This window comes from Tursiops truncatus, chromosome X, assembly GCF_011762595.2.
Source record: "Tursiops truncatus isolate mTurTru1 chromosome X, mTurTru1.mat.Y, whole genome shotgun sequence".
Lineage (NCBI taxonomy): Eukaryota > Metazoa > Chordata > Mammalia > Artiodactyla > Delphinidae > Tursiops > Tursiops truncatus.
In genome coordinates, this window is record NC_047055.1 from 38270621 (window position 1) to 38388042 (window position 117422).

The following is a 117422-nucleotide window of genomic DNA, read 5'->3' on the forward strand; positions in this document are numbered from 1 at the left end:
TCCTTTGCTGTGCAAAAGTTTTAAGTTTCATTAGGTCCCATTTGTTTCTTTTTGTTTTTATTTCCATTTCTCTAGGAGGTGGGTGCTTTATTTTTAAAGAGCTTTTCTGTATTGTTAAAGTTTCCTACTTGGATCATGTAAGCATGTACTTTTTTTCTAATTAGAAAAAAATCAAATGAATTTTACTTAGGATGAAGTGTAGAATAATAACTTGCCTAGGCTATTGCAATAGCTTCCTAAGTGGTCTCCTCATTTTCATTCTTGCCTCCAAATACATTCTCTTCTCCAAAGAACTTAGAATAAAATTCAAGTTCCTAACCTTAGCCTGTAAGGTTCTACATGACATTGCTCCAGCCTACATTTCCAACCTTACCTCCAGTCACACTTGCCAGATTCATTCTACTTCAACCACACAGGCTTTAATTTCCTTGAACTCTACGCTCCAGGTTCTTTCCATCCTGGGTCTTCACATTTGCTACTCCTTGCACTTAGAAGCCCTACCACCCTCCTTCCCTCAACACTCTCTTTGCCTGGCTAAATCCTAGTTATTCTCCATGTTTCAGCTGAGTATGAAATCCTTAGGGGAGCCTTTTCTGACCTCCTTCCCCAGACTAGGTTTGGTTTCTCTGATATTCTCAAAGCACGCATTGTTCTCCTTCATACTAATAATAAACTTGAAAATATGTGTTTATGTGTTTACTTGGTTATTGTTGGTCTCCCTTGCTAAACTACTTGCTCCACGAGGACAAGGACCACATCCGGTTTGCTCATTGCTATATGCCCAGCACATAACATAGTGCCAGGCATGTGGTAAATGCTCAGTGGATATTTGTTGAAAGAATGCATTAATGAGTGCATGAATGAATGACTGAATCTTCACAAACGCAACTTGAGATTATAAAACCAAAAAGGGAGGTAAAGAAGTTCATGAAGGAGAAGGCTAATAATATGCCACAATCGTGGTTTTAACTTCCTTTTGTATTCTCTTTTTCTACATTTGCTTTAATGGACTATTCCCCTTTAAAGAGAGAAAAGTCCTGTGAATTAGCTTAAAAAAACAAAACAGCAACGATAACAAAGTTGTTACTTCTGAGGCCAAGGACAGTGAAGTAGGATGATTTGAAGATGGGTATAAATTACTAGATCACATTTCATTGTCCTGAAGCTCTGTTTCATTATATAATTGATACAGTACAACATAACCAAAGCCCAATTCAAGTTGCCCTGGATATGCTCTATCTTCTCTTCCAGGGACAACTTGTACACATACAGTCAGCTTGAGTAATAATGGTCTTTGTAATTAGGGCCACTACATAGAAAGAAGAGATACATTTTCCACTGACTCACTGTTGCTCTCTAGAGAAGAAAAATATTGGCTACTGCTTAGGTTTACTCCAGAGTTTAAAGTTTAGGGTATAGTCTTAAATTCTTAAAATACAGCCTTTTAAAAAGATGTTAAGAAAGCAAAGTAGGACACTCTTAATTCTGTGACACCATGGACTTAAATTCACAGACACTAACTTCTTTTCAGTTAATCCCACCCTCAGAAGAAAGTCATGGTGGTAATTTCAAAGTCAAATTCTCTACAAGAGCTTGGTGTTTTAACATAACCACTTTTTCCAAAATCTCAGTCTTTTCCTTCTATTTGATCTAGTCATAAACTAGATGCTTCATAGTTATCTGCATAATTAAACCTAGACAATATCTGCTTGAGTATTTAGTCCCTTAATTGTTCACATCTTTCCGCTGTTCATCTCTTTTCAAACTTTACTCCCAGGTAACTCCAGAGTTCTACAATGATGTGTGAGACCAAGTCAAGTTATTCATAAATAATTCTAAAGTAAACTTATGCAATACAGTACAGAAGAGGCAGGGTACAAATTCAAACATAAGTATGTCCAATTACGATATACGAAATGAGAGAGACAGGATTTGTAAATGCGCCACACTTTTCTTTATATTCCTTTTAAATGTCAAGAAATTCAATTAATATAAACACAGTACTCATAAAGGCATTGTTAATAATTATTAGTGCACAAAAGGAAAATATTTTTAACTTAAATAGATCCAAACACCGAGAACAGGACCGAGGAAGCCAAATAACACTGTGTGCTCAAGAGTATTTCTTATTCAAGTAAACATGTTGTTAGTATGGCACATCAAACTATTTATAATCCTCTGTTATTTGTATATTCCAGAACAATAGTGAGAGCCTAAACAGAGAACACTCGAAATCATTTGATTAAATCAACAAAAAGGAAACTAAATAAACTTTTCTGGTGACAGTAATGACCAATTGCTATGCACCTGACTGTATCATGGTATAATCAATTGGCTTAAGTTCTTCAAACTACTGAAATAAGTGGACCAACGATTTCATGGTCATATTTCAGTTATTTAGCTGACCATGTAGTAATCTAATTGGTTAGCCTGTAAATTCTATCCAGCTATCACTATAAAAATGGAATAGCTTATTAGTATGAGAAAACAGCATTTCCTACTAGATTAATAGAAATGACTGTAAATGATGAGAATAGTATTAGAATTGAATTTAGGCCCTGCCTGAAATATGTCAGAATAATAAAGAGAAGATAGTAAACATTAACCAATTTTTTCAAAGTTTTTTAAATTTTTTATCAGTGGTATTTTACCACTTTTCCTCCTTATTCATGTTGTTTCAGAAGAAATTAATAAAATCCAACTCTCGTTTCATAGTCATGGTGACCTCGAGAGTCTCAGTTTCAGCGATATAGAAAGCTTTGGCACTGTTGCATTCCACAGGATAGGGAAGGGTTAACAACAGCTTCCTAAAAAACAAAACAAAATAAAAACCTAGAATCAGTGATATCAAGACAATGGGAAGCAATATATATCACCACAATGTTAGGAACCAAAAAACTATTTAGTATACCATTTTTTTGGCCTTAAAAATCCAACCAGTGGTTTTGACCACCCCTCTTTTTTTCTAAATTGACCTCATTTTGCATTATATACACGTAGTCTCAGGCTATGTTTATTGGCATAGAACTAGAACCATTGCAACTTTAAGTTGGCTGGATAGATCTATTGCCAGTCATACTTATGTGTAGATGGAATGTGGCTGCCTGATAGAAACCTGAAAATTGGAATGGTTCTAAATAATTCTGCTAACACAACTGAATCTCTACTACTACATTAGGTGTAGTTATTGAAATTCAGGCCTGGAATGATTTCAATACCAGATCAATGAAAGTGCTTTTCTCTGCCTGCTTCTGTTCTTTCTACTATACATTGGCAAAAATTTCCTGTGAGAGATTGCTGAGTGTAGTTTGCAGTTTATGGCTCAGCTGCTGGATAATTGTATGCTTTAGATGCATGGTTGGGATGAGACATCCATAATTCTGTCATAGTGGTATGAATCTGAATTATGCATAGGGTCGGCACATGCTGGTATCTGGAGAAAATTAAATACATGAAACACTTGTTACCTCACATTCTCAGTAGAGAAGGCTTGAGTATCTCTATAAAAAGTGGGCAGAAAAGCTCTTTTAGAAGGTATAAGGTCCAAATCAGTATAGGAAATGTGGTAATTTTTAGGGGTACTTATTGAATACTTGTACAAAGAACTAGTATTTGAAAATAAAGCCCTTGAAAATCAATTGCTTCTTTGCTCATTTGCAAAGACCTAAGTTCAGGAAACTGGGCTCATTAAAAGTATTTATCACACATCTCTGGAACCTATAGGAGGAATTTTCTGTTACTCTTGTTCCATTCCAAATATCTGGGGTAGGAGAAACAACTTTCTCCACTTGAAGTAATGAAATCGCGATGTTTCTTAATATACCCTGTAATATTTGGCATCTCAAAAAAAATGGGTGCAAAAACTATTGAGTCCTTTTTTTTTTTTTTGGCCATGCTGCACAGCTTGCAGGATCTTAGTTCCCTGACCAAGGATCGAACCTGGGCCCACGGCAGTAAAAGCACCAAGTCCTAACCACTGGACCACCAGGGAATTCCCGAGAGTCCATCTTTTTAAAGTTGTTTACAATATAGGTTGTACTAGAGTTAGATTTGCTTTATCCCTTATTCTACAAATGATAGTATATTCACTTTTAAAAGAAAGCAAAGCTCAGTGGTGGTAGCTTCATTGCACTAAAAGACACCTAAAATCAGTTGAAGAAGGAGTTCCAATGATAATGTGCACTTCTCTATCCAGAGAGAAATAAATTCAAAAGAGACAGTGGCCATTGGAATGGTCCATCTATCCCTGCATTTTTGTCTAGTCCTTAGTAGTACAGCTTCCCATGCTAAAATTTTGAGTAGAAACTGTGCAACTTATTTAGGCTCTTAGAAGAAGGAAAATACTGTGTGATATCTGAAGTGAGAGTTATATTTTAAACAATATAAAATTCTACTAATACTTAATCATATACAATTCATTGAAGAACAGGACTGTGTTTTATTTTGGTGTCCCCCCAGTGTCTAGCAGATTTCATAAATGTTTGTTGACTGAATGAATAAACGAATGAAAAGCAAACAGGTCACCACAAAATGATATTTGAATAACTGGTATAAATTAGTACTATAATAAAATATGAATGAACATTTGAACCCAATCCCTCTGCCTCTACTTTGAAAATATATTTGCCTTTTAAGAAGCTACAGTTTAGTCACTGATCAAATGTTTATCCAGTGTTAATTTTCATTAGAAATTATTTAAATGCAAACAATAATATATGAAAGTAAAACCCCAAAATTATCTGTACAGTGAACTCTATAGACTCACATGTTTACATTTATATTAGAGAATTCAAGTTGATGTTTCTTTCTTTTTTTTTTTTTTTTTTGCGGTACGCGGGCCTCTCACTGTTGTGGCCTCTCCCACCGCGGAGCACAGGCTCTGGACGCGCAGGCTCAGCAGCCATGGCTCACGGGCCCAGCCGCTCCACTGCATGTGGGATCTTCCCGGACCGGGGCACGAACCCGTGTCCCCTGCATCAGCAGGCAGACTCTCAACCACTGCGCCACCAGGGAAGCCCCAAGTTGATGTTTCTTGCAAGAGATTTAAATAAAGGACAACCTTGTTCTGTACATATTCACATAATGCACTTTTTATTTTATGTAGTTAATAAATTATTTGATTTACATATCTGGGATAAAAAAAGGACATGGCCTTTTTAACGTTTCCTATTGGAGACATAACTATTTTCAAAGAAAGTGCAGAAATAGCTACTGAGCTGCAGTTCACTATTCCATTTAGAAAATATTTTTTTAGGTGTTTACGTCTTTGAATATCAGCCAACTCTCAATCTATTGGGTTGGCCAAAAATTTCGTTCGAGTTTTCTTGGAAGACATATGGAAAAACCCGAAATAACTTTTTGGCCAATGCAATAAATCAAAGGAGCACCGCAAAGGTGAGATAATCTAAAGCAACACACAACCAAAAATTAACTCATATTTGTCTTCAGAGTGTGTTTTTATTATCACATTCAAGGAATTCATTTATGATATTCTTAGAATTCATCTTAAAAACTAATGAAACCCCATATGAAGATAAAGTCAGGAGATTCTGAGACATTATACAATTTCCCCTATCTTTCTTCCTTTCTATCTACTCCATGTTGGGAATCTACATACCAAAACAACGTTGTAAAAAATGAAGAATTCAGCAAACTGTTTTATTTCTTTTCCATCTACAATGCTAAAATTCTGTTTTATTTATAATTTTAATGCAGTTGACTATCAATAGACTGATATTACTAGTCAATTCAGTTAAAATAAATTCACTTGTTTTGCCTTATAGATACATTAGCAGAATGTCCGCTCTTATCTTTCTTGGAGCCGGTAAGCATAGTGTTACAGGTGTCAAAGTTAGAAACTAAAGAAAGTAGATGTGCATATCAATAAACTAAAAAACAAGACACATTTCCAATAATACAATTTCAGGTAATAGCGTGGCTCCAAAGCATGTTCAAGTGTTTAGGAAAAGTGATAAAAACTTTAATTCTATCTTCTGTCTTCTATCTTAATTAATGAATCTTCTTCTTAAGAGACAGTACCTTCATGCACTGAGCATTTAATGTATAAGTACTGTAAGATCCAAATGACCTAGTGCAGCCTACATTCTATGTGGAAAAATATCTCTGTGTGAGTCTTTCATTTAGTGAGCTCTGATAAATATCTGGAATGACAGCATAGCCAGAGCAGCTGCCTAAAGATGGATGGAGACAGTGAGAACAGCTAGGGGAACGGAAATTAACTCCATAGTGTGTAGATATGTGTGTGCTTTTAACAAGTGCACAAATATCATGAAAAATTTGACTGTTCATTTAACCAACTTTCCTTGCAAAGTTTGTGTGGAAGAGTAAATGCGTGTATAACATGTAATGGAAAAAAATTACAATACTCCTTGAAGTGAATGGTAGGAATAGGGAATGTAATTTTTATAATATGAGACTTTTTTTGAGTGAATACATTTTTGAAATCATATTAAGTAATGAGAAAATATTTGATATGTATTCATCTGTAGATCATTTGGGGTTAAATGCATCTACTGTAGAAATCAAGGTTAAGCTATGCATTTTACGTTGGGTTGTTTACACACAGAAGTCTTTTGTACCAGAGATTTAATTTTGTTATTTTCTTGAAGCCCTACAATCAACAAAGGACAATTGTAGGTACTGATAATGGAAGGAAGAGAATGTGTTAGGAGCTGACTGCTCCCCGCACCCAGTTTGAAATGTCTATGAGTTACAAAGAATCACTGCACTCAGCCAAAGTGTGCTCACTGCTATACATCCAGATGAAAAGTGAACAAAGCAGTGAGATATTTAGACATTTTATCTAGCACCTGCCAGGTTCTATAGATTCCCTCCTTATAGAGTTAGTTTTGAGAGACAGGGCTGATTTATCCAGGTTTCAAGATAAACATTTTTATCAGAATTTTACCGTATACATTGTGTTCGGGGAACATGATTTGAACTTGTATAATAACAAGACTACTTTGAAAATATCAAATGTTTAGTTGAATTATTCCATTATCATCTGCATTATTTTTAAATGTATTCATGTAACTTGAGGATCTAGTGATAAATTAGCTGTTAGAACTTTTGTTTTAAGCAATTGATAAGACTTTTTGTTGATTTTTAGATGAATATAATCAAATTTAACCTTAGAGCCCCACAGTATCCAATATGCTTAAAGATTGCTTCTTTCATGCCATCACTGTACCAGAAAGCCACATGCAAGACTTACAACTTAAGAGATTTTCACCTCTAGCTATTTTTCCTGACAGATAAGCAAACTGTATCTGAATGTCAAGGACTATGTCTTGGTGGTATCAATCTAATCCAAATGTATGCATGTAAAGTAGGAAAAAATCTAGGTATTTACAAATATATGTTTATATTACCTAGATCAAACATCTGAATGACTGACTTTTTCACTTTTCTTCAGACTTTAGGAGTGATACAAAATAATTACGTACACTTTTATAAAGGATATTGACTAAAGGTTCATTAATATTATAATATTCATTATTCTAGTTCTAAGTTTTACTCACTTATTAGGAGTACGGAGGTCAAGGGTCATTTCCTGAACGTTGAGTTCAATTTCAGAAGTGATCGTATTTGGCAGTTTAATTTTAATCTGAAAGAGAAAATGAAAAATACTGTTGTCTTGAGGAACAGTTAATTTGAAGAGTGCAGTAAAAGACAGGGGAATGAGAAGTAATACTTATTTAATGCCGACTATGTGCCAGACTATGCTCTTTCCTCGTAACAATCTTGAGAAGCAGTGATTATTACCCCCATTTTACAGATGGAGAAACCAAGATACAGAAAAGTTTAGTGAGTGACCCAAGGCAACTGTCTGTAATTTGACTAAGATCTATCTGCCTCCAAAACTATTATAGAAACACTTTGGTTACATGCCTGTACATTCACTGCTTGAAGGTGCATACTAGTGCACCTGCTAGAGTTGGGGACCTTCAACTACTTTTATATCACTGGGTACTTTGTATAAAAAGTGGTTAGTTCTCATGTTGGGTGTGGGTTGGTGATGCCATGTTATAGTCTCCTGGTATAAACTCCCATACACATTTCCTGGAGAAATGTAGGGGTCCAGAAAAGTTGTTAACAGAACAAAAGAGAAATAACAATATGACCCCTACACAAAAATGGGACTATTTATTGATTTAGTAAGATTTCACTTAAAACTGTCTCATCTCAATTATGAGCTAGAAGACTTGAAATCTTGGATATCTGGTGAGTTCAGAGCTGGAATAGCAAGCATAAAAGCAACAGGTTATAAAGGAAATACATATCAAATAAGTAGTGGGAAAAATTAGAATTCCTTATAAGAAGCTTAAAATAGGCAATAGTGTTTTTGTGATATAAAGTATGTGAATGAATACATGTCTGTGAGTTATATTTTACTTTATTAAACTGTATATAAACAAACATTTGTAAATAGAGCTCTACAGGTCCTACTATCTAAATATATCCTTTAGTTAATATTTTCATTAAACAAAGAATTACCTCCTAATTTATATTTTGAAAATTCATATCTTCTTAATTAGAGATGCTTTGAATGAGAGAAATAGAACATTTCTCAAAGAGGTAGTTATAGGGGCTCTACCTCAAATTAAATGAGCAGTCTACTGGACAAGAAAGACCTATTCTTACTTCAATAACATTCAGATCTGATAGTCAGGTTGAGATGTTCTTTAGTTGCAGGATGACTCATTTCACCTGGACTAAGAAGTACAAATATTTGCTTCTTTAGTTTGAAATGTTTATCTCTTTCAAGGTAAAAAATTATTTCCCCAGGGTCGAAATGACATTTGAGTAAGGAAAAAAAAATTATGACAAGTGAAATTTAGATACAACTTTTGGGTAGAACTTCAAAGTGGTTCTTAAAATTGTTTGCAACTCTAGTTAAGGGTAATTCAGAAACAACTCATTAATTTTTCCTCTTGAGGAAATTAAAATTGTGTACTAAAATGGTTTCAGAGGAGGGACAGGAGAAGGAACAAATTAAGTTCCTTAATGATACACATTAATATCTCATAAGGTAGAAGATTCAATGAAGAGTCAACAGAGAAACTCCTCCTGAAACATGAATCAGACTTCTTCAGAAATACTTTTATTGAATACCTGGAAAATAGACATTGTTATTATTGACTTCGAACTGACTGTACCCAAGACCTAACTTGTCCAGTATTAGTAAATACAGTATGTCACTGACCAAACAAAGGGATTGATGTTCCTCTCTTTACATAGGAGGCAAACTGAATTCATTTCAAAGAAAAATTATTTTAATAGGTAAACTAATGAAAATAGCTAAAAATGTCATTGGGAAACTTTCAACCTTTTGGGAGCTCAACCTTTGGAGTCAAACTTGGGCTTGAATTCTGGTTCTGTCACATATTATTGCTTATTAGTTATCTATTGTTGTATAACGAAAACCAATTATACTTCCTCCCCCCCTTAATTTAATGGCTCAAAACAACAATAAACTTTTATTATCTTACACATTTTTCATAGGTTAGGAATTCAGGAGTGGCTTAGCTAGGTAGTTCTGGCTTAGTTAGGGTCTATCATGAGGTTGTGGTTAAAATACTGGCTGAGCTGCAGACATCTGAAGGCTTTACTGGGGCTAGAGAATTTGCATCCAAGGTGGCTCACTCACATGGCTGTTGGCAAGAGGGCTCAGTGTTAGGGGAACCACTGACCAAAACCACCCACCCTGGCCAGGCCCGACAGTAACCACTTGCATGAGTTATCTTACAACAGGAGGTCCTGGTAAGGAATGCGGAACTAACAAGCTACTACCAACCGAAGAATTCGGGAAAGGTTAAAAGGAGACGTCAGTCCATATGTCCTACCAACCTCCCAGAATCCTCCTCGCTGGAATCCATCTTGGCTGAGCCATGCGCACACCAGCAAGAAGGACCCTGAGTCAGAGTGACTGGCCAGAGACAACCCGGAAACTAACCCCATTACCATAAAACCTGAGGCTGAGAGCCATGTGGCAGAGCAGTTCTCCTGGGTTCCCTTACCCTGCTGCTCGCCACCCAGGTGCCCCTCCCCAATAAAGTCTCTTGCTTTGTCAGCACGTGTGTCTCCTTGGACAATTCATTTCTGAGTGTTAGACAAGAGCCCACTCTCGGGCCCTGGAAGGGGTCCCCCTTCCTGCAACATCTGTTCTTCACCACATGGACTTCTCCATAGGACTTAGGGCCCTGAGTGTCCTTACGACACAACAGCTGTCTTCTCCCCAGAGTGAATGATCCAAAAGTGTGAGACAGAAACCATGCCTTTTTAAAAAATGTAGCCTCAGAAATTATACACTTTCATTTCTGTAATATCCTATTGGTTATACAGGTCAGCCCCATTCGATGTGAGAGGGGACTACACAAAGGGATGAATATCAGGAGGTGAGAATCATTGCGGACCATCTCAAAGCCTGGCTACCACCATACCCAACACTAACTTCAATTTACACTTCTGCCTTCCGGCCTTATGAATAAAAAGTAACAGGAAAAGAGTCCACTAATTTAAAGTTTGTGAGATCCCTTTTTCCCATGTTCAGCCTGTCTTCGGGCAAGTAGTTGAAACTACTCCTTTAGTCTCTATAGGAATTCACTTTGGGGCTTTCCTAGAAATGGGTAAATGTAGGTCAAATTACTTACAAATTATTTTTCATTGTCATTCATTTATTCTCCTCTATGTGTTGTAAAAGAGCTGGCTTAATATGCCAAAACCTTTGGGGTGGGGTCATTAATGTGAGATTGTCATTTTGAGTTTTAAATTTCCTCTTTATTGTCTTGTTCTTATGCTAAATTTATATGACAAGGTGGTTCTTAAAATCTATAAGTGATTAATACAGGCTCCTCAGGTCCTCTGATGAGTGTCTTTGATCATATTTTAAGTTGTTTGAAAATTGAAATGAGAAGGCCAAACAGCAAGTGTTTGTTGGAGATCAACCATTTTAGGCTTCCTCCTGAACTATCATTTCCTGAATGCCAGAACAAAAGAATAAGTGATACATACCTTATATATATAACTTGACCAGTCTATGCTACCTACTGAAATTTTAGTGAAGCTTAAGATATACAGAAAAATTTGGCCTGTCGCTTTGGAAGATAGTCTTACTTTACAGGTTCTAGATATTGTAAAAATATTTTCATTTGACAGAAATACAGCAACTACCTCCAATATACTTGATTTTTAGCAAAGAAATTAAGACTATATGAGTTTCCATTTGAAACATAACATTAGGAAACTTTGATTAACAGAAAAAGTTTGGGTAGGACCCATTCTGAATTGCTTCAGTGATTTAATTTCCCATTGTTTTACTATGGAAACGCATGTGAGATATTTTTTCCATTGCAGCCATAATAAATATTTTATAAAAACTCTCAGGAACAATGATAATCTATAGGAAAGTGAAAAAATGTAAAGGTGATGGACCCCCTACTTTGAAATTGTATAAGTATTTACCTCTGGAGAATAAAAATATAGAGGTATGTGTTCTCCAAAACTAGGACACAAAACCAACAGATATCTTTTAATATTAATGGATACATTTTCTATAAAGTTACCATGGTGAAACATTCCAGTACTATATGGCCATGTCTGTTTCATAAGATCATGGAGCATGACTCCTCTCCTCTCACAGGAGTCAAGAGTAAGTTTAGTTTAGATTTGCGTTTCTCTAATGATTAGTGATGTTGAGCATCCTTTCATGTGTTTGTTGGAAATCTGTACATTTTCTTTGGAGAAATGTCTATTTAGGTCTTCTGCCCATTTTTGGATTAGGTTGTTTGTTTTTTTGTTATTGAGCTGCATGAGCTGCTTATAGATTTTGGAGATTAATCCTTTGTCAGTTGCTTCATTTGCAAATATTTTCTCCCATTCTGAGGGTTGTCTTTTGGTCTTGTTTATGGTTTCCTTTGCTGTGCAAAAGCTTTGAAGTTTCATTAGGTCCCATTTGTTTATTTTTGTTTTTATTTCCATTTCTCTAGGAGGTGGGTCAAAAAGGATCTTGCTGTGATTTATGTCATAGAGGGTTCTGCCTATGTTTTCCTCTAAGAGTTTGATAGTTTCTGGCCTTACATTTAGGTCTTTAATCCATTTTGAGCTATTTTTGTGTATGGTGTTAGGGAGTGATCTAATCTCATACTTTTACATGTACCGGTCTAGTTTTACCAGCACCACTTACTGAAGAGGCTGTCCTTTCTCCACTGTACTTTCCTGCCTCCTTTATCAAAAATAAGGTGACCATATGTGCGTGTGTTTACCTCTGGGCTTTCTATCCTGTTCCATTGATCTATCTTTCTGTTTTTGTGCCAGTACCATACTGCCTTGATGACTGTAGCTTTGTAGTATAGTCTGAAGTCTGGGAGCCTGATTCCTCCAGCTCCGTTTTTCGTTCTCAAGATTGCTTTGGCTATTCAGGGTCTTTTGTGTTTCCATACAAATTGTGAAATGTTTTGTTCTATTTCTGTGAAAAATGCTAGTGGTAGTTTGATAGGGATTGCATTGAATCGGTAGATTGCTTTGGGTAGTAGAGTCATTTTCACAATGTTGATTCTTCCAATCCAAGAACATGGTATATCTCTCCATCTATTTGTATCATCTTTAATTTCTTTCATCAGTGTCTTATAATTTTCTGCATACAGGTCTTTTGTCTCCTTAGGTAGGTTTATCCCTAGATATTTTATTCTTTTTGTTGCAATGGTAAATGGGAGTGTTTTCTTGATTTCACTTTCAGATTTTTCATCATTAGTGTATAGGAATGCAAGAGATTTCTGTGCATTAATTTTGTATCCTGCTATTTTATTCATTAAATAAATATCCAAATTCATTCATTAGCTCTAGTAGTTTTCTAGTAGCATCTTTAGGATTCTCTATGTATAGTATCATGTCATCTGCAAACAGTGACAACTTTACTTCTTTTCCGATTTGGATTCCTTTTACTTCCTTTTCTTCTCTGATGGCTTCACAGGTGAATTCTATTATACATTTAGAGAAGAGCTAACACCTATCCTTCTCAAACTCTTCCAAAATATAGCAGAGGGAGGAACACTCCCAAACTCATTCTACGAGGCCACCATCACCCTGATAACAAAACCAGACAAGGATGTGACAAAGAAAGAAAACTACAGGCCAATATCACTGATGAACATAGATGCAAAAACCCTCAACAAAATCCTAGCAAAGAGTATCCAACAGCACATTAAAAGGATCATACACCATGATCAAGTGGGGTTTATTCCAGGAATGCAAGGATTCTTCAATATATGCAAATCAATCAACGTGATACACCGTATTAACAAATTGAAGGAGAAAAACCATATGATCATCTCAATAGATGCAGAGAAAGCTTTCGACAAAATTCAACACCCATTTATGATAAAAACCCTGCAGAAAGTAGGCACAGAGGGAACTTTCCTCAACATAATAAAGGCCATATATGACAAACCCACAGCCAACATTGTCCTCAATGGTGAAAAACTGAAAGCATTTCCACTAAGATCAGGAACAAGACAAGGTTGCCCACTCTCACCACTCTTATTCAACACAGTTTTGGAAGTTTTAGCCACAGTAATGAATGGATTCTTGTCATCAACTGAAAAGCATTCTTAAGTCTCTCCTATCCTAAAAAAAAAAAAACCCTAAACCGGGCCTCCTCTTCAACAAACCATCTCCTCTCTCTCCTCCCTTTCACTGCTAAACTTTCTCAAAGAACAATCTATATTTGCTGCCTTCTCTTCCTCAATTCCTATCCACTTCTCAGCTTTCTGCAACCCAGTGTTGGCCCCTACCATGCCTCTGAAGCTGCTCTCTTCCAAAAATCACCAATGTCTTCTAAACTGATGAATCTAAAAATTTCTTCTGCATCCTAATCCTGCTTTACTTTTCTACAGTGGGAGATACTGTTATAGCTTTCTCCATCTCTGCATATCCTTCTGAGTTCCTCTTCCTTTATCCATCCCTCAAATATTTGTGTTTTCTATGGTCAACCTGTGAATCTGCTTGCATAGGTTCAGAAGTTTCTGCCAGTTCTGGTTCAAGGATTCTGGACCATATAATTAAATATTTGATTAAACCTCCTCAAAATGACATAATCAGAATGTAAAATTACTGATTTTGTTACCAAGTAATATGTATAAGATATCTTTCACCCTTATTTAATACCTGACCTTAAGCCCATCTCAAACACCCTGTCCCTCTCTCTTACCTCTCTGTCTTTCTCAATCTCTATCTGTGCATCTATCTATCTCTATCTCTCTCATTTTCGGGGACTTTTATTTTCAACTCTACTAATTTTGGTATTATTTAAAATTTTAAATATATATAAATTCCATCATCAGAAATATATTAAGTCTATACAATTAGATTAGCTTTTAAGGGAGGTATTCATCCCCCTACCATCGTTATGGAAAAATATTATGATATTAACTATAAATGTATCTATATTACTGAAAGAACTATAAGAAATTTAATTGAAGGTTTACTGTGCTGCCTGGAGCTGATAATAAGGAATTGTATTACAGCTGAAATATCCTTCTCCCTGACACACAGTCTGATAAATAACCAGTCAGGTAAGGTTAGCATAATCAGAAAGCCTACCATAAAAAGGTGTCCATCCTCCAGAATTTTAAATGGGAAAGAGAATCCACTCCATTTTCAAGCAGCCAAATCTATTTATTCATAAGAAGTAAATGAAAACGACTGTTTTAACCTTAACAGAGAAATCGGGATTTGAGAAGCATGCCATTAAAGAAAGAAGTGAATTCTTAGAGGACATGCAGACACTTTGCTCAGAATGATTGATAGCTCTTTCTGAGATGAATATGTGTGATAAAACATGTGACTCTTGGTTGTGTCTGCCAGATGGTGACTGACTCCTATGCCATCCCTGACTCTCACCCCGTTCCCAGTGAGGTTTAAAGATGGAGTAAGGCTCATATCCCAGTGAGGAGGTGACAATGAAAAATAAAAAGAGGCTTAATGGCTTGTTTTTAGTCACATTAACATGTCCCCTTATCAATATAGATCCATTATAGTAGGAGCACCAAAATATTATGTATCCATGGCAGCTCAAAAAGAGTATCAAGCCATCTGCAGGTTTGTCCCCGCTCCTAGGACAAATGATGGGCCATTTGGCAGAATATCAACAAACCTAGCCCCATTCATTTTTGGATTTTAGAGATAGTGTGCTGTTAAACACCCATGGGTGAAAATGGAAATCCACTGACCTACTTCCCCACTCACCCATCCCCATTTCTGCCACAAATAGTCCTATGGGGAAGCCAGGCTATCTGCTTACATATCTTTGATACCTAAAATTCCTTTTCCACTCTCCCCAACTGGCACCCAAGAGGTCAGGTACCTCAGTAATCCCTGTTTCTCAGGGGTAGGCAGGTTCCCATTCTTCCCACCTTGTTTCTAGGACAGCTTTTTGGCTTCTCCATCATCATTGTTTGCATTTCTTTTTTTTTTTTAATAAATTTATTTATTTTTTATTTTTGGCTGCGTTGGGTCTTCGTTGCTGCACGCGGGCTTTCTCTAGTTGGGGCGAGCGGGGGCTACTCTTCGCTGCGGTGCATGGGCTTCTCACTGTGGTGGCCCCTCTCGCTGCAGAGCACGGGCTCCAGATGCGTGGGCTTCAATAGTTGCGGCACACAGGCTCAGTAGCTGTGGCCCCCGGGCTCTAGAGCACAGGCTCAGTAGTTGTGGGGCGCGGGCCTAGTTGCTCCGCGGCATGTGGGATCTTCCCGGACCAGGGCTCGAACCCATGTCCCCTGCTTTGGCAGGCGGACTCTCAACCACTGTGCCACCAGGGAAGCCCATTGTTTGCATTTCTAAAGCCATGTCACAATTCCAACCTCATTTCATTGAGTCGATGTCTCTTAGTTTTCAATACCTAGCCTGGAACTTGAGTTAGAATTTACAATGTCTGTTAGAACTTTGTCTCTGATTGTTGACCCCGTCCCAAGGGCCATTTATTCTGTCCCTGGTTAGACCCATTTCTGCAAGTTTCCTAGTATCCCCCTCAACTCCTCCCCCTCTCCAAACATACACATGTTACTTAAAAACAGTTCTACTTCATTCCAAGCCTGATGAAAGCCAGCACTCTGTGGTATTATATTCTAACCCCTGCAGAGAGCAAACACCAACTCTGAAAATCAACATCTCTAGTCTCTGTCTTTGAATTCCATAGAGACTTGTATTTCTAACAGCCTGCTGGACACATCCAACAAGATTTTCTACAGGCACTTCAAACTCAATATTACCCGAACTTAATATTTTTCTTATAGAACTTTGTCTTCTTTCTCTTTTGCATTCCATACCTGATCCCTACAACACAAACAAAACCACCTTTGTTTACTCTCATTCCAAAAGTAATAGTAGTTGTAAAAAATATAGAAAATTCAGATGAGCAAATATGAATAAAAAACATCTCTAAGATTACCATCCAGATATAAACCACTTTACCTCCCCATATCTCGATTAATGCCATCACCATTCACCTAGTCACTCAAGCTAGAAATCTGACTCCTGTTTCTCCCTTACATATCACATTCAACCACTTTCTAAATCCTGTCGATACTACCGTGGATCCTTGAACAACACTGGGTTTGAACTGTGTGGGTCCACTTATATGTGTTTTGTTTTTCAATAAATACATACTACACATCTACAGTTGGTTGAATCCATGGATGCAGAACCACAGATGTGGAGGGCCAACCATAAAGTTAGAAGCAGATTTCTGACTGTGTGGAGGGTAGGTGCCCCTAACCTCTGCATTGTTTAAGGGTCAACTGTACCTCCAAAATGTTTACTGAAACCATTCTTTCCTCTCTATCTCCACTGCCATAGTCCAGGCTCTTACTTCTCTTACCTGAATTAGTGCAACTGTCTATCAACTGGTTTTCCTATCACCAGTCTCCCAAACTCACACTCATCTCTTACCATAATCTCCACCAACAACTAGAATTGCTCTGAAATACACATCTACTTGTTTAACTCACTTACTTTAAAACGTCGAGGAGCTCTAATGCCCACAAAATAAGTCCAAATTTCATGGTATCTTAGTCTGCTTGGGCTGCCATAACAAAATACTATAGACTGGAAAGTCTGAGAATGCCAGACATGCCAGCATGGTTGGCTTCTGGCGAGAGCTCTCTTTCTGGCTGCCTTTTCACCGTGCTCACATGGCAGGGATAGAAAGCAAGCAGGGCAAGCGCTCTGGTATCTCTTTGTATAAGGGCAGTAATATCATCATGAGGGCCCCACACATGTGACCTCATCTAAACCTAATTACCTCCCAAAGGCTCCATCTCTGAATACCATCACACTGGGAGTTAGGGCTTCAACATATGAATTGCCGGGGGTGGGGGGTGGGGGACACGATTCAGTCCACAGCATATGGTATGATATTCAAAGACTTTTACAACTACCTCTAAGCTGGGTATTCTGTTTTATCTTTTATTACTCCACACCAGTGCATTCTGGGGCTCCAAGAACATCACATATAGTTCTCAAAACACATCATATACTTTCACAGCACTATGCCTTTGCTTATTCTGTTTACTCTGCTTAGACAGCTGTTCCACCCTGGCAAACTATTATGTTCCTCAAATGTCATCACATCCCACCTGTTTTGTGAAGTCTGCTTGGATTTCCTCTTTTTTGTACCCATATCACTTCTATCAAATTCAAACTGCCTGGATTCAAATCGTAGTTCTGCCAGAGTTTAAATGTGTGACCTTAAGCAAGTTATTTAACTTCCTTGTGCTTCAGTAACCTCATTTGTAAAATGGGGATAACAGCACTTATTTCATAGAGTTTTGGCGTGGGAATAATGAGTTACTATGTGCAAAGTTCCTAGAGAAATGCCTGGCACATAGTAAGCATTATATAAATTGTTTTCTGTTACTATATCATGTTAAGTGAAGACAATCAGGATAGAAACTTTTATTTATGGGCTGTAAATGTAGGGAAATGGCTCCACTATGGCATTCTGGCAACTGTGCACTATTCACATAGGCCACGTAAGCAAGGCTCAACTTCAGTCTGCCCTAGGTCTTGGCAGAACATCCTGTGATTCTCTTACAGCATGAGAAGATAGGCAGTCTTGTGAGGAGTTGCCTCAAGGCTGTTTCTTATCTGTCTTTCGACCTTGGAGGCTCCCTATCTTGCAGGAGGATGCCATGATGTTTCAATGAGGCATAGGATTTTCCACCTCCCTTCCCCTGGGTATAGAGGCAGGCTGTTAAACAGCTTAGCTGCAGTCTATAGTTGGCTCTTCAGCAAGAGTGCCCCACTACTTGTGTCACCTGTCATCTGGCTCCTGTAGTTCAATGTTGTCCTGTGGGGCAAAGGGACATGGGGAGCTGATACCATGCTGATCTTGCTTATGCCGTCTGTATAAGTAATAAACTATATCCTTTTGGACTTGTTTCCTTATCGGATGGATCTATGAAAATATGTGCTGCTGCTTATGGACTATTTGACCTCTTAACAGTTAAGCACCTGCAGAGAAGGAGAACCTTATATCTATTTTGTTCAACACTGTATGTCAAGTGTCTGGCCTGTAGTAAATGCTCAATAAGTATTTGTTGAATTTTAAAAATTACAGAAAACAATGATAAATATGTATTCAAGGATATGTATCAAATCCATTATAGTAGAAGTCTTGTGGGGAGGGATGGAGAGTATAGAAGGTAAAAGAGAAAATATAATTTAAGATAAAATAAAATAAGACAGAGGCATTCTACTCATGAAGTTTAAGGAAAAACATGCATGTCACCTAGGAGGAAACGCCCTCTAGACTCTCTTATATCAGTGTAAGAGGCATTGTAAGCATGACCTTATTTTCCCAACTGTAATATAAGGAGGAAAGTCTAAATCAACACTTTCAAACTGTGTTACAAAGAGCCTCAGTTTTTCTCCTAGGAGCTGTCTCATAGATGATAGCACCCTTTTAACCAAGGCAGTAGTACGTGTTTTATATGTTAGGCTTTCTCACAGAATTTTGTTTGAAGAAAAGACTTGGCAGCTAAAAGCAAAACAAAACAAACCTGCAAACCACTGGCTTAGTTCTAGCTCTAAAATTAATGTACAGCATGATGACAATAGTTAATAATACTATATTGAATATTGGGAAATTGCTAAGGGTAGATTTCAGGTGCTATCACCACACACACCCACACACACAAATGGTATGTGAAGAGATGATATGTTAATCAGCTTGACTGTAGTAATCATTTCACTATGTATATGTATATCAAATCAATATATTGTATACTTTAAATATATACAGTTTTTATTTAGAAAATAAAATGCCCAAATATAGATTAAGGCACGGGAAGCTTGGTAACTACAAACTCAGGAGTAGAGCAGCAGGCATAATTTGGATAATGGAACTCTCTGGGTTGGGGTTAGAAGGAAAAGATGGAAGGTTTGCTGAAGACATACATATTCTTAACTCAGAATTTTGTTTAGGATCAACACTTTGATTTAGGACTCATAAATCTTGCTTTCTTATTTGGAGTCTGGGGAGGGTAAAGGAAAGGCGGTTCTTGTAAATTTTTAAACCCCAAATCAGTTCTTGTATTTAAACAGATTGTTTGCGTTCCTATTACCTTCCTCAGCTTAAGCAGAGGGCTTCTTCTTAAAGTCTCTGGGTCAGATTGTTACATAGAGACCAGGTCCAGGACCCAAATAACATATTTAGCCAATTCTAAGGTGTAATTTTCCTCACATTTTTATGTTTCTGTTATTGGGATGAATCACACAATGTGCATATTTAATATAGTAGTATACCTATTTTTCCTATGTTACTAAACAAATGGCACATCTACAATTTGATGATGTCTTAGAGTTGAAAAAATGCCATATTATTAACAGGAATAATAAGCTTAAAAATTGTGCCAGAAATATCTGAGATGAGGTCATTAACCTCTGCAGTCGGAGTCTTCCCAGCAGGGTTAAGCAATGACAGTGGGTGTCATCATTAATATGCCTATAGGATAAAATTCAAGCGCAGATCTGTTTTCTTTTTTCTTTTTTGAGGGACAGCTTACCAGTACACCACTGTCCACAATTATTCTTTACTCTTGTTACACTCAATGCTTACCCAAATAGGTCATGCTATTTCATGCCTGGATACCTTTCCATGTGCTCTTACCTCTGTTTGGAATGCCCTTCTTGGAATGCTGTCCACTGGAGAAATCCTATCCACCTGGTGTTGATCCCCTTCTGCCCTTTCTGCTTCATGTCACCACGTACCTGGTATATGCCTCTAAATATGTACTTGCCATAGTGAACTGCAATGACTTTTTAGGTGTCCATCTCATTACCTGTAAATTCCTTGAGGGTAATTGACTGTTTCTTATTTGTCTTTGTATCCCTAGTACTTAGGACAGTGTCTGGTATGTAGTAGTATTTAAAGATTGAATGTATGAAGAAAAAGAAAGAGGAAAAGAATGCTATACATGTGGTGAAGTGCCATGGCACCAACAAATGTTTCATCTGTTTCTGGCATTCAAAGGTGTCCATGTCTTATCCAAACCGTCTGAACTCCTGGCAAACTTAAAATTGTCAACACTGAATTTAATTGTTAATAATAAAATGGGTTCATTTATGTTAGTTTAGTCTCCCCAGTCAATTATAAGCTCATTAGAGGGAGGGATCAAGTCTTTTTCTGTACATACATGTTGAGTTTTAGATAAATTGTGTACTCCTACTCTGAGGTGTGATTTAGTTTCCAAGATTCTTCATTCAGCATACCTTTATTATTAATGCTGGGAGCAAGCTGCATGAGGGAAATGGAAAGGCTCACAACAGTTTTATTTATTTAGGGCCTAGAATTTCTTTAGAGTTTAGAGTAATCCGCAATACCAAACATCAAAAACATAATCCTACAGTCATTTAAGAGAGAGAAATTTGAATATTACTGGTAAAACCCTGGGAGCTAATTACTTCAAGATCACTTGAAACCTTAACTCATTAAGTTTGAAAAATCTCCTGAGGTCCTTAAAGACGCTATTCCTATTATGTTATGTGATCCAACTGAATGTCTTAGATTTTGCTAATAAGAGAAAGCCTGAAGTTTATGCAAAAGAGAGAATGCATTTATCTTTTGCTTCAGGAAAAATATTAAGCATCTCCTATGGGTACTTCAGTACTCTGTGTTGTAGAGTATTATAAGAGAGGGAGGGGAAAATACAGATGCACAGCCCCTGATCTCAAAAAATAAATTCCCAGCACCAAACACCAGAATTACTAGTGTATATTGCCAAAGTGAGTTGCATTCCACACTCTTGGTTAGGCCCAGTAAGGAAGTCTTATTGATATTGTTGGTATCGCTACTGTTATTATACAGAAACAGTGGCTTGGCAAAGGATGCTCTTCAACATGCTGTAGTGTCATTCAGACAAGGGAGCCAAGTAACATTTTGGATGTCTTTTGAGAGGGTTAAGTCAGTAGTTCAGATCCAAAATTTAAGAAAAAAAATCCCCTTTTATGTCCCCCAATGTAAGTTGAGTCATTAAAAGAAATACAGATATAAGAGATAAGACCGATTCAGGGAAGGAAATATTACTTTTTGATTGACTGTCACTCATCAGAAATTAATAACCAATCAGATGACATGTATGGGACAGAACTAGGATGAAAGAAAATTCAGTCCAGATTGGGCAGTTTTATTAGGACTAGAAGTAGTGCGTTATGTCATATGATTCTGTTTATTTGTAAATCTTATCCACATGTGTAAACTTAGTTTATTTTGTACATGTTTGCCAATTTTAAACTGTCTATCCTATTATTCCCTTAGTACCTCAAACATAGCAACCACTATTTTTAAAGGGTTTACAGCCTTGCCTATGGTATTATGTATACAACAGTCAATTTAACTATAATGGTCAAATGGAAAATGGGGAAGAGGGGAGAGGCTTACCACTAGATCCTTACAACACGCAGTTGAAGGGTCCTTTCTGGTCAATCCTAGGAACATATCTTCAGTTCCCACCTTCTGTTTGAACACAATTTCATATCTGAAAAAAAAGCCAGCGATATAGAGACTCAAATGAAAGAGCAATTTCCTGTCACAGAGCAGAAAACTAGAAACTTATGAGGACATGCTATTACAAAAAATAAAAGGACAAAATAAATAAAGTGCTTGCAGTTTTTCAGGCATGTAGCAGAATATAAGGGAAGAAAAGTCTAGAAATTCAGTCAAAATTACCTAACACTGTCAGGATTTATGTTGTGTATACTGGTTTCTAAAAATAAAGCTTGACTATTTCAGAGCTATACAAATAAAATAGATTGAGGGAACTTCTAACAAGATTCTAATAAGAGTAAAAGCAGAAGAAAAAAGGAAGGTCCTTTCCTGGAAAACAATGGCTCAGAAGAATAGTGAGCCCATAATCCAGGGTTTGATGGATAGATGGAAGCATTCCTCTGTTAAATTTAAGCCTCAGAGTAGAGTTAGAAAATCCAGGTTTCGTACTCTTTCTGTCATTAACTGTGTGATCTTGGTCAAGTCACAAACTCATGTGCTCAGCTTCCGGATTTGTACAATTTATGGGAGGGGGTGGGTTTGAACTAAATGATCTCTATTGTGTTTTCTACCTCAAAAATTCTACAGTAGAAACACTGGTAGTGTAGTCAGCACCGGTACAACTATAGTGTTTAGAATTTAGTCCTACAGAATTCTTAGTTCAGTGAAAGGTTTTCCTGGTATTTCACCTCACACATGACAATTCATAAATCTTTCCTTGCCCCCAAATTTGGGACCCCAGGGATAGAGTGGTTTATAGAAACCCCCAGCCATAATGAACTATATCTTTTTATTTTTTAATTTTAATTTTATTTATTTATTTATTTTGGTCGCACTGCACAGCATGTGGGATCTTAGTTCCCTGATTGAACCCACACCCCCTGCACTGGAAGCACAGAACCTTAACCACTGGACCGCCAGGGAAGTCCCTACCCTATCTTTTTAGATGGAATGAAGTAAGTAAACATTTACAAATATTTGAAGGAAGATTTGGTATTTGACTAGATATAATGAATGAGAGGAAAGCATCAAAGATGATGCTGAGGTTACTCGCTTGGGTGACTGGGTGAACAGTGAAGCCACTAACTGTGATTGGGAATGTAGGTGGAGGGGAAATGGTGAGTTTGGTTTAGGGTGTGTGGAATGTGAGGTGCCTTGGGACATCCAGGCAAATGCATATAGTAGGCGGTTGGAAAATTGTATCTGGAGACATTGAACTTCTGACCACTTGCAAATAGGAATGCCCAAGGATGAAAGAGGGACTTCTCTGAGTTGGAATAGGGCTAACAGTAAATAGCTATTTGAGATAGGACACTTTTTTCTTAATAGACTGTAACAGCTACCAGGTATTCACAAAGGTGAAGCCAAGTTAAAACAAAACAGAAAGATATTGATGATCTATATGCCCAGGACTCCCACATGGATTTGCTCTAGCTACTGCTTTCCTCTCATTCATTATATCTAATCAAATACCAAATTTTCCTTCAAATATCTCTCAAATAAAGACCCTCATATTTCTCTCCAAGGCCAGTGACTTAGCTCAGGCCCTTATTATTTTTTATTTGGTAACTTGTGATTCTTCTTTTGTGATCTGCCTGTTCACCTTCTTTACCCATTTTCTTCTTTACCAATTGGGACAGTTCGAAATGTATTTGCATAACATAGAAAATAGAGATTAAAAAATCTTATAAAGCAATTTTCTTCATATCCTGACTGGAGTTCTTGTTCATTTAAAGCTTTGAGGGATGTTCCTTCTACAGAACATCAAACATCAGGATGAAAAATTAAAATTTTCTCAGATTTGGAGCTTGCCACATATGGATGTTTGACATTCATTAAACTATGTGACAAATGAATGACTTAAATCTTACCTTTCACAGTGATGTGTGGGCACTGTATAAACATAACCTGGGATTCACTCCCTTCATACTTAAGATGCAGACAGAAATGTTTTAAAATCCCCTTTTTTTATGAGGTTTACTTTTTTTTACATTGTTTATTTGAAAGCTGGACACTTTTTCTCTAGTTAATTATCTGCAGTCTCCCACTGCTTCTATTTTCAGAACTGACATAGAAGATAGAAGCATCGTTTTTTTTTTTTTAAGCATTGGACACAGTTTTACAGTCAGAATTAGAAAAGTTCTCAGATCATTTGCCATAGAAGTTTTCAAGACATCATAAAGCACACTATAATTTAATAAATATTGCCTTTGTTTTTCAAGCTATTCTAAATATTCAAACAAGATTTTATTTTAAAATACATATTTAAAGCTTAGTGTATTTAATCATTAATTTCAATTATGTATGTAAACACACTTTAATCCTTAACAGTATGAGTGATTTCACTTATTCGTACGAAAGGCTTTTTATGATAATTCTAAAATTCATATTTATAATTTCTACTAAAAGACTAGAAAGCAAGCCTTTAATCCTGCTTGCACAATATACTAAACATAATCCTAAAATAACTAGTAAATTAGTCCAGGTAACAGCTGATAATTGGTGGCAGAACATAGCCTTTTACTGAAATTGTGGAACACTGAGTAATTAAAAGCAAGTCTTTGACACAAAAACATGGCATAATAATTTAGTTTGTATGAATGCTTGTAATTTAATGGGCTGGTTTTACCCACTGTTACTTCCACATTATACAACTAAATGATATTAAATATAAATTGATAATGGAAATGACTACTTTTCACTTTTTGTTAGATAATAACTGAAAGAAAGGTATTATGTCTTAATATTTGTTTCTGCTCTAGAAGGAAAAAACTCATCAATTACACATGCCTTCTGTGTGTCACCATAGTTTTACCTTTTATGTGGTAGAAGTTACATTATGAATCTTGTCAAAAACAGACTGGTATCAGATGACACATCTAACTTAAACCCCAAAAAACATGTTCCTGGCTTCATTTGACTTACTCTGGTGTTTCTCTAATATCCCACACATCATGGTACTCTGCCCCTTCTGGAACCTCCTCCGGATTCCAGATGTGCTCACTATTTTCATCACTTGTTTGAGGGATGACTGTGAAGAAAGGGAAGATAAAGTTGAAGCTTTTGCCTGTTTTACCCCTTGAAATTTCTCCTGTTCTTCTTCACACTAAGTTTGGGATCACTGAAGTGAAATATTTTCTATTTGTAATCGCTAGCTTGGTTTTTGGTCAGAGAAGCTAAATTCGTAACAATTGACTTAAATTTTTAATCAACACACAGCCAATACATTGAAGAGTTGTAATAATAATTGTAGAAAATTTGGAAAACACATATAAGCAAAAAGAAGAAAATAAAATAATCTATATTCTAACCACCCAGAGATGATCAATGATAGCATTCTGGTGTACATCTTTCCAGTCTCTCTCTCTCTCTCTCTCTCTCTCTGTATATGTGCGTATATCTATATCTATATCTACAGAAATATATATACATATATGTGTATATACACATATAAAACATATAATATACAAATATTTAGTACATAAAATAACATATTGTGTATAAAATATATATTATATACAACATATATGCAAAGAAATATTACACATTTTTTCAGAAACAAATAGGATCATACGTAAAATATTTTTACATAAAAGAACAAATCAAACATGCAATCAATCTGATTTGGATAGAAATACTTTATCTTGCCTTGTGTTTTACTATTTAAAAGTCCCTTGATACCTTTTCCGTGCAAGCCTGACATAGTTCTTTAAAAATATTATCAGTGAAAGAAACTGAAAACAGTAGAGACAATGATCATTTTTAATCCATTATTTTCCTCATATAGACATGGGCTCTAAAGAAAATCTCTCTCATTTGTCCTTTATGTCAACTGAGCACATGCCTGGGGTTTCTACATGTCATATTTAAATGTTTGAAAGTAAATGGGGGCTCACACCAATGAGTACTTGCCAGAGCAGTTGCTGCCAGTGTCTTCGTCCCCACAGTGAGCCACAGCCACCCCCTGCCTCCTCAGGAGTCCCTCCAATAGTAGCAGTAAAGTTTAACCATTCAGAGGACCTTCAAGATGGCGGAGGAGTAAGACGTGGAGATCAACTTCCTCCCCACAAATACGTCAGAAATACATCTACATGTGGAACAACTCCTACAGAACACCTACTGAATGCTGGCAGAAGACATCAGACTTCCCAAAGGCCAAAAAATCCCCATGTACCTGGCTGTGTGGCTGAAAGGGTCTTGATGCTCCAGCTGGGTGTCAGGCCTGAGCCTCTGAGGTGGGAGAGCTGAGTTCTGGACCACCAGAGACCACCTGGCTCCACGTAATATCAAACGGTGAGAGCTCTCCCAGAGATCTCCAACTCAACGCTAAGACACAGCTCCACTCAACGACCAGCAAGCTCCAGTGCTGGACACCCCATGCCAAACAACTAGCAAGACAGGAACACAACCCTGCCCATTAGCAGAGAGGCTGCCTAAAATCATAATAAGTTCACAGACACCCCAAAACACACCACCAGACGTGGTCCTGCCCACCAGAAAGACAAGATCCACCCTCATCCACCAGAACACAGGCCCCAGCCCCCTCCACCAGGAAGCCTAAACAACCCATTGAATCAACCTTAGACACTGGGGGCAGACACCGAAAACAATGGGAACTACGAACCTGCAGCCTGTGAAAAGGAGACCCCAAACACGGTAAGTTAAGCAAAATGAGAAGATGAGAAATATGCAGCAGAGGAAAGAGCAAAATAAAAACCCACCAGACCAAAAAATGAAGAGGAAATAGGCAGTCTACCTGAAGAAGAATTCAGAGTAATGATAGTAAACATGATCCAAAATCTTGGAAATAGAATGGAGAAAATACAAGAAACATTTAACAAGGACCTAGAAGAACTAAAGAGCAAACAATGACGAACAACACAGTAAATGAAATTAAAAATTCTCTAGAAGGAATCAATAGCAGAATAACTGAGGCAGAAGAATGGATAAGTGACCTGGAAGATCAAATAGTGGAAATAACTACCACAGAGCAGAATAAAAAGAAGGACACTACATAATGATCAAGGGATCAATCCAAGAAGAAGATATAACAATTGTGAATATTTATGCACCCAACATAGGAGCACATCAATACATAAGGCAAATACTAACAGCCATAAAAGGGGAAATCGACAGTAACACAATAATAGTAGGGAACTTTAACACCCCACTGTCACCAATGGACAGATCAACCAAAATGAAAATAAATAAGGAAACACAAACATTAAAAGACACATTAGACCAGATAGACTTAATTGATATTTATAGGACATTCCATCCAAAAACAACAGAATATACTTTCTTCTCAAGTGCTCATAGAACATTCTCCAGGATAGACCATATCTTGGGTCACAAATCAAGCCTTGGTATATTTAAGAAAACTGAAATCGTATCAAGTATCTTTTCCGACCACAACGCTATGAGACTAGATATCCATTACAGGAAAAATCTGTAAAAAATACAAACACATGAAGGCTAAACAATACACTACTAAATAACTAAGAGATTACTGAAGAAATCAAAAAGGAAATCAAAAAATACCTAGAAACAAACAATAATGAAAACACGACGGCCCAAAACCTATGGGACGCAGCAAAAGCAGCTCTAAGAGGGAAGTTTATACCAATACAACCCTAACTTAAGAAATAAGAAACATCTCAAATAAACAACCTAACCTTACACCTAAAGCAATTAGAGAAAGAAGAACAAAAAACCCCAAAGGTAGCAGAAGGAAAGAAATCATAAAGATCAGATCAGAAATAAATGAAAAAGAAATGAAGGAAACAATAGCAAAGATCAATAAAACTAGAAGCTGGTTCTTTGAGAAGATAAACAAAATTGATAAACCATTAGCCAGACTCATCAAGAAAAAAAGGGAGAAGACTCAAATCAACAGAATTAGAAATGAAAAAGGGGAAGTAACAACTGACCTGGCAGAAATTCAAAGGATCATGAGTGATTAATACAAGCAGCTCTATGCCAATAAAATGGATACCTGGAAGAAATGGACAAATTCTTAGAAATGCACAACCTTCTGAGACTGAACCAGGAAGAAATAGAAAATATAAACAGACCAATCACAAGCACTGGAATTGAAACTGTGATTAAAAATCTTCCAACAAAAGCCCAGGACCAGATTGCTTCATGGGTGAATTCTATGAAACATTTAGAGAGAGCTAACACCTATCCTTCTCAAACTCTTCCAAAAATATAGCAGAGGGAGGAACAGTCCCAAACTCATTCTACGAGGTCACCATCACCCTGATACCAAAACCAGACAAATATGTCACAAAGAAAGAAAACTACAGGCCAATATCACTGATGAACATAGATGCAAAATCCTCAACAAAATACTAGCAAACAGAATCCAACAGCACATTAAAAGGATCATAAACCATGATCAAGTGGGGTTTATTCCAGGAATGCAAGGATTCTTCAATATATGCAAATCAATCAATGTGATACACCATATTAACAAATTGAATGATAAAAACCATATGATCATCTCAATAGATGCAGAAAAAGCTTTTGACAAAATTCAACACTCATTCGTGATAAAACCTCTCCAGAAAGTAGGCATGGAGGAACTTACCTCAACATAATAAAGGCCATATATGACAAACCCACAGCCAACATCATTCTCAATGGTGAAAAACTGAAACCATTTCCACTAAGATCAGGAATAAGACAAGATTGTCCACTGTCACCACTCTTATTCAACAGAGTTTTGGAAGTTTTAGCCACAGCAATCAGAGAAGAAAAGGAAATAAAAGGAATCCAAATCGGAAAAGAAGAAGTAAAGCTGTCACTGCTTGCAGATGACATGATACTACACATAGAGAATCCTAAAGCTGCTACCAGAAAACTAGTAGAGCTAATCAATGAATTTGGTAGAGTAGCAGGATACAAAATTAATGCACAGAAATCTCTTGCATTCCTATACACTAATGATGAAAAATCTGAAAGAGAAATTAAGGAAACACTCCCATTTACCATTGTAACAAGAAGAATAAAATACCTAGGAATAAACCTACCTAAGGACACAAAACTCCTGTATGCAGAAAACTATAAGACACTGATGAAAGAAATTAGAGATGATAGAAACAGATGGAGAGATATACCATGTTCTTGGATTGGAAGAATCAACATTGTGAAAATGACTATACTACCCAAAGCAATCTACAGATTCAGTGCAATTCCTGTCAAACTACCAAAGGCCTTTTTCACAGAACTAGAACAAAAAATTTCACAATTTGTATGGAAACACAAAAGACCGCGAATAGCCAAAGCAATCTTGAGAAAGAAAAATGGAGTTGGAGGAATCAGGCTCTCTGACTTTAGACTATACTACTAAGCTACAGTAATCAAGACAGTATGGTACTGGCACAAAAACAAAGCACAAAACCAGTATGGTACTGGCACAAAGAAATATAGATCAATGGAACAACATAGAAAGCCCAGAGATAAACCCATGCACATATGGGCACTTTATCTTGATAAAGGAGGCAAGAATATACAATGAAGAAAAGACAGCCTTTCAATAAGTGGTGCTGGGAAAACTGGACAGCCACATGTAAAAGAATGAAACTAGAACACTCTCTAACACCATACACAAAAATAAACTCAAAATGGATTAAAGACCTAAATGTAAGGCCAGACACTATAAAACTTAGAGGAAAACATAGGCAGAACACTCTATGACATAAATCACAGCAAGACCCTTTTTGACCCACCTCCTAGAGAAATGGAAATAAAAACAAAAAAAAACAAATGGGACCTAATGAAACTTCAAAGCTTTAGCACAGCAAAGGAAACCATAAACAAGACGAAAAGACAAACCCTCAGAATGGGAGAAAATATTTGCAAATGAAGCAACTGACAAAGGACTAATCTCCAAAATTTACAAGCAGCTCATGCAGCTCAACATCAAAAAAAAAAACAAACAGCCCAATCCAAAAATCGGCAGAAGACCTAAATAGACATTTCTCCAAAGAAGATATACAGATTTCCAATGAACACATGAAAGGATGCTAAACATCACTAATCATTAGAGAAATGCGAATCTAAACTACAGTGAGGTATCACCTCACACCAGTCAGAATGGCCATCATCAAAAAATCTACAAACAATAAATGCTGGAGAGGATGTGGAGAAAAGGGAACCCTCTTGCACTGTTGGTGGGAATGTACATTGATACAGCCACTATGGAGAAGGGTACGGAGGTTCCTTAAAAAACTAAAAATAGAACTGCCATATGACCCAGCAATCCCAATACTGGGCATATACCCTGAGAAAACCATAATTCAAAAAGAGTCATGTGCCACAATGTTCATTGCAGCTCTATTTACAATAGCCAGGACATGGAAGCAACCTAAGTGTCCATCAACAGATGAATGGATAAAGAAGATGTGGCACATATATACAATGGAATATTACTCAGCCATAAAAAGAAATGAAATTAGAGTTATTTGTAGTGAGGTGGATGGACCTAGAGTCTGTCCTAAAGAGTGAAGTAAGTCAGAAAGAGAAAAACAAATACTGTATACTCACACATATATATGGAATCTAAAAAAAAAAAGGGGGTCTGAAGAACCTAGGGGCAGAACAGGAATAAAGACGCAAACATAGAGAATGGACTTGAGGACACAGGGAGAGGGAAGGGTAAGCTGGGACGAAGTGAGAGAGTGGCATGGACATATATACACTACCAAATGTAAAATAGATAGCTAGTGGGAAGCAGCCGCATAGCACAGGGAGATCAGCTCGGTGCTTTGTGACCACCTAGAGGGGTGGGATAGGGAGGGTGGGAGGGAGGGAGATGCAAGAGGGAGGAGATATGGGGATATATGTATAGGTATAGCTGATTCACTTTGTTATACAGCAGAAACTGACACAACATTGTAAAGCAATTATACTCTAATAAAGATGTTAAAAAAAAAAGAGAAAGTAAATAGGCATGCTAAATCCCAGCTTGCATTTGTTCCAACTGTTGCGGCAGCAAATGGAGACCCACATTAGGTGCAGAACATTATTTTGATTACTGTTAAGCATTCCCAGAAATGCACCTGATTGTCAGGTTTTCAATTCTTCCAGTTCATTTGAAATGATCTGCTTCCATCTAGCATGGGCTTTGTAAAGCATAATTACAGATTTATATATAATGTTTTACATATGACTCGTTGTTCTTAGAATTTAGAGATTATTAGACCTACATTATCAGAAATACAGGCAGCACAGAAATACATCCAAATTTGAACTAGTCTTCTGTGAAATGAATATCTCTTGAATAAGGCAAATAGGCTCTTGAGTATGTAGAATAACTGAAATTTTAAAATGGTCCACTCAGACCTCATTTTAGTCATTATTAAACATTTTTCCAGACAAAATCTTTTACAATTACCTAAATTGATGAGAGTACTTCATTTCCTCTCCCTGTCCACCCTTTGGTAACTGTGATCACGACCAACAGAATTACAGATTTCTACATTTTTAAAGATGTGCAAAATGTTCAACTCTGTGAAAATGTATAGGCCAAAATGCTGGGAAAACACCCAAAAAATATTTATTCTAGTTTACCGGACCCGTGACTTTATAAGTCACCCCATGGGCTTTAATTTATAAGCTTTTCAACTTAAGATAAAATTGTGTAGTTATTTGTTTCATTGTGTTCTCCAAAGGACTATTAGCTCATTGGGGGCAGGGAACCTTTCTATTTTGATCTCCATTGTAGTCTCAGAGATGATCATACTACCTGGTACATAATTAGCTCTCAACAAATATTTATTGAATGAATTAATGAATTCTGTGAAATTGCCAGAATATAGCAGCACAGAACGTGAAGAAGTTAAATGTCGTGGTAACTAGACCCTAAATACTAAAAAAGTTATCTAACCACATGTGACTGTCCTGGTTTTCCATCTCAGGAAATATGCCCAAAAATGTGAAGAACTCAAGGCAAATTAATTTCCATTACCAGAAAAACAACTTACCTGCAACACTAGAGTAAAAACAATATCTTTATATGTAAATAGTTGTTCATCGTTCTCACAATTATTTGAGTTCAGCTTTGATAAGTGCTAGTGTTAGTATTACTCTCCCTATCATTTTGCTCCCAAAGAAAAGATTATACTGATTATATTGATCTATATGCTTTATTAAATAACTTACCTTTAAGCGCTTCTGTTTTTGATGGTCCAATATCCCCAGGACCCATTTCAGATGAACTATTTGACTGGAGGAGAGGAAAAAAAGTCCAACATTCTGTAATTACTACTTGTATAACTTGCACGACCAGTGATACTTTAAATTTGATAAGCTTTCCGTCTACAGTTTCATTAAGCTTCCCAGTTTCATTACCCATTGCTATTATATAACCAAGAGACAGATGTCAAGTATCATTTTGAATGTGTTTTCCTCGTCCTTTCAAAAAGTATTTGGTTTAATAGACCCCAAGGCAGAATTGATCTTTGATCAGACTAAATCCCCAGTTCCAGCCCAGTGAATCATGTATTCTTGGGGCTAGGGGAATGAGCCACATTCAACTCTTTGAAGGTTAGAACCAAGTGTTAGAATAAGAGCATCGACCCCTTTGGGTTTTGGCAGTTGTCTGGTCATAGTTAGATGGGGGACAGAAGTATGGGAAAGTTTTATAGAAATAAAAACAAACCACTAAATAGAGTCTAAGTATTTAGACATCAAACAACTCATTCAAAAGTCTTGATAATAGGGCTTCCCTGGTGGCGCAGTGGTTGACAGTCCGCCCGCCGATGCAGGGGACACGGGTTCGTGTCCCGGTCCGGTAAGATCTCACATGCCGCGTAGCGGCTAGGCCCGTGAGCCATGGCCACTGAGCCTGCACGTCCGGAGCCTGTGCTCCGCAATGGGAGAGGCCACAACAGTGAGAGGCCCACGTACCACAAAAAGTCTTGATAATAGCTTTTACTTGTTTCCACTGTGGATATGAAATACTTCTTTGTCCCATCACCTCATGACACTGAACTAGTGGATTTAAACAGCAACGCCAGATTAATAGTGTCAAATACATGCTGAACCACTTCAGTCTTCATGCAAGTTCAGGTTTATTTTGCCATCTTCTGTACGAGCAGACATACCCCCTGTATGGGACAGGAACAGCAGACATACTGCCCCTGTCTCACCAGTAGAAGAACAGTTTTCTTTTTTCAGCTAAGCATAACACACATTACCCCATCAGTATAGCGGCTACCACCTTATTGGTCCCTGTCAGGAGTTCTTCGCTACTTCAAGAAATCCCAATTTTTTTTTTACTAATTGTTCTTGCTGATGTCAGACTCTGCAGCTCCAATTCACTCCATTGCTGGCAGTCAAAACTTCTTATTGCGTGGTCCTGGCAAACTAGTACCTCCAAGTCTCCTTTTCCAGGCTCCTGCCCTTATCTCCCAAGACTTCAGACAGGTACACAAGTTATAATGTCCTGTTTGGGCAAGAGGAATAGGGTCTGTCCTTGAAAGCTGGTGGAAAAGCTCAACTGTGTCTTTTTTATGCTAAATTATTCCAACAGCTATAAATTATAAATTAATCTGTAACATTTCAAAGGTTTCTGAGACAGTAACTATTGCTTTCCAAAAGGTGCTTCAAAAGTGCTATGTCTGCTGTTAAGGTGTTACAGGCATTTTTATGTGAAAATCCCAAGACAATATTCTGTACATTTTTTTCTTTTAAATCACTAAAGTCATGTAAACTTGCAGTGCTTTTCTTAAGTTATTAATCATGAGAATATTAATACTACTAATAGTCAACCAGGGTAAAGCATTTTTTGGAACCTGAGGGCCTCTTGTTTTGTTGAGTGCTTCCTTCCTCAGCAAATTAAAATCCATAGAAATAAAAACTTGAACATTCCTGACAAAAATTGGTATGCTCTCCATGGACAGTGATGATTGGATCAGTATATCAGAACAGAGGAGGAGTTTCAGTTTATTAACTTAATGAAAATAAATGATTAAAAATAAAATTTTCAAGTGAAAAGATGGATCAGGATAATAAAAACATTAAAAACCATCTGGCAATTGTTTCTATAAGAATATCATTTCAGCCTCTACCATGAATCTACATCCAATTATCCGAGCAATTTATCATTGCAATTCATGCCACTTTGCAATATGTAAGAGAGTTAGAACATCCTTGTTACGTTGTCTGTGCAGAGCGGTAAACCTTATTTCCCAAGGTCTTAAGATCCCCTCGTGAGACAACAGACATACTCTCTTCCCAATCTCCTATATTCTTAACAATTCTTGGTGGGGATAGTGTAAATAAACCAATGTGTATGCCACAGTTCTAAATGCTGTTTTCAGTGAGTGTATTTTCAAAAACACATCGCTCTTGTAATCGTTCTACAGTTCCCAAGATTAATACATGTTAAAAAATGAAAAGCCGTTTCTCTCCTGGAAAATTTAATAGTTCATTAGAAACATTAATTTTTCTCACACTGTTCTGATACCCCAATTCTATATCCTCTAATGATATCTGTACTGTGGTGGCTGAATGACAAATTATCTCGAAATTGCTTATAACCCAGATATACAGAATCATACATTATTATAGTAATTTTCCTCTATATATTGTACAATTTGGTAAAATGATTCTAGTCTCTCTATTCTCATAAGCACTCATCTTTCCCCTGGAAACATCTCTAGATGCAAATAAACATCTCCATACATAAATGCCAAAGGAAACAGGCTTTGTAACCAGGGAAAATTCTTATCTCTGAATCTGTTCTAGTTACAAGTTCCACTTCCCTTTATTCCACATCACTGTTTCTCTATATGAAATACTTTTATCTATATGACATAACTTTACCTTTTCTATACTTTTTCTATATGACATAACTTTACCTTTCCCAGGATTTATCATTCTATTTCAGCTAAGGTAGCAAAAACGAGTTTGCCTTCCCAAACTTATTGATATTGCACTTAACTTTTTCTTCTGTGTCCTATTTGTTGTATATATTCAATGCTGTTACTAATGGCCTGCTTTTTCTTTCCTTCTTTGGCCTCTACTAAGAATTTTCCCTGACTAAAACTTCTTGGTTCCTAATCCTGGCTCCAAGCTGACTCAGTTCCCCTCCTCTACAAATTTTATTTCCATTGCATGTCTTACTTGATTCTGCCCTGTTCCACATAACTTCTTCCTGGGGGGTGGAAGCTCAATCCAGTGTCAATCTGGTTGACACTGGATTGGCTGCCTATTTAGATTATACTACTTGTTTTCCCACACTATGGCAAAAAAGAATTTGGGGAGGAGAAAATTGATATGTATGTTCATGGGAGATGGTTTATTCATGGTAAACTGGTCATGATAACAAAGAACATTAAAATAGTTTAAAGCAAATTGATATATTCTGCTATAGTACGAGACTTTTTAAAATAAATTTATTTATTTTATTTATTTATTTTTGGCTGCCTTGGGTTTTCATTGCTGTGCGAGGGCTTTCTCTAGCTGCAGGGAGTGGGGGCTACTCTTCGTTGCGGTGAGCGGGCTTCTCACTGCGGTGGCTTCTCTTGTTGCAGAGCACAGGCTCTAGAGCGCAGGCTCAGTAGTTGTGGCACGCGGGCTTATTTGCTCTGCGGCATATGGGATCGTCCCGGACCAGGGCTCAAACCCCGGTCCCCTGCATTGAGAGGCGGATTCCTAACCACTGCGCCACCAGGGAAGCACCTATAGTATGAAACTTCTGCCGCAAATTTTGTTTGCCTTCACATAGGCAGTCTGATAGCCAAGGTTTGCTAATATCTAAGGAGGAGGAGAATGGAGAGCAGGGGGTTACATGGAAGTATTTTGAGTATTCTGAGCATACTGGCAGTGACTGTGGAATGGCCAAAGGTCAATTCATGCAACTCTCCTACCCAAAATGAAGCCCATCTTGCTGCTGCAAGCCTCCCTGAGGTTCCCTGTCCTGACCCCAAATGCTATTCAACTAATTAGATTCCACAGCTCTATCTGAGCATGTAGCAGGAAGCCAATTTTAATAGGCTGAAGCTAGTTTGTCCCCTTATTTGGCTCAAAATATTTTCTGTTCTGCTTTCATGTGTAGACAAATTTTTAAAAATTAAGGGTTTTGGGGGCCTAATTAATATTGTCTAATTAAAATTATTTGTTTTATAGAAATATTGTCTAGGCTTAAAAATCCTAGCTATCACTCTTTGTAATGGTTGTCAAGCATTCTTTGGCCATAAATATAAATGACAAACATTTTGAAATGTGGCTATTGCTACCATAGTTACAGAACTATTTTCCTATTCAGTGTTCAGGTAGTTTAGAAAAAATATAATTATGTTTGCTAGAAATGTACTAGAGGTTATACTCTCATGCATAATCAGTCCTGCAACCTCCTGTGAATGTATTAGATGACAGAGCCCTGCTCCCACAGCAAGGTTGGAACAAGTTGTTCAAATACAGTTTCACAACTTAGTGTGATCAGAACTAATTCATCTGTAAGTATACAACCACCTGTCCGGACTCAAAGTCATCCTCTTCCGGATAAAGCAGCTTAGAGAGAGCTTGAAGAGCTGAAGCTGAGGAAATGGTTTCCATTTCCATATGTTCGGATTCCATATTTTCAGATTCCATATTCTGAGGAAGAAGATAATAGAAAGAGGTATTTTAGTCTTCTATTTTATTTAAGACATGAAGATTTTTCTAAATTGTCATATCTCCCTCCTTTCCCTGGGTCACTCCATTATCTCTTATTCCTCCTTGAAAATCCTTGTAAACTCCTTCAAATATATGTATTTTGCTGACTCACAGACCTGGGGCAGCAAGTAAACGCAAGTATACAGCTTGCTTTATTAAAACTTCGTGCTCAATCTAACAAGCATTTCTTGAGCACCTACATAGTGGTTCTCAGATTTTAGTGTGTTTAAAGGTCACTTGGGGATTTAGTTAAAAATGCACATCCTTAAACTTTACCCCAAGAGAAAGGGTTTGTCAGTGTCATGTAGAATGTACATTATTATTTGGAAACATACTTTTGTAGACTACCTTTTTATCTGTCTAATATATGCTGTCTAGCTTGTATATTCCTATTTAGTGAACTGAAAAGGATGTTTGTTGGGGGGAATATCTCAAGGAACTTTACTCATTTCACACTTTTGCCTCAGGCAGGCCGGTATCTTCTGCTTTATTTAAAATTTTAATCAACCCTTGATGATGCCTTGCACTATATTGCTGTTTGAGACCTCTAGTGGGTTGGTTCATTAACTTTAGTGAAAGTTCACACAAAATAAATTGTTTTTTTCTGATTATAATAGTGATACTATATATGTCTATTGTGGAAATTTTAGGAAATAATACATTAAAAGTAGAAATAAGAGAATCACAACTACTTGTAATCCTACCAACCAGACATCAGTCTTTTAAATAATCTCTACCATTATATTTGGAGTAGGAATTCAGGATCTTTAAAAATCTTGGGAGTGTCACACTTTAATGAATAACCTGAATAAAGACTGTAGAATTAGGCCTATTGTTAGTGATTTGGGCATAAATATAATAGGAATCTTTTCTACACTTCTGCTGATATTTTTTGAATATTATTTTAGAAAATTAATTCACAGGAAGCTTTTCTTTAGTGCTTTTATGAAATGATCCACTAAAATTTTTGTGTTGTGCCTAGAACAGTAATACAAAGGAATTCTCAAAAGTGTGCTGGTACAATCACCTGTCAAAATCAATCTGCATGTAAATGGCGTTTTACAAACCTTTTGTTTTACTATTATATTTTACCATTATCTTGACTTTCCTTTTTAAAAGGAAAACTGATCTGAATGCTTATCGGAGATGTCAAGGGTATGAAACAAATGTTAAATTGCCCTATAGATCTAGCACAGAGGCAAGTATATCATAGTGGTTAAGAGTAAGGGCTCTGGAGTGATGTTGCTTAGATTTGTATCTATCGTTTACTTCCTAGCTCTGTGACTCTGGGCTACATCATTTAAACTAATAATGATGTTGAATAACTTAATGATAAAACTCATTACATTGAAAACTCATTAAATTGGAAAAGGTGAAATAAGAGCCGATTAAAACAATCTTCTCTCACAGTATGGTCTGGTAGTCTGCTATGGAAATGAATAATTGACACATTAAATTAAACAAAGAGGCTTCTGTTTATATTTTTAAAGTCCTAGATGATTATGTGTTCATTAAATATTTACTTAACATTAAAAGCAAAAAGTTTATTGAAACATTTTTTACCTTTGACAGTGAAAGGGAAAAATGGATCCAGATATCAGATGCAATGATATAAATGGTATTTTGAATTGAAATTGTACAATGAGACTTTTAAAAAACAAATATAGCCAAAATTGTTTTACTATTCCAGCATTGCCTACCTTACAATATTGTTGTGATGGCCGTATTATGCACCATAGGTAAAAGAGTTTGCTGAAATATGAACAGCTTTATAAAAATATCATTATTATTTGGCACGTAGTGACAGCACCCACAGGTACACCATGATGAGGCTTGCTAGAGCTTAATGGTGGGCTGGTGAGAAGGGAAGAAACTGGAACCAGTAGAACTAACCCAGAAGAAGGGTATTCAGAAGTGCCAAATATAGCATCTGAGTTAGCAATCAGAGCTGCTATTCACGCATGCTCATGGGCTTGGCAGTGACATGGCAGCGAGAGTTTCAGGACGTGAGCAGTGTTTCGGCAGAAAGGTTGAATAGCCATGGTTACAGGGAGGCCTATTTAGGTAAAGTAGGATCCTGGTCCATAGGTGGGGGTATAGGAGGCAGGGGTTCTTGAGTATTATGGGGGAGTCGGCAGCTAGAGGAAGGTTCAGAATAAGGCTGGGCTCAACATCACAGCTATAAAAGAGAAAAGGAAACAGGCACTCCGTCAGAGGCTTTCTAATGTCCCAGTGGAGGTTATGAAGGAAGGCTGTGGTTCAGTAAGTACACTGGATACTGTATTTAGGAAAAGCAGATTAATTCTAAATCCCCATCAGTTGGGAAGTAGCTCTCGCCTGGTTCTCATTTGGTAAGAGGCAGGGCAGTGTGGGCAGTGGGAAGCTACACCTAGAGGCTGAGCGTCTTCAGTAACCGGAGCTGGCAGGTAGTCAGCAGTTGGTGAACACTGAACGAAGCATGACTAAATTCATACGAATGTTGATTTCAAAATAGTCACCTTGAAAGGTTATACATTGATGTAAATTACGCTATCAATGCTCAAAATATTTTGGAACTGCCTTCGTATGTATCACCAAGAAAACAGGTATCACTATGGTATCACTCAGTGTGATTACACATCAGATTTGTCTCCAAGTGATTTCTAGATATATCTAGATATCACATCTACTTTCAAAATATGAAGATTTAATACTTTGAGGATATTCAAAAGAATGTGCTGCAAGCCTCAAGGCGATTCTAAAAGAGTAGCTTCAAAAGAAATTTGAGCAATAACAACAGCATTAGAATAAGTGGATAGCCTCCCAAAGTGACTGCTTTGAAGGGAATACCACTCCTTGGGATGTAAAACAAATCATTCACAATAATTTATAGTATGCTCTTTATATCTGAAGTATATTAGGAATCAGACTTTTTAAATTCCAAATTATGCTGGCATACAATGGCATAGGTTCATACTTAGCTAAATTGGAGTAGAAATATCATAATAAAATTGGCACTCCAGCAAAAATAATTTTTGCCATATCAACCATAATAATCATCTATAAACACAAAATAATAAATCACGACAAGTTTGTTGATATTGTATTTTGACAAACAAAAGAATCAGCAATACTTTATAAGTAACTAATCAAAGAACTCAAAGTATCAAAAGAGAAAAACAATGATCTGAATTTTTAGAAAACTATATTCTAATTTCAATGGAAATGAAGGTTCTACTAGCTTTTTTAGAAGTCTAACAAATTAAGAATAATTTGTTAAACTATTAAAAACATATTAAAGTTCATTTGACAAATACATAACATCGGAAAAATTAAAGCAAGATGCCTTTTTATGAACTATGCAGTGTTATTTATTTGTAGGACTATCTTTTATTTGTAAATTTGATATAAAGTTCATCTTGAGCCTGACAGTCAAGGTCCTTCAGGATTTAACCCCAACCTAATTTTCTGCCCTTCCCTCCTATTATTCTCCTACCTGTAATCTGCATTCTGTTAAAAACTGAACTGCTAATTAAACATACCCTATAATCTCCTGCCTTTGTACTTTGGAATGTATTCTTCCTTTTGCTTAGACTACCCAGATAGTATAGTGTAGTGATTAAAAAAATAAATTCTGGAGCCACACTGCCTGTTTGAATCTGTCATTGCCACTTAAATAGGCCAAGAATAAATTTAAGGCAAATTTGAGCAGGAACTTCATTTTAAAAATATATTGCTAAATCTTTTATTTGAGATTTGGTTATTTAGAAAGTAAATTTTCTAGACCCTTCTTTTTTCTCTCACTCTCTTTTGCTAGGCCAATTCCAGTGGCAGAGTTTTCTAGACAGTGCTTTTAATTTTTCCCACATCAACTTGAATCCTTAGGGCCTTCATAGGTGATTGGGGTATCTCTTTCGGTACTAGCCACAATGAGCTAAAGAGACAGATGCTTCAGAACCAGCTCTTTACCAAAACATTGGAGCCATTTAGGGACTAAACAAGCTCAACCAGGATGACTCCAGACTCACGGCACCATAACAATAATATCAATAACCCGAGATTAAGTCGGACTCTAGTTAAGAGGGCTGGGGTCTCAGCAGGAATGGCTCTTCGACCTGAACTAATTGGAGAGAAGTCTAGGTTAAATTAGTGAAAATTCTGAATTACACACTATTCAAAAAGAAATGACATTTTATTAATTCAAATTTATATAGCAAATAAAATCAGGGTAATAAAGAATCACCAAATAGTGTCATTTGGGAACTTGGTTAATAGGTAAACACATATCCCTATGTAGAGTACTGACTGTTTATAGCTGAATGATTTCAAAGTATTAAAAATTCATTTACTCTCTTAAATAAAATTGGCATTTCTTCTGCAACTTTATGTATATAGTACCTTATTTAACAATTCCTGTATTAAAATTCTTCTGAAAACACAAAAGTAAACATCATCTATGCCTATGTCTGAGTTAAATTATAATATACTGGTTGGTTTTTTCTTACATTTTTTGACAACTATACACATCAATGATTCCCTGACTATTAAAACTAATTCATTTTGACTTGTTTTTACAATACCAAGAATAATTTCCTTTTTTAGGTCTCTAACTTTCACTGCTATTGAATGTACCAAGTCATAAGTAACTATGGGGACTTAACAAGAGTTTTTGTTACAAATTTAAAATATATTTAATGGAAGATGATTTTTGAAAGTACCTGGAATATTTCATAAATCTAAATGTCAAGAAATGAGCCTCTTGATTTAATATTTCCTCTACCCGTTATTCTTTGTTTTAGCCAAACTTAATACACTTGCCAACAATTTTTTTGTTTCTGTCGCATTCCCATACTCCACCTCTATCTAAAAAGGAGTTGAGACAGCTCATTTTCCTTCAGGGCTTTGAAATTTTCTCCCTAAGTCAACAGGCCTGTTTTCTTCATTTCTTCAGGAAATAGTCTCTGTTCTGAATCCCTGTCACAAGAAGCTCTTAGGAAAAGAGGCCCCTACCTCTCTGCTCAAACTCTGTACTCTCCCCTCACTCAGATTTTATTTTTTGTCACAGTCCCTTACCTTTTGACGGGTACAGTCCAACGACATATAACACTTACTCTCCCAATCAGCCCTTGGTGAGTAGCAGGTTTGGTAGGGACAAGTAGGCTTTTGCACACCACGCTCCAGGCCCCCAAGTGCGGTCTGACTGCTTCTCACTCCTCAACGAATCTGACCAACTGTGGTTGGAACTCTCAGGCCACAGTGCTCACATTCCGACACACAGGGCATTGTCCACGAAATACAGGCCATTTTTTTCAGTCTGAACAGCGTTATACCCCCTAAAAAATATATCCCAACCAAGGCAACCTGGTCCAAGATAAATCATGCCTGTACATGTAAAACAGAAGATAACAGTGGCTACTTCAACTTAGAGCACCCTGATCTACCTACAAGGAAATAATAGTTTTCACTCTCAAATTAGCGTTACAACAGTAAGTGTATGTAAGTGTCTAGAGAAAAACGTCGGGAAGGTTCGCATGTTCATTTTGGCCTTCTGACATTCCATCCGCATCCATCCCTTGTCTGGTAAAACTGCCCCATCTCACTCACATTCTGATAGACTGAGTTTTGTTAAAGCTGAATCCTGCTTCTAGAGCGTCTTGGGCAGGGGGATTTAGAGAACAGATCTGTTCTATCGGCAATTGTGGCTTTTTTAGGGTATCTCTCAGAGCCGTAAGTATCTAGAGTTCTCCCTAATTTCTCTGATAGCTAAGGCATCTGAGGACCCCTTCTTTCCCCCTTCTAAGGTTCGGGTTTCCTCACCTGGGTCAGTTTTTGGGTGGCTCTCTAGGATCCAAAAATACACTGCGGAGAGCTCTGCGTCCCTCTGTTGCCTGGGTAACAACGTCGTTTAAGATCGCCGCCAACCCCCGCCTCCGGGTTCCCGCTTGACTTTCCTGGCCAACCATAGAAGAGTGTCCTTTGAAACCTCACGAGAAGTAACCAATCCGGGCGCGTGCCAGTTGTGGTCAATGGCCGCCCTTTCCAGTTAACTAGGTCGACCCCTTTTAAGCCTGGGTCTCAGCATCGCTCCGCGGAGAAGCGCCCGCTGCGCAGGCTGGCTCTTTTCGGCCGCAGGAGTTCCGGGTCCGCCTCTGGCCGCTCCGCAGTTTTAACTGCCTTCGCCTTTACTTTGCAGCCACCAGAGTTACCGCCACCACCGGTTTTCGTTTGTTCAGGAAATCAGCGGGCTCCCTCACTGTTACTTTCTTCCTGCACGTGTATTCTAGATCGGACCGCTAGTTGTCCAGCAGATCCCGAACAGCGTGGGCAGAAAGGTAGGCTCGGTGGCCGGGGGGTTTGAGGAGGTTTTGTGGCGGCTCCACACGCGCTCCCCACGCCCCCTTTCCGCGCTGTGACAGAGACACGTGTTGTGGTTCCGTCCCGGCTCAGCGTTTGTGTGTGTGTTTGTGTCTATGTGTGTGTAGGGTGGGATCGCGCTTTTTTTTCCTCTGCTGTGGGCAAGCCTTCTGGATCCGGAGCCCCAGGGGGAGCACCCCTACGGCTGCCATGCAGCTCCAGCGAGGCACCGGCCGGAGCTACGCGTCGCTCCCACTCACGGGAACGTCGCCGGACCCGGTGCCCCGCTTTTCCCGCTTTGGAGTGCAGAAACGCTGGCGCGGCGCCAGTTTGCTCTGCTTGGCAATCGGAGTGTTTGCACTTGGCCTAGAGGTACAGTTGTGACCCTAGTTTCTCAGGAATTCCGTGGTTTGGTTTTAAATAAAAGGGAAACAGAATAGATGGCTTAATAAATGTTTGGAGTATTCAAAACTGATTAGCTATACATATAACCCCTTCCATGCCCTCAAGAGGAATCCTAACAAGAAGGCCAGGAATCTGGACCTGAGCTGTGAATTTTTGCCCCCTTGGATGTATGGATTTGCCCCTCTAGGTTTCTCTGTGCTGGAGTAGCAGTCATCAACCACAATATGAGTTAGGTTGAATGTATTTTTTTAACTAATAAATATGGACATTTTCAAAAGGATACACTCTAAAAAATGTATGAATCATAGCATATTCAAGCAGATTCAAGTGCCATAATAACACTCATGGTGATTAGCTTTCTTTTTGAATGTCTTTTCCAAAGATTATATGAGTATGTATTCATTTGTAATTTACATTTTTTATAAAGGAAGCAATTAAGTTGACTGGGAGAATAAAAGCTATAATTGGTCTGTATTAGCACATTCCCCCTTTTCAAAGCACACAGGTTGTCTTATTTTCTGTCATTCTAAAACATTCTAAAACTAGAGCCTCTTTTTAAAATTATAAAATATTTCAGACAGAAAATTACAGAGACTATTATACACCATCATCCATGTACCCACGAAAGATTTAACAATTGTTAACCTTTTGCCATATTTTCATTAGATATTGGTTTTTTTAAAGAACTAAAGCATTACACTGAAACTAAACATAAAACTAAAACACTACTCTTTGTACCCCTTCCCAATCCCAGAGATATTTGTTCTTCTGAAGTTGTTAAATATTTTTCCTGTGTTTTTAAGTGCACTCAAACATAGATGGCCATAAATGATTTGTAATATATTGTTTTGTATGTCCTTTGACATTTTCATAAATGGTATACTGTACTTACTCTTCTGCAACTTTTTGGGGGTCAACATTGTTTTTGAGATTTGTCTATACTGATAAATGTAGATAAAGTTAGTTATTTTAGGGGGGATAAACTGGGAGATTGGGATTGACATATACACACTACTATATATAAAGATAACTAATAAGAACCTACTGTATAGACAGGGAGCTCTATTCAGTGCTCTGTAATGACTTGTATGGGAATGGAGTCTGGAAGAGAGTGAATATATGTATATGTATGTCTGATTCACTTTGCTGTACAGCAGAGATTAATACAACATGGTAAATCAACTATACCCCAATTAAAAAATTAATTAAAAAAATTTTTAAAATGAAATAACACATATATAACTCATATAAATACTAAAATGTGAAGTGACTTTTATTTTTTACACAATTATTTCAGTAACACAGAAATATTCAAAAATGCTATCTTGCCATTTAATATGTACAGTTTTCATAGGTTTCTCCCGGTAGACTTATTGCACAATCCAGGAATAAAGCTTAAAACAGAAAGTCATTTAGGAGTAATAAAACCTAAATTAAGAAAAGAAAAAAACGTTGCTTTTATTGCTCTAAAGTAGCCCTCATATAACTATGCCACTTAAAAATATCTCCATTCCACTATTGTTGTTGGACATTTAGGTTGTTTCAAGTATACAAATATTCATATAAATCATACCACTAAAAGAGGTACCTACATTAGGCAAATTCATAGACACAGAAAGTGAAATAGAGGTTACCAAAAAGTAAAATAGAGGGGCTGGGGGAGTGGGCAATGGGAAGTTATTGTTCAATGGGTACAGAATTTCTGTTTGTGGTGATGAAAAAGTTTCGTAAATATTGAATAGAGAGTGGTGATGGTTAAACAATGTTGTGAATGTACTTAATGCCACTGAATTGTACACTTAAAAATGGTTAAAATGGTAAATTTTACATTATATTTTACCACACAAAAAAATTACAAACATAAGAATTATGCTTATTTTTCAAAGGCATACCTTGAAAAATATACTTGATGACTAGTTTTTTTGTGGAGTAAAGCCCTGAGAAAAGTGAGATTTATTTTAAAAAATAAACTTGAATTAAGTTATATTAGCCAGATCTATTTTTCCTTGTAAAATGATATTTTTTGAAATCTTTAAATGACTACTATTACTTCATGCTTAAGATTTTTATGAATACTAGTATGCTTCAGAAGTTTCCAGTTTTTCATTTGTTGTTTTTTTTTTTTTTTTTTTGCTCTTTTTCTCCAAGGTTTTGAGGGAGGATTCTTCTAAAAGTGAGTAGGCCTTGAGGCTGTACTTTGCATTTGAATGCCATTCCTCTTTCATTTCTTAGACTAGTTCTCTCCAGTGATGTACTCTCTTCTTTCTCCTCTCCCCTCTCCTAATCCTGTTCTTTCACTGCTGCCCTTTTGGGTCCCTCTGCCTCCTTTCCATTTAGCCAAGCCTTCTCTTTGGGTTTCTCTGCCCTCCACTCCCGTCCTCTATTGAGTCCCCTCCCCTGCCTTGTATCCTTCTCAGCTCCTCCAAGATTTCCCCTCTCTTGAGTCCTTCTGCCCACCCTCCCCTGTGGTCTCATCCCTGGTCTTTTCTTTTCCACTGTTGTAACTGCTAAAGGCATTCAGTAAAATAAGACTTGTTTCATGGAAATGTACAGTCTTCTCTGCAGTGTCAGACTTGTAATATTCGGAAAGTTGGTCTTAATTTTGGGATTTGAAAAAACCTTTCTAGCCTTTAAAATAAGATTCTGACATTATGGCCTTGACAAGTTATAGTATGAGTACGAAGGGGGAGAAAAACACTTAACGTGAAAGATAATCAGTGAGTTATATTGCTTAAGATGTTTAATATGAACTGAAAACTAATGCACAATTTTCCATAGCTCTATATTTTATTTTGGCATAAAATAAAATGATTACCATTAGAGGTTTGATCCCTTCCTATTTCCTTGAAAATGGCTGTGCTAATTTCACCTCTCCCTATCCATTTCTCTCTGGGGACTCAAACATTTAGGATAAAACATTGGTAACTCAGTTTCTACTTCCAGAGTTGGCATCAATAACTGTCAGTGCAAATAAGGACCCTATTGTACTTTGAGGCTTCAATTTTTCTACTTTCTTCTTTAGTTCCATTTCTGTAACGCTTTCTTGGTGGAAAAGGGGTTTCTTCAGTGATTTGGTACTTTTCCTTTGCTTCTCTGCCTCTCTCCTTAGTTCCATAATTAATATGTTAAGGAACCATATGTATCATCAGAAGTTACTATTTATTGGAATGGTTTTATACCAGAACTAATCACATTGCATGAATTTTCAGGCCAGGTTGTTTAGTCATGATGTTCTTGAGAAGGTGAACTGAATTCGTGGAATGGTGAATGGAATTCACCATTCACGTGGAATTCATGAATGGTTATCTAGTAACTAGGCATTTTAGGGAGAACGTTGTCTCCAAAGAGGATTTGCCTCCAAGAAGGCAGAAAAACTTTTTAATCCATTACATGGCTGAACTTCTATGCTAGTCACTTCTTGACAGTTATTTCTCAAAGTAATGTGGGGGAATAATGGCATGAGTGATTTCCCCCAAAATCATTTATACTTTGTGAGACAGAAGCCCCTAAACATTTATGTTGAAATGACCTATAATAGGTACCCAGGCTTGAACTTATTTTGTTTCTGCTCTTTGAGATGCAGACTTATCTTCCTAATATGTGTTGCTTAAGCTAATGTTACAGTGAAAGTATTGTGTTCAGTTCCTTCACTTACTATTTGTTTGACCTTGGGAAAGTAATTTAGTATCTTAGAGCCTCAGTTTCTTCAACTATAGAATGGAGATCAAAATACCTTTACGGTTTGTTGTAGGTAATTAAAAGATGAGGAATGTCAGATTCGGTAAATGGTTTTATCATTTCCCTTTTATTCAAGAGATTCAAGAACTTAAGTGGTAAAATGGTGTGTCCTGAAATGACCTACCATCATTTATTGATCCTGAGTCAGGTTTCCTACTAACCAGAACACTCCTAGGACCTATAAAGGACGATAGGTAGTACAAAAAGAAGATAATTTGCATGCTGATAAATGAGATAGTTGTGTAGTAATTTTTTTGAATTGTAATTTGAAATGCAATTTATGTACACTCTCTGGGCCAGCTTAGAGAGTGTCCCATAAATACCCCTGATTGACTGATCCTTCACTGACAGTGAGGACAACCCCAGCATTATATTTTAGAAAGCTTTCATATAGCACTTTACATTAAATTAAATTAGACAAGATAGTATATGTGTGGAAGGCCCTTTGTAAACTTATTTTTAAGAAAACATTTTGGTTACTCAGTGAAACTGCCAGAATTTTAGAGGTGAGGAAACAGATTCTAATTCATTTAAGTGATTGGCACAGCCCGATAGGTGGCAGCACTGATTGAATTGTCTCATTTAGACTGGACTACCAGGCAGGGATCATCTGCCCAGTTCCAGGAGCCTTTTCAGTGAGCTCCGATGATTTCTTTAGGCCTAGTGAATTTTCTGCACAAGTCCTTCACCATCTAGTACTTCTTTCTTTGAACATGTGTGCTTGCATTAAGACATCCAGGATGGAACTGTAAGCTGGGCTCAACATATAAAGCTGTAGTTTTGTCAACTTTAAGCTCCTAGTCAGGCAGTGTGGATAAGGAGAGAGCACTCTGAAGAGGAATAGAAAGAAGTTGGCTAGAGGAACTCAACAATGACAGAGACAGATATTCCTACTCATAGCCACATAGAGGGAGTACAGACTTGTTTTCCATTTTTATTAAAGTAGTGATATGCAGAGAGAAGCTAAAGTGTGCTAAGGTCTTATTTCTTTTTTTTTTTTTCTTTTTTTTTTTTTTTTAGGCTACAGACATGCAGGCTCAGTGGCCATGGCCCACGGGCCCAGCCGCTCCGCAACATGTGGGATCCTCCCAGACTGGGGCACGAACCCGTGTCCCCTGATCGGCAGGCAGACTCTCAACCACTGCGCCACCAGGGAAGCTCCTAAGGTCTTATTTCTTAAAAAGGATATGGAATACTGATTAACTTCAGGCTTTCTTAGAAGAACATAAATTTAAATGTGTTAAAGAATTCAAGAGAAACTCATACAAATAAATATAATTAGCATATGTAACTTCCAAGTATGGGAAAAATGATGGAATACAGAAAATTCCATCAGTCCAATTACGTAGAAAAAGATAAAAGATAATACAACATGGCAAATAAAAAAGACAAAATAAGGAGAAATATGAATCCAGTTGTGTCAGTAGTCATAATAAATGTAAATAAATTAAACTCACTCATTAAGAGATTCTTAGACTCTATTTTAAAATTTTCAGCTTTGCTTGCTATTCATAAAAGCCATGCTAAAAATGACTCAGAAAGGTTGAAAACAAAGGGAAGGAAAAAGATACACTAGGCATATAGCAACCAAAAGAAAAATGGTGAAGCAACATTAATGTCAGACAAAATGTGATCTAAGGCAATTTAGTAATAAACAGATATTTCACACTGATGAAAGAAAGGAGATCTGCCAAGAGAGTATCAACCATGAATCTATGCCCCTAACAGCATAGTCTTGAAATATATAAAGCAAAAAAGCAATGGAATTATAAGCAGAAATTGATAATCTCTAATAATGAGAGACCTTTTTTTTTTTTGGAAACGAGGTTTATTTATTTATTTTTTGGTGCGTTGGGTCTTCGTTGCTGCGCGTAGGCTTTCTTCTAGTTGCAGCAAGCGGGGGCTACTCTTCGTTGCAGTGCGTGGGCTTCTCCTTGCAGTGGCTTCTCTTGTTGCGGAGCACGGGCTCTAGGTGTGCGGGCTTCAGTAGTTGTGTCATGTGGGCTCAGTAGTTGTGGCTCATGGGCTCTAGAGCGCAGGTTCAGTAGCTGTGGTGCACGGGCTTAGTTGCTCCGCGGCATCTGGGATCTTCCCGGACCAGGGCTCGAACCCGTGTCTCCCACGTTGGCAGACGGATTCTTAACCACTGTGCCACCAGGGAGCCCATGAGAGACATTTAAAACACCCTTGTTAGAAACCGGTTAAGCAGAATAGATTAAAAAGATTTTTTAAAGTACAAGGATGTGACAGATATACGATCTAAATGAGACGGAAGGGAATTTTTAATTCCAAATTCTTAATGACAGATTCATTTTTAGTCCCAAGGTGATTTTCATTTGTTTTATTTCTCAATTTTCTAAGGAAGAAAATATTTAAATGTTCATGCTACATTTAGCAGAGAAATTCTAATAACAGGGTAATTCTTAAATTACTTTCAAAAGAATGGAAAGTCCACAAATGCGAGGGCACAAGAAAAAGTTCCACCTTTTGATGGCTACCAGAAGTTTTTCCTTTGGCCTGCAATATGACATTGATGACACTACCTAATTCTGAAAGTATCAATGTCTATGACAGTATAAGAACCATGGTTTGGCAACAGTATTTCTTCTGTCAACATCTGTGATATTATCATATACTTATATATCATAAATATGGAATATATAATTATATAACATAATAATATAATATTATTATAATATAATTTATAATGCTTATAACCTCAGGAGTGTGGTACCCTTGGGAATATAAGACTAAATACAGCAAGGGCTCTTATTCTGCCCAGAATACCTTTCTTTCTGTGCCTTCCAGGACTGAGTTATTATACCACTGAAATCACCCTTTGGAGCTCACATTTTAAAAGTTCTAAGATGTGTATGACTTAAAAATAAGCATGTCATATTAACACATTTAGATAAATATTGTCCTTCAGAGTTAGTCTTGGGGAGGTGTTCACTTATAACCATGACACAAACACTACTCAAGATACTGTATTTTACCAATTTTAAGAGGTATAGTTTTCCATATTTTAACATCTCTGCAATTGAAATGAGTCTTAACAGTTGATGGTATCTTACAATCCCTTTTGGCTAGGTGGCAGTTGTGATGTCATAGTTGTTTCCATATGCACATTTAATATCAAAGTGTCTAGGATCAAAACCTGCCTAATGGGTGTCTTGGGTGAAAATCCCAGAGATAACAGGGGATCACCTGTAACTCCTAGAAACCAGTGGCTGTGGGGAGCGAACGCAAAAGATGGTTAATCAGGCTTAGTTATTGATTATGCTGACGTGGGAGACAAAAGGAGGCTGGTCTACATATTTGCAAAGCTGGCTTGAAAGCATAGCAAAAATGGCTTTTAGTTCTCTTATGAGTTCTTTTAAGAATTGCTGCAGCAACAGTGCTCCTGGTGGCACAGAAGACTTTAAGAAATTTGAGTGGAAAATTGGACTCTGAGTATTTTTTCTTAATATATGCATGTTTGATTAAAATCTGTGTCTACATTGAAAGGAGCTCTTTCAAAAAGTAAAAAAAAAATATTGTCAGTGATGATAAGGAACTGTAACAGATTGGTGTTGGTTTTTTTCTTTTTGTTTTTGTTTTCCTTTTTACTGGTGTATAAAGTAATGGGGCTCATAACTTTGATGAAATATTTTTGATACTGATTTCTTAGAATTGCCTTTCAGAGCTATTGTGTAAAACCTGATTGTTAGTCGCATCCCGTTTTAGAAATCTTGACTGGGATAGAATGATAAGTACACAGTGATTTTCCCTTAACACTTCAAGGGATATTTAGAGATATTATTCCATCTTCTTCTAACATTTACTGTTGCTAATGAAGAGCCTGCTGTCAACCTGGTTGTTACTCCTTATTAGGTAAATGATTTTTTCTCTCTGATAACTTTCAGATTTTTTTCTCTATTCTTAATATTTTAGGGTTTCAATATAAAGGGTGTGTGTGTGTGTGTGTATGGTGGTGGGAGGAGTTGCCTGATTGCACTTGATGGCTTTAAGCATGAGGACTCATTTTTCTTCAGTTCTAGCAAACTCATTTATTAACTCTGAATAATGTCTCTGCCATTCTATTTTTTTCCTTCTGACATTCCTTCTGGATATACACTGAAACTTCTCTTTTATTTTCTCCTTATCTCTTAATTTCTCTCTTCTTTCCCATCACTTTATCTGCCCTGTGCTCTGGCAGATTCTTTTCTTCTGTTCTCTCTTCCTGTTCAATGATTTTTTTTTCCCTCTTCAACTGTGTCTAGTCTACTATTTAAATCTATCCCTTGAGCCTTTTTATTTCTAATACTGTATCCGTTTCTTGGATTTCTCCGTGGTTCTTTTTCACATTCACTTGTTTGCTTTTATGGATGCTATTTCCCTCTTGAGCTCTTTGACCATATAAAACATTTTAATGTGCCATTCATATTGCTCTATCACCTCTAATTCCTTAGATGAGAATTTCCTCAATTTTCAGGTCTATAGACTACTTACTTAGACGTTTTGTAGTTCTTGTCTTTGAGTTAATTTTCTCGGGGTGTTTTGGATCATGGATGACCTAGGAAGTGGAGATATCTCTGATAAGTGATGTCATGGACAACCTGCCTGGGCCCTGAAAGTTTCATCAGCTCCTAATTAGTGTTTTTATGTTACCATCTTAGTTTGAAGCTTCCACACCACAAAGGTAAATTGAATTTGAGCTGTCTGTGTATATCTTCTGTACCAGCTTGGGGTTCCTGCATGTCTCCATTGCCTTTTTCATTCTCCTATAGAGATTTCCCAGATATAAGCTCCACTAGGTTTCTGCTGATCGAGGAGCCTGTGACCTTACCCTGTGGCCTCAAATTTACCCACAATCTAGCATATTTCCAACTTTTAGGGCACACATCTCATTCAAGTCACCCCCTTGGGCTAAGCAGCTTCAGCTTCTGCTCATAGATATGAATTCCCTGTTTGGCACCTAAAAAATTGTCTTCTTTCTTTTTTTTTGGCCATGCCGCGGGGCATGTGGGATCTTAATTCCCCGACCAGGGATGGAACCCGTGCCCCCTGCACTGGAAGTGGAGAGTCTTAACCACTGGACTTCCAGGGAAGACACTGTCTTTTTTCTTAAAAAACTCTGTATTTTTTAAAAAGTGTTTTTAGTAAATGCTTTTGAACTGGTATTTCTTGGAGTTTGGAGTATAAGAGAGTGATTCCAGTGTGGCTCCCATCTGCCGTCTTGACCTGGAAGTCTCATTGAGATCTCTAAAAATTTTCTTCTTCCATTCCTCTCTTACCCCCATTTAGGGTTTGGAGTCAGGAGCTGGTTTATTTTTGGAGGAACTGGTGCCCCTACCGGTTGGTTCACTTCTGGCTCTGCAGAGACAACCACTTAGCTACAGAGTTTACTTTCTCTACACCTAGTATAGGAGGTTTAACTTAGGGACTCCATACCAACCAGTTAGAAGTTCATCTTCTACTGGCCTGTTCTCACTCTGTAACACAACTCCAGCTAGGCAGAATACAGGATTCAGCTTTGGAGCACCAGTTGCATCAACTCCTATCCCAGTAGGAACTGGATTTCCTTAGGGTAAGAAGAGTACCATTTGATTCTTTTAGTGGCTACAAAGGTAATCATCTTTCAAAGACAAACTTTCAATTCGGAGTATGGAAAGGGTAAAGGGATGGTGTGGCATTTCGAAGTCAATTATTAGGAATTATGCTACTCATTCCCAAGGTAGTCCTATAAATTGAAGTCATTTCTGATTTGAGACACAAGGCACGTTGAATTCTGATCTGTGGTATCCCTTCGTTTTATGTGAGCCATAGGAAGAGTACTCACTGGGTTTTGAACATATACCATCTTGAAATTAGACTGCTTGCTTATTAAATGTCTCTCTCTAGAGAGATCTTTGTCTATTGATCATTTTAATGACCTTGGATATACATTCTTCCCTCCTGCATCTCAGAATTTTTAAAGGGAGCATTTTAAAAAATGCCTTTCTATGTAAATTCAGTTGGATCCAGCCCTTTCTTTCAGTAACACCTGATAGCCTGATGAAAGCTATTCCCTCTGGAATTCTCCCCTATACTGTTAGTTATCTAATAACCTGTAATTGAGTGTTAAATAACCTTTCTTAGGACGGGTAATTTAAATACTGAAGCACTTTTTTCGTGGGTCATGAAATACATTTAAAATTTTCTAGAAACTCTATTAAAGGTATGCCTCACGTGACTTTGTGATTCAGTGTCTAAAACTAAAAATTATGTTTTTAATAAAGTCTGCCAGACCGGCAGAAGAAGTGTAAGTTCTGTTGTCTGTACTGAAAATAAAAATTCCGCAGCTACTCCTTCCCCATCAAAACCTTTAAAACTTTTGTTCTCCTTAAAGTAGACCGAATTAGGAAACCTTTATCTATGGATGAGCGAATACGGAGCTCTGTACATGTATTCCTGTAATAATATCTGGTTATCTTTCCTTCTGTATTGAGATGAAATAACCTATGTAATAAAATGTTATAAAACTTAATTTGGGGGAAAAGTCTGCACCTGCCGAAGAGGCAAGAGACTTTTTCTTCCCTCTTTGTTTCCTGGTGCGTGAGGAGAGGGGTTTAAGAACGCTGCTTAAAGGAACCCCAGAGACGGGCGCGAGCCGCGGCTAAAAGCGCGGACCCCAGAGACAGGCGCGAGCCGCGGCTAAAAGCGCGGACCCCAGAGACGGGCGGGAAACGCTAAGGCTGCTGCTGCCGCCACCAAGGGGCCTGTGTGCGAGCACAGGTCACTCTCCACACCCCTCTTCCGCGGAGCCTGTGCAGCCCGCCACTGCCAGGTTCCCGGGATCCAGGGACAACTTCCCCGGGAGAACGCACGGCGGGCCTCAGGCTGGTGCAAAGTCACGCCGGACTTTGCCGCCGCAGGCCCGCCCCGCACTCCGTGCCCCTCCCTCCCCGCCGGCCTGAGTGCGCCAGAGCCCCCGAATCAGCGGCTCCTTTAACCCCGTCCTGTCTGAGCAAAAAACAGACGCCCTCCAGCGACCTACACGCAGTGGCAGGGCCAAATCCAAAGCTGAGCCCTGGGAGCTGTGAGAACAAAGAAGAGAAAGGGAAATCTCTCCCAGCAGCCTCAGAAGCAGCGGATTAAAGCTCCACAATCAACTTGATATACCCTGCATCTGTGGAATACCTGAATAGACAACCAATCATCCCAAATTAAGGAAGTGGACTTTAGGAGCAAGATCTATGATTTTTTTCCCTATTCCTCTTTTTGTGAGTGTGTATGTGTATGCTTCTGTGTGAGATCTTGTCTGTATAGTCTTGCTTCCACCATTTGTCCTAGGGTTCTATCCGTCCATGGTTTTTTTTTTAAATTTTTTTCTTAATAATCAATTTTAATTTTAATAACGTTATTATACTTTACCTTCGTTCGTTCGTTCTTTCTTTCTTTCTTTCTTTCTTTCTTTCTTTCTTTCTTTCTTTGCTTCCTTCCTTCCCTCCTTTAGACAACGAATCATCCCAAATTGAGGAGGTGGTCTCTGACAGCAAGATTTATGATTTTTCCCCCTTTACCTCTTTTAGTGAGGGTGTATGTATATGCTTCTGTGTAAGATTTTGTCTGTATAGCTTTGCTTCCAACATTTGTCCTAAGGTTCTATCCGTCCCTTTTTTTTTTCTAAATAAGAATTTTTTAATTCAATAACTTTATTATACTTTATTTTATTTTTACTGTATCTTCTTTCTGTCTTTTTTCCTTCTTTCCCTCCTTCCTTCCTTCCTCCCTCCCTCCCTCCTTTCTTTCCTTCTTGCCTTCATTCCTTCTTTGCTTCTTTCTTTCTTTCTTCCTTCCTTCCTTCCCTCCTTTCCTTCTTTCTTTCCTCATACTTCTACTAATTCCCTCTACTTTTTCTCCCTTTCATTCTGAGCCATGTGGATGAAAGGCTCTTGGTGCTCCAGCCAGGAGTCAGGGCTCTGCCTCTGAGGTAGGAGAGCCAACTTCAGGACACTGGTCAACAAGAGACCACCCAGCTCCACATAATATCAAACGGCGAAAATCTCCCAGAGACCTCCATCTTAACACCAGCACCCAGCTTCACTCAACGACCAGCAAGCCACAGTGCTGGACAACCTATGCCAAACAACTAGCAAAACAGGAACACAACCCCACCCATTAGCAGAGAGGCTGCCTAAAATCATAATAAGACCACAGACACCCCAAAACCCACCACCAGACGTGAACCTGCCCACTAGAGAGACAAGATCCAGCCTCATCCACCACAACACAGGCACTAGTCCCCTCCACCAGGAAGCCTACACAACCCACTGAACCAACCAGCCACTGGAGACAGACATCAAAAACAGCGGGAACTACGAACCTGCAGTCTGCAAAAAGGAGACCCCAAATACAGTAAGATAAGCAAAATGAGAAGACAGAAAAACACACAGCAGATAAAGGAGCAAGATAAAAATGCACCAGACCTAACAAATGAAGAGGAAATAGCCAGTCTACCTGAAAAAGAATTCAGAATAATGATAGTAAGGATGATCCGAAATCTTGGAAACAGAATGGACAAAATGCAAGAAACAGTTAACAAGGACCTAGAAGAAATAAAGATGAAACAAGCAACGATGAACAACACAATAAATGAAATTAAAAGTACTCTAGATGGGATCAATAGCAGAATAACTGAGGCAGAAGAACGGATAAGTGACCTGGAAGATAAAATAGTGGAAATAACTACTGCAGAGCAGAATAAAGAAAAAAGAATGAAAAGAACTGAGGACAGTCTCAGAGACCTCTGGGACAACATTAAACGCACCAACATTCGAATTATAGGGGTTCCAGAAGAAGAAGAGAAAAAGAAAGGGACTGAGAAAATATTTGAAGAGATTATAGTTGAAAACTTCCCTAATATGGGAAAGGAAATAGTTAATCAAGTCCAGGAAGCACAGAGAGTCCCATACAGGATAAATACAAGGAGAAATACGCCAAGACACATATTAATCAAACTGTCAAAAATTAAATACAAAGAAATCATATTAAAAGCAGCAAGGGAAAAACAACAAATAACACATAAGGGAATCCCCATAAGGTTAACAGCTGATCTCTCAGCAGAAACCCTACAAGCCAGAAGGGAGTGGCAGGACATACTGAAAGTGATGAAGGAGAAAAACCTGCAGCCAAGACTACTCTACCCAGCAAGGATCTCATTCAGATTTGATGGAGAAATTAAAACCTTTACAGACAAGCAAAAGCTGAGAGAGTTCAGCACCACCAAACCAGCTTTACAACAAATGCTAAAGGATCTTCTCTAGGCAAGAAACACAAGAGAAGGAAAAGACCTATAATAACGAACCCAAAACAATTTAGAAAATGGGAATAGGAACATACATATCGATAATTACCTTAAATGTAAATGGACTAAATGCTCCCACCAAAAGACACAGATTAGCTGATTGGATACAAAAACAAGACCCTTATATATGCTGTCTACAAGAGACCCACTTCAGACCTAGAGACACACACAGACTGAAAGTAAGGGGATGGAAAAAGATATTCCATGCAAATGGAAACCAAAAGAAAGCTGGAGTAGCAATTCTCATATCAGACAAAATAGACTTTAAAATAAGGACTATTACAAGAGATAAAGAAGGACACTACATAACGATCAAGGGATCGATCCAAGAAGAAGATAGAACAATTGTAAATATTTATGCACCCAACATAGGAGCACCTCAATACATAAGGCAAATACTAACAGCCATAAAAGGGGAAATCGACAGTAACACATTCATAGTAGGGGACTTAAACACCCCACTTTCACCCATGGACAGATCACCCAAAATGAAAATAAATAAGGAAACACAAGCTTTAAATGATACATTAAACAAGATGGACTTAATTGATATTTATAGGACACTCCATTCAAAAACAACAGAATACACATTTTTCTCAAGTGCTCATGGAACATTCTCCAGGATAGATCATATCTTGGGTCACAAATCAAGCCTTGGTAAATTTAAGAAAATTGAAATTGTATCAAGTATCTTTTCTGACCACAACGCCATGAGACTAGATATCAATTACAGGAAAAGATCTGTAAAAACTACAAACACATGGAGGCTAAACAATACACTACTTAATAACGAAGTGATCACTGAAGAAATCAAAGAGGAAATCAAAAAAATACCTAGAAACAAATGACAATGGAGACACAACGACCCAAAACCTGTGGGATGCAGCAAAAGCAGTTCTAAGGGGGAAGTTTATAGCAATACAAGCCCACCTTAAGAAGCAGGAAACATCTCGAATGAACAACCTAACCTTGAACCTCAAGCAATTAGAGAAAGAAGAACAAAAAAACCCCAAAGCTAGCAGAAGGAAAGAAATCATAAAAATCAGATCAGAAATAAATGAAAAAGAAATGAAGGAAACAATAGCAAAGATCAATAAAACTAAAAGCTGGTTCTTTGAGAAGGTAAACAAAATAGATAAACCACTAGCCAGACTCCTCAAGAAAAAAAGGGAGAAGACTCAAATCAATAGAATTAGAAATGAAAAAGGAGAGGTAACAACTGACACTGCAGAAATACAAAAGATCATGAGAGATTACTACAAGCAACTCTATGCCAATAAAATGGACAACCTGGAAGAAATGGACAAATTCTTAGAAATGCACAACCTGCCAAGACTGAATCAGGAAGAAATAGAAAATATGAACAGACCAATCACAAGTACTGAAATGGAAACTGTAACTAAAAATCTTCCAACAAAGAAAAGCCCAGGACCAGATGGCTTCACAGGCGAATTCTATCAAACATTTAGAGAAGAGCTAACACCTATCCTTCTCAAACTCTTCCAAAATATAGCAGAGGGAGGAACACTCCCAAACTCCTTCTACGAGGCCACCATCACCTTGATACCAAAACCAGACAAGGATGTCACAAAGAAAGAAAACTACAGGCCAATATCACTGATGAACATAGATGCAAAAATCCTCAACAAAATACTAGCAAACAGAATCCAACAGCACATTAAAAGGATCATACACCATAATCAAGTGGGGTTTATTCCAGGAATGCAAGGATTCTTCAATATACGCAAATCTGTCAATGTGATAAACCATATTAACAAACTGAAAGAGAAAAACCATATGATCATCTCAATAGATGCAGAGAAAGCTTTTGACAAAATTCAACACCCATTTATGATAAAAACCTGCAGAAAGTAGGCATAGAGGGAACTTTCCTCAAGATAATAAAGGCCATATATGACAAGCCCACAGCAAACATCATCCTCAATGGTGAAAAACTGAAAGCATTTCCACGAAGATCAGGAACAAGACAAGGTTGCCCACTCTCACCACTCTTATTCAACATAGTTTTGGAAGTTTTAGCCACAGCAATCAGAGAAGAAAAGGAAATAAAAGGAATCCAAATCGGAAAAGAAGAAGTAAAGCTGTCACTGTTTGCAGATGACATGATCCTATACATAGAGAATCCTAAAGATGCTACCAGAAAACTACTAGAGCTAATCAATGAATTTGGTAAAGTGGCAGGATACAAAATTAATGCACAGAAATCTCTGGCATTCCTATATACTAATGATGAAAAATCTGAAAGTGAAATCAAGAAAACACTCCCATTTACCAGTGCAACAAAAAGAATAAAATATCTAGGAATAAACCTACCTAAGGAGACAAAAGACCTGTATGCAGAAAATTATAAGACACTGATGAAAGAAATTAAAGATGATACAAATAGATGGAGAGATATACCATGTTCTTGGATTGGAAGAATCAACATTGTGAAAATGACTCTACTACCCAAAGCAATCTATAGATTCAATGCAATCCCTATCAAACTACCACTGGCATTTTTCACAGAACTAGAACAAAAAATTTTGCAATTTGTATGGAAACACAAAAGACCCCGAATAGCCAAAGCAATCTTGAGAACGAAAAAAGGAACTGGAGGAATCAGGCTCCCTGACTTCAGACTATACTACAAAGCTACAGTTATCAAGACGGTATGGTACTGGCACAAAAACAGAAAGATAGATCAATGGAACAGGATAGAAAGCCCAGAGATAAACCCATGCACATATGGACACCTTATCTTTGATAAAGGTGGCAGGAATGTACAGTGGAGAAAGGACAGCCTCTTCAATAAGTGGTGCTGGGAAAACTGGACAGGTACATGTAAAAGTATGAGATTAGATCACTCCCTAACACCATACACAAAAATAAGCTATAAATGGATTAAAGTCCTAAATGTAAGGCCAGAAACTATCAAACTCTTAGAGGAAAACACAGGCAGAACTCTCTATGACATAAATCACAGCAAGATCCTTTCTGACCCACCTCCTAGAGTAATGGAAATAAAAACAAAAATAAACAAATGGGACCTAATGAAACTTCAAAGCTTTTGCACAGCAAAGGAAACCATAAACAAGACCAAAAGACAACCCTCAGAATGGGAGAAAATATTTGCAAATGAAACAACCGACAAAGGATTAATCTCCAAAATTTACAAGCAGCTCATGCAGCTCAATAACAAAAAAACAAACAACCCAATCCAAAAATGGGCAGAAGACCTAAATAGACATTTCTCCAAAGAAGATATACAGACTGCCAACAAACACATGAAAGAATGCTCAACATCATTAATCATTAGAGAAATGCAAATCAAAACTACAATGAGATATCATCTCACACCAGTCAGAATGGCTATCATCAAAAACTCTAGAAACAATAAATGCTGGAGAGGGTGTGGAGAAAAGGGAACCCTCTTGCACTGCTGGTGGGAATGTGAATTGGTTCAGCCACTATGGAGAACAGTATGGAGGTTCCTTAAAAAACTACAAGTAGAACTACCATATGACCCAGCAATCCCACTACTGGGCATATACCCTGAGAAAACCAAAATTCAAAAAGAGTCATGTGCCAAAATGTTCATTGCAGCTCTATTTACAATAGCCCAGAGATGGAAACAACCTAAGTGCCCATCATCGGATGAATGGATAAAGAAGATGTGGCACATATATACAATGGAATATTACTCAGCCATAAAAAGAAACGAAATTGAGCTATTTGTAATGAGGTGGATAGACCTAGAGTCTGTCATACAGAGTGAAGTAAGTCAGAAAGAAAAAGACAAATACCGTATGCTAACACATATATATGGAATTTAAGGGAAAAAAAATGTCATGAAGAACCTAGGGGTAAGACAGGAATAAAGACGCAGACCTCCTAGAGAACAGACTTGAGGTTATGGGGAGGGGGAAGGGTGAGCTGTGACAGGGCGAGAGAGAGTCATGGACATATACACACTAACAAACGTAGTAAGGTAGATAGCTAGTGGGAAGCAGCCGCATGGCACAGGGATATTGGCTCGGTGCTTTGTGACAGCCTGGAGGAGTGGGATAGGGAGGGTGGGAGGGAGGGAGACGCAAGAGGGAAGACATATGGGAACATATGTTTATGTATGACTGATTCACTTTGTTATAAAGCAGAAACTAACACACCATTGTAAAGCAATTATACCCCAATAAAGATGTTAAAAAAAAAACAAACTTAATTTGACAGGAGCTATGTTATCTAGCTGCCATTTAATGTGGCGGCGAACTATTATATTGATTTTTTCCTTTCTCTATTTAGAATAAATGCAATAAAATTAAACTTGGGCAACAGGGCTTTCACACAACCTACAGTGATTCTAGGGGCTTTTGAGCTGGGTGCCAGCACCCGTACTAATGCTGTAACAAGCAGTGCCCTATCACACCAGGGGACAGCATCCACTCCTTTTGCTTTTGGCTCTGTCACTCAGTCTGCAGCAGTGTCCTCGTTCATTGGTGGAAGTGCACCTCAGACTGGGTGCACCAACTTCAATATTGTCTTGATGGGGAACGCCTCTCAACCAACAGCGTTTGCAGGATTACCCCTCACTCCTGCTACTCGGACGTCTAGTGGAACGATTGCTACACAATCAGTTACTCGTTTCAACCGTGGTGGACAGTCCACTGGTAAGTTTTGAACTCTACTCTCTAATGGAGAGGCACAGTATTCAAGATTGATTTTGAGATTCTTATTTGATTGATTCATCCGAATATGACTGACTTCTCTTATTGGAGGTTAGTGTTATTGATGAATGCGATAGAAATTTAATCTAAACTGCTCCTTCTGGTTTTGCATTTTTAGGTTTAGAACCAAGGAATGTTTGTTTGGGGGAAAAGTTACAACCTTCTGAGAATGAATAGTCTAGACAAATTGGCCACTAGTAATAATAGCGTTACACTGAAATGTTTTGTTCAACTGTTTAATGCTTGTATTTACCAAGCATTTTTTTTCACAATCTGTTGATATGTTCTGTTTTCCTTTTTTAAAATAAAACTTCTGAAATGAAATTTATCAGGAGGTACGATAAAACAGGAAAGAACATTTCTGGAGTAGTATAAAATTTTAGAGAATATTAATAATGTAGTAATAAGTGAGTTATATGGCATAGTTGGGGAATGGTAAAATATTTTGGCTAGTAGAGACATTTTGCATGCATGGGTTACCAGTTTCTAAATAAGTCAGATTCAGTAAAATGCATTTAACCTATACTGAACATTAATGAGAAGACATTTAGGATCTTTCTAAACCAAAATGCAGTTAATAAAAAGTACTGGTTTATAAGCCACATAAGCTTGGTTTTACTGTAGATGCCTCAGATATTTTAGAGCTTGAGAAATACACTGAGTGAGATATTGTATACATTTTACTTTATGGTATATTTTATTGAATTACATATTCATGGTAATGGTTTCAGAGCTTTTGGAAACAACCAAAAAGGTAAAATATGTAAAAAATTATAGATAATAAACAACTTATTTATAATTTGTATTTAGTAGTGATAATGTAACCAATTTTGATTGGTTGGTATGGCATTGTAGGACACAAAGAGATGAAGTGGAGCATTAAAATCATTATGATGCTAGAATATTTGGTCACTACCTTGGGGGGCATTATTTTAATTGTGTACAAATGAATTTTTGATATTACAAATAATACATATCTGTTATCAATAAAAAAACAACCAGGAAATAAGTGTTTGAACTTTGGCTCTGTTGTTTACTAGTTCTCTGACCTTGGACAAGTTACTCTAAGCTCTCAGTGCTTGGTTTGCTCATCAGTAAGTGCTCAGCGTTTTACCTTGTAGGGTTGTTGTGAGGATTAGGTAGGTAAGTGAATATAAATAACTGCTTAGAACCTTGTCTGACATGTATATAATAGGTATTCAATAAACGTTGGCTATCTTTGTCGTTTTTATGAAAGTATACATTTCCCCACGGTGTTAAATATGTTGGATATTATCCCTTTTGTTTGTTTGTTTGTTTTTTAAGCTTTGGTAGTTTAACACTGAAAATAGTATCATAGCATCATGTTCATTTACATTTTCCTTTATTAGTAGTAAGGCTGACTTCTCTTCAAATGATTGATTAATTGTATTTGTGTTTTTTTCGTGTGTTTGTGTGTGTGTGTGTGTGTGTGTGTGTGTGTGAGAGAGAGAGAGAGAGGGAAATTGAATGAATTCCCTTTTTGTATCTTTTGCTCAGTTTTCTGTCTTTTTTTCTTTTTTGGCGGGGGGGGGGGGGCGCACCATGCGGCTTGCGGGATCTTAATTCCCCCAACTGAGGATCGAACCCAGGCCCTCGAACCCGCGCCTTTGGCAGTGGGAGTGTGGAGCCCTAAACATTGGACCACCGGGGAATTCCCTGCTCAGTTTTCTAATATGGTGCTTATCTTTTTCTCGTTTATATGCAGGTGCAATAGCCTAACGCTTTGATATTTGTATAAGAAGTATTTTTGTACCTATGATTTCTGTTGGTGACAAAGTCACAGGTACTACTAACCTACGTGGTTTGTTGCCTACCTTTATAACTAAAGAAAGTGCTCAGGTTCTGCTAGATGTTAGTGAAAATAAGGATGTAATTCCCCTCCCCCCCAAAAAGAAGTATTTTCCCCAGTTTGTTTCGGTTTTACTTTACTTAGTTTTATAGATATTAAAAGGTTTTAAATTTTTAAATTAAGCTTTTTATTTTGACATAATTGTAGATTCTCATGCAGTTGTAAGAAAAAATAAAGAGATCCCACATACCCTTTGGCCACTTTCTCCTTGTGGTAACATCTTGTGAAACTATAGTACAATATTGCAACCAGGATGTTGATATTGGTAGTCAAGATATAGAATAGTTCTCTCACCACTAGGATTCCTCATTTTGCCCTTTCATAGCAACACCTACTTCTCTTCTGCTCCCACACTCTATTTAACCCTGGCAACTATTAATCTGCTCTCCATTACTGTAATTTTGACATTTCAAAAACGTTATATGGATGGAATCATACAGTATGTAATCTTTTGGGAATGGCTTTTTTCACTCAGTATACTTCCCTTTAGATCATCCAGATTGTTGTGTGAGTCAGTTGTTTGTTTTATTGCTGCATGGTATTCCATGGTATGGATGTCAATTTGTGTAACTATTTGTCATTCAAATAATTTTTCCTCCGTAGGTCAGATGACATTTTTCTCTTGCTGTTTTCAATATTTCTTCTTTGTCTTTAGTTTTCAGAAATTTAATTATTAAGTGTCTTGGTGTAGATTCCTATCATTCTGTCATCAAGTTCATTGATTCTTGTCTCTATCCCCTCTGTTCTGCTGCTGAGTCCTTTTGCTTGGCTTCAGGTTTGCATTTTGGTTATTGGTTATCTGGTTATCTCAAATTTCCACTTGACTCTTCTTTATCTTCTATTTCTTTGTAGAGATTTTCATTTCTTTTCTTTTTCTTTTTTTTGCTAAGGGTATTTTTTCTTGTGTTTCAAGTGTGTTCATAATTTCTTTTTGATGCACTTTTATCATGGATGCTTTGAAATATTTGTCAAATAATTCTAACATTTCTATTATCTTGGTATTGTCTTTTTAAATTCCATTTGAGATCTTTCTGGTTCTTGGTAGGAAGAGTGATTTTTAATTGAAACCTGGACATTTTCTTATTATGTTATGAGACTCTGAATCAGATTCAAGACTTTTGCTTTAGCTGGCTTTATGTGACATTGCTCTGGCATGAGACAGAAGGGTTTCACTGTGTTACTGTAAGGTGGGAGTAGAACTTCATTTTCCCTAGTCCGTCTCCATTGCTACCCAAGGCAAGGGTCTCCTAGTTACTGCTGGGCAGGAGTGGGAGTTCCTGCTCCTGATGTGGTTTCCACTGACACTGTGAGGACATGGTTCATTAACTGCTGGCAGAGGTAACATCCTGGCTCCCTACTTGACCTTCTCTGATACCATCCTGGCTGGGGTACTGGGATACCTCGTTATAGCCTCACAATGGTGGAAGTTTAAGTTCCTCACTTGCTGTTCTCTGGAATAGGTAGGGAGCGGGACCACACTTTTTTCTGTGATGTTTGGTTATTGTCTAAAAGTTTTCTGTCTTGTTGGTCTGCCCCATTCTTGTCTTTTGTCTAGAGAGCAGGTTTTTGTTGGGTTTGGTTTTGTTTTTCTATACCCATTGTCATTTCTGACTGGCCAACCTATTCAACTCCGAGCCTGGGAAATACAAGGCAGAAAGAAAACCCATGGAATTCATTACCATAATGTTCCTTGGGTCTCAAGATCCCTAGTTGATTTGCCTTCTCGCCACCTTTCAGGGTTTTCTTGTTCATTTTATATATAATGTCCAGGGGTTTAAGCCATACGTAGTGGGAGGAATAGGGAAAGTACATTTTCCTGGAAATGGAAATCCTTAAGATGTAAATTTTTATGTTGTCAAATCTCTCATTCTTCTGAGTTTCTCTCTCTGGACTTATTTGTATAGGCCTTTTTCACCTTAGGATTCTTAATTCTTTTTGTTCTTTTATGGTTTATATTTTTAGGAATTTCCTGCCTTCCTATTGATTACTTGAACATTTATAGAATTCCATTATATTTTTAGGAATCTTTTTTCTAAATGATTAGTGAATTAAACCATAGTATTTCATTAAATGGCCATTTTTTCCCTATTGATTTGAGATGCTGCCTTCCTCATACACCAAATTATTATATATGCTTGGTTCTGCTTCTGGACTTCCTATTTTGTTCTATTATCTGTCCTTTCTTCCTCTAGTATCACCATTTCGTTATTGTAGCAAGCCCCACTATCTTGTAGTGTATGGCCACCTTCCCCCATTCTGTTAAAAAAAATGCCTATTTTCTATGGCTAACAATTCATTAAGCTAGTTGACATTTTCCTCTGTTCTTAAACATGAAGGAATTAAGGCTGATTTTGTTAGCCTTATAGCACTAGATGGAGAAAATTATGGTATTGAACCCTTCCTCTTGTCCAGTGGTTCTCAACTGGAGGCGATTTTTGCCCCTTCTCCCAGAGGATATTTGGCAGTATCTGGAGACATTTTTGGTTGTCCAGACTGGGTGAGTGTTACTGGCATCTAGTGGGTAGAGCCCAGGGATGCTGCTAAATACTTTGCAGTGCACATAAAGGAAAATTTTGTTGTCCTCAACACACAACCTTTTGACACCAAATATATGGGAGTTCTTCCCACACCAACCAATTCTCCAACTCTCCAGACACCAAATGGGTGTCCTACAATTCAGCTATGATGCTCACCACCTGGAGGTAGCACAGACCCCACAGGGTAAGGGCTCAGTTCCTCAAGACTGTCCCCCACTTCAGATATCAATTGCAAGTCCCAGGTTGTCACCTGTACTTCTGACCAACTGACTACAAACTGGGGGTGCCTGTGACCCCTCCCTCCTTGGGTTGGATGATTTGCTAGAACAGCTCACAGAACTCTGGGAAACACTTGACCTAAAATTTCTGGTTCACTATAAATGATACAATTTAGGAACAGCCAAATAGAAGAGATGCGTAAGGCAAAGTATGGGGGAGCAGCCCAGATCGTCCATGTCCTCTCCAGGCACGTCACCCTCCTAGCACCTCCGTGTGTTCACCAACCCAGAAGCTCTCCAAAGCCCTTCATTTAGGGTTTTGATGGAGCTTCCATTATGTAGGCATGATTGATGAAATCTTTGGCCTCTGGTGATTGAACTCATCTCCAGCTCCTCTCCTCTCCTGAGATGTCAGAGGGTTAGGCTAAAAGCCCCAACCCTCTAATCACTTGGTTGGCTCCTCTGGTAACCAGTCTCTCAGCCTTAGGGGCTTTCTAAAGTTCACCTCTTTGACATAAATCAGGTGTGGTTGAAAGGGACTTGCAGAGGCTCCTTTCACCTTTATTGCTCTTGGAGCTATTTCTGAAACTGGGGACAAAACCCAAATATTATAACAGAAGATGCTTCTATCTCTCTCCTCACTTAGGAAATTACAAGGGTTTTAGGGTCTTTGTCCAAGAAAGGGTACAAAGACCAAATATGCATGTCTTAAATCCCAGCATGGGACAGTCCTCCATTGTCCATTATTATCGGCCCAAGCTGTCAGTAGTGCCATGTTGAAAAACCCTGTTCTAGCCCTATGATTAGGAAAATGAGACTTTGTCTTTTAAACCCTTCCTTATTTAAGAGTCAGGCTCCTTTAGCTTAAAAGCACATCATATTAAATGGCATTTGTTTCCTTAGTTACCTTTGGGTATGTGATTTAAGGTCAGGCCCCTGAAATTATGCCAGTATCTGAGACAGATGATCAAGACTTTAAAATATGGGCATAACTTGAGTGTAATTTAATTAGCGCTAGTGAAGAGATTTCAGTAATACAGTCAGTTACAAAATAAATAATGCAAAAAACAGTCACTTTCCCATGTTTAAACAATAGTAATTGGGAAATATAATGGAGGAATTTCCCATTAACAATTTCAACCAAAGGTATGAAATGCCTAAGAATGAACTTTAAAAATGTGCATGACCTATATGAAGATAACCATACAGTTTTACTGAGGAATATAAAAGAAGACATGAAGAAATGAAGAATACACACACTCGATAGTACAGGAATGTCATTTAGTTCTAAATTAACCAACACGTTGAACATAATTCTTATAAAACCACAATGGGAATCTTTGAGGGAAGGAAAGGAAGGAGGGACTTGACAAGGTTCTAGAGTTTAAATGAAGGGGATAAGTGCATGAGACTAGTCATGTCTTGTTTTTTAAGAAAAGTAATGATAGTGTACTTGTAGAAAAATATATGAAAATATATTGTAAATTTATTCTCTGACTATAAGTTTAAAATATTTAGTATAAAAAATAAATGAATTCTAGTGCTTCAATAATTGGAACTCTCTTGTGGAACAGGGATAGAAGGAAAAATCAGTGAAAAATTTTAAAGTACAGAAACAAACCTGGGTTTATGAAGATGACATTTCCAATCTGGGGAGAGAGGATGGAGTAGTGAACAAATGAATTGCAATAGCTGGCTAGCCAGGTGATTTGGGGGAAGGGGATTATGTTTTGCTTAAAAAGATTAACTGAAAGAAATACTAGGTGAATTAAAGATAGAAAATGAAACCATAAATATTTAAAAAGCATAGGTGAATATGAAAATGTGTAAATAATATTTCTTGGGTTAGGGAGAGGACCATTTATTTAAGTATAATTTTAAGATATATAATATAGTCTGTCAAATGATTTAAAATTAAGACTATAAAAATAGTATAAATAAGTATACTGCCCCCATCTACCCTGTATTACTCCCTTACCCCTTCCCCACCCCCTCTATTCAGCTAGCCACTGTAATTGTATGTATCCTTCCAGAGTTTCTTCATGGATTTGCTAGCAAATAAAAATATATATTCTTAGCCCTCTGCCTTTTTAAAAAATAATATAAATGAGAGTATACTCTGCACATTATTCGGTACCTTGCTTTTTAAACGTAAAACTTAATACACTTATTTTAAACATTTTGTAGCTCTTTTCACATCAATCAGTATATGGAGAGCTTCCTCAGTATTTTTTATAGCATCATAGAATTCCATGGTCTGGATGTGCTATAATTTATCTAACCCTTTGCTGGTGGACGTTTGGGTTGTTTCCTCTTTTGCTAATATAAACAGTGGTGCAATGGATCTTATTTTACATGTCATTTTGCAGGTGTATAAGTATATCTTTGTGGATAAATTTCTAAAAGAAGTATTACTGGTTCAAAAGATAGATGCATTTGTAATTTTTAAAACATTGGCCACTTATTTTGCATAGGGGTTATACCAGTTTACACTCCCATTAGAAATCTCGGAGGCTGCCCATTTCTTCACAGTGTCCTTAAACAGAGTGTGTTACCAGTTTTTTTATTTCTCCCCATCTGTTAGGTGAAATTGTTCTCAAGGTAGTTATAATGTGTGATTTTCTCCTAAAAGTGAAGTTGAACACCTTTTATATGTTTGAGGGAATTTTGAAACATGATATGGAGACATAAACCATAAAGGAGAAAACAATGGAAAGATTTGACTACCTAAAAAATAAAAACAAAATCAAAAAAGCAAATGACAAACTGGGATTAGGAAATATTTGCAACATTTGACTAAATAGCCTCAATATATATATAATACTTTTATTAAAAATCAATAATAAGAAGACAATACTCCAATGAGAAAATGGGCAGATGACATGAATAGGCAATTTTGAATGAAGAAATTAAAGCAGCCATTAAACCCATGATAAAAATTTAGCCTCACTGGTAGGTATTGAATTAGAAATATTAAAACACCTTTGCTATAATTGGTTATTTCTTTAAAAGTATACATGTGGTGCTTCTCTTAAATGAAACATAGGGATATTCCATGATACATATTTTAAATAGTTGGAGGTATGTGGTAATGTTCCCGGTTCCTTCCTAGCATCTCCCCCCTGTCCCCAAACCCCCGGTGGCCCTAGATGTTTTGGATAGCAGAGTCTTACATCATATATTGTCATGAATTGTTCAACAGTTGGATACAGGTATCAATAGATTCAAATGCAGTTACTTATTAAGCACTTTTTCCTTTTGAAAAGGAAGAAGAATATCTGTAATTATGTATTGGAAAATTATGTATTGGAAAAGGTTGGCTCGATTCAGCATAAATATTTATTGAGTACTTACTATCACGTGCCGTGTGCAATGATCTATAGTGAGGATGAAAAGGTAAACTTTGTTTTCAATTAACCAATTAAGCTTATTTGTGTCTTTATGTACTTAATTTCTCTAGCTTTATTTCTTTTATAGATTTTATTTTAAATTTTCAAGAAGAGTCCAGGTAATCTGTTTTCTGAAACTTTATTCCAGACGTCTATTTATTACTTTTTCTCACAGATTTATTATTGTATAATTCACATACCACATAATTTACCCATTTAAAGTGCACAATTAATTGGTTTTTAGGATAGTCACAGAGTTGTGCAGCCATTACTGAAGTCAATTTTAGAACATTTTCATCACCCACCGAAGAAACGTCATACCCATTAACAGTCGCTGCCCGTTCTCTTCTTACCCCAGTTCTGGCAACCATGAATCTGCTTTCTGTCTCTATAGATTGCTCTGTTCTGGACATTTCATCTAAATAGAATCATACAATATGTGGTATTTCGTGATTAGCTTCTTTTACTTAGCATGTTTTCAAGGCTCATCCATGTTTTAGCATGAATCAGTGCTTCTTTTTTATGGCCAAATAAAATTCCATTGTATTAATATACCACATTTTATTCATCCATTCATCAGTTGATATTCATTTGGGCTGTTTCCTTTCATCTTTTTCTGTTATGAATAATGCTGCTGTGAACATTCATGTACATATTTTAGTGTGGATATATGTTATCATTTCTTTTGTTTGTATACCTAGGAGTGGAATTACTGGGTCATATGGTAACTTTATGTTGAACACTTTGAGGAAGTGCATACAGTTTTCCAAAGAGATTACACTATTTTACATTCCCATTAGCATTGCCTGAGGTTTACAATTTCTGCATATCCTTGCTAACACTTGATATTATGTCTTTTTGGTTATTGCCATCCTAGTCGATATGAAGTAGTATCTCGTCGTGGTTTTGATTTGCAATTCCCTAATGACTAATGACATTGAGTATGATTTCAAGTGTTAGATGGCCGTTTGTATCAACAACCTTGCATCTTTATGACCATTCTTTTTTTCTTTTTTTTTTGGCTGCACTGCGAAGCACGTGGGATCTTTGTTTCTCAACCAGGGATCAAACCTGTGCCCCCTGCAGTGGAAGCACAGTCTTACCCACTGGACCGCCAGGGAAATCCCCTGACTATTCTTTTGTAGTCACCATCTCCTTCTGACCACAGCCTGGAAAGGATCTCTACTTTTAAGGATTCATGTCCTTAGATTTTGCTTACCTGGATAATCCAGGATAATCTCCCTCTTCCAAGTTACTTAACCTTCACTTCATTTGTAAAATCTCTTGTCAAGTAAGGTAATATGTTCACAGACTCTGGGTATTAGGATGTGGCCATCTTTGGGGACCATTTTTCTGTCTACCATACCATCTTAACAATATAAAATTATCTGATCCATGAACATGAGAGCTTTCTGTTTATTTAGGATGCCTTTAATTTCTTTCAATAATGTTTTTTATTTTTCTGGATACAAGCCTTACACTTGTTTTGTTAGATTTGTTCTTAACTATTTTATTCATTTTGAACAATCGTAAATGGAATTATATTCTTAATTTCATTTTTGGATTGTTCATTGATAATATATAGAACTGAAATTTATTTTTATATTGATCTTGTATCCTGCAACTTTGCAGAACTTGTTCATTGTTCTAATAGATTTTTTTTATTGGAGTATAGTTGCTTTACAATATTGTGTTAGTTTATACTGTACAGCAAAGTGAATCAGCTGTACTTATCCGTACATCCCCTCTTTTTTGGATTTCCTTCCCATTCAGGTCACCATAGAGCATTGAGTAGAGTCCCCTGTGCTATACAGTAGGTTCTCATTAGTTATCCATCTTATACATAGTATCAATAGTGTATATATGTCAATCCCAATCTCCCAATGCATCCCACCCCCCACTTTCCCCCTTGGTATCCATACATTTGTTCTCTCTACGTCTGTGTCTCTATTTCTGCTCTGTAAATAAGGTCATCTATACCAATTTTTTCAGATTCCACATATATGCGCTAATATATGATATTTGTTTTTCTCCAGATTTTTTTATGGGTTCCTTAGAATTTTCTGTACTCGTGATCATGTCATCTGTTTATAGAGATAATTTTACTTCTTACTTTGCAATCTGGTATCCTTTATTCGTCTTCTTGCCTAATTGTCCTGGCTAAAACTTCCAGTGTGTTGTTGAATTGAAGTGGTAAGAGCAGACATCCATGTTTTGTTTTTGATGGCAGTGGAAAAGTATTGTTTTTCACTGATAAGCATGACGTTAGCTGTAGGTTTTTCATAAATGCCCTTTATCATGTTGAGGAAGTTCCCTTCTCTTTCTAGTTTGTTGAGTGTTTTCATCGTGAAAAAGTGTTGGATTTTCTCAGATGCTTTTTCTGCTTCTATTGAGATGATCATGTATTTTTTAAATAACAGCATAATTGAGGTATAATTCATATATCTTAAAAGTCACGCTTTTAAACTGTGCAATTCAGTGTTTCTTTTAAACATATTCACAGAGTGTGCAACTATCACCACTATGTAATTCAAGAACATTCTCATCACTGCAAAAAGAAACCCTGTAACCATTAGCAGTCACCTCCCATTACCTTCTCTTTCCAGCTCCTGGTAACCACTAATATACTTTCTGTCTATGGATTTACCTCTTCTGGACATTTCATATAAATGGGACCATACAATATGTGGCCTTCTGTGTCTGGCTTCTTTCATTTAGCAAAATGTTTTCAAGATTCATTCATGTATCAGTACTTAATTTTTCTGATCCTCAGGAGGGCTCTTTTCAGCCTTCTCTTTCCCTGGTTATCTCTGCTAAACTGGCTGGCCTGCAGCCTAAATGTTGCTCTCATGAAGCTTACTTCCTCTTAATTGCTTACCACCAAAATCTCTATTTTTTTTCGAGAGAGTCCTTTGGCTTGAACTTCCTCATACTCTGTTTCAAATAAAGTCAGTTCTTCTGGACATAGCTTTCTGTTCTTATGGGCTACCTTTATCCCTGGGCAAAATCTTTGAACCAGTGCTTTGGGTGCTGGGCAGTGACCGTTGCTTCTGATCTTCTTGCTTCTCTCTTCCGGCATGCAACCTCAGCCCTACAGGTAAGCTGGGGCAGGGCAGTCAGGGTGATTGATGGGGCTCCAGCATTGCAAGCCTACTGTGCCTGGTGTAGACCCTCTGCCCTATGAGTGGGGGCTGACTGGAGGAAAGGAGCCCCTCAGCTCTTGGCTGTACTCACCAGGAATTTCAATCCTTTAACTGTGTGTCAGGGGTGATGAGGAATGCTGGCTGCTTCCCCTCCTAATGAGATACTGTATTCATTGGTTGGGAGCTGAGGGAAGAGGGAGTCCAGTCTTCTTGGCGACTCCTGCCTGGAGTGTAGCTTCTCTCAAGGGGAGCAAGGGGATGGAGGGAAGAGCGTGGGTTATGATTCATATGCTGTAGACTCTCACCTGTATTACTGAATTTTAGCAGATTTTCTTGAATAAATGTTTCTTTATTTGCTGTACCTTCAGGACAATTTCCAGAGATTTCAATTTTTTTAAAAAAATATTTTTTACCAGTTATGGTTGCTTCACTGGGGAATGGGTCCCTAGGACTTCTTATGTCACAAATTTGGAAGTGGACCCCCCTGTTAGGTTGCTCACTTTTTTAGTAGAGTTTCTTTCTTATGATGGTGCTAGAAGGCTGGCTATACTAAGCAGTACTGATGAACTATTTTTTAAATCGGAATTTTACTATGTCACATTTATTAACTATCAGGGTACTTGATTTTCCTTGCTTTGTTGTTATTTCTCCATATAAGTGAAGTTTGTTATAATGGTGTTTTACTTATTAAAAATTATTTTTATTGACATATTTTTCTGCTTGTTACTTTAATTTAGGGTTGGTTCCAGCATCTACTGTTGCTACTGCTACTAGTTCAAGCACCATGCTGTTTACCTCATTTTCAAATGTTTCTACCTCCACTGCTGCTACTGGACTCTCATGTAAGTTACTGGTTGCAAAGAAAATACTATTATTTCGCATCAGGCCACTTAACTCAATTTGCCAGTATAAGCTATGGATCTCCGACGTCTCATAAATTATCATTATGCTTGATCCCGTTTGTAACTGTTGATATCAATAGTAGCTTTGCTAAAAACCTGATTGTCATGGCTTTCACTATGAATTTTATATTAACATGATTATTACAGCCATGATGTTCATCATTAGAGTTTGTTATTGTAATCCTAGCAGTAATATGGCCCTCCCAAAGCCCTGTTATAGCAAGCCTGTCACCATTTCTGGGAATAAAACTTGCCGGGAATTGCTGATGCCTAGTTGAGCCTGAAAAATGGCGGCCGCCATCCCCCATTGCCTTGTGCAGTTGGCGTAGGTGGAACATTAGTTGAAATTGCAGGTTGCCACTTGAATTGTATTTTCTTCCAAGTAGATACAGTTCCACTCCTGAGACATGACTGAGATTCTGGAAACCTTTTGATATATGTAAGCAATATCCTTCTCAAGTATAATAGATTTTGTGAATATGACCATGTCTGAGGTTGGGAGTTAAAATTATTGAATGAATTCCATTTCCAATCAAAAGCTTGACTTCTGACCTTTTCTTAAAAATTAACTAATTTATTTATTTATTTATTTGGGGCTGCACTTGGTCTTTGTTGCTGCGTGCAGGCTTTCTCTAGTTGCGGCAAGTGGGGGCTACTCTTTGTTGCGGTGCGTGGGCTTCTCATTGCGGTGGTTTCTCTTGTTGGGGAGCATGGGCTCTAGGTGCGCGGGCTTCAGTAGTTGCAGCGTGTGGGCTCAGTAGTTGTGGCTCGCGGGCTCTAGAGCTCAGGCTCCGTAGTTGTGGCGCACGGGCCTAGTTGCTCCATGGCATGTGGGATCTTCCCGAACCAGGGCTTGAACGTGTGTCCCCTGCATTGGCAGGCGGATTCTTAACCACTGTGCCACCGGGTAAGTCCGACTTCTGACTTTTGACAGGTTTCTTTTTTCTTTCCTGTCTTTGATGTCCTTGCCTACAAAATGAAAAGAAACCTTGACCACAGTGTTTTTAAAATCAACTTTAATGAGATATAATGTACATGTCATAAAATTAATGTAAGTGTATAGTTCAGTGATTTTTAATCAATTTACCGAATTGTGTAACTCTCACCATAGTGCAGTTTTAGAACATTTCTATCATCCCAGTAAGATCTCTCAGCCCGAGACAACTACTAATCTGTTTTCTGTCTCTATCTATGCCTTTTCTAGACTTTTCATATAAATGGATTGACTGTAGTTTTTTGAGGCTTAGCCAAAGTTACTAAAGGACTCAGATGAAAAATACCCTATATAAATTCTTCATTCACTGTTTTTGATTAAAAGAGTAATAGGTAATATTATGTTGTTCTCTGCAGTTGGTGGTGCCCCTACAACTTTGGCTGGAATGCTTGGTGGTACAGCATTGGGATTTGGATTAAATTTCCCTGGAGCAGGTGGAGCAGCTGCTGTTGCATCTAGTAAGATTTTTAGAACTACTGGGATGTGTTTGAATGCTCACTGGAAATGTACTGCATAACAAAAGCAGTAAGTAGGTTGTATTCCTTAGCTTCTAGGACTAAGAAGGTTTTGATCATCTCACCAGCATATCCAAAAGGTACATCAGTATTGACAATTGCCAAAGGGTAGAATGAGACAGTTGATGTCAATGAGATTACTTCTTTGAGATGACCATAATCAAAGCTGCTATCAAACTCTTGTCAACTCTGAAACTTAAAAATTCTTATTATTGACCATACTATTTAAAGTGACCCAGTACACTGGGATTCATAGAGTTTTATTCTCTAAAAGTTAATTTAAGGTTTGACCTGTATTAAAGTTGATCCTCTCCTTAAGCTGATTACAGGAGTTTCTGTGGACCTATCCTAAATTTGTTTCTGCCAGTTAGGCACTAGTTAGGTTGTAAATTAAAGAAAACTTGGTTATCCATTGCCTTTTAGCTGTTGTGAGCTGGGTGGTTAGAGGTCAGTTACTACTTAAACCTACCATTTAAGTCAGACTCCACTTTAGGGAAGTCTTGTTTGTTCTGACTTTTAAAAGTTTACTTAGGGCTGAAATGAATCTTTATTCAAACCTGTCATAAACTAAAAGTCAGTCCTTGTTAAGTTTAAAATAATTATTCCTAAACAGAGATGTAAACCATCTTTTGCATGACCAACACTTAACTGAATTTCTACTGTGTACTCGGCTAACTGGCCAACCTATGAGCATTATGAAGGGCATGGCTTGAGAATTTTATAAGTAACCATATTTGCAAGAAATATAACACATAGTTTCCCTTATAAAATGCTGAACAAAAAATTGATTCTTTCAGTCGTGGGCGGAGTCACTGAAATATGAATTTGCAGGCTTTTTGGTGACTCTGCCATAACTCATCCCCTACCTATCTGAGTCTTAAGATTCCTTCCTGCAAACTGGTACCTTTGCTACTAGCCCATCCCATCCACCACTGCCTTATGTACTTACCCACCTCCCCATCAGATATGTCTCAACTCAATACCCCCAACCCACTGTTGATTTTTTCCCCTACTCACCTTTCCTTCCCCCCAAGTATATTTACTTGCTCAGATTCTTCATCTCACAAATTAGCCCTGTAGGACAGCTTTCGGGTATCTGTATTTGTAAATTTATAGCCATTTGAGATTATTCTCTGCCCTAGGTATAACCAGCAAGTTTTAAGAGAAGCTTGCTTGTTATAAATCTCATCTTTTGCATTAGTCTATGAAAGTAATGATGTCCATTCCTAGCATGGAGTAAGATACATAGTTGTTGATCAGAGACAAGATAGGAAAATTGGATAGTAGGATCTTTTAAAGGATGGTCTCACTATTTTATGTAATGATTTTTAAGATCATCAGAATGAGATTTATTTAAATGTAAATCCAAATTTGGTATGCAATTATTTTCTATTATTTATAGAACAGTGCTTCCCTTTTAGTACACAGATAACATAGAGTTGACTGTATTTAGTTTAGACCAAAGTTGTAACTTGCAAAATCAGACTGTGATAGAACCTTCGTTCTCAAAACCATTGCTTCTTTTGGTATTAATTGAAATATTATTGTTATTTGAATATTGCCTACTATGCCAGAGCTAATTTATACCTTTTAAAAATACCATGAAAATAAGGAACAAAGATAAATACTATATAAACAGTTTAAAATAATCATACCATTTTTTTATGACTCAAGAGTCCTTTGTGTTTAGACTGACAGGTATTAATTTCCTGAAGGTATCGCACAGCATCTTTGGAGAGCTGTTCATTTGTCTGTTAACCTCTTTCTTTAGTGGTAGTGATGGTAGTTGCTTTTTTAAAAATTATAAAAACCATACACACATGCATATATACATATATCACACCCTCTAGAGAAAACAGTTTGGTGCTTGTCTTAACAGGCTTTTTTCCAAATGCTTACAAACATACATTAAATTTATTTGTTTTACAAAAATGGGATACACACAGACATAATCATAGAATTTGCTGTTTTCTCTTAAGTATACGTTATCTTTGGACATCTGTCCGTGTCAGGAAATTCTGACTTAAAAAAAAAAAATCTTCTTTGGGCGAAGATAAGCTCCCTTACAACAAGGACTTGTTTTTTTCTTAATTGTTTTTCTGGGGTTTTTTGCCTTGAATATAGTAGTTACACAATGTTAGAATGAATTAATCAATAAAGGGGGGGTCTTGATAATGTCATTAATTTTCAGCATTTCTGGGGAGGGAATTCTTTTCAAATAAGGCTTTTTATTCTCAGATGAAGAGCATGGTGACCACATGGCTATAAAGAATGGAACGTGGGATCCAATCTTTAACCTCTCCAGTGTCCTGAGTGATAGTGACCCCGGGGATCCTTTGTGACTGGGCATGGTCTTCTCTTGTGGTGCTCATTCCACTTTCACAAAAGCTAACCAAAAGAATGGGGGAATTATTGTAAGGATCCTTGTGGCCAAAAGGGAAATGAAATCTTATGGAAATCTAATACAGGTATTATCGTGGCAATGAACTTCAAGGAATGTGGAATTTAGAAGTTGTTCTAAAGTCAGCTTTAGGGACCTCCTGGATCTAATATTGCATAAACATAATTCAGCTATTTTCCTTTTGCCTGTTTTTTTCTTTTTTTAACTTCCTTTTGGTTTCTTTACCTCTTTTTCTGCTTTATATTCTTAATTTTGACTTGCTCATGACTCTTTAATTCTACTTTATGTTTTTCCTCTGTCAGTCCTTTCAGCTCCCTTTGCCTGTTGTCTGATTCTTTCTACATACTTGGAAATATTTCCAAATTTCTGCTTAGAGTCTGATTCTTTCCATATTTCTGGAAATATTTCCGTATCTTTACCTACTGTCTGATTCTTTCCACAGTTCTAAATGTTCGAAAATTAGATCTGACCTACCTTATCCCTGTTTGGCTAGAGCTTTTTGTGTCAGACCCTCTTATAGGCTGCCAGTAGCATATGGGATGGCTTCCTATACTTCAGATGCCCACCCTTGTCAACTGTGAACTAGGATCAAAGGACAGAGTTACTGAAATAAAGAATGGGTGTCTGAGCCTGATCCCTCAGCAGGAACAGAGTAGGCCAGTTTCCCTAAGAATAGGCAGTGCATGTTGGCAGTCACCATGATATATGTATTTATCTAGGGTGGCAGTTAACCTGAAAGTATTGTTAATTGGGAAAACAAGGCTAACGTAAAACAAACAAATAATTGTATACATGTTATAATATATTTTTATAACAAATTTCTTGTTACAGAAGCAGCATTTATTAATTATAAGAACATTTGAAAATACAGAGAACCAAAAAGAAGAAAACACTTCCAGTCTCCACCAGCCACAATTTTCTGTGCATTGTTTGTTAAGTGCTCACTGTGTAAGGAAGAACCAAAAGTGCTATAGGAGTTCAGAAAACCAAGAGATAACCATGAGTAGAAGAGAAGTGGACAGTAAACATGGTGAAGGAAGAATCTGAGCTCGGCCATGATGTGAACTGAGAATTTCATGTACAGAGACAGGGCATTTTAGTAAGGGTGTAATAGAAAAGACACATAGAAGAGAGGTCTGGGCTGTAGACAAAACTTTGAGAGGCTTTTAACTATAATACTGGCTAAGATGTATGCCTACTATGGGCTATGGTGTAGAGAAACAGGCAGTCTCCCCTATTGATAGGAATGTAAATTGGCAAAGTCTTTTTGGTAGGGGAATTGGAAAGTTATATTACAATTTAGAGCATGCTGACCCTTTGATCTAGCAATTTCATTTCTAGAAATTAATTACACAGATATATTCACATAAGTATGCAAAGTTATAGATGTACAGAGATTTTGTGTAAGATTGCAATTATTCTTTCCTTGCAAGTTTAGCAGAACTTACCGGTGAGGTCATCTGGGTCTGGAGTTTTCTTTATGGGAAGAGTTTTGAGGATTGATTCAATTTCTTTAATGGTTATGGGTCTGGTTAGGTTATAAAATGTATTTTTCTATACATTTATCCAGGATTTTAAGTTGTTAGCAGGAAGCTTAATCCAAATACCTGGCCTGCCATATATTATAGCAACATTGAGTTAAAATCATACAACTTGGAGTTCAAATTCACATTAAAAAATACTTCTATAGTTTTTCATCCTGAATAATCAGGGACTGAATTTAAAAATTCCTTACTTATTACTAACATTATACACTTTATTTTCCAGCTACAACGTCAACCATCACCACTACCACGGTCACCACCACCAGCACCAGCACCAGCACCACCAGTAGCTTTACCATGAATCTAAAACCACTGACATCAACTGGCATGAATAACACTGTTCCATTCGGCATGATTCCTAAACCTTTTACTTTGACCATTAGGTAAGCCTATTTGAAAATTCGTGTGAGTCTCATTTTCTTTGTCATATAGAAGGCATAGTTTGCTTGTACATCTTTAGAATAGTGTTTGAGTGTTAGGTAAATGACTCAGAGTCAAGGAGCAGTTAGGGAAAGAATTTCTGTTGCTTAGGAAGTTGAACAACGAAAAGGATACCATTGTCTTCTGAATACCATTATAATACAATTATTACTATTGCTAATAATAGATAACATTTATTGTGCAATTACTATATGTTTAGAAATATTACAGTGCTTTACAGCATCATACCATTTAATCCTCACAATAACCTTATGAGGTAGGTACTATTTTTGTTCTCATTTTATAGATGAGTAGACTGGAGCACATAAAGATTTTATAATTCACCTCTGGTCACACACTTGGTAATGGTTGAGCCAGGATTAAAATTCAGGTAGTCAAGCTCTAGAGCCTGTATTCTTACAATTTATGCCATGTTCATCTCTAAGTATTTGGGTTTTTTTTTTACAACTTTATTGGAGTATAATTGCTTTGCAGTGTTGTGTTAGTTTCTGCTGTACAACAAAGTGAATCAGCTATATATATACATATATCCCCATATCCCCTCCCTCTTGAGCCTCCCTCCGACCCTCCCTATCCCACCACTCTAGGTGGTCACAAAGCACCGAGGTGATCTCCCTGTGCTATGCAGCTGCTTCCCACTAGCTATTTATTTTACATTTGGTAGTGTATATATGTCCATGCCACTCTCTCACTTCGTCCCAGCTTACCCTTCCCCCACTGTGTCCTCAAGTCCGTTCTGTACATCTGCATTTAATTAAACTTTTTATTTTGAGTTAACTGTAGATTCACATTTACTTCTAAGAAATAATACAAAAAATTCTGTGTGTACTTAACCTAGTTTTCCCCAATAATAATATCTTGCGATACTATAGTACAATATCACATTCAGGATACTGACATTGATATAATCAAAATATAGAACAATTCCATCACAACAAGGATCCCTCCTGTTGCCCTTTTATATCCACACTCGCTACCCTCTTCTCCTTTCCCTGAACCTGGGCAACAAGTGCTCTGTTCTCCATTTCTATGACCTTGACATTTAAAGAAATGTCATACAAATGGAATCATACAGCGTGTGACCTTTGGGAACTGTTTTTCCCACTAAGCATAATTCCTTGAGATAAAGTTGTCATGTGCATCAATAGTTTGTTCTTTTTTATTTCTGAGTAGTATTCCATGGTATTATAGATGTGCCATCATTTGTTTAACCATTCACCCATTGATGGACGTCTAGGTTGTTTCCAGTTGGAGACTATTATGAATAAAGCTGCTATGAACATTTATGTACAGGTTTTTGGTGAACCTAAGTCTCATTTCTCTGGGATAAATGCCCAGGTGTACAGTTGCTGGGTGACATGGTAGTTGCAAGTTTATTTTTTTAGGAAACCGCTGTAAATCTTTTCCAGAGTGGCTGTACCATTTTACCTGCCCAGCAGCAATGTATGAGAGATCCACCTTGTCCACACTGTTGCCAGGATTTGGTGTTGTCACTATTTTTTACTTTAGCCCTTCTAATAGATATGAAGTGGTATCTCACTGTGGTTTTAATTTGCATTCCCCTGATGACTAATGACGTTGAACATCTTTTCATGTGTTAATCTGCCATCTGCATGTTTTCACTTGTGAAGTGTCTTTTCATATCTTTTGTCCATTTTCTACTTGAATTTGTTTTTTGACTGAGTTTTGAGAGTTTTATGTATTCTAGATACCTGCCTTTTGTCAGATATGTGGTTTACAAACATTTTTTCTAACTCTGTAATTTGTCTTTTCATCTTTTAAAGAGTATTTCACCAAACAAAACTTAATTGATGAGGTCTGATTTATCAATTTTTCCTTTAATGAATTGTGCTTTTAGTGTCAAGTTTAAGAACTCTTTGCTTAACCCTAGGTCCCAAAGATTTTCTCCTAATTTTTTTCTAAAAGTTTTATAGTTTTACATTTTATATTTAAGGTTGTGATCTCTTCTGAGTTAATTTTTATATAAGGTGTGTGTTTTAGATTGAGATTCTTTTTTTTTGGGTGGGGGGTCTATGGATGTCCAGTTTTTTCAGCATCATTTGTTGAAAGGCTATTTTCTTCCATCGTATGGCTCTTTCACCTTTGTCAAAAATCAATTGGACGTATTTGTGTCAAATGCTTTTTCTGCCTCAATTGATAGGATCTTTTAAGATTTTTGTTCTTTAGCTTCATGATATGGTGAAATATAGTCAATGATTTTCAAATGTTGAACCATCCTTGCATATGTGGAATAGATCCCACTTGGTCATGATGTATAATTTTTTAATACATTTTTGGATTCAGTTTACTAGTATTTTGTTTGTGGGCTTTCATATCCAAGTTCATGAGAGATATTGGTCCGTAGTTTTGTTTTCTTTCTTTTTTAAATTCTGTCCTTGGTTTTGATATCTGAATGTTACTAGCCTTATAAGATGATCTGGGAAGTATTCCCTTCTCTTCTATTTTATAGAAGAAATTTTGTAAAATTTGTGTTAATTCACTAAAAGTTTGGCAGAATTCTCCAGTGAAACCCCTTTTTAAGGAGCTTTTAAATTATAAATCAATTTCTTTAGTGGTTCTAGGACTATTCAGGTTATGTTTCATCTTCCATGAGTTTTAGTAGTATGTGGTTTTCAAGGAATTGGTTTGTTTCTTCTAAATTGTGGAATTTATGAGTGTAAAGTTGTACATATTTCCTTTTTGTCCTTTTAATAGCTATAGGCATACTCCCCTATTTCATTTCTGATATTGGTGATTTGTAGCTTTCTTTTATCAATTTTATTCATCTTTTCCCAAAGGAGTAGCTTTTATTTCATTGATTATTCTCTATTATTTTCATTTTCAATTTCATTGATGTCTACTCTTTATGAATTTTTGCCTTCTGATTGCATTGGTTTTATTTTGCTCTTTTTTCTTGAGGTATGAACTTAGATTATTGATTTGAGACATTTCCCCTTTTGTAATGTAAAGCATTTAGTGCTATAAATATCCTTCTTAGCACTGTGTTAGCTTTGTACTACATCTTCTATAATGTTGTATTTTCATTTTCATCCAATTCTATGTACTTAAAAAATTTCCCTTGTGAATTCCTCTTTGACTCATAGATTATTTAGAAGTGTGTTAATATCCAAGTGTTTGGATATTTTCTTGTTTTTTATTTTTATATTGATTTCTAATTTGAGTCCATTATGATTGGAGAGCATGCTCTGTATGATTTCAGTTCTGATATATTTGTTCAGATTTGTTTTACGAGCGGGGATATGGTCTTTCTTGGTCAGTGTTCCATGAGCACCTAAAAATTGTTTTCTGCTCTTGGGTAGAGTGTTCTATATATGTCAATTAGATTCTGTTGCTTCACTGTATTTTCAGATCTGTATCCTTGCTGCTCTAGTGCTTCTTTTCAGTTGTGGAAAGTGGCTTTTTGAATTTCCCAACTGTAATTGTGGATTTGACTATTTTTCTCTTTAGCCCTATCAGTTTTGCTTCATGTATTTTGGGGTCCTGCTGTTTGGTTGGTACATATTCAGGATCATTAGCTTTCCTGGTGCTTTAATTCCTTTATTACTATGTAATGTTCCTCTTTGACTCTGGTAATTTTCTTTGCTCTCAAATCAACTTTATCTGATATTAATATAGCCATTTATTTTTAACAATTAATCTTGCATGTATATCTTTTTCCATCCTTTTACTTTCAACATGTGTTCTTGTATTTGAAGTGAGTTTCTTATAGACAGCATATTGATGGATCATAATTTTTATCCATTCTGCCAATCTCTCTCTGTTAGTTGGTATATTTAGCACATCTACATTTAAGGTAATTATTGATGTGTTAGGGCTTAAGTCTGCCATTTTATTATTTTGTTGTTGTTGTTTTTTGTTACCTCTGTTTTTTGTTTTCTGTTTCTCTTTTTTTAAACTTCCTGTGGGTTATTCAGACATTTTTTAGGTTTCCGGCTTGTTCTGTTTATAGTGCTTCTGAGTATATTGCTTTGTATAGTTTTCTTACTGAGTGCTCTAGGTGTTGCAATATACATATGTAACTTACAACCATCTAGCTATAATGACGTTTTACCACTTTGGGTAAAGTGTAGAAACCTTACTTCCGTTTAGTTCCCTTTATGCTTCTTACCTTTTAAGTATAGTCGTCTCAGGTATTTCCTCTATGTACTTTGAACACCACATTCCATGGTGTTATACTTTTTTGCTTCAACCATCAAATATGATTTACAAAACTCACGAGGGGTAGAATAGCCTATTATATTTACCCTTTTCCAACCATTTAGCTGTTCTTCTTTCCTTTATGAAATTCCATGCCTTCTTCTGTTTTCAGTTCCTTTCTATTTCGCCAATATTCAAGGGTAGTTTCGACAGCAACAAATTCTCTTTAGTTTGCTTTGCATAAAAATATCTTTATATTCCCTTCATTTCTCAAGGACATTTTCACCAGATATAGCAGTTGTGGTCAACAGTTTTTTTCTTCAGTACTTGAAAAATGTTGTGACACTTGCTTCTAGCCTCTATGGTTTAAGATGAGAAATCTCCTGTCATTCAAATTAGGGTTGCATTTTAAGTAATGTGTTGTTTCTCTCTGGCTGCTTTCAAGATTTTTTTCTTTATTTTTAGTTTTCAGAAATTTAAGTATTATATGTCTTAGTATAGATTTCTTTGAATTATTCTCTTTGGGATTTGCTCAGCTTCTTAAGTCTTTAGGTTTATATCTTTTGACAACTTTGGGAATTTTTCAACCTTTATTTTTCAGAATACTTTTTAAATCTCATTCTGTCTTTTTTTGTCTTTGTATAATTCTCTGATGATAAGTATGTTACCTCTTATTACCATCCTCCAGTTCCTTGACATTTTTTTCATTTTTTGTCTCTATTCTCTCTCTGCTGTTCTGTAAGATCTATTAATTTATCCTCAAGTTCACTGATTCTATTCTCTGTCCTCTCTACTCTAGTATCAAACCCTTCAAGTGAGCATTTATTTCAGTTATTTTTCTCTTCTTTAATTTCCATCTGATTGTTTTTCATAACTTCTATTTCTTTGCTGAGGTTTTCTTTTTTTTCATTTGTTTCCCCAGACTTCATAATTGCTTGTTGGAACATTTTTTTGATGGTTGCTTTAAAATTCTTTTCAGATAATTCCAACATCAGATACCTCTCAATGTTGGGATCTCTAGGTTGTTTTCTTCTCTTTTGAGTTGTCATTTTCCTGGTTCTTGATATGATGGGTAATTTTCGATTGTATCCTGTACATTTTATCTATTATGTTAGGAGATCTTGGTCCTATTTAAATCTTTGTTAATTAGGGAATCCTTTTGTTAAGGTGTAGTGCAAAAGTTGGGTACGTTTGTATGTTCAGCTTCCCACTGGACCCTGCCCACACCACCTCAGCCAAAGTGGTGCAGTGACTCACACTGCCTCAGTGCAGATGAAAGGTGTGGAAGTTCAGTTCCCCCTCCGCCCTGCTGACTCATTCCCCATGAAAGTGGGGGCATTGCATCGTACTACTTCATTGCCTCTAGTGGGGTTATAAGCTCAACTCCCATCTGGGCCCCAGGGCTCCCAGAACAAGAGGAAGCGGGGGACTAACTCATATTGCTTAGTTGCTGCAGAATTTCAGCTTCCTATTGGGCCCCACTGACACAGGCGGAGGGGGGAAGCAAGATGTCAACTACTCTGCCTCATATCACTTCATTCAGCCTCATTGATGGTGGGTTGGTATGGAAGCTTAGCTCACTACTGGGTCCCACTGACATAGGCTCTGGGAGACGGGGGACAAGAGTGCTGACTGAGGCTCTGGGAGAAGGGGCACAGAGTGCTGGCCCTGCTTTGCCCTGCCTCAGTCAGTCTTAATTTTTCCAGTGGATATAGAGGTTAAGCTTTCCACTTAGCCTTGCTGACATAGGGGTGGTGGGAGGTGGAGTCCTTATTAGCCCGAGTTGCATTACCTTGTTCAGTCTTAATGATGCCAGGTGGGTATACAGGTTCAGGTCTCCATTGGCCGCCACTGACACTGAAGACAAGGGGTGACGCCTCATGGTAACTAACACTGTCTCACTCTGCCTTATTAAGTCTTGTTGCTGCTGGGTGGGGATTTAGGTTCAGCTTATCATTGGACCTCGCCAACAATGCCCTGGTGGGGTAATTGGAACACTGCCTGCCTCTGCTGGGCTGGGAATTGATGATCAGCTCTCCACCCAGCCCTCCCGACACTGCCCCAGCAGGGAATCAGAGCATTGCCTGGTTCCGCCAGTCCCTTGATGGAAAATAAGGTATCTGTTCAGCCTATTTGATACCACCTGGTAGGGGAATCAGAGTTCCCCTTAATTCTGCCCAGTGGAGGGTGGAAGATCAGCTGCCTACTGTGCCATGGATACTGCTTAGATGGGGAGTGGATCACTTTGACTAAGAGCTGAGGGGAGAGGGAATCCCATCTCTTTGGCCGCATAAATGCAGAATGGAGCTTACGTCATGCTGAGTTGAGGGAGAAGGAAGGGAGCAGTTTGTGGCACAGACTTTAGCTGTTCTTACTGAAATTTAGTAGATATCTTAATAAATTGTTATTTGCTGTATTCCATTAAGATAATTTCCAGAGAGTTTGAATGGTTGTTTTTAAAATAATCTTTACCAGTTATGGTGGTTTTGTTGGGGAGCAGGTCTGAGAAACTCCTCATGTGCTGTTTTCTTCTTTAAGTCCTCATATGTTGCACTAAAGTATAAAAGAATCTGATCATACTTTTGAAAGTATGATCATATGATCATACTGTATCCTTTTTTTTAGTGAAATCATAACTCCTGTGATGACATATGGTCAGCTGAGTGGTCTGGTAAACAAATGGAGCCTTGAGTTAGAGGATCAAGAGAAACACTTTCTTCACCAGGTCACCCAGGTCAATGCTTGGGACTATACATTGATTGAGAATGGTGAGACGGTAAGAAGATATTCTCATTAATCTACCTGCATTGTACAAGTACTTTCAGATGAACACAGGAGAATAGACCTGTGTTTAGTGGTTAATTTTTCCTTCCAATATTGGTGATAAACTTAAAAATATTTTCTGTAGGTAATAAGTGCCCTGAATTAGGAACTCTTTCATACTTGAAGTGTATATGAGAAAAAAAATACTACTTTAAAATTACAATGTAAATTCAAATATTTACACTATTGTATTCTTATTTTCCTTTATAGATTATTGCTTTACATGGAGAAGTGCAAAAGGTGAAACAGGATCAGAAAAGGTAGAATCTTAGATTCCCTAGGTTGAAAGATTAAAGATCTATTTCTTTGTCCAGTTGTTTTTCCTTGTTATAGTTTATTGACATTTATTTTGTCACTCCACATTCCTTTCGTCAGCCCTTCTATTGACTTGTTATTTTTTTCAGGCTGGAGGAAGAATTGTATTTTATCCTGTCACAGCAGAAAGAACTAGAAGATCTCTTGACCCCTTTAGAGGAGTCTATAAAGGACGAGAGTGGGTCTGTTGGTCTGCAGCATACAGATGAGGAGCGTGAGAGGATGTAAGCAACTGAATAAAGATTGAGGAATGGGGCAGGACTTAGCTACCAAAAAAGGGAAAAAATGGTATTGAAAGGCAGGGAATAAAATAATTGGTAGAAAAGTGCAAGTTCTGGTAGTTGCCATTTATCACCTTATTTGACTATTATCTTTTCAGACTGCTTGAAAATGAAGTAATCATTCTGGCAATTTTGTTTTATAGCATTTTGTACAATGTTATTAATCTCAAGCTTATACATGACCACTTATATAAAGTTTTTATATTTGTCAAATTTGTTCTTAAATCAGAAATACCAATTTTATATATGTGGTGTCATGATATTGTGGAATATTTATGATCTCCTATTTATACCAACTCTTTTAAACCTAATGTTCCTTCAGTTGCTTCAGTGATAAATCCATTTCCTATTTTAAAGGCAATTAGTTAATCTGGGGGCAAACTGCATGGCTTTTAAACGTTGAATGATTTTGTCAATGTCTTGGGCTGGATATATTTTATTTGTGTGTGATTTAGTCTTCACCTTTGGTCAATATATTGCCAATGTTCCCACAGTAACTCTATCTCTTTGGACCTGAGATTTGTTAATCAGGCCAAATTATAAAATGCTGTTAGGAGAACTTGTATGAATGGCTACATAAACTAGATTGAGGTTAAATCTGACTCATTTTATCAATGGCTTATTAGTGAGTCAAGACTGAGCTTATTTTTTAAAACCTTGCAAGTTAGCTTTTTTGTAGGTGCATTAAATGTGATAAGTACAGCTAATCTGTATGGACCCTAGTTCTGTTTCTGCTTTTGTATTTCAGCCTTTGTGAATATTTCTTTCCTTTGCATTGACTATTCTATGCATTCTGTCATTTTTGGGGGGAAACATAGATTTACATTTTCAGCCATGAGATCCTAACTGTAGGTTGAAGAAATAATTGAAACATTAGGTTCTTTCCAATTGCTTTTAGGTAGTCAGATTTACATTGTGTTGGAATCTTTACTAGAATCTTCAACAATCTAGGCAACCAATTACCTATAAGTACTTTGGGACAGAAAAGCAGTAGATGGTTATCAATAAATCTAATTGAATTATTTAATATTTATAGACGTTAAGATTGAAAAATCCTCTGGTCACTTTAATTCTTATAAACATATTCATTGACTAGGTTAAGAGTGTGTGTGTGTGTGTGTGTGTGTGTGTGTGTGTGTGTGCATGCACAAATAGTTGGTGTGGAAATCTTGAGAATTTAGTCAACTAATCAATTTGTTGTGAACTTAGCAGATTTATCTGCCTTTGATTATTGTGAATCTCATTTCTTAAAATATCTTTCGTTGGATGATGGAGGATATTTGTATAAGTTTTTACTTTGAAAATTTATGTATTCAAAATTGTTGAAGACATCTCAGCATTTACTAAATATTGCCAAACACCAAATAACTTCTCACATATCTAAGTGACCTATGGGTTTATTCTGATACCTAAAAAGAGAGTAAATAGGTGACTGTAAAAATGACAAGATGGATAAAAGCCTTCACCTATGGAGTCTTTTTAGAATATGGTCATGAATGCTGCATCCATTAAAATGAGAAGGTAGGGGAACTGGGGCAAATCCAGTTGGTGGTATCATTCTTTGTATGTCAGTAACAGTACATAATGGAGAAAACATTTCTGGTTAATCCCTTTATTTTACCTACCTTTTCAGTTACCAGTTAGCAGAAGATGTATATGCTCGGCTGAAACGAACGGCCCAAGATCTCAAGGACATTATTGAGTACCTGAATACATTTGGAAGTCCTGCTGACACTACTGGCCCGGTGTGTTAACTGCTTTATCTATTTAGGCAACCAGAATTTAGTATGAAATTAGCATTCTGTCGTTCCTTTAGCTAGTTACCTTCTCCTGTCCACTGTAGTGCTCCTTACCTGCCTCCAGATATATGAAGCTTTTGGGTGTAGTTAGTGGGGCAGGAAATATTTAGGAGCAGAAAAGGTTGTAAGTTTTTTTGGTTATTCCCAGGAGGGTAAAAAAAATTACTGTTCTCCCAAAATTTTCAGGGTTTTCTCTCTGTTCTTCCTATAAGTATGTCCTTGTTCTTTTTTTTTTTTTTTTTTTTTTTTTTTTTTTGCGGTATGCGGGCCTCTCACTGCTGTGGCCTCTCCTGTTGTGGAGCACAGGCTCCGGACGCGCAGGCTCAGCAGCCATGGCTCACGAGCCCAGCCACTCTGCGGCATGTGGGATCTTCCCGGACCGGGGCACGAACCCGTGTCCCCTGCATCGGCAGGCGGACTCCCAACCACTGCACCACCAGGGAAGCCCTGTCCTTGTTCTTATTTTTCTGTTCACTTACTCGTTAGCTAGTTTATCCTTCCTTTTACATATTAATCTATATATTCATATAACTGTAAGTGTGTATATATACATATATCTGTATGTATATACAAGTTTGAGTCTGTTAGGTATATCCAGGCAATCCTTAACTTATAATTAGGATATATCTCAAAAGTTTGATAAGTCAACTATAAGACTTAAAAATATATTTTTCCATAGATATTTGTTAAGTATGCTTATTAGGTTTCCACCTGCCTTGTGGAATCCTAGTTAACTCATAATGTAAATTTATTGTAACATGAGAAAATACAGCAGAGACTCCAATTAGAGAGTTGAGATTTTTGAGTTAATTTGGAGGTAAGGAAGGACTGGTTTATTTTCGTTTTTCTATACTCTAATTAAAGAGCTTATTTCCTCAACCTTTCCCTATTGTCTTAGCTGCTAAATGGAGTCCTCCCTTTCCCCTCTCCCACCCCATGACAGTGACGGTTAGAGGAATCTCCCCTTGTGGGAGCTTCCATTGTACTTTCTATCAGTTGATTATAATTAGGAGTGGAGCCAGGAGCGGGATAGGCGAGGATGAGTGACCTATCTGTAAGTAGTAATTATTCTTTAGTGAGCTCTTTGTCAATTATACATAGACAGTTCTTTATCTATATACATATTACTAGCTTTTTTAATTAGAAAGAGAGCATGGTATAGTTGAAAAAGCACTAGAATTTTATTCAAGTCACTTAATCTCTCTGGGTCTTAGCTCCTTTTGCAGAATGTCAAGGGTGGACTAAATGATCTTGAAGTCTCCTCCAGCTATAAAAATTATGCCATTCCCTACTTTGCGTGAATCTAAAATTGAATAATTACAAATATAAATTAGTCTGGGATTATACATGCTACCATCTTCCTGGGTTCATGCAGATGCAGGAGTTGACAATATAGGTTTTCTTTTTAGTGAAAGATTAGATCACCATTGTGATTCTAAAATTCAAAATTGTTTTGTTGTCATAGAACTTTGATGCATAGATAAATACATGCATACTTAGACATGAAGCAGAGTTGATGTCTAATCTCTCTGTGTTGAATTAATATAAAATGAGTGTTCTGAACAGAGTAAGTAAAAGGAGACTGTAATCCCATCCTTATCCTTTTTCTCTGCTTAGCCTTGGATTTAGTAGTGGGGAGTAAATGATTTGAGTCTTTTGTTTTTTGTTTTTACTGGCAAGGGTGATTGAGATGTTTAAGATGAGTGAATTAAAGGATAATTGCTTCTTGATAGCAGGACAAAAGAAGCAAGAGATCAGCAACAATTCATCTCTTTTCTCAGATAGCATAAATCATTGGACAGGAAGCAGAGAAAACATTTGTTGAACAATAATATTCTTGTAGATAATTAAGTGTAACCAGATCAACAGAGCTTTGTTATTGTGGACCATACACCAGGGTAGAAAAATACCAAGTATGTTCAACAGTATTCACGATGATGAGACTTACCTGTTTATTTTCACCATTTTTGAGGGGAGATAGGAAAGACCACCTAATTTCTAAAATTTTTATTAAGCAAGTTCATATTATGGTATATGATATTCAGCCTCATATTTTTATAAAAATTCATTGTTCCAACTACAAATTATATTTCTGTTTGTTATATTAAGATACACTGAATTTGCTGTTTTTATTACATACTGTTTAAGTGTGGTAACATTTTCATTTCTTCTTGTTTTCAGTATTGTCCTGGACTTTGCCAGAGTATTTGTCAAAAGTGTTCTAACATTTTTAAAAGGATTAGTATTTTTGTTACAAAGTTAATGCATATGCTTATTCCATGTATTAAGCTCGGGAAATATGGAAATCTGTAAAGAAAAGTAAAACACCTGTGTTACCAGTACTATGCTGATATATTAGTGTATTTCTTCCAAGTATTTTTGCTATGCTGGTAAAAATACTTATTTTCTTTTAAATAGCTTCGGAAACATACCTATATAAAGTTTTGGATTCTGTCTTCATTTAATATTCTTTCATAGTATTTTCCCAAAATTTTAACCATTCTTTGAAAATATGGTTTTAATGACTCTATAACATTTCATTAGAGATGACTTTACCATAATATATTTAATCATTTTTTATAGATGGAGATATTGTTTCAAATTTTTACCACTGTGAAATTAACCTGTAATGACCAGTTGTGTGTTTAGGTTTCATTACTTCCTCTGGATAGATTTCTAGAAGTAGAATATACTGAGTTAAAAGGTACGAATGTTTTAAGACTTTGGTATATATTGCAAAAATTTACATTTTGAAGGGCTGGGTCAATTTATATTACCATAGGCTGTATATGAATGTACCTATTTCCCCCACACACTTGACAACTGAGTATTACCGTTTATTAAAAATTGCTATTTGGAAATCTTGCCACTTGTGACAACATGGATGGACCTTGAGGGCATTATGCAAAGTAAAATAAGTCAGATAGAGAAAGACAAATACTATATGATCTCACTTAAATATGGAATTTGAGAACAAAAACTAAAACTAAACCAAGCTCATAGATACACAGAACAGATTGGTGGTTGCCAGCGGCTGGAGGTAGGTGGTGGGCAAAATGGCTGAAGGGGGTCAAAAAGTACAAACTTCTAGTTATAAAATAAATAAGTCATGGTGGCTATAGTTAATAATAATACTGTATTATATATTTGAAAATTGATAAAAGAATAGATTGGAAAAGTCCTCATCATAAAAAAAAACTTTTTTTGTAACTGTATGGTGGATGTTAACTAGACTTAATGTGGTGATCATTTCACAATATATATGAATATCAAATCATTACTGTATACACCTGAAACTAATATAATGTTACATATGTCAGTTATACCTCAATAAAAAAGTTGATTACCTTTTTTAAAAAGGTAATATTTTAAAAATTATTATATGAAGTTCTTGTCCTGTCAAATGTCTCTTAATGTTCTTTACTTATTTTTGTACTATAGAAGTCAGTGTTTTATTGAATTATAGAAGTTGAATTCTTGACAGTTACAAAATAGATTGAACTAATATATAGATGTAATGAACATTACAAATATAAAATAGCAAAAAAACCCATGCAATTAATATTTAGCACATTCTCAGTCAATTTCTTACCAGAAGAAATGAAAATAACTTCCTAATTTCAATTTTTTATGTTTTTTTAATTTACCATATCAGAAAAATCATAATCTAAAAATCCTGTGTGTGTTTTTAGCTCCAGCAGATCTGCAAAATTCTGAATGCTCATATGGACTTTCTACAATGGATTCATCAGACTTCAGGTGGGAGTTTATTTGTACCCCAAGTTATCTGTAAGTAGAAAATGTGATACAAGTCAGGTTTTGTGCACCATGACCACACTCAAATAAGAGCTCAGTTGTAGGGGTATTAACACATGGTATGTCTATATTAATTCTGAAGAACCGTAATTGCTTATTTTTATAAAATGAAACACAGGAAGGATAAACTAGAAACTGATGAAAATAGGGGATGTTTAGGAATGAGGTGGAGGAGATAGGGATAGAAACAGTGCTTCTGTTATTTATACAATTTTGACTTCTGGACCATATAAAAGTTTAAATACTCAAAAATTTAAATTAAGCCAAAAATAATGGGAAGAAAGACAAATGCTAAAATTGAATACAAAATGAAAACAAATAAATCTGTGTAACTAATCTATAACATAAACGTGCAGCTCAGATAACTTTTGTACATAGTGTTCTTGATGATGCATCCTTGGTAGGATGTAATCTTAATGATGAAAAGAACTGCAAAGAAATCTTAAGCTATCTTAGTAAGCTTATCATTAGTTTCAGAATTATACTATGTATTATATATGCATGTGGTATAATATTACTACCATTATATATATTATAGTAGAAAGCAAATGCACAAGTATATTGATAATAGAAACCAAGATTTTCATTGAAAGATAAAAGAGATATATTTTTCTTCCTTTCATATTTTTATTATAAATTTGAATTGCAAACATCAGTATGAATTCCTATTTCCTTTTTCTGTACATGGAAGGGGCCAAGAAGCAATGACACATCCTGATAGCAGTGAGCACATCTAACACCTAGATCTTGGTTTCTAAATACCATTACGATTAAAAGGAACCTTGGAGAAATATCTGATCTCAGGTCTCAGGCAGGGAAAGTACAGGGTGAGTTTGGCACTTTTCATGCCAGAAAACAAAGATTGTTCAACGACTTATGAGATTATATCAGGATACAAGATTGTGCTTTAATGGGCTTCTACTGGCCAAATCAGGTTTCAGCATCAAAAAGAATAATGACAGTGATGGATTATAACACATGGAGGGAGAAAAACTCATGAGTCCACAGTGATACTCCAAAAAAAAAAAAAAAAGAGAGAGAGAGAGAGAGAGAAATGGAAGGTACAGGGAAAAGTCTTTATAGACCCATGGCAGCTAATAATTATAGAAGGAATGATAGGATTAGAGAACCACCATTAAAAACACTTTCAACAGAATACATTTATTAAGCTTTCCCTGATCTTGAGTACTCGGCCTCATTTATAAAATGTTTCAACTGTCAGTCATTTCTTGGCAGAAAAAATATACTAGCAGGAAATGAACCAAATATAAATTGCAAGTTACTGAATTATTTTTAAAATTTTATTTAGGTATAATTTATATACCTCATTTTAATTTAATTTGTATACACTCATTTTAATTGTACAATTTAATGAGAAAGCCACCATGTTGTAGCCCCAGCTCAATGATTGAATGATTCAGGCAAGGGTCATCAAGGGATGCTAAAACCATTGAATTTAAAATTGTTGGGGAACAGGATATTTGCATAGTCTCAAAAATATTACTCTACACATTACTTAAAAATTACAAAGGAGCAAATGTACCTTTGCAACAGTGCTGACAAGTACCACTTCAATCAAGTGATCAAATCTAATATCACCAATAGTGGGATAATGACATTGTTTGCCTCTTGATCTGACATGAGAAGTGCACAATATCCCATATGTAGTATTCTTTTTAAAAATGTTTGACCTGAGTCTAATAATAAGAAAATAATCAGACATTCTATGTGTGAGACATTCTGGAAGAAAATGTAGTGTTCTTACCAAAAATGTTTAACTGAATCAAGTCACAAGAAAATAATCAGTCTATGCATGAGACATTCTGAAAGATAATTGGCTTGGACTCTTGAAAAATCAGTCATGGGAAACCAAAAAATTCAAAACAAAAAAATTGAGAGGATTTTGTAGATTAAAAGAAATATAACAATCAAGTCTACCATATTAACTTTGATTAGATACTGGATTAAAGCCAAGAAGACATTATTTAGAACAATTGGGGAAATTGAATTTGGACTACACATAAAATATTAAGGAATTTTTTATTTTCTTATATGTCTTACTGTGGTTATGTAGGAAAATATTTTTATTCTTAGAAGCTGCATGCTACGTTATTTAGAGAAGTGTCATATCTCTAGTTCTGTTTCAAGTGGTTCAACCAAAATCATTTGTGGAGAGAAAAAGATGGAGCGATTTGTGGCAAAATGGTAACAGTGGGTTAATCCAGGGAAAGGGTATATAAGTTTGTGACTTTTACTATTCTCTCAACTTTTTAATAGATTTAAAATAAAAATTGGTAGAAAGTGATTTTTATAGACTTTTGCCTAAATATGGAATATATTGAGACCTCAGTAATTGAGACAAATGGGGGCTAGTTAGCCAATCAGAGTTACTACTTTTAAAGATGTAGTATGAAAATAATACAAATCTTGTTTGGCTTTATAGATTCCTCATTCTCTACATTAATAGAGGTCATCAACCATGAACTTCCTTTGCTTCTTTCCCTTCCAAACATACCTATAGCATCATCATCCATCTTTACTTCTTTCTTTCCTGTGTTCTATTGCTTTCTAAACTGTGTTTTGAATCATCAGAGGGAAGTTAAATTCTATATTGCTTTAGTATTAATTACCTGAGAGGGAGAGGTTTCTGAGTCAGACAGATATGGATTCAAGTCAAGGTATTACTACTTAATAGTTGTGTGAGCTCAACTGTTACTTAATCTCTCTGAGTCTGTATCCTTATTTTAAAAATGAGGGCCAATATTTACCTTTTAGGGCTTTTGTAAGGATTAAAGGAAGCAAAATTGAACTTTCCTTGAGCAGTGCCTGGCTCATGGTTGGTGCTCAGTAAATGACAGAAGCAGAACTGGTTGTCAGAGTTTACTGTACATAGGAGGGGCGGGGTAGGGAGAAGGACAAGAATGGTCATATGGTTCAAAAGGTAGCTATTAAATGAGTCTAGAGAAAGCAGTTCCGCATAGATTATCATTGAAAACCACTTACCTAGAGAAGTTGTTAAGAACAGCTGAGATGTGGGAGAATGTCAGTGGCTAGAAAACACTGAGGAATGAGATCATACAAAGTTTGACTCAGTTGTATTCCTCTCTGTTGCATATTTTCCTACAATGAGCGATGCTTCTTGGATAGAGTTGGGGGGGATGTCAAAATGTAATTAGGTAAAGAAAGATTATAGTGATTTTTTTTTCTCTTGGCTGAGATCCTCTTTGTCATAAATGAAATCTCAAGGCTCTCAGCCAGTGTTTTCCTACTGATAAAATTAAGGTTGTTAGTGCTACAAAGAACTTACTTTATTATGTAAATGAAGAAACTGTGGTTCAGAGAAGTTAAATGACTTCCCTAAGAACACACAGTTAATTAGTGGCAGAGCTAGGACCAGAATCTAAATTTCCTAATTATCAGAACAGTATTCTTTCTACTGGTATGCTCTTAAAACAATTCTAATGTAGGCATCACTGGATATAAAAACAAATCTTAATCATTTACCTAACAGTAGAGGACATGGGTTTTCAAAGTATGATAATGGTAGTACTTGAGTAGGATGTAAGTTCTAGGTGTCTGAGTAAAGTTTCAGTCAACACAGGGTAAAAAGGGTAAGACAATGGAGAGTAATGATTACTTGGAGGTACTTTTCTGCTAAAATTTGAGTTGAGATGGAGGGGCAATGAGAGCTCATACAGGTTCCCAAATTAGATGGGGAAGCCATGATAATGGAAAAAAGCCTGGTGATTCTTGATACTGTGGGCTCCTTTTTTGCTGTTCCCACAAGGAACCTTTCCTTTTCATATCAGGAAAAGACATGATCAAGGAATGGAGAGTGGCAGGATTTAATCATGCTAAGAGAAGGGTTTTTTTGTTGTTGGTTTATTTTACTTTTTAATAATTAAGGGGTCATGTCTGCTGAAATGGTCTGTGGACTGAGAAGTTTTAAGGTTAAACTTCTTAATGAGTCTCTTTATTCACATCCAAATAATAGTTATAAAAAAACTAATACATGTGTTATTTTAACAATAGAAATAATGTAATTTTTTTAATTAAAGAGAAATCTCTAACAGTAAGGTTTGTTTTAAATAAAAATGGTTTTAAAGCCAAAATCTCTATCTTGGAAGGTTTCTGGGAAATATTTTTATGATTTGATATCTTTAATGACAGTACAAATTTTTTTCTGCTATAAAACATAACTGTTATGCTATGTACTTAACTTAAAAATCAGCTTATCTTTAAAAGTGATTTGAAAATCATACACTACAGTTTATATGTTAAAATATTACACTGTCCAATCAACTTTTCAATATCTATGAGTAAGCAGAGAACCAGGCCCCTTTCTTCCTCTAACCCATATAGAACTGACTGATGGAACCAAACTAGGAAGAGATAAGTTTAAGGGTATTGAATTAAGGGAGTGTCTGAACATGTACTGCTGTTGACCAGTTTTAAAATTTGATACTTATCCATTTTTTAACATTTTCTTTGCTTCTTTTCCTCATGATTAATATAGCTAATTGAGAGTTAATAGTAAGTATAGTCAAATACTAGTTCCCTCTCTTGTCTTTCTCTTTATACAAATTTACGGCATTATTTCGAGGTTGGCTTGATGGCAACGCTGCAGTCACACATCTGTCTTCTCAGTTGGCAGTCATTGAAACTGCAGCAACTCCAGCTCTGCTGGGACCACTTATGACAGAGTTGAAAGTCAATCTGAGCCAATTTGTTATTCATTTTAAATATATGGAGCTACTTCTTTTAGAGGAGGGAGGTAGGACTGAAGGGTAGGCGTTTTTTGTTTCTTCATATACCAAACCTTGTCATGTCCGTTAATATTTATCAAACACCATAATAAAGGGGTGGGCAGTGGAAAATCTTATGCAAGTCGTTATTTGAAAGTTCCTTGAGTATTTTCATGGCATTTGTTTCTTTCATGAAGTGTCCCAAAGCTTCATGACTAAAATGTATTTCATCCATAATCATTGCAGTCTCCTATGGCTTAGAGCCCCATAATTATTTAATAGCTGCTCACAACATTTAGACTGCTATTTATGGCAGAAGGAGAAGAATCTTCAGAGTAACTAAAAATGCCATAAGGAATTTTGCGGTATTTCTACAATATAGTTCTATTAGCAGTGGTCTGTGAACACCTTATTTACTTTTGGCATAAAACATACTTAGTCGTCTAGCGTGACTCTACTACCTTGCATAAAACGCCTTCAGAATCATTTTAGAGAAGCAGCTTTTTGTGATACGTCATAATCATACTTCATTTTCACCCAATGTTAATATTTATTGTTTGCGGGATTATTTTAAATTAGATTTTTCAGGGCCGGGCATGTTGTTATCTTTTTTTAAAAAATTGAGGTATATTTGACATATAGCATTATATTAGTTTCAGGTGCACAGCATGATTCAATATTTGTATACATTGCCAAACCATCACCACAATAAGCCTAGTCAACATCCATCACCTTACATAGATAGAAAAAAAAAATTGTTTTTCTTGCAGTGAGAACTTCTAAGATCTACTCTCTTAGCAACCTTCAAGTATGCAATACAGTATTATTAACTATAGTTACCATGCTGTATTTTTTAAGAAGCTTTGGTCCAGATAAGAAATGCTTTAAAAATTTTTTTTATTAATTACTTTCAGCCCTCTCATATCTGAAGAGTATCTAATGCCGACATGCCAAAAGATGCCTTTGGATTCCAATCAAAGTGTCTTCTTCCTAGTTCATCTTTTATAATAGAATCTGATTTACTGATTAAGCTGGTTTCTTTTACCTCTTCTTTTTCTGAAGTTCTTTGGGAAATCTTGGTGACATTGGTTGATCGATGAGGTCATCTCTTATGTTCTGGAGTATAATGTTCCACTTTAGATACTTGAGAGGCTCTTGATCTGTCAGAGATGTGGTAACAACACAAAGACTCACTTTAAAGGTCTGTTAAGCTCAACAGAGACAGGTACTTACTTGCTTCTTCCCATTGCAGTTAACTGAAAGGTATTTTATTTCTTTTCATTGTTTAATGAGCTACCTGCTCATCTCTGCTCCTCTTTACAGACAAAATAGATTTATTATCACACCATTGTTCCTTAATTCTAAAGAATTTCTTGTAGGTTAGATTAGGATACTGAGATTAAAAATGATCAAGACTTCGGCTTCTGTTAGGAAAGAGTGCGTGATGGTTAACATTCTCAGAGCTCCTCTTCCCAAACTTCCTTTCTATATGTAAATCCAGATTTGAAATACACTCAATACATCTGCAAAATTAGATTTCTCACTAATCCTCCTTATGTACATTTTGTGCCCAAGTGAATTTCCTCAAGCTGGAGAGTCTCCCCAGATGAATTATATGTAACATGATTTAAATCACTCCCAAATAGCAGAATTTATATTGTTTGTGAGGTATACAGATTTTTCTCCAAAGCAATTTTCTTCCTGTTAGCGACTAAAAACTATAAATATACTGAAGCCTTGCTATAACGCAGTTTTGGGGCCCACGCTCTGTGGCTACCTCATAGATAAAGTGGCCTGATAGTATTTCACCAATGAAATCTCCCCAGTTGGGATTCAGATAGGCCTGTCTTATTTTGAGCACTTCAGTGTTTGAAGGGACAACAAACAGTGTTATGATGTGGTGCCAGATAGTACTTTTTATTTAAAAATTTCCCAGCATTTGACAAACAGATGCACTGTAACAGAAAAAGCGCTCTTAGATGGGAGTCTGAAGATATGAGTCCTAGTGTCAATTTTCATTAGTTTTGGCCTTTGGAAAGCCACTGAACCTTCTTGAGTTTTTAGTTATTCTCTTCATCCTAGGATATTGTGGGAATCAAATAAGGTAATATGCATAGACATTTTGAAAACTCAAGTGCCGTATAATGGAAAGTGTTATTTTAGATACAGGTCAAAACCAGAGAGTAGTGACTCTCGATACAAAGCACCTACTATGTGCCAAGGTGCTGTGTTAATCAGCGTAGGAGGTGTAAACATCAGTGGCATGCACCTCTGCCTCGAAAAGGTTCAAAGTGCATGTGTAGGGAGCAGTAAAGAAAGAGAAACCTATCTTTAGTTGGTTCCCTAGAAGAGCTAGAATTTGAAATAAGACTTGAACAGTAAGTAACATTTCAACAGGATGACTGCCTGAGAACGACTTCAAATGCAATAATTCTACTATCTTGTCCCCCTCCTGCCCATGCCTCCAAGACCTCACAATACCTTCACCATCTTTTATTTTTATTCCTTTCCTTTAAATGTATTTTTTATTAATTTTGTGTGAAGGGTAGTGCTATATACAAGAAGAGTGTCTTGTCATCACCAACTTTTTTTTTAAACATCTTTATTGGAGTAAAATTGCTTTGCAAAGTTGTGTTAGTTTCTGCTGTATAACAAAGTGAATCAGCTGTATGTATACATATATCCCCATATCTCCTCCCTCTTGCATCTCCCTCCGACCCTTCCCATCCCACCCCTCTAGGTGGCCACAAAGCAACGAGCTGATCTCCCTGTGCTGTGCAGCTGCTTCCCACTAGCTACCTATTTTACATTTGGCAGTGTATATATGTCCATGCCACTCTCTCACTTTGTCCCAGCTTACCCTTCCCCCTCCACATGTCCTCAAGTCCATTCTCTACGTCTGGGTCTTTATTCCTGTCCTGCCCCTAGGTTCATCAGAACCATTTTGTTTTTAGATTCCATATATATGTGTTGGCATACGGTATTTGTTTTTCTCTTTCTGACTTAGTTCACTCTGTATGACAGACTCTAGGTCCATCCGCCTCACTACAAATAACTCAATTTCATTTCTTTTTATGGCTGAGTAATATTCCATTGTATATATGTGCCACATCTTCTTTACCATTCATCTGTTGATGGACATTTAGGTTGCTTCCATGTCCTGGCTATTGTAAATAGTGCTGCAGTGAACATTGGAGTGCATGACTCTTTTTAAATTATGGTTTTCTCAAGGTATATGCCCAGTAGTGGGATTGCTGGGTCATATGGTAGTTCTATTTTTAGTTTTTTAAGGAACCTCTGTACCGTTCTCCATAGTGGCTGTATCAATTTACATTCCCACCAACAGTGCAAGAGGGTTTCCTTTTCTCCACACCCTCTCCAGCATTTATTGTTTGTAGATTTTTTTGATGATGGCCATTCTGACTGGTGTGAGGTGATACCTCATTGTGGTTTTTTTTTTTTATCATTGTAGTTTTGATTTGCGTTTCTCTAATGATTACTAATGTTGAGCATCCTTTCATGTGTTTGTTAGCAATCTGTGTATCTTCTTTGGAGAAATGTCTATTTAGATCTTCTGCACATTTTTGGATTGGGTTGTTTGTTTTTTTGTTATTGAGCTGCATGAGCTGCTTGTAAATTTTGGAGATTAATCCTTTGTCAGTGGCTTCATTTGCAACTATTTTCTCCCATTCTGAGGGTTGTCTTTTCATCTTGTTTATGGTTTCCTTTGCTGTGCAAAAGCGTTGAAGTTTCATTAGGTCCCATTTGTTTTTGTTTTTATTTACATTTCTCTAGGAGGTGGGTCAAAAAGGATCTTGCTGTGATTTATGTGATAGAGTGTTCTGTCTAAGTTTTTCTCTAAGAGTTTCATAGTGCCTGGCCTTACATTTAGGTCTTTAATCCATTTTGAGTTTACTTTTGTGTATGGTGTGAGGAAGTGTTCTAAATTCATTCTTTTACATGTGGCTGTCCAGTTTTCCCAGCACCACTTATTGAAGGGGCTGTCTTTTCTCCATTGTATATTCTTGCTTCCTTTATCAAAGACAAGGTGACCATAGGTGCGTGGGTTTATCTCTGGGCTTTCTATCCTGTCCCATTGATATATATTTCTGTTTCTGTGCCAGTACCATAATGTCTTGATGACTGTAGCTTTGTAGTATAGTCCGAAGTCCAGGAGTCTGATTCCTCCAGCTCCATTTTCCTTTCTCAAGATTGCTTTGGCTATTATGGGTCTTCTGTGTTTCCACACAAATTGTAAAATTTTTTCTTCTAGCTCTGTGAAAAATGCCATTGGTAGTTTGTTAGGGATTGCATTGAATCTGTAGATTGCTTTGGGTGGTATAGTCATTTTCACAATGCTGGTTTTTCCAATCCAAGAGCATGGTATAGCTCTCCATCTGTTTGTATCATTTTTAATTTCTTTCATCAGTGTCTTATAGTTTTCTGCATCCAGGTCTTTTGTCTCCTTAGGTAAGTTTATTCCTAGGTATTTTATTCTTCTGGTTGCAATGGTAAATGGGAGTGTTTCCTTAATTTCTCTTTCAGATTTTTCATCATTAGTATATAGGAATGCAAGAGATTTCAGTGCATTAATTTTGTATCCTGCTACTTTACCAAATTCATTGATTAGCTCTAGTAGTTTTCTGGTAGCGTCTTTAGGATTCTCTCTATATAGTGTCATGTCATCTGCAAACAGTGACAGTTTTACTTCTTCTTTTCCAATTTGGATTCCTTTTATTTCTTTTTCTTCTCTGATTGTTGTGGCTAAAACTTCCAAAACTATATTGAATAAGAGTGGTGAGAGTGGGCAACCTTGTCTTGTTCCTGATCTTAGTGGAAATGGTTTCAGTTTTTCACCACTGAGAACAATGTTGGCTGTGGGTTTGTCATATATGGCCTTTATTTTGTTGAGGTAAGTTCCCTCTATGCCTACTTTCTGGAGAGCTTTTATCACGAATGGGTGTTGAATTTTTTTTTTTTTTTTTTTAATTTTATTTTATTTTATTTATTTATTTATTTTTTTAACATCTTTATTGGGGTATAATTGCTTTACAATGGTGTGTTAGTTTCTGCTTTATAACAAAGTGAATCAGTCATACATAAACATATGTTCCCATATGTCTTCCCTCTTGCGTCTCCCTCCCTCCCACCCTCCCCATCCCACCCCTCCAGGCTGTCACAAAGCACCGAGCCAATATCCCTGTGCCATGCAGCTGCTTCCCACTAGCTATCTACCTTACTGCATTTGTTACTGTGTATATGCCCATGACTCTCTCTCGCCCTGTCACAGCTCACCCTTCCCCCTCCCCATAACCTCAAGTCCGTTCTCTAAGAGGTCTGCATCTTTATTCTGTCATACAGAGTGAAGTAAGTCAGAAAGAGAAAGACAAATACCGTATGCTAACACATATATATGGAATTTAAGAAAAAAATGTCATGAAGAACCTAGGGGTAAAGCAGGAATGGGTGTTGAATTTTGTCGAAAGCTTTTTCTGCATCTATAGAGATTATCATATGGTTTTTACCCTTCGATTTGTTAATATGGTGTATCACATTGATTCACTTGCATATATTGAAGAATCCTTGCATTCCTGGGATAAATCCCACTTGATCATGGTGTATGATCCTTTCAATGTGCTGCTGGATTCTGTTTGCTAGTATTTTGTTGAGGAGTTTTGCATCTGTGTTCATCAGTGATATTGGCCTGTAGTTTTCTTTCTTTGTGACATCTTTGTCTTGTTTTGGTATCAGGGTGATGGTGGCCTCGTCGAATGTGTTTGGGAGTGTTCCTTCCTCTGGTATATTTTGGAAGAGTTTGAGAAGGATAGGTGTTAGCTCTTCTCTAAATATTTAATAGAATTTGCCTGTTTAGCCATTTGATCCTGGGCTTTTGTTTGTTGGAATATTTTTAATCACGGTCTCAGTTTCAGTGCTTGTGATTGGTCTTTTTATATTTTCTATTTCTTCCTGGTTCAGCCTCAGAAGGTTGTGCTTTTATAACAGTTTGTCCATTTCTTCCAGGTTGTCCATTTTATTGGCATAGAGTTGCTTGTAGTAATCTCTCACGGTCCTTCATATTTCTGCAGTGTTAACTGTTACTTCTCCTTTTTCACTTCTAATTCTACTGATTTGAGTCTTCTCCCTTTTTTCCTTGATGAGTCTGGCTAATGACTTATCAATTTTGTTTATCGTCTCAGAGAACCAGCTTTAGTTTTATTGATCTTTGCTATTGTTTCCTTCATTTCCTTTTCATTTATTTCTGATCTGATCTTTACGGTTTCTTTCCTTCTGCTAACTTTGGGGTTTTTTTCTTTCTTCTTTCTCTAATTGCTTTAGATGTAAGGTTAGGTTGTTTATTTGAGATGTTTCTTGTCTCTTGAGGTAGGATTGTATTGCTATAAACTTCCTTCTTAGAAATACTTTTGCTGCATCCCATCGGTTGTGTGTTGTCATGTTTTCATTGTCATTTGTTTCTAGGTATTTTTTGATTTCCTCTTTGATTTCTTCAGTGATCTCTTGGCTATTTAGTAGCTTATTGTTTAGCCTCCATGGGTTTGTATTTTTTACATTTTGTTCCTGTCATTGATATGTAGTCTCATAGCATTGTGGTCAGAATGATACTTGATACGATTTCAATTTTCTTAAATTTTCTAAGGCTTGATTTGTGACCCAAGATATGTTCTATCCTGGAGAATGTTCCATGAGCACTTTAGAAGAAAGTATATTCTGCTGTTTTAGGATGGCATGTGCTATAAATATCAGTTAAGTCCACCCTGTTTAATGTATCATTTAAAGTTTGTGTTTCCTTATTTATTTTCATTTTGGTTGATCTGTCCATTGGTGAAAGTGGGGTGTTAAAGTCCCCTACTATGATTGTGTTACTGTCGATTTCCCCTTTTAAGGCTCTTAGCATTTGCCTTATATGTTGAGGTGCTCCTATGCTGGGTGCATAAATATTTACAATTGTTCTATCTTCTTCTTGGATCGATCCCTTGATCATTATATAGTGTCCTTCTTTATCTCTTGTAATAGTCTTTATTTTAAAGTCTATTTTGTCTGATATGAGAATTGCTACCGCAGCTTTCTTTTGATTTCCATTTGCATGGAATATCTCTTTCCATCCCCTCACTTTAAGTCTGTATGTGTCCCTAAGTCTGAAGTGGGTCTCTTGTAGACAGCATATATATGGGTCTTGTTGTTATATCCATTCAGCCAGTCCTTGTCTTTTGGTTGGAGCATTTAATCCATTTACTTTTAAGGTAATTATCGATATGTATGTTCCTATTACCAGTTCCCAATTGTTTTGGGTTTGTTACTGTAGGTCTTTTCCTTCTCTTGTGTTTCCTGCCTAGAGGAGTTCCTTTAGCATTTGTTGTAAAGCTGGTTTGGTGGTGCTGAATTCTCTTAGCTTTTGTTTGTCTGTAAAGGTTTTAATTTCTTTGTCGAATCTGAATGAGATCCTTGCTGGGTAGAGTAATCTTGCTTGTGGGTTTTTCCCTTTCTTCACTTTAAATATGTCCTGCCACTCCCTTCTGGCTTGCAGAGTTTCTGCTTAGCTGTTAACCTTATGGGGATTCCGTTGTATGTTGTTTGTTGCTTTTGCCTTCCTGCTTTTAATATTTTTTCTTTGTATTTAATTTGTATTTAATTTGATGGTTTGAATAATATGTGTCTTGGAGTGTTTCTCCTTGGATTTATCCTGTACGGAACTCTCTGCACTTCCTGGACTTGATTGACTATTTCCTTTCCCATATTAAGGAAGTTTTCAACTATAATCTCTTCAAATACTTTCTCAGACCCTTTCTATTTCTCTTCTTCTTCTGGGACCCCTATAATTAGAATGGTGGTGCATTTAATGTTGTCCCAGAGGTCTCAGAGAGTGCCCTCAATTCTTTTCCATTCTTTTTTCTTTATTCTGCTCTGCGGTAGTTATTTCCACTCTTTTTCTTCCTGGTCACATATCTGTTCTTCTGCCTCAGTTATTCTGCTATTGATTCCTTCTAGAGAATTTTTAATTTCATTTATTGTGTTGTTCATCCTTGTTTGTTTGGTCTTTAGTTATTTCTAGGTCCTTGTTAAATGTTTCTTGTATTTTCTCCATTCTTTTTACAAGACTTTGGATCATCTTTACTGTCATTACTCTGAATTCTTTTTCAGGTAGACTACCTATTTCCTCTTCATTTGTTTGGTCTGGTGGGTTTTTACCTTGCTCCCTCATCTGCTGCATATTTCTCTGTCTTCTCATTTTGCTTATCTTTCTGTGTTTGGGGTCTCCTTTTCTCAGGGTGCAGGTTAGTATTTCCTGTTGTTTTTGGTGTCTGCCCCCAGTGGGTAAGGTTGGTTCAGTGGGTTGTGTAGGCTTCCTGGTAGAGGGGACTGGTGCCTGTGTTCTGGTGGATGACGCTGGATCTTGTCTTTCTGGTGGGCAGGGATGTGTCCAGTGATGTGTTTTAGGGTATCTGTGAACTTAGTATGATTTTAGGCAGCCTCTCTGTTAATGGGTGGGGCTGTGTTCCTCCTTTGCTAGTTGTTTGGCATGGGGCATCAAGCACTGGAGCTTGCTGGCTGTTGGGTGGAGCTGAGTCTTAGCGTTGAAGCGGAGTTCTCTGGGAGAGCTCTTGCTGATTGATATTACATGGGGCCAGGAGGTCTCTGATGGTCCAGTGTCCTGAACTCGGCTCTCCCACCTCATAGGCTCAGGCCTGACACCAGGCCAGAGCACCGAGACCCTGTCAGCCACATGGCCAGGTACATGGGAATTTTCTTGCCTTTTGGGAAGTCTGTGGTCTTCTGCCAATGTTCAGTAGGTGTTGTGTAGGCATTGTTCCACATGTAGATGTATGTTTGATGTATTTTGGGGGAGGAAGGTGATCTCCACGTCTTACTCTTCCACCATCTTGAAGGTCTCCCCCAACACCACCTTAATGTATCAGTGGTGAGATCAGGATGAGAATTCTCATGGCAGAGTGGAGAGCTTCGTATGTTTCTAGAAACACTGTTCTTCCCATCAGATCACAGTTAACAGTAAGAATTCAAGTATATTTATTCTGAGTGTTACTTTAGTTTCAATAACCTGGGAATCTTCTTAAAAGTACCTATGATAAGTGGGAGGACAGTGTTCTCTCTCTCTCTCTCTCTTTTTCCCCCTCCTTCCCTCTCTTCCTTTCTTCCTCCCCCCCTTCCCCTCTCTCCCCCTTCCTACCTCCTTATTCCACTTTTTGAATGAGAAATAAACCTTAATTAGGTTAAACTTCTGAGATTTCAGGGTTGCTTTTTTTTTGGGGGGGGGTACATGGGCCTCTCACTGTTGTGGCCTCTCCCGCTGCGGAGCACAGGCTCTGGATGCGCAGGCTCAGCAGCCATGGTTCACAGGCCCAGCCGCTCCGCGGCATGTGGGATCTTCCCGGACCAGGGCACGAACCCGTGTCCCCTGCATCGGCAGGCAGACTCTCAACCACTGAGCCACCAGGGAAGCCCCAGGGCTGCTTTTAAACAGCAGCCTAACCTAATACTGAAGTATATTCTACAGTAACTAAAACCTTAAAATCTGTCTTTGGCTTAGCAGGCATGCAACAATGAGGAAACCCATATTGGAAGCTGAAACGATGGCCAACCATATTAAGCAGTGAGAATAAATGTTAAAACTCTTGCCTCACATAAATTGGGGGTCATATTATGTGCATACTCAGCAGGCACTTCTAGAAGAAATTGGGAATCAAAACCTTATTTGTGTGGGTTAGTTTTTTATACTAATTGAAATTTTTATTGAGGTAATTGTGGATTCACATTTAGTGTAAGGAATAATATAGGTCCTGAAGAAATAATATAGAGTTCCTATTTATAATTTACCTAGTTCTCCCCAGTGATAGCATCTTACAAAACTGTAGTACTGTATTGCAACTGGGGTATTAACATTGATAAAATTTGTCTTGTTCAGATTTCTACAGTTTTGTGTGTGTGTGTGTGTGTGCGCGTGCGTGTGTGTGTGTGTGTTTAGTCATATACAATTTTATCACATGTGTAGGTTTGTATGTCCACAACCATTGTAAAAATACAGAATAGTTCCATTACTACAAGAATTCCTCATATTCCCCTTTTATTGCCACACCCACCTCCCTCCCACCATATCCCCCCTACTCCCTGCCTCCTAATTCTTGGCAACCACTAATCTATTCTCCCTTTCTAAAATTTTGTCATTTCAAAATACTATATAAGATGAAATCATATAGCATGTAACCTTTAGGGGTTGGCTTTTTTTCACTCAGCATAATTCTCCAGAGATTCATCTAAATTGCTATGTGTATCATTGGTTTGATCCTTTTTGTTGCTGAGTAGTTTTCCATGGTTTAGATGTACTACAGTCTGTTTACACATTTACCTGTTGTAGTACATCTTAGATGTTTCCAGCTTTTGGCTACTTATGAGTAAAGCTTCTATGAATGTTTATGTACAGAGTCTTGTGTGAACATAAGTTTTCATTTCTCTTGGATAGATGCCCAAGAGTGCAATTCCTAGGTCATATGGTAGTTGCGTCTTTAGTTTTATTTTAAAAACGGTTACACTGTTTTCCAGAGAGACTGTACCATTTTACATACCCACCAGCAATGTATGAGTAATCTAATTTGTCTGCATCCTCAACATTTAGTATTTTCACTTTTTTTTTCATTTTAACCATTCTGCTAGATGTGTAGTGAGATCACTGAAGTTTTAATTTGCATTTTCCTAATGGCTAATGATGTGGAACATCTTTTCATGTGCTTATTTGTCATGAGTATATCCTCTTTGATGAAATGTCAGTTCTTGCCTTTTGTCCATTTTCTAATTAGATTTTTTTACTGTTGTTTTGAGAGTTCATTATATATTCTAGATACTAGTCCTTTGCTAGCTATGTGGTTTGCATATATTTTCTCCTACTCTGTACCTTGTCTCTTCTTAACAGAGTTGTTCACAGGACAAAAGTTTTTAAAATTAAGTCCAGTTTATCAATTTTTCCTTTTATGGATCATGCTTTTGGTGTGAAGTCTAAGAACTTTTTGTGTAGTCCTATATACCCCCAATTTTCTCCTCTGTTTTTTCCTACAAGTTTTATTGTTTTATATTTTATATATAAGGCTGTGATCCATTTTGAGTTAATTTTTGTATAAGATGTGAGGTTTAGATGAAGCTTTTTTTTCCCTCTATGGATATCAAATTGTTTTCTGGGATCTCTATTCCGTAGATCTATATTTCTTTCGCTCCACCAATACCACACTTTCTTAATCAATGTAGCTGTATAGTAAGCCTTAATATCTTGGAGAGTAATTTCTCCCACTTTATTTTTCTCCATCAAGGTTGTTTTAGCTATTTTAATTTCTTTGCATTTCCATGAAAATTTGCTGGGATTTGATAGGAATTACATTAAATTTATAGATCAATTTGGGGGAAAATTGACATCTTTACTGTGTTGATTCTTCTCATCCATGAACATAGTATGTCTCAATATTTATTTAGGTCTTCTTTGAGTTCTTTCATCAGCATTTTGTAATTTTCAGCACCCACATCATGTATATGTTTTGGTTTTGTCAGACTTATACCTAAGTATTTCATTTTATTTGTAGTGATTGTAAATGATATTGCGTTTTAAATTCTAGTTTCCACATGTTCATTTTTAGTACATAAAAACACAATTTTATATGTTGATCTTGTATGCCTGCTGAACTCACTTCTAGGAGTTTGGTATTTTGGGGTTTTGTTTTGTTTTTGATTCCTTGGGATTTTCTACATAAGTAGTTACATCATCTGCAAAAAGGGACAATTTTGTTTTTTCCTTCCCCATCTGTATGCTATTTATGTCTTTTTCTCACATTACACTGGTTAGAACTTCAGAACCATGTTGAATAAGAGTGGTGAGAACAAACATCTTTGCCTTGCTTCTGAGTTTAGTCTTTCACTGGAAGTATGATTTTAAGTATAGGTTTTTTTGTAGATGCTTTTTATCAAATTGAGGTAATTCCACTCTTTTCCTGACTTTTTTTATCATTAACTTTTATTATTAATGAGTACTGGATTTTGTCAAATGCTTTCTCTACATCAATTGATATAATCATATGACTTTTCTTCTTTAACTTGTTGATATGGTGGATTACATTGACACATTTTTAAACATTGATTCAACCTTACATTTATGGAATAAATTCTACTTGGTCCTGGTTTCTAGTTCCTTTTATATGTTATTGGATTTGGTTTGCTAGAATTTTCTTGAGGATTTTTAAGTGTTTGAGAGATTTTTTTTAATTGTTATTTTATATTGGAGTATACTTTATTTACAATGTTGTGTTAGTTTCAGGTGTACAGCAAAGTGATTTAGTTATACATATGCATATATCTATTCTTTTTCAGATTCTTTCCCATATAGGTTATTACAGAGGTTTGAGTTGATTTTTGTTCATAGTTAGTGGTAGGGGGTCAACTTCAGTTACATGTAGATATGCAGTTGTCCCTGTATTATTGGCTGAAAAAGACTATGCTTCCTCCCATTGTATTGTCTTGGCACCTTTGTTAAAAATGAATTGACCATAAATATAAAGTTTTATTTGTGGACTTCATTTCTGTTCCATTGATCTCTATGGCTATCCTATGCTAATACCATGCTGTCTTGATTACTGTAGCTTTGTAGTGTGTTTTAAAATTGGGTGGTGTAATTCCTGCAATTTATTATTCTTTTTCAGATTGCTTTGGTTATTCTGGGTCCTTTGTCTTTCCATGTAAATTTTAAAGCTTGTCTATATCTACAAAAGTAGCCTTCTGGAATTTTCATAGGCATTGCATTGAATTTGTAGATCAATTTGTGGAGAATTGACATCTTAACAGTATTGAGTCTTTCAATCCATGAACATGGAATATCTCTTCATTTTTTTAGATCTTCTTAAGTTTCTCTTAGCAATGATTTATAGTTTCCACGTGTACAAGTCTTATAGTTCATTTGCTAAGTTTATTCCTGAGTGTTTTAATTCTTTTTTATGCTACTGTGAATGGAGTTGTTTTATTAATTTCACTTTCATATTGTTCAGTACAATTACTTTTTTAATAATGTCAAATGTATATGGCATAGTTCCCATCAAATTTTGACTATTACTAGCATTTTACTTCTAGTATGATGTATAATTTAATAGGCCTGCAGGGACAATCACTGACGCATATCATGGGACCAGAACTCTGGGCAGTTAAGTGCCTAGGTGCAGTTTCTGCCCTTAAGGAATGAAACTCCTGAAAAATGTAAAGTATGTTAATACAGAGATAGTCTTGAGAATTCAATTTGAAACCATGACAAAATATTTATGGTAAGCCTCTCTTAATAATGCTGACTTGTGTTTTTCGACATTTCATTGATTTTTAAAAATGTTTATAAAAGTACTCTTTTGCATTTAATATGTATCAATCAGCAAATTAAGTAGTTTGTGCTTATGTTGACACTTTTGGCCTCAAGTTAATGGTTTGTTGTAGTGCTCATTTGTGTTTCTGTCACATTGAAAAATGTTATTCAGGGGTAAAAAATTGGTCCCTGCAGTTAGTTATTACAACAGAAAGGAGTTGTGTTTTCCCAGACTGTTCTCCTAGCCTTTCAGTAGACAACCATCATTTAAATCACTTGTTCTTAAAAGGTGTGATCTTACGAAATGCCTATATGTCATAAGATAGAATGAGGTATTATACTTCAAAAACTGCAAAACATTGGTTCTTTTCCAATTGGCTGAAGAAAATTAAAGTATATTGTTCCACATTTTTTAGTTTTTCTCTTGTGAAGTTTTCCGTAAATTTTTGGCACCAGTTATTGCTTATCAACCAGTGAGCATTAATGAATACTAAAACAAATGACCAAATTTATTTGTGCACATTAACAGAAAAACTCAGATTATCACACTTACTTCAACAGCTTATTTTTACTGCAAAAAGTTACTGTTCTATATGGTGAAACTAATGGTATTTTGTGTTGTTCTGCCCCTGAGCAAATTAAGGACCACCAAGTTAAATAAATCATTAGAAAGGAACTGAAATGTGAAAATATTCAGTGTACTACTTTGCTTATAGGCAGCAAAGACCTACCAAAATCCACACATTCAATTTCATGACTATCCTGTATGACACCTTTAGGCTGTAATGAGTAAAAAGCAGTTAACACTTCTCTTCAACAAAATACAAATGTCAGGTAGACTGTTACTTCCCTGAAAGCTAGGGAGAGCCAATCAAGAACAGTCTTGTGCAATAGTTTCCAACCAGACAGAGGCATGTTTTTCTCTTCCTCTGTATTTTCTAATACTTAAAGCTATTAAAATTGACATGTATGGGACTCCCCTGGCTATCCAGTGGTTAAGACTCCGCACTTCCACTGCAGGGGGCACGGGTTCAATCCCTGGTCGGGGAACTAAGATCCTGCAAGGCGCATGGCATGGAAAAAAAAAAAATGACATGTAAAGTTTTGTCAATCATAGGTTGAAGGGAGAATGTAAGTTATGTTCCTGGGATATTTTGTCCTCTGAGTAATGATGTGTGCCTTTTCCCCTTATAGGCATGCTGCAAAGGAATGTAGAAGAGATAGAAGTTTTCGAGCATCGTCATTACAGGGAGCAGGAATGCAATGTCAGGATTGCTTTTGATTGAATGACCCTATCTTCAGCATGCTGTTTTTGGATTATACATTACCTACAAATTTTGATGGTGTTTGTTAGAGTAGTATTTACAGTTAATATTTAATCTTTGGTGGCAATAAAGGCTGCATGTATTTTTTCCCCCACTTAAATATTGTGCTGTTGGCAATGATACTGTAGTTTGGCTTTTAGTATTAGCAACTCAAAACTATATCAGCTCTTCTGTCTAGACAGCAGCCTATTTGATGTTGACTCTGTGTGTGCAATTCATGGCTTACTCTGCTAGATTCCATATCTTACCGGCAGCACGCATTGTCCTTTTCACTCCAGCCAGATCATAAAGAAATGTTTGCCAAAAAATAGATGCCAACCAGTCTTGACTGGGTGCCTGTTAACATTCAACGTATAGTGTTAGCTACTGTAAAGTTTCTCTCGTCAAAAGAACTTACTGTCTACTTTGAGATATACTTAATGCCTGTCTGTATAAAAAAAACAGTATAGACAATACAAGGAAGTGTGTTATGAAGTACAGAAAGTATGCTATAGAAATTCAGAGAAGGGAGGAAGAGTTAGGATGGATTTGGGACTTGATTTAGGTTATTTAAAAAAGGGTATGGTTCAGGCAATTGGTTTATTTTTGATGTCCAGATAATCTGGTGTTTTACTTGGTTTTAGCATATGATTTATAGTTGTGGGTTTTGTGTATTTGTTTATCTGTTTTTCAAGAAAAAGCATTGTTCTTAGCTTGGAAACAGTCTGATTTCTTGTGTTTCATGTTTTACCTAAGTCATAAATAAAGGCAAAGCTCTGAAAAATAAAAGTATAACACTAAAATAAACTACTTAAAAGTTTTTGAGTGACTAAAGCTTAATTGCCTGTAATTCCTGAGCTGAATTTCTGTTGTAGTGACTGAACATGAACATCCTGAAGGGTACATATTATGGAAAGAATATATTTTTGAAATGAGTATTAGTGATTTACATCACCTTATGAGTAAACCAAATATCAGAACTTACATGGCCTCTTTCTTTCCTACCCACACTTCTCAAAGTAGCAGCTTCTAATCAGGTAAGTTTTCATTACCTCTCAAAATTACAGAGACCATTTAATTTTATGGATGATTTCTGTAGGTAAACAGCTTTTGAGTATTATCTTGAGTAATCTTTAATGTTTGAATACAATATTATTATCCTAGATAAAGACATTTCCCCTATTGTTTTTGGCAATTCAACTCTTGTAGCCTGTGAATACGTTAAGTTCCACATTCAGTAAAGAGAACATAGTATATAGAAGGAAATACTGGATTTATTCTTGTCCCTGCTTAATTAACTGCACAGATAATTTCATTTGGAGCATTATCTTTTGTCTATAACATGAAAGAGTTGGACCATATGAAGATTTTCCCAACTGGAAGAAACTAGTTTTCATTTCTCACAAGTTTTTTGATTCCTTTATGTCTTTTCACTACCAGTACTTGCTTACTGTAAACTTCCTCAGTAAAATAAAGAAAGAGGAGGCTACAGTACTCCTATTGACTTTGCATTGGGAGTTCTAATATTTTTTTTCCAGGACATAAAAGAGGCATGTGATACAGAGTAAAGTAAGTCAAAAAGAGAACAACAAATACCGTATGCTAACACATATATATGGAATCTAAAAAAAAAATGGTTATGAAGAACCTAGGGGCAGGATGGGAATAAAGACGCAGACCTACTAGAGAATGGACTTGAAGATATGGGGAGGGGGAAGGGTAAACTGGGACAAAGTGAGAGAGCGGCATGGACATATATACACTACCAAACATAAAATAGATAGCTAGTGGGAAGCAGCCGCATAGCACAGGGAGATCAGCTCGGTGCTTTGTGACCACCTAGAGGGGTGGGATAGGGAGGGTGGGAGGGAGAGAGATGCAAGAGGGAAGAGATATGGGGACATATGTATATGTATAACTGATTCACTTTGTTATAAAGCAGAAACTAACACGCCATTGTAAAGCAATTATACGCCAATAAAGATGTTTAAAAAAAAGGCTAAAAAAAAAAAAAGAGGCATGTGAATGGCAAGTGACTTCCAGGTCAATGCAGTAATACTGTGGGTTTACTGGTAGATCTCAGTGTACTGTTTGGAGCCTTGGACTAAATCGTTTTTAAGGTTCCTTCTGACTCTAGTTCTAACATGTGTCTAAAAGACATGGCATTGTTGAACAGATATTAATTAAAAGATCAGAAATAACCTATTCTTGCAAGTAATTTTAAGGCTACATTTATGTTAGGTACTGGAATCTTGAGACCCCTCTCCCCCACAGCCATTGTTAAAGACCAACTAAGATATTAGCTGAAGGAGAATTCTTAAATTTGTCATGCTGACACTTTCCCAGTGCTTATCTACTTTTTTTGTCCTCTGAAAAAGACAGCATTTATGCTATCTCATTTGGAGGATTTGAAAGACATGCACAGTTGTTTACTCTTAATATTAGATGAGTGATGCTATCCCTCTTCAAGAGAAGATTTTTGGTTTTAGCATCTTCTTTCATATCTGGAAATTATAATTGCTTCATAATGTATTCATCAGAAGTGTGCTGTGAACAAAGCACCTAAAAAGGACAAAGCCTGAAAATATGTCTATGTTAAGGAGGAACTTCTGGCTTAATTAAACTAACCTTGTTAAATTGTCAGAAAGACACATGAGGCATATTTTTCAGTTTGTCATAAATTCTGGGGGCAAAATTGTGAAATTACCTCGTGCTAAGATCTCTGTGCCCATGAATAACATCTAGAAATCTCAAAGCTTTTAATATACTGTCTGATATCCTTTTGAAGTGGGGAGAGGATGCTGTGGGGAAATGGAATAGCTGTTATTCCACGGGTAATAAATTTGGCAGAGCTAGAAATAGCCTGGTTTTCCTTCTAGCGCAATTTTCTGAGTATTTGTCCCTTGGTACCTACCACTCGGACTGGCTACAGTTATACACAGGTACATAGAGTACTTCCTTATGACCTTGCTTTGTAGTTGTAATTCCACTCCATGTATGTCTTTTTAGCCATTCATTCTCCACTCATCCCACCTAGTGGATTTGTAATGTAGTGTGTATCACTTCAGTACCAATAGAATGTATGTTTTATAGGAAGCTGTATACAAGTCTGGTGTGGTGGTCAGTGTAGTAATCTGTTCCACCCTTTGCCACCTTCCCAGGGGACAGACACACTAGCAACTTTGGTGTATTCTTCCATTTCCTTGTTGATCAATGTGTCAATTGGACAGTTTGGTTGAGCAGCAGAATTCAGCCCACCACCATATAGGATTTACTTAATGCAGGTTATGTTATGACCCACACTTTGTTTTTGCTTAGATTCCATCCCTGTTCTGTGCCAAAACCACAAAATGGTGCATGTTAGAGCTGCATTCATTCACCTGGGTGCTTCAAGAGCACAGTCATTTGCATATGCTAGGTCTTGGGTAACTCTAGTACTTTCCATGACATTCTCATCTGTTAGAAATTCTCAGGATAGGAAGTATGATGTCTTCCAGTAGCTGCTGTTTGGTCTTATCCTCTAACTTGAGTGTGGCAATACAGAGAGTTTGAATAAGTCTGAACCTACTGGATAAACTTGGAATATTTGCTCATAGATGACCACGCTGCAAGTGATTTTAAAACCATTCTTTTGGGCTTCCCTGGTGGCGCAGTGGTTGAGAGTCCGCCTGCCGATGCAGGGGACATGGGTTCGTGCCCTGGTCCGGGAGGATCCCACATGCCGCGGAGAGGCTGGGCCCGTAAGCCATGGCCGCTGAGCCTGCACGTCCGGAGCCCATGCTCCGCAACGGGAGAGGCCACAGCAGCGAGAGGCCCGCGTACCGCACAAAAAACAAAAAACATTCTTTTGTATAGTACTTTATAGTCACCCTATTCTGAAGAATTATTCCCATTTTACAGATGAGGAAACTGGCCTAGACCAGTTAAAGAATCTTAATGAAACTTACATAGTCTTGTAACTTGCCAAACAAAAGTTCAAGTCCAGGTTGCCTACTATGTTATATTGTCAATAACTGTGGGAACTGAGAATCCAAGCAGTGTGACCCCCCCCCAAACCCATGATCCTTTTCTTCTTTGGCTCTTTGTGATATAAGAAGGGTTCTCTTTAATTAAAAAATATATTGACTAGGTAATATAATCATGTGGTTCAAAATTCAAGAAGATAAAGTGAAAAGTTTTATCCCTCACCATCCAGTTCCCTTAACCCGGAATCATTTACTTATCACTGTCTTATGTTTTCCCAGAGGTATTTTATTGCCTATACAAGCAAACACATACATATATTCCTTCTTTTTTAAAAACTAAAATGGAAGAATACTATACACATCGTGCTGTACCTTGCTTTTGCACTAAATATATTTTAGAGATTGTTCAGTAGCAGTCCATAGAGAACTTTGTCATCTTTGGTACTGCTGCATAGTTTTCCATTGAATGGATGTATAACATTCATGGATATTTGTTTCCAATATTTTGTTATTATAAACAAGGTTGCATGACTAATTTTATATATATACAAAATTTTATAATATATATAGTTTATAAAATTGTATAGCCTATAATTAGATATGTACACATAAAATTAATTTCTTGAGGATACATAGTATTGAGGATAAGTTGAATTCTTGCTTTAAATTGTGCATTTATGATTTAAATTGTATCCTCAAGTTGCCTTCCACAGAGGTACCAATTTATGTTTCTACCAGCAGTGTACTGAGAATGCCTGTTTCCCCTCAATCTCAACAAAACAAGTGTGTTCTCAAACTTGTGGATCTTTACTAATCTGGTGGGTGAAAAATGTTATTTTAATGTACTTTTAGAAAATAAACTTTATTTTTTAAGAGAAGTTTTAGATTCACAGAAAAGTTGCATAGTACAGAGTTCTGTATTCCTCCACTCAGTTTTATTTAGTGTTAACACCTTAAATAACTCTGGTATATTTGTCACAGCTAATGATAGATGTGATAATGATAATGATAGATAGATTATTAACTAAAGTGCATAATTTATTGATATTTCCATATTTTTTTACATAGGGCCCTTTTCTGTCCCAGGATCCCACATTACATTTGGTCATCATGTCTCCTTTGATTCTTTTGTGACAGATGCTCAGACTTTCCATGTTTTTGATGACCTTGACAGTTTTGAGGAGTACACATCAGGTATTTTATAGTCAGTGTACTTTGAAATTTACATGTCACTTGTGAGATTAAACATCTTTCTTTTCATGTACTTAAGGACATTTGTATTTCCATTTCCGGGAACTAGGAGCCCATTCTCTTAACCACTGTGTTCTACCACTCTCTTGATTCATTGTAATTATCAATAAAAACATTCATGGGCCTGAATACACGTGGGTTTCTGATTCTCAGGATAGGAAGTACAATGTCTTAGCCTCTGTTAGAGACAGAGGAGAACCATTTGTGCTAGTGACGTGGTCAAACTTGAGTCTGATCACTCTGGTAACACTGCAGAGGATGAACCAGAGGCTCGACTGGAAACAGCAGGTAGGTGGGATGCAGGATAAGAAGTCCTTGAAAGCAGAAGCAGGGTTGATAGCGACACATTCGAGGGAAATTAGAGGGGCCAGGATTTGGTGATACTGGATGAGAGAGTCAAGAAGT

At 36.9% G+C, this 117422-nt stretch overlaps 2 protein-coding genes and 1 non-coding gene across 3 annotated transcripts; 1 reads left to right on the plus strand and 2 right to left on the minus strand.

Moving 5' to 3' along the window:
• Positions 1–1960: 1960 nt before the first annotated feature.
• DNAAF6 (dynein axonemal assembly factor 6) lies at positions 1961–42999 on the minus strand. Its single transcript, XM_033849275.2, has 7 exons — positions 42524–42999; positions 36545–36667; positions 32228–32291; positions 24986–25091; positions 21956–22052; positions 7542–7627; positions 1961–2807 (listed from the first exon to the last, which is right to left on the minus strand). The coding sequence occupies exons 2-7, from the start codon at positions 36662–36664 to the stop codon at positions 2678–2680; spliced, it is 603 nt and encodes a 200-aa protein (XP_033705166.2). The 5' UTR covers positions 36665–36667; positions 42524–42999; the 3' UTR covers positions 1961–2677.
• On the minus strand, positions 3919–3991 carry TRNAK-UUU (transfer RNA lysine (anticodon UUU)). Its single transcript has one exon. It is a non-coding gene; the product is annotated as a tRNA-Lys (tRNA).
• Positions 43000–43270: 271 nt separating the features above from the next.
• LOC101316180 (nuclear pore glycoprotein p62) lies at positions 43271–112621 on the plus strand. Its single transcript, XM_073798879.1, has 12 exons — positions 43271–43432; positions 51862–51884; positions 60834–61198; positions 73150–73254; positions 74665–74766; positions 78992–79151; positions 85993–86143; positions 86401–86450; positions 86595–86729; positions 88420–88531; positions 92278–92344; positions 111692–112621. Exons 1-12 carry the CDS (start codon positions 43271–43273, stop codon positions 111781–111783), a joined length of 1524 nt encoding a protein of 507 aa, XP_073654980.1. The 3' UTR covers positions 111784–112621.
• The last annotated feature ends 4801 nt before the right edge of the window (positions 112622–117422 follow it).

Coding starts and splice junctions, on each gene's coding strand:
- LOC101316180 (XM_073798879.1), top strand. CDS start 43,271: ATGCAGCTCCAGCGAGGCACCGGCCGGAGCTACGCGTCGCTCCCACTC. Junction 79,152..85,992: donor CCTTTTACTTTGACCATTAG/GTAAGCCTATTT, acceptor CCTTTTTTTTAG/TGAAATCATAACTCCTGTGA. Junction 92,345..111,691: donor ATGGATTCATCAGACTTCAG/GTGGGAGTTTAT, acceptor TTCCCCTTATAG/GCATGCTGCAAAGGAATGTA.
- DNAAF6 (XM_033849275.2), bottom strand. CDS start 36,664: ATGGAATCTGAAAATATGGAATCCGAACATATGGAAATGGAAACCATT. Junction 25,092..32,227: donor AAAAACAGAAGCGCTTAAAG/GTAAGTTATTTA, acceptor CTTTCTTCACAG/TCATCCCTCAAACAAGTGAT. Junction 7,628..21,955: donor CGTGTTGTAAGGATCTAGTG/GTAAGCCTCTCC, acceptor TTTCTCTTTCAG/ATTAAAATTAAACTGCCAAA.